This window comes from Netta rufina, assembly GCF_964035555.1.
Source record: "Netta rufina genome assembly, chromosome: 14".
NCBI classification, from domain to species: domain Eukaryota; kingdom Metazoa; phylum Chordata; class Aves; order Anseriformes; family Anatidae; genus Netta; species Netta rufina.
This window is the reverse complement of record NC_140137.1, coordinates 11,455,850-11,565,841: the sequence shown is the minus strand read 5'-3', so window position 1 is coordinate 11,565,841 and position 109,992 is coordinate 11,455,850. Positions and strand designations below refer to the sequence as shown.

The 109,992-nt window shown below is 43.1% G+C and overlaps 4 protein-coding genes across 8 annotated transcripts; 2 read left to right on the top strand and 2 right to left on the bottom strand.

Moving 5' to 3' along the window:
• Positions 1 to 8,741: 8,741 nt before the first annotated feature.
• On the bottom strand, positions 8,742 to 24,249 carry BRD8 (bromodomain containing 8). Of its 5 annotated transcripts, none has more exons than XR_014618865.1 (23): positions 24,182 to 24,249; positions 23,819 to 23,915; positions 23,190 to 23,259; positions 22,111 to 22,160; positions 21,291 to 21,413; positions 21,054 to 21,134; positions 20,525 to 20,589; positions 19,893 to 20,029; positions 19,247 to 19,462; positions 17,858 to 18,002; positions 16,455 to 16,664; positions 15,760 to 16,040; positions 14,813 to 15,268; positions 14,367 to 14,460; positions 14,105 to 14,151; positions 13,525 to 13,739; positions 13,121 to 13,213; positions 12,837 to 12,905; positions 11,950 to 12,127; positions 11,197 to 11,301; positions 10,295 to 10,339; positions 9,528 to 9,704; positions 8,742 to 9,141 (listed from the first exon to the last, which is right to left on the bottom strand). XR_014618865.1 is itself a non-coding variant. In XM_084295528.1 (23 exons), exons 1-22 carry the CDS (start codon positions 24,198 to 24,200, stop codon positions 10,156 to 10,158), a joined length of 2,820 nt encoding a protein of 939 aa, XP_084151654.1. In that variant the 5' UTR covers positions 24,201 to 24,249; the 3' UTR covers positions 9,819 to 10,014; positions 10,121 to 10,155. The 5 variants fall into 5 exon arrangements, 4 of the variants coding, with proteins under 4 accessions (XP_084151653.1, XP_084151652.1, XP_084151655.1 ...); XM_084295528.1 differs by lacking the exons at positions 8,742 to 9,141; positions 9,528 to 9,704 and adding exons at positions 9,819 to 10,014; positions 10,121 to 10,179; XM_084295527.1 differs by lacking the exon at positions 9,528 to 9,704.
• Positions 24,250 to 24,638: 389 nt separating this feature from the next.
• Positions 24,639 to 32,530, top strand: KIF20A (kinesin family member 20A; the record flags this gene model as incomplete). Its single annotated transcript, XM_084295033.1, has 18 exons — positions 24,639 to 24,797; positions 25,234 to 25,323; positions 25,454 to 25,573; positions 25,999 to 26,137; positions 26,230 to 26,417; positions 26,504 to 26,648; positions 27,345 to 27,548; positions 27,660 to 27,771; positions 27,864 to 27,935; positions 28,508 to 28,651; positions 28,734 to 28,899; positions 29,154 to 29,315; positions 29,654 to 29,793; positions 29,892 to 29,994; positions 30,630 to 30,840; positions 31,234 to 31,325; positions 31,605 to 31,742; positions 32,258 to 32,530. 18 exons carry the CDS (start codon positions 24,639 to 24,641, stop codon positions 32,528 to 32,530), a joined length of 2,658 nt encoding a protein of 885 aa, XP_084151159.1.
• A 103-nt stretch (positions 32,531 to 32,633) lies between these two features.
• Positions 32,634 to 58,411, bottom strand: SFXN1 (sideroflexin 1). Its single transcript, XM_084295112.1, has 11 exons — positions 58,381 to 58,411; positions 46,875 to 47,049; positions 46,145 to 46,315; positions 43,750 to 43,848; positions 42,585 to 42,660; positions 41,504 to 41,589; positions 40,148 to 40,275; positions 39,552 to 39,601; positions 35,041 to 35,090; positions 34,309 to 34,356; positions 32,634 to 32,978 (listed from the first exon to the last, which is right to left on the bottom strand). Exons 2-11 carry the CDS (start codon positions 47,036 to 47,038, stop codon positions 32,882 to 32,884), a joined length of 969 nt encoding a protein of 322 aa, XP_084151238.1. The 5' UTR covers positions 47,039 to 47,049; positions 58,381 to 58,411; the 3' UTR covers positions 32,634 to 32,881.
• Positions 58,412 to 70,485: 12,074 nt separating this feature from the next.
• DRD1 (dopamine receptor D1) lies at positions 70,486 to 72,656 on the top strand (the record flags this gene model as incomplete). Its single annotated transcript, XM_084295012.1, has 2 exons — positions 70,486 to 70,569; positions 71,293 to 72,656. The coding sequence occupies exon 2, from the start codon at positions 71,301 to 71,303 to the stop codon at positions 72,654 to 72,656; it is 1,356 nt and encodes a 451-aa protein (XP_084151138.1). The 5' UTR covers positions 70,486 to 70,569; positions 71,293 to 71,300.
• Between the last annotated feature and the right edge of the window lie 37,336 nt (positions 72,657 to 109,992).

Below are 109,992 nucleotides of genomic sequence, written 5' to 3'. Positions count from 1 at the left end.
CTGCATCTCCAGGGCCATGCGGTGCACGTGGTGGTTGCAGCTGTTGTACATCACCGCGTTCTGGAACATGAGCATCAGGCTGCACTGGAACTGGGCCATGGACTGGATGTGCCCCTTGGACAGGTTTCGCTTTATGCTGGTTAAATCCATAGGCCTGTAAAGGACACACAGCAGGGAAATTAAACGGAAGCCAGAGCCAGGCTCTGCACGAACGTGCTTGTCCTCATTTCGGCGTGGCCCTGAAACGGCTATTTTCAATCAATATTATTGCTCGGGACAAAGAGGGGGAGCGAGAAATGTTCTTCTAAGGCAGACAAAAGTAAGTTCAGCCAATCTGATGCTTGCCACCCAACCAACTTGGCAGGCCATTAGCAGTCGCTTCTTAAAAAAATATGAAGTTGAGCTCCAGAGAAGGCAAGCAGAGCGGTTCTAGTAATTAGTCTTGGTGGAGTCAGCCCAGGTCTGAGTGGAGAAAGAAAAGTTACTAAAATAGGTATCTATTAAAGCCCCTTAAAATCAAATGGTGCCACTAGCAAAAATAGCAGTGCTGATAAGGGCAACATGAAGGAGAATAAATATTACTTCCCTTATTTTGACAGAATGAGAAAATGAATGGCTGCAGAGAGGACAACTGTGACCAGAATAGAATATGATTCAGCTCTGAAAAATGCCCTTAATCTATCTGGGAAATATTCTTATGACCCACTTCTCCACAGAGAGTAAAACATCTGGGGAATGAGCACTGGAAGAAGGGAGAACATTGACAGAGGCACACGTCTCCAGTGTGGGGTAACAGATTGCTGAGCTGCAGAGGCTGAATCCCCCAAGCTCAGGCAGGGGTTACAGCTGCAGACTGTCTGTGCAAGGCCAGCAAAGGGCAGGCACAATGCGTGTCAGCCCCACGGGCGCTGCCACCTCTAGGTCCTGAACACCCGGAGGGAGTTTTAATAAAATAAGTCAGTGGGAGAAGGTGATGACAGCCGAACTCTGTGGAACAGGAGGAAGGAGACGGTCCCAGTGGTGCTTTGGAAACCAGAGGCTGACCTTAACCTGTCTTTCCTGTTCCGAGTGCTGGGTGCCAGAGAAGACAGAAACAGAGAGAAATGAAGCAGTGAATGGCTCTTCCGCAAACTCACCTCTTCACCACATCCCTGTATCCCGGGGCTTGTTTCTCTGACACTGCCTTCAGGAATGGGCCGCTGTACCTACAAGGACAAGCACAAAGATCTCTGTCTGCTTCTGAGCAGAGGGCCAAAGACAACACCGCAGCACGGGCTAGTGCTGGCCTCTCCCTGCTTGCCACAAGGGGCACAGCCTGTTGGCAACTCCCCGTGCCGGGCGGCTGGCACAGCCAGGCAGGGGAGGAGGCTGAGCCCTTGCTGAAGCTGGCCCTGCCAGCTGTGTAGGAAGCACCATTTGGGCTTTGGCACGTTCTGCAGAGGAAATAAATATGCAGTGTTCTCTCTGATTTTACAGCACCCAGCTGTTCCTCCTGAGAGGACAGCCAGAAGCAAAGCCATGGAGAGCCATGCCTGCCTGGGGCAGCCGTCGTGGAGGGAAGCACAAGGCCTGGTGACACGGGAGGTGGCACTCAGGACAATGCTAACACAACCCCGTGCCCCACGTACCTGTGACTGGCTATCATCTTCCAGATGGACAGGACGGTCCTTTTGAAGTGTGAATGCTGCACGGGGTTATCCCAGCTCAGCTGCATCCTGCGGAAGGAACGTAGTGCCACATCGTCACGCTCAAGCCAAAGGAGGAGGGAGCACTTCTGTAGGCACCTACCACATCCAGGTGGGTACAGCCCAGAGATCCTTTTCGGGAGCTGCACAAAGCCTCTCAGGGGGACATGGCAGAAGTGTTCTGCATCTGAACACACAGCCAAACATCAACCATGCAGGAAGATGCAGGATGACAGGCAGCTGACAAGGGCCAAGCTGAGCTGACCAGCATGATCAAGTCAGAAAAGCTCACGCTATTCTGACATTTAGAACTTTACTAAGGTGTTTTTTATTTAGATTCCTATCCCATTAAACTACGGTATCCCTTCGAAAGGCAGCCCAGATAGTCGCATACGAGGCAGAGCCTACCCGTGACTGACATGCCTGCCCTTGCCTCAAGGTGGGTGGCACTGACTCTCTTAGGAGATGGACTAGACACTGCCTGATAGTGTGATGCCCAGCTCATGGCAGACCTAGCTGCCTTGTAGAAACATGAATTTTCTATTTAACCTCTTATTAATTGCTACTCTTCTTACTTATGTACAGGATCAATGCCCCAAAATGCTGGCAGACCCACAGAGATAGCACAAGTTACCTCCCTCCCTCCTGTTCTCTTTGGACATATCACCTTCCTGGAGCTGACCTGTGCTATAAACTTGTGAGACATGGAAAACAACAGTTCTGCACTTGACAGAGAGCAGACTGAACCACTTACAGCTGCATGTTGGCAGGACTTGTGGCGCCCAGCACGGGGTCTGCAGAGGTGCCATCACTGTCATCTCGGTCCTGGGCCTGATGACTCTCCTGTGCACGTGGCTCACCTAAAGCTTGATCTCCAGGTGCTTCTTGAGTCTTGGCCTGAAGAACAGAGAGGAAAATGGAGATATGGCTAAAATGGCAGCCTGTCACCTCAATCCTACACACAGAAACCAGCCTGCTGCACGTCCCCTGACTGCATCCAGTCCCAAATGGGAGCTAATTCTCTCTATTACTCTGGAGGATGATGCTTGACCTTATTCAGATCTTCTTTGTGCTGGCCAGGGCTCCAGTACCAGCTGGGTTTGATCTCCTGGCTCACAACCACCTCTGGCAAACACAAACATTGCGGAGCTGACTGGTGCCCAGAGGTGTGTCTGGTTTCTTTTCTGGGAAGAGTCATGGATGTACAGAGGGCAATCAGGATCTGAGGTAAGACTGCCTCAGGCTTGTTAAACCTCAAGACACAGAAAACAGGATCCCCAAGAGTACAACAGGACTGTTTCCTCAAAAACTCCCACATGAATATGACAGAGAATAGACTCAACCAGGAAGGAGAGTGGTGCTGTTGGTGCAGTGATTTGCTAACAAAACGGAGGGGGAGGTGCAGGGAGAGAGGCATTCTGGAGGTCAGAAGTGGGATTATGTACAGGGACATCTGAGAATTCCTCAGCAGATCTGAAGCACGGAGCAGACTCTCCAGCAGGAACACAGACACTAAGCTGGGTATGGCTTTGACCACTTGGCAGACCACGAGGGAACTGCTGGGAATAACCCTGCTGCGAGAACCCTGAAAGTAATTTCTGTCTCCAGTGTCTAAGTTTGCAAAGCAACAAATGTGAGTGCAGGACTGAAAAACTGGGCGCTGTCCTTCCACTGCTGTGGTGTTACAGCCCCTCCCAGCACCACCTCGCAGGCTGGTGGGAGCCCAGCACCCCCCAGACACAGGACTAGCACAAACCCAGGCTAAACAGCGCCTGCTTCCAAGACATGACGGTCTCCAGGGGCAGATGGTTACTGCTATTGCATCCACGTGGGCCTGAAACCAGCCAAGCTGCGTGCTGCATAACACAGCAATTAGAACAAACCAAGTATTCCAGTCTTGCCTTAAACCTGAGAGCAGGCTGCCAGCTCTCATGAGTCACCTTTGTGCTGCCAAGGAGCAATGCCTCCAACTCACATCTGAGGGTTTGATCTGTAACGAGCTTCCTGTTCATAAAGATTCATATCCATACATAACAAACATCCATCCTTCTCCTCATGTACTTCTTTTGCATTCCCCTCCCTGATGTCTCCTCCCCTGTGTCCCCATCTCCCCAGCTGCAACGTGGGACTTCCCCATCTCGTCTAGAGCTGATTTCCTTTACTGCCTCTCATCTCTCACCGGAGGCTCTCCTAGGACCACCTCTCCCCTACCTCTCTTCCCAGGAGGCGTTTTTCCTTGTCTTCTGCCAGGCCATGCAGATTACTTTCCTCTGCTCTTGAGACTACTGCCCCTGCGGTCTTTTCCTGGCATCTTACATCTTCCCCATCACCCTGCTTTCCAGAGCCAGAATAATCCCATGGAGTCTGAGCTGAATCTGTGCAGCTAATGCGGAGAGGTTCCATCAACTGGGTTACCTGCGACACAGAGATACACTGCTTCAAATTGTGAAGGCAAAAGAAAGAATAAATAAGCAGCACAAGTGCTATTTTTGCTTTCACTCACGAACGCCTTTCCATTTTTAGGAATCCTTGCAAAATCTTCTGATGAAGCCCTGTGTTGTTATTACAAGTGTCAGTTCGCTGACATCTCTGTGCTTTAGGGTGAGCCGTGTTTTGGCAAAGCAGCTGCCTGGCTGCAGTGCCAGCTTTAAATGGGAGCAAGGGCTAGGCTTGGAACAGAGAGCAAGTTAACTCAGGGCATCTACACCTCCCCCAGAATATTTCTGCGTGTCAGGATGGTGGAGGCACTGAAAACTAGTATTTCAGGAAGGCCTAAGCTATGCAGCCCACTTTCCTGTCATCCACGCAGCCCTACCTCTGAGAAGAACTGGAGAAGACTTTCATCTTCGCATTGCCTCTCTGCTTTTGGGTAGTCTTCGCTATCATCCTCCCAGAGAGTATCACTGAACTTCAGCCTGTAGTCTGCCTCTTGGCTGCTCTCCTCCAGCTTCCCCAGGGCGGCCTCTTCGGTGTTCCTCCAGCTCCCCAGTTCCAGATCCAAGCTGGAATCCCAGCTGAGAACTGACTGGAAGTCACTGTTCTTCTCTGAGTCACTGGGAGACTCCGTCTCAGACCCACACCACAGCCAGGAATGGCCCATCTGCAAACAAACACAGAGACACAGCAATTTCTTCGTACCCTGCTCCAGAACTGCAAAGCCCAGTTCATCTCCTGACCTGCTCAGAGAGCCAAAACACAGCAAGAGCTCTGTGAGGCGAGCAGACTGCTCCTGAGCCCAAAATTCACAGCACAGGGCAGAGCTGTAGCTGTGCAGCCACACCAACTCCCATTTCAGAGCAACCAAATTTCCATTTTCCAGTGCTTTCCCCGTGCTCGCCCCTTGCCTGGCAGCACAGTGGGTTCCCTGCTCAGGGGATACTGTGCTGGTTTGGAGCCTGTGTCTGTGTCTGATGGCACTGTTAGGTGCTGAAGGCAGCGAGCAGCAAGCTTGAAACCACATCATGCTGGGGCCAGGAGCTGCTGACAGCTGTGGATAACCTGTGACACCAAGGGCAGCTCACTGAGATTCCCTTTGCTGCCCCTATTGCTGGTACATTGGAAACAACTTCTTACAGACACTACAGAAACCTGGTTTGGAAGCGACAGAGGTAATTTAACTGGGTGGTGGTGCCTTGTGTGCCTGAGCCAGGAGCACTGCAGTGATGCCCAGACACAGGCTCACAGGGGACAGCTCTGCACACACCTCAGAAAATAAGAGTTGGCGCTCTCTTAAGATGGAAGAAGCCACTCCTTTCACCTCTGCTTGTCAGCCTAAGTCTCTTCGGCTGCACGAGTCCCCTACAATTCCTCTAAAGACTGGGGAATTGCTTGCAGGATCACCATAACAACAGCAAAAGGCTGTTAGAAAAATCTGCATCTTGCTACTGAGCTGCCTGCTGCACCTACAGAGAGTTCTGTGCATTCATTAAAAATGACTTTTGAGTTTTCAGTTAATTACGTACAACCTCATTTTTCCAGGGCTTTGAACAAACGCATTTCTCACTGACTTCCCTTTGCCTTCTCAGGACTGCCACCACGGCAGCAAACACAGCCTGCGGTGCCTACCTGGGAGTAATAAAGAATCAGCCGGCGTTGGGATGGGAAAACTCGTTTGCTTCTTTTATAAACATCCAAGGAGAGCCAGGACCTCGCAGGCCTCCCTTCTACAGCCTCTTCCAAAGTTAACTTTAGCGGAAGCGAGTGAAATTTGATGAGGCAGGAGATAAAGCTGCCTGCTCTGGGCTTCCAGCTAAAGGAGTCGGGCAGACTGATCCCATCGGAGGAGTAACCGTGCCTAGAGCACTCGCTGCACAATCAGCAGAGCTGGTTGCACACGCACAACCGGTCACCGCAGCTCAGCGGAGGAGCAAAAGCCTTAGGCTAGGGTAATCCCATCGCCTGTGATCATCTTTCTGTACTCCAGCGCAGAGGGATCAGCATTTTCAAGTCAGGAGGCCTACTAACGCGGGCATAAGCACCGATTAAAAGGGGCTTTGACCTCACGTTCGGTTTTACTAAGTCCTGGAAGGCTCGAGATGTCAGAGAGCAGAGCAGCAGAAATACTGTAAGACAAGTGGGCTGGGTGAAGTAATTACAGCCTGCTTCGTTCCACATTGATTCTGTACGAAAAATAAGGGATGAGAAGGGACTCAATTTAACTTTTAATTAAGATCTTCCTTGCAGACTTTACGTAAGTTGCCAACAGGGAATCATTATCAAATGGGAAAGTTTTAGTTCACTTTGCAGAGATCAGATACCGCACCACTCCTGCTGATACAAGAAAAAGCTGTTAGAAAGGCGACAGCCTTTAAAAGGAATTTACATGTCAAAACAAGGAAAATGATAAAAGCCCGAACTTCGGCAAATGAAATGTAGAATCCACAATGAAGTAGGCAAAAAAAAAAAAAGAAAAAAAAAAGATCAATTTGCTAAAGACATAAAAGCAAATAACAACAACAAACCTCGTCAAAAACATCAGAAGCAGCGAGCTGCCAGCTGATCAGTGGGGATGACGCACCACCGGTGCCAAACATCTCAGGGGAAAACAGGGCCAGTTGGAAAAACCAAATTAATCATCATTACCAGCAGCTGCCACAGAGGAGGACAGCAAAGTCGGAGAGACTTTCTCTTGGGACGGGTCCGAGGGACTGTCTGCAATTAAAGTGTCAACAGGGGAGGTTTTAGAGCAGTTTAAGGGAGGCAGTAAGCCTTGGAACTACTTGGCATTCGCTCATGAGTCCCTAAGAGGCTTAAACATAACATGACCAAATCTCTGCTGTGTAACCTGTCATTTACATCAGCCACAGCACAAGAAGCACAGAGGGACAATTGTTATTTCTGTCTGTGAAAAGGTGTACGGTGGGAGATGCAGCACAGTAAGTCCGAGCTCTGAACTAGACAGATTAGTACAAAATATCACAAAGAATGGAATTAGGAGCTGGAGAAGTGAGATGGTGAATTTGGAAAGAGGCAACAGGGCTCTGAAGAGGAAAGCAGTACCTTATATTTTTGAAGATCTTAAATAACATTATTACAGGCTAGTGACATGTCATGGGGCAAGAGAAAAGGCTCTTTGAGGGAAAAAATACCTTGTTCAGAGAAGAAACCAAGGGCAGGAACGAACAGCAATACTTTCCATAAAAAAACAATCTACTAGGGGAGCACGATAGAGGTCCTCCCACATGATGCAACTTCAATTGTTCAACACAAACACACAGAGGTGTTACACCAAGGCTCTTAGTGGCCAGCAGTGAAAGGAGGTGGTGGTGACAAGTTGCACCGAAGGAAATTCAGACTGGCTATAACGTAAATGTTTACCCTGTGAGGGTGGTAAGCACTGAAAGAAGTTGTCCAGAAAGGTTATGAAATCTCCATCCCTGCAGATTTTCAAAACTTGACTAGACAAGACCCTAAGCAAGCTGATCTGCCTTCCAAGCTGGCCATGCGTAGGGCAGCAGGTTGGACGAGCTGATTCTCAGAGATCCTTTCCAACTTAAATGAGTCCACAAAATACCAGAAAGCAAAGAACCCTGGAACTTTTTGTGCCACGAGCTTAACAACCTGGAATTTCTGTAGACCGAGGCCCATAAAAATTCAAATCAGAAATTTGTTTCCAAGTTCAGCAGCGAAAGACATTTGAGCAGTAAGCAAACCTAAGGACTCCACATTTCTAGCATCAAATACAAAGCAATTCTTGGTGGAAATACACCTTACCTTTACCAAACATGGAATGCAACGCAGTGGGCACCACAACCTTCAACATTAAACTTATGAAAACCAACAGCTCTTACTAGATAAGGTAACAATCCCTCTGTAGTAATTGCAATGACTGTTTCTTGCAACTGGTGTGACAGAACACTGAGCCCTGTGCATGCTGCACAAGAAAAGGTGTAGACAACTCCCAGCTGCTTCAGGTATCATGAAAGATTGTGCTTTTTTGTTCTTTTCTCATGGAAGGCTACACAGGCAGAAAATGCACAAGTTCACAGGTCATATTAGCAGAAAAAAAAAAATAGGTAACTTGAAAGTTTTCAGAGGAAGCTTAAAACTTAGTCATCCAGGTTGCTGAGGAAACGAACTGTTAACATCCATCCAAGAGAGCCGGTTCAAACTTCCACTGTGAAACCAGATATGATCATTCCTACAGCAGCTGGAATCAGATTTTCACCCTAACTCACTTACCCCTTTCAAATCTCTGGGGAATGTGGTACATTCAGTACAATGGTCTCTTAAGGAAAGCTCCAGCAAGACTGTAGGACTTTCTGTGGTTAGGATGTCCTGTTTCATAACAACACTGCCATATCCTTACACACACACTCAGAGAGGGAGCCTTCCCCTCCATCCAAGCACTGTGCAGCACCCTAATGATTCATGCACTGTCTCTGATGTCAAAGACCTGCAGTGCTTGTGTGCTCCAGCGGGTAACTGGAAGCGAGTTGAATTTGTGGGTGTTCAAGGCGTGTATGCACACTTGTACACAAGCAGGGTTCATCCCTGCAGAGAGCTGTGGTGCTCAGTACACTGCACACCGTACACCAGGTTCGTTTTTCCCCAGACTTTAATATACATACACATTTACACATCACTAGTAAAAATCTGTACACTTCACATTACAGTACATACGAGCCACCAGTTGCTAGCTAACACCAGAACACTGATGAAGCCCAAGACGACTGCCCTAGAACAGGCAGGGGGGCTAGTCTTCCCCTCCGAGGAAGTTTCTTTGGGTTACACATTCTGATGAGAAATTGCTTCCCAGAGTGTCAAGCCAAGAAGGTGGAACAGGTCCCAGAAATAGACCTGCAGCTTTTCTTCCTCCTCCAACAGCTTTAACAGCATCTTGCTTGCACTCCAGCTCCGGATGCCAGGTGCTGGGTTTTCTTATCTGTCTGCAGCGTCATTTCTTCATCTTCATGTCTGCCTCGATGGCACAGCGACGCCCTCTGGTGCCTCCATCCTAGTCACAAGGCAAACAAAAGGACTGGCATTAACAGAAATGAGTTATGCAACCCTAAACACAAAACACTTCCTCCAGCACACAGTGGTAAGGAATTGTGCATCTAATAATAATACTTTTCATGCCTTCTGAACAGAAGAAAGGGAAGCTCTGACAGGAAGGCCTGGGGAGGCCTGTCTGCAGACCTACCTAAAGTTCACTCTGGACACAGCACAGGTGCTGGGATTTGCAGCATCTCTGTGCATTGCTGGCAGTCAGGAGAGACAGGCAACAAGGCTCTCACCCAGACAGGTGCTTTTGGAGCCTGCACACGGCAGGCTTTCTCCTAAGTGACAATTTCTAGCTTGGCTCTTAAGATGGAAAGAGGAAACTGCTGACTAACCTACCTTATTAGCTGCTGATCCCTACGGGAAGTGCTCCTCCAGTTGAGTGACCCTGGCACTAGCTCCCTAGCTTCTCCGCACAGCTCCTTTCCATGAGTAGAAGGCGAGCTGAGAGCTTCCTTTGATCCGCTGCCCTCTCCCTCTGGCTGACATGCTGACTCTCCCGGAGTACTCCTCTGTCTTTAGATATATGCGAGAGAAAAAAAAAAACTCTCCATCTTCCTCCCCTCTCTCCTCCCCGCAACTCAAAGACTTGGGGTTTCCCAGAGGGAATACTTTCCAAACACTTCCAGATCACCAGAGGCACAGAGCAAGGTATTTCTGCGGAGTATCTTATTTGCTTTCTGGACCATGAACGATAAAGGAGTACACAGCTGATTCCTCACTTTCCCCAGACCCTTTGCACTGTCTTGAATGTGAAGAAGGGGCAGCTGTGTAAGCATGAGAGATGTCAGAACTACAGCACTGCACCACTCGGCGTGTCTTCCCACTTACATGGAAAGAAAGCAGGAGAGCAGTTGTGGAAAAAAGCACAGGCAGATGACAAAACAAGAACGCTTGGAACCAGAAGAAAGACTGAAGCCCCACCCACTCACCCACGCTGAGAGGAAGGGACTAAGATGTTTCTTCTCTAGTGATCATGGTTGTACAGCCCCTATGTTAAACACACACTGCTGCGACGCTAAGGATGCTGTGACAGTGCAGTGATCACCCAGACAAGGAGCAGAGCACGCTGCCAGCAGTACTTGCTAGCGCCTTTCAATACTTACAAAGAGAGAGAGAAGGAAGGCAGGAGAGCCCATTGGGACACTGTCCTGTTAAAAGGCCAAAACAGAAGCACTCATCAGATAGGGAAATGCACACACCACATAGAAGCAATAAGCCCACACACGAGCATAGCGAAACATCTGCCCCATTCCCCTTCCTGCACGGCTTCAGTCTTATGCAGCAGGAACATATAAATGCACAAAAGAGGGATATGGCGAGAGTAAGAATGCTAGGAAAGGGATATTCCCTCCTCAACCATAGCAATGCCTGGACTACCAAACAATTGCTGCGCTGTGCAATCAGCCATGCTTGCCACTAGAAAGAAGCAGGCAGCCCTTGTTGTTACAATGTTATGTATGTCAGCTGAGAGCATGTGAGGTCATGTAATCATGGGTGCATCTTTACAGAAGAAAAAAAAAAATCTATACTGCTATGAGTTCAGATCAGTGTGGAAGTCAAAGGTTCCATGGTGTGTTTTAAACAGCAAACCAGACTGGAGTAATTCCCTGGTTCTAGGAACTTGACTTGGAAGTGAAGAACATGGCAGAGGCTGGTCTTCCAGATCTCTGCATTTTCACCTTCCTGCCATATCCCACTTCTTCTGATAGTCTACTCATTTCCCTACAGTTTTGATATACTTGTTTTGAAAATCAGGGAACAAACATAGGGGTTACAGGAGTAACTCATGATTATTAACCTGCCTCTGGGATGACACAGCTCCAGAGCTGAAATCTAGTCAGTGGACACATTTAAAGAAAAATACTGTTTGTTCACATGAAGATGTTGAAGCTATTTTCATCTCAAAAAAACATTTTGCACATCTTTTTTTATGGGAACTTCATGCAGTATCTCGAAACTCTCCAAAAGATATCAACTGCCCTTCTGCAGGGTGCAGCCTTCTCACCTTCTCCGAAGCATCTTGCTTGCGAGTGGAGTCTCGCCCACGCAGGCTCTTTGCACTGATCCCTGACTCTGATGTTTGCATGATCAGTTGCGTGGCCAGAAATTGCTGCAGGAAAACCACACTCTGTTAAGATTCTCAAGCAAAACAAGCTCAGTTAGTGCTTGTCACTTAACTATCAAAAACCACAGGGCTGGGAATGATTGGGTCAGAGGCAGTTTCAGTTCCTTGTTTGCTGCTCAGAGTAAGTTCCCCCATTTACCTCAGAAGCCACAAGTCTGGAGGGACTATAAAAATCCATTGCAAACTGTGCTAGCCCTGGCTGTTGGGACATTCCACTTAGTAAGAAATTTTAAATCATATTCACAGGCTAGTTTCATATACACTTTAAGCCAGCAGAGCCACCAAAAGAAGCAATCGCGTCCCCTGTCATTCACTGATCTTGTTGCTTGTTTCTGTTCCCGAACCACGCCCTGCTTCTTGCTGGCCTAAGCATATCCACATCCCCTGAAGGAAATTAGATTTGAAATTGGTCTGGGCTGAACCTAACTGACATTTTACTGTGTAATTTTAACCTATCCACAATCAGCTCACCACAAACACCTAGCACAAGAGAGATGCAGGAGAAATGGGACTACTTCATTCAAAGACCCTGTGAGTGAAAGTGTGGTCTTATATCCAGAAGTGTTTCCTACACCTGCGGACCAAGGCAGATGCTCTGTTCTGTACTGCTCCTGTCTCAGCTCAGTACTTTACCTGGATCTGCTCCAGGACATCTCGCTGCATCTCCACAGCCATGTGGTACACATCATGGTCTGAGCTGTTGTACATAACTGCATTTTGAAACATCAGCATAATATCACGCTGGAACTCAGCTGTGGTTCGTATCAGCCCATTCTCAATGTTCTTTTTGATTGTAGATAAATCCATTGGCCTACGAAAGAAATGCATTCAGCATAGCAACAGACATACCTACCTCTTTCCCCTGTCATTTGGAAGCAGCCTTGGGTCTGTGACATGTCTAATTAGACAATCTATTTAATTGGCAGAATATCTTCTCCCCCACATAGGCTGTGTTCCTGAGTTCCAAGGCCTTATATCAGGAGACACAAGCTGTCCAGCAGTTACCATAAATGGTGACAGTACATAACAGATGCCTTGAGAGACATTTGTCTTCTCCAGGCGTCACTGAGGGAGATAACACAACTAGAGCTGCAGCCACTGAATTGTTTACAGAGATTTCTGAGGCTACCAGTGGGTTCTGTTAACTCTCCCAGAAAAGTCCACTGGCTGAGACAGTAAAAGAGCTCATCAAAGTTTTTGGAGTCTCAAAGATTAAACTCTACTCCCAGACAAAAACTGAGAACCTGATGATAGTCACATACTACCTTACTGACAAAAATGTTCTGTGCAAGTCAGCTTACTTCATTCAAGGACAGGGCTGGGTAAAGACTTGTGTCTATTGCTGAAGATCTGAAGATGACTCTTTTCTTAGGGAAATCTGTTTCTGACTGCAAGATGCCAGAAGAAAAGTATTTTCCAAGTCTTGCAGTTTGAATTACAGATGAAGACTGGACCTTCCTGCCAGAAATTCCTACACAAACATACCAGAGATCTAATGACACGAGACTGCTGAGACTCACCTTTGCACAATACTGTGGTAGCCTGGTGCTATATCATCAGTCACAGGCTGGAGGAAGACATTAGCATACCTGCAGAGAGAAAGAATCTACTGAATGCCCTATCCTTGCTGATAAAGGAACAATCCTCAAATATTTGTCTCATGCTGTCATGTTTGTCTGCTATCAGTAACAATTTGATTCGTCATCTCCCCGTAACAAGCCAGGTAAGCCTCAGAGATGGGAGAGTACAGGCTTGTCTGGGATTATTTACTTCCTTCTGCCAATTCTCAAGACATCAAACTCACCTGTGATTAGCTGCTGCTCTCCAAACTAGCATGATGGCTTTCTTCCAGATCTTCTGGGCCTGTATTGCTTCCTGATCCTCACTGCACACTGAGCTGAGAAAAAAAAGTAAGACATCCATCGTAAGTCTCCATACTTACTGCCTTGAAGCAGAAAAACCTTAGTTTATTTTGCCTTTGCTGTACCTACACTAACCCCTGCCAGAGACAGAAATAAAAAAAGGAATCTTACTCACGAGTGCACTGTCTGCACACTGCACTTGTGAGTAAGGAGAATCTAGTGCCAGACAAATCAAATTCCCTCTGTGGACCCACTCAGTCAGCAAAACAGAAATGAGAATCCTATGTTCCCTCCACAAAGCAGCCTGGGATTTGCATCTGCATGACAGAGTTTCACAGATACTCACAATTGCGAGGAGGCCGGGCTGCTGGGGATGGAGTCGGCTAGCGTGTGCGACTGTAAAGGTGCGTTATGGACACTGAAGCCATCGTCGCTCTCACTCACAGGGGGTTCGTTATCCATCTCTGACAGGTATCCCTCACCCTGATCTTCTTCTTTGGGCTCCTCCAGACTGGCAGCCTCACTGGCACCATCCTCATCATCCTCTTCACCCTGCCCATCCTGAAACAAAGAATTCATGAGTCTATGCAGCTGACTACAGGAGCAACTCAGAGCGTCCAGAGAAATTAGAGTTCAGAAAGTGAAGTGACTTTTTTACTACAGCTACTGACAACCTCATCTATAGGCATGTTCAGAAAATTCTGGTCACTATCCTGCCCTGCCTCCCACCACCCTAACATAAACACAGAAACATTGACACCCAGCTGAACAGGGCCTGAAGCAATCTCCCCTTTAGCTCCCGACCTCACACTGATGACTTCCCATTGCAGAAAGCTGAAGCAGGCTTTGATTTTCAGTGGATAGGAGCCAGAAAGCAAGAATGAACCCCAGAGTACACAGGATGAGTACAGCCAATTCAGAATTACCTTCATCTGGCTCCTAAACAGGGCTCGGGCTTCCTCCTTCATTGAGTCTGTGGAAGGAAGAAAAGCAAAAAGGTTATGATTCTCCAAAGCAGTCTTTCCTACAAAAGCTCCTGTACCAAAGCCTACTGTCCTGCAGTAATTACCACTATTCCTACACATATCTTGTTTTCTCCCTCCTCCCCAAAACACCTGAACCAGATCACTGACATCTATCCAGCTAATAATGTTGCATGTAAAAGATTTCCTAGCTGAATTAAGTTACCTGACAGCTCAAATTTGTGCTGAACATCAGCCTGTGAGGAGTCTTCACTCACATTTGGGACTTGTGGAGGGGATGAATCATCATCAGGTGGGGTCTGGAGGGAAGAGAAATGCACAAATCTAGATGTTTGTGTCAGCTTACTTCAGTGAAGGTGTGGGCACATCTCACTCACCCTAACCTAACTCAAGGCAATGAAGCTCACTGAGCACCTTCCCAACAGCAATTCTGCACATGGGTGGTGGGAGATACAGAAAGGCACTGCCTGAAGCAGAGAGCTTCCCTGCAGATCGAACAGATCAGCAGCATGACTCCCAAGGAAACAGCCAGCCACATTCATGGAAGGGTCACCTTCAGCCCAGCAGTCACCCTTTCTCTAAACTTTCCTGCCTGCCACAACTGCTCCTTTCCTTCCCCACACCAGTTCCAGGCAGCCTCTGCTCACATACCTCTGTCTTCACCGTGCTGTGCATCACGTCTTCTCCCTTGGTCGATTCTATCTCAATTTCAGCACTCTCTCCTGCTGCCACAGCTGCTCTTTGATCCTCTTCTATCTCTTGACTCCTAAGCTCTGGTGTTTCTGTCACTCTTGCAGTTGCCGGTATGGTTTCCTCAGCGCCCAGCTGATTCTGCTCCTGCTCTGCAGGTTCTGTCTTTATTTCTGATCCCAGCTCTCCAATGCCCATTAGCTCTCGAATTCCCTTTGCCTCTGGCTCCTCACATTCCAGTCTTTCCTGCTTCACAGTCACAGACACTTGGGGTATCTGGGCCTGTTTCTCGTGCTCCTGACGAATTGGGTGTTCCCATGGGCCAGGCAGGGCCTGTGGGTCATCAGTATCTTCGCAAAAAGAAGACAAAGCTGCTTCAACAACCGCTGCATCCAGGACTTCGGGGTTGTCGTCTACCTTTATTGTCAAAACAAACAAACAGAAGTACAGGCCAAGGTCAGAAAGAGGGATTAAAAAAGAATCAGTGTTATTTAGTAACAAGTCAATTGTGGAAAACTTGGTGTACTGGCTTTACAAAATCACCTTTAGCAGCCAGACTCCCATCACTCCCTGTGGAGTTTCAGTTTCAGAAACTTGGCACTCATGGAAAGCATGCTGCAAGCAGCGCTCACTTGTCTGCCAGGTCTGTGACCCAAACCCTACCCAACATGAGGCAGGAATTTCTTTCTGTACTGTGAGTGAAGCACCAGGCTAATCATGGCAGACTACCAGCAGGGGTGTCATATGGTCATTTCCTACTGACCTGGGCAAGGATTGTGAAAATGAGCAATTTGCAATAGTTATTTCTTCCTCGTTTAAACTTATTACATTGGCAAGCAGTAATCACTTGAGAATAATCTAACTTGATGAGGAACAAAAGCTACTGGCCCTCTATTTTGCCTTTTTACCTTGTCCTCAATGATGGCTATGATATTTCCGACAGTATCAAAGTCCAGCTCTTCCCCTGTATAGGACACCGCAATATCCATCTTCTCAGCCAAATCCAGGTCTTCTTTCCCATCCATGCAGTGATCTTTGGAAGAGCCTGCAGTGCTGCCGGCTGCAGAACCCAGACACTCTTTCTTGATGGAGTCAATGATCATGGATATTTCGCTGCTGTCCATGGACACCGTCACTGTATGGGAATCAGACACTGCCTCCATGGAAACACAGGCTTCGGGCTGGCTCACTGCGCAAGGATGAGCACGACAATCATAAGCAAATACCACAGTGGTTAAGACCAAGCACCAACTGCAGGCATCCCAGCTCCACCCACAACAGCATGACTTAGAAAAATAAAAGACAACTATGGGTGACATGTTTGCTTTCCCACGGTAGAGACAAAGTGAGACTCCAGGCCTTGAATCAGCCCTTGAATCACAATCCAGCAAACACACCACTAGCACCCCCACCCAGCAAATCCCATTTAAATCCCATCTTCACCATCTGTTTACTCGAGAACTCAGCTGTAAATGTTCTTTCAGAAAGGATGGTGAGTCTGAGGTGATAAAACGCCAGCTTAGAGCTTCCTGGGTGCTGAGCCCAAGGGAAGTTCTGTTTTCCAGCAGTGCATGACCTGTGAGTGCGTAGTTCAGGAACGCACCTGTGGCTACGCTTTCTGGAGCTGCAGCTGGTGGCACAACGGATGGTGCTGACAGCGTGGGCATCATGACAATTGTTGCCTGCGACACAGGCTCTACTGGGGGTGGCAGGAGCTTAGCTGGAGGTTCGCTGGCAACAGCGGAGAAGGAAGCAAGAGGTGAGGTGAACTGCGCAGGACCAGCTTCTAAAAGCCGGGAAAGCGTAGGAGCACCTAACAGAGAGTAGAAGGGAAAAGCACATGAGCAAGAAGCAGCCAACACCGACGTCCACAAAGCCAGCGCTGGGCTCTTCAATGTCTGCTGGCTTCCTCTGGGAAAGGTACCTAGAAACGTTCCCAAAAGCTATATGGAGAACCTGCACCAAAAATGCGTGACTCTTTGGGGTGTGCAGTCTCAGACAGGATCATGCAGGCTCTGGGACAGTGCCCAACGTAAGGGCCAGACAGGCTAAGCCACACATGCAGAGAGATACCCTCCCAAAGGCTCATTCCAATGTAATTACAGGAAATCTGAAAACCAGTGCTGAGAGAGCCACACAAAGTAAGCCAAGACAAACAATCATGACAGGGGTGGAAGGGAGCAGAAGGAATCTCTTTGCAGGTCTTTCCTGGAGACTGCCTTTTCTATCAGAGGTTGCCACCCAGCTGTACCTTCCAGTCTGAATTTACTGAACCATCTGGACCAAAATAATGGGTCTTAAAGAACAGAGATGCGTAAGGAAGGTGAGATTATTCATTTAGAGTTATAGATGAATGAATAGTGTAAAACCTCCTTTGGAGACAACATGACTAACCCCTTGTTAGTGTGAGCTGAGGAGAAACTTCATCTTAGGCAGGATGTTCAGAGAAGGTTCAGTGCAGAGACTCCTGCATTGTTCCTCTCACCCCACCTAGGGAACTTGCTCCAAAACTCACAACCTACTGCAGACTAATCCTCAACACACCCCTGAGCTAAAGTGGAGGTAAAACAAATGAGGTCTTCAGGTTCACAGGGAACTGAAATTTAGGCAGATTAAGAATTAGACAGTAGACCCAATTTGCTCCAGCTCCCTGTCAACTAGGCACCGAAATGCCTGGTATTAGCCAGTGTCAAACCCAGAAAACTGGACTGGATGGACCAGGGCCAAATCCAATCTGTTTCAGTCATTTCAGATCAAGGCACTTTTCTTTCTCCTGTGAGAATTAGAGTCTTCTTAGGAAAAAGAAAGGGGAAAGGGACAGGGGTACAGAAATAGCAATAGAATTCATAAAGAAGCCCCCAAACCAGCCACCGTAGATATCCTTCATCTCTCTCCAAAGAGAATTCATACAGCAGTCTGTGAAATTATGGCACATAAGTGTAAAATTGCTAAAGCCTCGAGTACTTCTGAGGGGAGAACTGTACAGGGAGAGTCCTTGGGAGTTACCTGAAGCAGCAGGAGATGCAGGGACAGCACCAGGTGCCGACTGCATTTCCCCACCGTGCAGCACTGGGAGGACGCTTCCTACCTCCAGCAGGACTCCCGAGCTGTTCATGTGACCAGAAGCCACTGCCATTTCGTTTTCACCAACCTGCCAAAGGAAGACACAACTGAAGTTCCTGGAGATACAATCACATCAGTGATTCTTTGCCAGATATGCTCCTTCATGGATTTGTCCATCACTCACTGTCTCAGCATTTCTTCTGTGCTTTTAGTCCCTGCCTGAGGCCCCTTATGCAAGTGGACAACAGTCTGAAACTTCTCAGGCCACAATACAGCTATGGTGCAAACTTCCTTTAAGTTAAGCCCAACGGAAAATTTGTTCTACCTTATTTTCTTTGTTCAAAGACCTTACAACCTGTGACAGATACCAGTAGTGTTAGTGTCTCTACGCCTAAAATAGCAAAGAATTTTCCTTTATTTTTAGCTGAGGGAAACCGAAGCAGCAAGATGGAGAGTAACTCTGTCAAGGTCACAATGTACACCCATGACAGACCCTGAAGCAGGTATAAAACAGCCCTGTCAATACAAAGAAAGCCCAAAGTCTTCCACGGCCATTTTCTTGTTATGTCATATCTCACATTGCAGCCTGCAAACACAGAACCCATGGAGCATTTACGCAAACTAACAGAGAAGACCCCAAATATGAGTTATTAGAAGAAGGTCAACAGCAATACACCTATTCCATCAGATGAGCACTAACACAGGGAACCAATGTGCACAGGATGATGGCTGCAGTTTTCAGAACAGGGCTCTGAACAACGTCAGAGATGTTTGCCCTTCTCAGACTTCCACAGTCACTAACACCAGAAGGGCCAAAATGACTCGTCATCACAGCCATTTTGCAATGAGGAGAAGACTGAAGCACTTCAATATTGCTCACAAACTTTATTAAAGGACTCCCTATCCCTATCCTAAGATCCATTACAAATACTGAAACACAACTCCCTGCCAGGATGTAAACAAGAACTGTGAGCCCAAAGGAGAACTCAGCAAGAACACCTCCACAGAGGCCAATTGGGATGATGCCTACTAACATGCACCTGCAGTGAGAGCCATTTCCTCTAGCAAAGCCTGCAATTCCAACTCGTTGTGACTGGAGAGAGCCAGTCCTATGTGCTGACTGACACCTGCAGCCCTGCACCCACACTACTGTCAGGAAAGAGTCCCAACTCTGTGGCTTCACAAGGGTTACTAAATCTCTCATATTTCTCTTCTGTTGAGATTCTCACAGAACTGTGTATTTAAGAAGCCTTTGCGGCTCCCCCTTTTTTAGTGGGAGAGTCTGGAGCAGATTGTTTGTGTGCTTGCATACATGAGCAGAGAGCTCCATACCAGCCTGGGGCTTGTGGGCAGGAGACTGCCCTTCTTCAGCAGCTCTGAGAGCAGAGGGGAAGGAGGCGGAGTTGCTTTTTGTCCTAGCATCTTTTTCTGGGGTGAATCATCAGTGACTGGGGTCATGGGGGCATCCAGGGGAGCAGAGCCTGGAGGGGTGTCAGGGATTCCAATGAAGGAGGCAACTGGGGTGCTGGGCAATGTCCCTGGAGTGACCTGAGAAAGAGAAAAACCACACTGTTCAAAGCCACACTCCAACACACGGACTAGTCCCACTTGCTCCTTCCCCCAAGAGCATTGAGCCAGCACACCACAGCCACCTTCTCCATTCACTCGCTACACCTACTCCAGGCATTTGCTTTTACCCTTTCCCTGCCCTTCAGTGCCACTTCCCGGGCACACACAGACTTCCTGGCCAACCCACTGATGCCCCTACACAGCCTTTGATCCAGGCACCTGATGGTCACAGACAGGGAAGGGGACACGTATCTCGAGCAGCACTGTACATCAGCCACACTACAGCACTGCCACAACAAAAGGTCTGCAAAACAAGGCAGGGGCTTCTCCCCAGGCTGCTGTTCCATGATGAATGCAGAGCTCGTGTCCCCAGCTGCTCTTCCCCTCTTACCATGGGAAGTATTCTTACCCCCGGGCTGGCCTCATCCACAGCAGGCTGAGACAGATCTCCCAGAGCATAGTCTCCCCCTGGAGAGGTTGAACCTGCAGGGGAGCGAACCATCACACCCGTTAATCTTCGTGGCGGATTCTTAATGGCCTGACGAGCTGGAAGAGAACAGAAAAAAAAGTGGGATTCCACGACTCCATCCACCTTGGACAGTCCCTGAGACCTCTGACTTTGTCCTAAAGAACACTAAGAAAACAATTTATATTGTAGGAATTTCCCACATCACACTACACTCAGCTCACAGATAGTACTAGTAAGGTGTAACACACTTTAATTTCACATCTTCCTAGCAGTTGGGTATTCACCACATCCCATCACTGGTAAGTTAGCTCACCAAATTGCTCCAGAAACCATAAATGGATGAAGCATTCAGAACAAATCCTTCTTCCTCTTACAGACACCTTTTCTACAGAATTTGTTTCCTTATCAGAAGCCCCTGTATTTTGCTCTAAAGAGAACACGATCTTTCATTCCAGCCCCCAGGGTAAAGGAATTCCTCCTGAACAGGTCTTAACAAGACGCAGTATTTCCCAAGTGATCTTACAAACATATGCACCTCTCTTTGAGGAGGAGTAAGCGCATTTCCAGCTTACCCTGATAAGCAGCATCTGTAGCCTTCCTCTTGACTTCTGCCTCCTCCTCCTCCATTTTTTTCTTTCTGTAAACAGAACCAACTGTCACACAGTGTCCCACTGCCCCTTAGCTTCTCCACAATCAGCTTACTGCCCCTTCCCCTTAATCTCCAGACAACAATGAACTGCCTCTGCAGACCCAGGCTCCATTTCTTTGAAGAGGAAAGCAGAGTCAGAGGCCAGTCAGAGAATAATGCACTTTGCAGGAAGTTTCAGTTCCAGATGATTGTCCAAATGGAGGAGGCAAGCAAGATGTTGCAAGCCATCACCAAGCTCTTTCTGAGAGCTGCAAAAGATGTTCCACATAAGCTGGTGTCCCCCAGTCTAACTAGGACAACCCTCAGAGGCCAAAGCATCTGCCCAGCTGCCCTATCTCTCTCAGCTCAAAATGCATTGAGCAAAAGTAACACAAACACAAAGCCTAACACAAAGCACCAGAGAACTACAATCTCAGAAGAAAACGTAACATGGAAATAAGAAAATAACCCACATCATAATCTCATTGCATAGCTCCTCCAGTCTGTTATCCATGTGTCCAGCCTGGATCAGCTCTGCATCCTTCTTGAGTTGCCTGTAAGCAGAAAATCTTCTTATCTACTTATCACTGAACAGCATGCACTGAGAAGCTCTTGTTCCGTGCATTTTTACCCCAAACATTGCTCCACTTATGCCACTTTTTCAAGACAGGACTCTCAGGTACACCACAGCTAATGCCTCTGCCACACACCTGTATTTCTCCTGTGTTTCTTTAATAATTTTCTTCAACTCCTCAACTCGTTCCGCAGTCAGTTTCCGCACAATAACATCTTCCACAGTTTCCACCACCTCTCCTTTCTCACCACGTTTTCTCCTATAGAACACGAGAAAAACAAAACAGTCATTAAACAGAAATCCCAAGTTCTCCTTCCATACCTGGCTGCTGCCTGTCATTCATACCACACACACACACACACAAAACCAACCCCCCTCTTCCAATTTCCCTTAAATGATACTGGAAAGCACAGTGTTCCAACAATCTGATCTGAAAAGTGTATCTAAATGTTAAAGACTTCAGGAATAGATCAAAGATGGAAGCCCACTACAACTCTCAATGTGAAAAACCCATCATTCAGCTTCAGAGCCACAATAAAACCAGTATTTTTCACAGTAACTCTACGATGTCCTTTGTCCTGCAGCTATACTGTTAAAGATTGTTCAGCACTAACATAAATAAACACTACTTTTAAATACCCTGCCTTTAATTTCATTTGATGTGAAGTTCCAAAACAAGAGACGAGATAAAGAAATATGGAAAGTGTGGTCTAAGAAATACTTTGAGCTTGCTTGCTAGCTGCTTTTCCTATCGAGCCAGCCTTCCACATCTGCCATACCCCAATCTCATTGTCCACCCCAATCCCATTGTCCACCCAAGCCAGTTATCACAATTAAATTTCATCATTCCTGTTCACTCCTCTTGGGGAAGAGCACTATCAAGTGATTTGCTGTAGAAACTGACAGGTCCACTCAAAACTACTGCAGACCACACTTGCTTCAGACTTCGTACTTACTTAGGGGTCTCTGTAGTCTCCAACAGCTCTGAATACTGAGATGCACAATGCTAAGAAGAAACAAGAAAAAGTCAGAGGATACCAAAGAATAAGCATCAGCAAATGCCGATCAACAAAACCTACAGGGCACCTCCTCTTTCAAAAGTCTAACGCTGTATGAACATATCTGACAGTCTTCTCCACAGTTTTCCCCAAAGCTATAACTTAGTGTATGTCAAAATGAGGAGACACATTCACTCTTTTACTCTAGCACTGCCCAAGCTGATCTTCAAAACAAAAATAAAGAACAGACATTCGCAAGCAACAATTTAGAAATCAAAGAAAGCAAACATGATTAGGAAAACTGTAGCTGTCTGTGAATATGAACCAAAAATACTTCAGTGGAGAAGGTAGTATTATGTCAAGACTAGGTTCATAGCTTAAGAGAACTAAGAAAACAGTAAGCAACATTTAAAATAATAATAGTTACACATATATGTCTACACACACAGGTAAAGAGGTATATATATTCTGTTTATCTCTTCCTGGTCATTATATAACAAAAATCCCAGATGCTCGACCAAACAGCTGGACGCACCAAAATACAAGGGCATCCACAAATCCCCATGGCAAAGAATTCCACAGCTTGATTATGTGCCTAGTGCAGAACAGCCTCTTCTGTTTTGCTTTGAACCTGCCTCTTGTTAGTCTTACTTAATAGCCTCTACATCTTGTATTGGACATGGCACTGAACAATGAAGACTCATTCATCCTTGCCATGCCACTCCTGACTGTACAGACATCTGTTGTTTCTCTTATTAGTCATCTCTTTCTTTTGTTGAAAGGTTCCATCTTACCTACTGCTCCCTTACAAGGAAGCTTTCAAGTCTTTGATCATCCTTGTCTTTTTCTTTAACTTATCCAACCTTATCCACAGCCCACTTAATCTGATTTGAACATTTTCTTTAAAAATTGATTTTGCTATTTCTTCAAACTTTTTTTTTAACACCAACAAAAAACTTCAACATCATCTTATGCAGCTGTCTTACACATCCCATCTAGAACTCATTTTCTCCAAGATTCACTTGCCATTATCTTACCTTTTGGGAAAACCAGTCAGGTGGGCGGCCTGGCTCTGCAAAAGGCTTGATGGCTCTGCTGACTGAGACCCTGAAGGAGAGTCACACACATGATGCAGGAGAGTCATGCATGGCAAGTCATTAACCCAACCAACCTAACCCAACCAACATGCTGTGCAAATACGCTGACCTGCCCTGATGTTCATCACAGAATAATTCCCGTAAACACAGTGGAGTTGCCGCGATGGAGTTTTTTTTAAAGGATTGTTCACATATAGCCCTTGGGCTCAAAAATATCTGCCTGCTCCTAAACCAACAGCTTCCCTCTATTGCTTTGAAAAGCAACTTTCCAGCTTCTGGTAATGTGGTTACATGTCCACAAACAGAAACTTTTGTTTGGTGAGGCAACAAAACAAAGCTACGAGTGTGGCAGCGATGCAAAGTGATGCTTTGATAAATGGACTTCTGGACCACAACCTTCCCGATTTATGCACACACTCTTTGCTCTAACTAATACAGTTCTGTGCAGCAGTTACAAAAGAAACAAGCAGATTTCCAAGGCACGTGTCTGACTCCTCCACCGTTAACACCTCTGCCTGTACTGCGAACAAGAACACGGGGAGGCCGAGCTGCCGTGCCTGAACCCTTACCAGTTCTGGTCGCCGCTGCGCATGACGGAGGAGGCCAGGCAGAGCTTCTCGCGGATGGACCAAGGCTCGGTGGGGCCGGCGCCCAGCAGCTTGTGCTCTGCGGGGAGACAGCCCAGCTCCGCACCCCGCCGGCGGGGCGGAGGCCCCGCCCACCCCGTAACCACGCCCACCGCTAGCCCCGCCCCTCAATTTAGGCCCCGCCCGTATCCGTTAGCCCCGCCCCCTCCCCTCAGCTCCCCTCAGCTCCCCTCAGCGTCCCCCGCGCCGCCCTCCCGCCCCCTCCCAGCCCCCTCCCGCCGCCCCCCCGTTCCCCCCGACGCCGCCCGCTCTCCGCCGCCCCTCTCGCCGCCCCCCCGCACTCACTGCCCGTCCCCGCCGCCATCTTCCCCGCCCGGCCCCAACGCGCCGCAGGGCGGAGCCGCGCGCACAGCTCGCCGGGAGGGGCGCGCATGCGCACGGCCTTCCCCGTCCCTCAGCGCGAGGAGCGGCCGCGCGGGCTTAAGCCCCGCCCCTTCCCCCTCAACCGCCGGCTCTCATTGGTTGCCTGGAGGGCGCGGGCTCCCATTGGTGGAGCGGGCGGGCGGCGAGGTTTGAAACCGCAGCAGCGGACACCGCGCGGCTCAGAGGAGGGCGGCGGGGCTGGAGCGGTGGGGGTCAGTGCTGCGGCTGCGGGGCCGGGCACGAGGCTGGGTCCTCCCGAGGCGGGTACCGGCGGTAATAACGTGCGTGCGGAAAAGCCCCCTCGGTAGGGCCCGTGTGAGGGGAGTCGGCGGCGGTCCCCTCGGCACATCCCCGCTCCGCAGCGGCCGCCCGAGCCGCCATGGCGCAAGCCCTGGCCTCCCCCGGGCTCTTCTCCGACGACGAGGCCGCTCCGTCGCCCGTTCTCGAGTCCACCGCAGCGGGGTTCGGGGCCGACGTGCGCAAGGCGCTGCTGTCCGAGTTCTCCGCCATCTCGCCCAACCTCGAGGGCTCGCAGCAGGTGAGGCTGGAGCTCCCTCGGCACACACACAGGGCCCTGTCCTAACGTATGGGTGCAGGATCTTACAGTGCAGGGCCAGCGGGGACGCTTCGAAAGAGCCGGGGATGAAATGTTGGCCTGGGGGGAGCTGCTTCTGTTACGAGCAGTGTGCTTGTGGAAGCTGTGGTTAGCGTGGTGCATCCTTGTGAGGTGCTTATCTATGGGGCTGGACTTGGTGTCAGGTCTTTGGGTTCTTTGTCTGATTCACTACATAAACAAAAGGGGAAGTTGGTGCATGTGGAAACGTGTAAGAAGGCTTATCTTATGCTGTTGCTTCACTGGTGTCAAGATCAGCATCCATTAGCTACTGATCAGTACATCAGGGTAGTTGAGTGTCTTCCACGCAGCTGTGTACTACCTCTCTGGCTAGTGTGCTTAATCTGTGCTGATTTTGCAGGCTGCTGCTGAAGATGTTAATGGGAAATTAAAGGTGTATCTGAGAGTTCGACCTCTGAAATCTACAGAGCTGGAGAAAGGAGAAGACCAGGTGAGATGCTGAATGGAGCAGTCTCTGAGCTAGGTGCCTGTGTGCCTGCTGGGACACCTATCTTCCTTTGCTCTCTATGCCATGGCATCTTGTGAGCCATTGAAATGATGGATTTTATTTGTTCTTTCAGGGTTGTGTCTTCATTGAGAATTCAGAGACTCTTCTTCTAAGAGCCCCCAAGGACTCCTTCACCATGCGGAGCACAGAACGTGGAGTGGGACAAGCAGCACACAGGTTCTCTTTCACTCAAGTAGGTAACTGGGACAAGATTTTTGGAAGATTTTTGAGCTTAAACCAGTAGTGCAGCTTGAAAAGTTGGCTTACATAGTAATACCTTCATGAGCCACGCTCTCTTACACAGTTTACTTGTTTTTGTAGCTGTTTTCTTAATTTTCTTTTTTTAATCTGATCCTGCTAACCCTTTCAGAAGCAAACGCCAAACTCTTATTTTGCTTATGAAGCTCTAAACATGCTAAAAGCTGTACTAATACTGCATATTACTACATTAAGCAAGTGTTTGTAGAGGGCTTGGACTGAAATTACTAGCGGGCTTGTTCATAATGTAGGGGATATGGAAGGGGAACTAAGAACTAACTGTTATTTCTTGAGCGATCACATGCATTCAAAAGGTAGGAAATACCTACATGAGGCCATTTTTCATGTGTTCTGTTTCAGATTTTTGGACCAGATGTGGGGCAGAAATTGTTCTTTGATGAGACGATGAAACAGGTGGTAAAGGATGTACTGGATGGGCAGAACTGGCTGGTTTACACCTATGGGATCACCAATTCAGGGAAGACTCACACCATTCAGGGTAAGGAGAGTGTGAGGTTACTAGCCTGTTGAGGTAGTTCTGTGCTTCTACATTCATGTTTAATCCTCAGCTTGCTGCTGTTGTTGCTTCAGGTAGCATCAAGGATGGTGGGATTCTGCCTCGCTCCTTAGCAGTCATCTTCAATAGCGTGGGGGACCGGCTGTACCAAGCCATGGACCTGAAGCCTTCGCTCTCCAATGAGGTGATCTGGCTGGATAGCAGGCAGGTTCGGCAGGAAGAGACCAAGAAACAAACCATGCTGCGGGGAGGTCCGTGGGAGGTAAGCATGTCGCTTCTAGGAGGCTTAATAATTGTCGGGAAAGGATGGTGTCATACTACATGGTCATGTTCTTTGTTTCCTTGCAGGAGGAGCTGTTAACACCACTGAAAAGGAGTCACAGTGCTGAATCTCAGCTCCAGGCCACCACCAGTGGCAGCTTTGACAGTGGAGTTGCCGGCCTCTCTTCATCTAGCCACCTCACCAGCCATTCAGACATCAGCCAGACAGACGGTACGTACTACCTGCTGCTTGTTGTTGGAGGATGGGGGAAGAAAAGGCAATAGCTACTTGGATGCTGTGTTGTGGGGTAAGGGAGAAAAGGTGCTGTAGTCCCTCAGATTTTACCTTTGAAAGATAAGGATCTGTGGGCTGTGGAACTTTGTATGTGTCTTATCAACATATGAAGAATTCACCACTAATTAATGATTAGATGTGAAATGAAAAATTACTTGACACCCACTTGATTCATGAGAAGTGGTTATGGAGCAGCTGACTGCCATGCTGTGGAGGTTGCTGGAAAGCACAGTGCCAAAGCGACATGTTGCACTGAGCACTGGTGCCAGGTTGTCAAATACAGAAATAGGAACTACTAGCTGATGAGACATCCAGAAGCAGGGAGTGATTGAGGTGACAAGCACTAAGACTCCATTTATCCCGGGAGGAGTTCTGTGTGCAGTATCCTGTGCTTCCCGAGTTCAGACCAAGTACTTAAATCCTTACAAAGGAAAATACTGTTAAAGGGAACCTTAGGCTGTCTGACTGGACATCGACATTAATGTAGCCCTAAATGGGAGGATGTACATAGAATAGATGTCAGTCTGGGATTGTGTTCCTGCTGAAGAAAGACACCTCAGCCTTGACCTGAACCATGCAGGTTGAACCAGTGAAAGGCTGCAATCATTTCTTTTTTTCTTCCCTCCTGCTCAGAACTGGGCCCTCGCTGGGCTGACTTAGATCGTGTTTCACTCTCCACCACCACGGGAGATGTGCAGTTTTCCATCTGGGTCTCCTTCTTTGAGATTTACAATGAGTTAATCTACGACTTGTTAGAACCAACTCCACCTGGCCAGAACCGCAAGAGGCAGACACTGCGGCTCTGTGAAGACCAGACTGGCAACCCCTATGTGAAAGGTAGATTTGACTGGAAGATAGTTAGAGTAGCCCACTATGTGGGCCCTGGTGGCATCAGGAAACTGCTGCAGCCTCTTAACTGCCTTGCTCAATGTATGCCTGCTTTTCCAGATCTAAACTGGATCAATGTCCGTGATGCTGATGAGGCCTGGAAGCTCCTGAAACTGGGTCGGAAAAACCAGAGTTTTGCTAGCACCCACATGAACCAGAACTCCAGTCGCAGGTCTGGGATGGGAAGTTTTTAACAGACATACAGTTCTGAGGAACTTACAAATATTGCATTTCCTTTTCTAATATCTGAATTTTTCTTTACAGTCACAGTGTCTTCTCCATTCGGATTCTGCACTTGCAAAGAGGTGGCAGTGAAATTGTTCCCAAAATCAGCGAGTGAGTTTCATGCTTGCTAGGATTTCTTTTTTTCCTTTCTTAACTGTTATGGATCTGGGATATCAGAAGTATTTTAAGGAAGGTCTTGTTGGAAGCACTTGGGAGGAGCAAATATTTCCGCTCCTAAGGCCTGCAGCTGATAGTGTGGAGGAATTTGTGAGGAGTGCTGCCAAGTGCAACTTGAGATTTCCCAGCCTCTTTGAAGGTAAACATGAGTAACCTTGCCCTTGTGGTGGGGCTGATCTGACTGCTGCTGCCTGTTCCTCAGATGTAGTTATATGGAAATGAATTGGATCAGTGCCTGGGAAAGTGGCTGTTGTGGGGATGGGCAGAGGATTTTTGAATGTGTCACAGCTAAGCCTGTATTAGTGTTATCTTGTTTAACCCTCATACTTGGGGTAGGTCCTTCTGTCCAGGAATAGCCCAAATTTTCCCTAAAGGAGCCTTCTCTGCCCTCCTGAGGGAGCTGGGAGGGTGAGCAGGGTAGGTGATTGCAAGGTGTCTGAATTGTAAATCTGGTGAGAACAGAACAAACCTAGCAGCTCAGGTGATACCATCTGTGTTTTCTTCAGGCTCTCCCTGTGTGACCTCGCGGGGTCAGAGCGCTGCAAAGACCAGAAAAGCGGGGACCGAATGAAGGAAGCGAACAACATTAATACTTCCCTCCATACCCTGGGGCGCTGCATTGCTGCCCTCCGTCAGAACCAGCAGTCCAAGTGAGCCTCTGGAATTTCACAGGGAGGGTGTGAGGAGGCTGTTTTAGCTTTCCCATGGGCTCACTCTTGTCTCTCCCCATAGATTGAAGCAGATTGTGGTTCCCTTCCGGGACAGCAAGCTAACCCGTGTGTTCCAGGGTTTTTTCACTGGACGTGGGCGCTCTTGCATGATTGTCAACATTAATCAGTGTGCATCTACATATGATGAAACCCTGTATGTAGCCAAGTTCTCAGCCATTGCCAGCCAGGTAAGTAAAACAAATGAGCTTTGTGACATGCTCAGGATACCTCCTGCTTCTGTGGGAACGGGTCCCTTCCCATCACAAGGTGGGGAAGATGCTTGCACTTCTTCCCTGTGCTTTTATAGTGGATCATTGTCTCTACAGTCACTAAAGCTTCTCCTGTGTTGAAAAGTTTTACAAGTTGTAGAGAAGAACCATGTTAAAAGACTACGTGACTTCTAGGATTTGTGGACTAGTAATAATATCCTTTTCCCTTTCAGCTTGTTCAGGCTCCTCCTACAAAGGTGGGACTGCCATCCATACAATCAATCATCAAAGAGCACAGCAGGAGAACCAGCCAGGGTCTGGAGGCAGTGGCAAAGGAAGAAGTTGAATCAGAGGACAGTGAGGATGAAGCAGATGTCTCCATGTATGAGAAGGAGGTGGGTTGTGATTTATTCGTCAGCTTTTATAGATGCAAGAACATAGCTTTGGTCCGGATGCATACCTACAGAGACTTAAGTTGTAATGTGTCAAGGCAGCAAAAGCAGGTGCAGCCTTGGGCAGTGCAGTAGAGGAAGCTGCTAAAGAGATAGCTCAGTGTTGTTTAAAGCATCTCATGGGAAATGAATTAAGAGCAAGCCTGGCAACTTTTTTTCCCAAGTGACTAAAAGCATTTGAAACCTAGATCACCCCAGCCTACGGGTATGGGACCAGCTAGTTTCTTCTAGGTCTTAGTTCTGTTGTGCGGTATGAACAAGAGTGCTTTTTCTTCTTACAGGACTTGTTGCGTGTGGTAGAAGCTGCACGAGAACTGCTGGTGCAAGAGCGGCAGGAGAAGCTGCAACTAGAAATGCGTCTCCGTGAGGAGATCTGCAACGAGATGATGGAGCACATAAAACAGAAGGAGCAGTGGTGCAGGTACAGCTTATGTGGATCAGCCTCCCTTTGTTCAGGGTGTGCTGCAGCACCAAGGACTGCCAGATCGAGATGCATATAGTTGCTCGTTCTCTTTGTAGCCAGCATGTTGATGCCCAGAAGGAGCTGCTGGAGGAACTGTATGAGGATAAGCTGAATAACCTGAAGGAGTCGCTGACTGACTACTACCAGGAGGAGATCCAGGTTTGTTCACAGGAATGGAATGACATCAGGAAACTGGCAGTGGCTTGAGAGAGGACTTGAGTACTTGAGTCCAAGAAGGTGACTGTTATGCAGGCTGAGAGGAAGGATTTTGGTTTCTGTTGTGCCTATTACTTGATAACTTGATCCACAACTTTCATTTCTTACCAATTATGTAGTTCATTGTGTTTTCAGATTTTTGGCCCTTAATCTGGAAGCTACCGTGTAATCATTTTTATTCCCTGATTTGTTCAACATAATACTTTCCCCCTTCACTCTTTTTGCTAGTGGCTTGCTTTGCAATTTTCAGATAATTTCTGTGAATTTCTCTTAATTGTAGTTGTGATGATGAGTATGAGCCTGTCCCTATTTTTCATAGTATGGGTGGCCTCTGGGACTTGCTGCAGACCTATCTGAAGATGCCAACTCTCCAAAATGTGCTAACAGGCTGGAAAAAGTGGCTTAGGATCTCAGGAAAAATAGATTCAACATCTTCACTTAAAGGACATTAATTGCTGGGTTCAATGTGGGAAGTGAATTATTGAGAAAGTCTCCTGGAAAAAAGACCCTGAAAAATTCAGGGAGCAAAAGCTGTATTAAGAAGATCTTCTTTAACCTTTCCTTAAATTTGCTTTAAGGAGCGTGATGAGAAGATTGAGGAGCTCCAAACTGCTCTGCAGGCAGCAAAACAAAAATTGGAGAACTTGGATGCTATGCAAAAGGACTCAGAGCAGCAAGGCTTGCGTCGATCAAAGCGAGTGGCTGCCTCATGTGCTCTGCAACAGGAGCTGCTAGATACTAAAGCCAAACTGGAGCAATGTCAAATGGAGCTGAATACAGCAACAGCAGGTAAAGTGGTGATGCTGCACTTGCTCTGAATTATGCTCAAACAATCCTTACAGAGGGTTAGAGATGCTTTTTCAGTAAGGTACATTGGATTCAGATGTTTTATAACTACTGTTTGTAGTTGTAGAATATAGGAATACCTTGATGGATGGACAGGAAGAGCCTCTTTTTTTTTTTTTTTTTTTATGATGCACTTCAGGGCAGGATCATTTCCCTGCTCAAAATATTGAGTCCCTTTGCTTAACTGAAAGGGAAAAGCCTGGAATGTTTGTGCATGTCTGCACAAACTGAAAGCTCATCTTGCCTGTGGCAGCTTGTCTGAAGGGGAGTCTAGACTTAAGAAAAATCTAAACCTTATGAATGAACTGTTGCTCACTACATCTTCTATATTCCTAGAGCTGCGCAAGTACCAGAAATTACTGGAGCCACCTCCCTCTGCCAAACCCTTTACTGTGGATGTAGACAGGAAGCTGGAGGATGGACAGAAGGTAATTCCGTCTCTGTTACAGAAGGGAACTCTCGCAGGGCAAAGAGGTTGCCAATTTAAAGCCATTTGGAGCTGCTGTCTCCAGGTTTTTAAATGAGTGGTTTATAGCAAGGGGTCTGTGAAAACAAACCTTTACCATAGATATAGAAGGTGTTTGTGTTTGTGATCCCAGTGCACAGATGAATCTCCTTAGATATCGCATGTCTGGATTACCCTCAGAGTGGCTCTGTTTCTAGAATGATGTTAAAGCTAACTGTTATTATTTTTTTCCTTCCTGTAGAATGTGAGACTGCTGCGTTCGGAATTACAAAAACTTGGGGAGTCTCTTCAGTCTGCAGAGAGGGCATGCTGCCACAGCACAAGTGCTGGGAAACTTCGAGAAACTCTCTGTACATGTGATGACATTCTGGCTAGACAGGTAATGTTCTGTTTTGTTGCAGGTGCAAGGGGGCTTAATTTATGCACTTTGACATAATCAGCAGATAAATCTAAGTTCTTGTAGCTGAAAATATAAATGACTTGTCCTCTAGCCACATACTGCCTATTGTATTAGGGGAGCTATACTGCTAACTTTCCAGTGGCTGAGTCAGGCAGCATATTTAACTCTAAAGGAGACCCAAACCATTCATGTTCAGTCACTTGTCTCTTGGCACCAGGTCTGCATCAGTAGGAGAATTCAGTTCTCATTCCTTTATCTACTGCACTCCATCATAGTTGCTATAGCAACATGTTTGCAGCAGGATGGATTTCTTTCTTAGCCTTACTGTTCCTATTTTGTTATTGTACTGCTATACTAGTGACAGAAAAAGCCTTTATGTATGGCCACACTGGTTAGTGAACTTCAGCAAAGGCAGTTTATCCTCTTCAGTTCATAGTAACTAAGCAGTTAGGCTTGTCACATTTCTAAATATATAAATATCTTTCCTTTTGCAGGACCAAACACTGGCAGAACTGCAGAACAACATGATGTTGGTAAAATTGGATCTGCGGAAGAAAGCAGCTTGTATTGCTGAGCAGTACCACACTGTGCAGAAGCTCCAGGCTCCTCCAATGTCTACCTTAAAGAAAAGGTTCTGTGCCAACAGGGAAAACCTGCAACCTAACCAACCTCCTGGTAAAAAGCCCTTCCTGCACAACCTCCTGACACGTTCAGCTACCCGTCCTGTTGCTGCCAGAGGATGGCAACTTCGTTCAGTTGCTCTATGACTTTTCAGAAAGAGATCCCTGCCCCATTGTTACTGGAACAGGTGGCAAATCCAATGTAATAGTATTCTCCTTTATGTGCTTGTTTATTATTGTAGCTGCTTGAGAGCTTATGTAAACGTTTTTTGGATATGTATGGTTAAACTTTTAATCAATACCAAAGTGGACAAAATGACCTTTTGTAATTTAAACACTACAACAAGGAAAGTTTTAAAATGTAAAATAATGCAGATGATCAAATTTGTTTAACAAAAGGATCAGTTAAAAATGAATTTTCCTTTTCAACTATGTTGGCACACAATTCAAAAATAAGTTCACAAGGTCCTCCTTGACAGGTATTCTCCCCTCCATGAATTATAGTCCTTTATTAAAGTATACACGTTCTAGTTCAGGGCAGTTCTCTTGGATCTTGGCTTGCAATTCTGGTTCCAAGCGTGTTACAGACATAGAACTGAGCAAAAGAAACAGTAAGATGGTTATATATAACAAGCACTTGAATCTAAAATAAGATAGATGATGCATCTGTGTTTTAAAATTCCTGGATTGTGAAAAAGTTTTCACATTTTTTGAACTTTTTATGAGAAACCACTTCACAGAACAGGGGCAAATGAACCTGCAGTTAAAACGCAATAGAGATATTCTATCAAGAAACAGTGAATTTCCTACTATCATGAGGGTAGGAATCTTCTTAGTTGCTTAAGGTTGTTGCTGGCAATAGAAACTTCCTTTCCTAAAGATGTTTTTTCTTAAATATAATGTATTTACCTATTTAACTTACTACCTTTCAGTTCAATAAAATGTTTATTTTTATAAAAGCCATCTCATAGTCAAGTGAATTCAGCTGCCAGGTCATGTAAATAGCTGCAATTTCCTAAGCACAGTTTGAGATCTAATCTTCCTGTAAAACTGAGAGCCCTGGTTAGATTCAAGAACTGTACCACAGTACTGTGTTACTGTGACAGTTCTATGCTAGTTGACAATCTAGTGAACCAAGTCATCTCCAGGTAGCCTTGTGATACTTTTTTTTTAACCACAGTTTTTTGCTATGCCAGGCAAGGAAACAGATGATATGTGCTTTTTGCTACTCAGTTAAATCAGATGAGAATTGTTTTTTTTTTTTTTTTTTTGGAAGTCAAAAACTACAAATGTTCACTATTTTAACCAATTCAGCTCCAGCTGGTATCTTTTAAGCTAAATTTAGCAGCTTGTCAACTTACTGTAGTAATTGTGACAACCACTAATAATGAGAGGGGGACAGGTTAGTTGAATTTAAGACCGTGTTTATAGTACATCCTGCAATTTGAGTTAATTTCAGTTGAAGGTAACTCATCCAGGTTTCATTCTGAAATATTTTCTCTAAGAGTTTTGAGTACTGAGCTCTTTCTGTATTGAAGAAGAATTCTTCCTGGAGAAACATTAATCAAATTGCAAATAAGCACATATAGTCAAGTGCTGTTCTCTATAACCAGGGAAGTTTCCAGCTTGAAATGCTACGGTTAAACTACTCACCCAATCCTCTCTTGCTCTGTATCCCTACTTCACTGCATCTCTGAAGCTGCTAGCAGTTTGTAAATGAGTTAGCCCAATTCAACTATGTATTACTGATGAGTAATGTAACTATTACTTTTATGAATATTCTCATTTTTATCACATTTGTTATATGGGAATTGAGACTGTATGCTCTGGAAAGCAACGATAATTTGTTTGTGTCTCTTTGCAGTATCTTGCATGCATCTGGGAGTGTAACATTAAAGAAAAAATAACCTAAGAGGAATACGTACCTTTTTTGAGGAAACAGCGCACAACACAGGGGTGTTGCAAACACAAGACTAGAGAAAACAAAAATAGGTTTACTATATTTAGAGTGCTAAAAGGAAATTTGTAACTCTTTAGGCAAAAAAAAAAAGTGTGGACAGTGAGCTAAAGTTCCATTAAATATTATGTAAGCTATTTCTCACTGCATTACATCTTATGAAATCATTTAGCTACAATCTAGTACTTAAATGCATCAATACCAGCCTTCAAATGTGTGTAAAACTCATTTGTCCTTTCAGTGCTTTGTACTGATGTACATAGCAACATAAAATGCTAGACAACAGCAAACGAAACCTTCCATTAACCAGACAATTTAAGGATTCAAATGACAAGATTAGATTCCAATTATTGTTTATGAAGATGGCAGGCAAAGCATCTTTTCTAATCAAGCTACTACATGCCTTTTCTTGTCGCTCCCTTTCTTTCCCCCTGCCCCTTCTTTTCTTGGCAGCTTCTTCATTACTAACTGCTTGCTTTTTTTAAATGGTATTATCAGTTACAGATGTGGAAATGAAGCAACTGCTGTAGTCTTATTCTCAGCTCACTGGAGCAATATATCATTTGTGCAGCTTGTCTTTACTGCCTTATAATACATAGCTTTTTTTTTTTTTTAAACAAAGTGAAAATATTGCTACTATTTCCCAAAAACCTGCAGTTACACCTTAAAATAGCAGAAACAACCAGAAGAAATCACTCACCAGAATCCAACTAATCCAACTTGAATGGGAGCGCTCATCCATGGAAATCTCTGTTTAAAATAAAAGGTACATAGTAAGTATGAGCATCTTTTCTTCCCACCTTCTTGGAAACCTCTTTCTTGAATTGTAGGGACAGGTTGCACTTGAAGGACTTCTACATGATGATAGTAACACAATTACCAGCATTCCTTAAGCCTGAGCTCTGGTGTGAGAGCCTGATCCCAGCCCTTTGTAAACAATAAGAAAATTCCCAGTGATACACGTGTTATTCAGAGTGTCACTTAAACTACTTTTAAAGGTGGTTGGCTTTATTTATGAACTGGTCCTGATCTGAGTACGTGGGAAATTTCTTTTTGAGTCATGTAAGCCTGCATTAGCTAGCAGCACAGTCAGTCTGTAGTGGTGCTGCTGGTGCAATGTGCTGCCATGCCTCTTGAGGGCACAGTGAATTTGGGCTAGGTATTACTTTGCAGAGCCAGGTCTGGCTACAGCTCTTTTTGGTGACATCAAATGATTTTAACACAGGAGATTTGTTTTGTGCACCACAGCAACCGCCAACCAAAAATACGGAAGGTGTCAATGGAAAAAAAAAAAAGTCTACTCCTCTTAACCCTTCCTCCTGTCCTATGATTTGCTGTGGTGTGTAGGAACTCATCCCTTTACCACACAGTCTAATACACTCCAGTTCTGCAAGAGAACACAACACCTTTTATTAAAGGAAAAATGTGGAAGAAGGGGGGAGGCTATGCAGAGAAAGCAACCCACAATGCAAATTTTTTTTTTTTTACTACATTCCTTAACATTGAACACATGCCAAGAAATATAGTTTTCCTGCAGGTCTCTAAATGATTGAGGAATCCCCTCCCCTAACCCATGTTAGATTTCTAGTTGAAATTACTAATGAAATAAAACCAGAACTACTCAAATAACTCTGCTGTACTGGGCTTTTTTGTTACAATAAAAACAGTGCCTTCAGTAAGTAGGACGTATAACTGCTACGATAATAAGAAACTGATTTTTAAATAAAACAGATGAGTAAAAATGTGTTATAGTGGATGATGTTCTCAACAAATGTGATGTTTTTTTCTGCAAGAGGCATTAGTTTTCAAGATATGGAAGTCAGAGGGAAAACTGGTGAAGGTGAACAAAAAGCCAAGCAGTACTTGAGATGTGAAATAGAAAAAAGACATTTAGAAAGCACAGTAGGAGAAAGATGGTGCTGAGTAAGTAAGGCCACAGCAGTGTAAGAGGCATGGTAAACAATTGTGTATTAAAATTTCTCCAGAGCCTGAGAGAAGAAATGATGTAGAAGATTGTTCTTTTTTTTTTCTCCCTTGAGTCAATCTGTAATCCAGACATGAGTGCAGGAAGAGCTGTGCAATTCAGCAGTAACCTGTAACAATAGATAATAAATGGAAAAAGACAAGCAAGCAAGAAGGATAAAGACTGAATTCAGCTGTGCTCCGCTGTTCTGGCATTCCACTAACCATACCTTCAATTGATAATCATTTGGGATAAATTTACTCAAAAGGCTTTAGATTTTATATATTGAGGGAGTTCAAATGGTAAGAGACTGACAGACAGGAAGTCAAACTCGGTACTCTGAATAGCTGCAGACTATGAGGAGAATTAAGGGAGAGGGGTGATAAATATTGCAGTATGAGATACGTAACAGAAGAGCCCCAAATATCTTGTAACAGCTAAAAAGACTAGAAGAGTATCATGATAGTAAATGCTGGTTTTTAGCTTTCAACTAAGTTGGTCATTAATCTGATAGGTGTCTAGTGTAGACAATATAAATAACATCTATTTCATTTGGTGGAACAATTTTGCCAAGGTGCTCGATCTGATTTATAGCCTTTATTTTTCAAGAATTGTACCAGACTGCACTAATTAAGAGAGATAGTAATGTAAAATCACTGACTGTAGAAGGTCAATAGATGCCCAGGGAACAATTTAAAAACAGTAAAGCAAGTCCCAAACAGAGGCTACACATCCTTCCAAAGAGATAAAATAGAGAAGTACAAGAGGACAGAAGAATTTAGTCTGTTAAAGATCTATCATTTAACTACAGAAGAAGGCAGTTTCAAATTAGGATTTCACTTCCAGATGACTTTGTGGCATCTTTAGCAGTTAGTACAAACAGAAAATGGAGAAATGATAATTAAACCAACAAAACCCATATGGGGAATCAGATTTTTTTTCCCTAACTGCTTCCTTTTACTGTTAGATCCCCAAATCTATCAGTTTTCTCAGTCTAGCTATGTCTGTTTTCAAGAAAATGAATTAATGAAAGGATGGCTAAATTAGGAATGCATAGAATAATCTAAGGCATAAGGCATTCAAGAAAGATGCTTTTTTTTTTTTAAAAAAAAAAAGCTTTCTGGTTTTGTAGCAGCTTTGAATACATATTTTAGTTGCACACTAGGAGAACCCGAAGTAGCTTGTTTTAAGGACCTTAAAGGAAGTTTCTGGAATCAAGCTGAATATTAACGCAGTATGCAGAACACAAGAGAAACAGTAGCTGAAGATACAAGAGTGGTAATATAAATCAAACACTTCAGTTTCAACTGTGATTTTCAGAAGTTTCTATGGAAGAAGTGAAGTGTTGCCTTAGGAGAAATGTAATCTGCAACTAAAACCCTGTGCCTCAGGGCACAGTCATTTATGGATCCTTCAGCTGCAGCAAATAAATTTGGTTCTGCACACAGCTAGTCAAGTGCTTGTCAGTAGGGAAAAATAATACAGCCAGTATACATCATCAAGAATCACTAGACTGCTTAACTGCATAAAAGGCAGCCAAGCCAGTGCTGAAACCTATGGCAAAAACACACACACACACATATGTATATAAAAATAATTTTCAGAGCTTTCTGAGGAAGTAATAAGATTCTTTTTGAACCAGCAAGTATGTGCTTGTGTTCTAAAACCATTTTTGAATCATTTTCTAGTAATAACTTTTGGGAACAGTGTAATTTATACTAACGTTATAATCAAAATGTCCTCATGCAAAACACTATCAGAATATGGGATGAATAGAACTATATGATCTCTATCTTATTTGAAGTGTCAGAGGATGATAGCTTGCTATCACTGAGACGAGCATTCCAGAAGTATTTGTTTCTTTCTGTCTTACTGCAGAACATCATTCTATTTTTTTTCTTCATTATTTAAAAAACATGTAACTGTTGTCTGGCCTTGCATATTGCTTAGTATGCTTTGGCAAGCTTACCAGATTTTTTTTTAAAGAGTGGTGATGTCGTGCAAAGCAGACTAAAGAAATGAGTTAGTAAAGCGTTCTGTGGATGGTGCTGGAGAACTGCAAAGGGGATGGTGCGACTGAAACCTCAAAAGAACATGCAGAAGCTGCTTGTTAGAAATGCAGCTCATTCCTTAATGGTTTTAATACTAATCTCTACCAAGTGTTACAACTGACTACCTGCAGAGCAGTGTTTCACCTCTGCTCAGTCTTTGAGGCTGAGGGGGAGGAACAGGTGAGCATAAACGGTCATGATGGTACCAAAGACCACTGAGTAGTCACTGAAGAAATCGCTCATTTTTGCTGATCTGAAAAATTCACAACACCTTTATATTGATTATACTGCACAAAAACAATAGATCTGTCTGCAAACCCTGAGAATTTTCACAATTTCTTCACAAATGCCATGTATTTGCCAGTTGAATTCACTGTATTTTTGACATTTCTCTCATGTTGAAAACATGTAAAATCATCTTTGTTCTCAAATAACTTTTTTTTTTTTTTTTTTTTTTGAAAACAAAGGCTAATGTTCTGAGTATTACATTCTCAAGAACGAAACAGCTGCTTAAAGTTATTCAAACAGGACGTGTGTCAAAAGCCATCAGCAAGTAAGTCAAATCAGTACAGGGCTCTTTAAATTGCAAGCAAGTAGTATATTTGGATGCACTGCAGTTTCACTTTTTTTGAGAGACAAAAGCAGCAGGGACAGACTTTTACTCTAAAACTCATCCACCATGTTTCCTGTTTCAAAATTCTGAGTAATAGTGTTTCCTGTTAATGGGGGCCAAGGGTAATCAAGCTATGCACAAGTGTGAAGAACAGAAACAATAGGAAATGAAATATTTTAGCAACTTATATCCTAGAAAAAGAAATAGAAATAGGCAACTTCCCATGCTTCTTCATCTTGGAAAAAAAAAAAGCATTATACAAAGTTTTGCTGTTTTTTGCATAAGCTACATTCTAAGTCTTGATAAAATGAAGGTTTCTTTATTAGGAGAAACTCTGCATTTTAAGGATGATTACTAGAGTAACAAAAAAGTTCACAATATTTTAATTTTACAGAATGATAAAAAGAACCAAGCTATCTCTGTCTACGAAAGCCATAAAGAAAGTAACAGCTGTAAAGCATACTCTACAATGATGTCCTCCAGGACTGGTTGGGAAGAAAATATCAAGACTCAAAGTATTTTAAATACACGAAAATATTAACTCAGTATGCAAAGTACGTATAAATAGAATATCGAAGACTAACCTTCAAAAATGCTCTCTTCTCCAATGTGTTCATTATAAAGGGAGGAATTGCTGCAAATTAATGTTAAAAAATAAACAAACGTCAACCTTGGAGAAAAAGGCACTTTGTTTTAATTTTCCGTTTAGATGAACCAATACGGTAACTCAGTTTTCACAATTGTTTGTGAAACCGAGCTTTCATTTCACATATCCAGATAATGGATTGCTATCTAGAAAGGCAGACTATCCCAGTAAGTGGAACTTCTAATTTTGCACATAACTAAACCTGAGTTCAGTAACTTGGCATAGGTCAAAGCATCTACTTTTCAATAAACTACTTCCAGTCAAGCAGAATTTGCTACCATTCCTTTGCTATCTGTATCATTTCTGCAAATGCATCCCAGTAACTGATCTGTCGCACTTCAGTGTAGCATATCGTGAATGTTTTTACAGTAAGAAATGTAGGTTTAAAATTTAACAAATATAAATACTGCATGCATAATTGTAAGATAATTCGATTTTGAGAAAATCACTTATATAGAATTTCAGGTGTCACTCACATTAGGAAATCATAATAATTTTTCTGTAAGTGCTGTATTTGACTGAAGTTACTCTTACCCATGCCAGGAGCAGCCATCAGAATCCTTGATATAACCACCTGAGTAATTGCCTGCTGAGCTGCTTTTGTTGATTCACCCAGTCTGTTTCCATTCTCATCTGTGACGGGGATTCCAAACTTTAGTTCCCTGTTGAATAAGACGGAAAAACGTAATGGAGACTGACATACATGTATCCACTTTTTTTGTCATAATATCTCTCCTTTTTAAATTTGTCAAATATAACAATTATATTCTTTATTTTTATTTTCCATCTTTGGCATAAATATTTCAAAAGACAGAGAAAGATCTGGGGGAAAATATGCTAAGAAATGAACAACTGAGTATTTGTAACATCAATCTGACACTTGAACCTGGTCATATGTATTTCAAGATCAATTACTTCTGTAGTACACAGAAGGGAGAAGTTTCTTCAAAAAAAATCAGAAGAGTAAAATTTTCTGGATTGCTCTCAGAGTAGTCTGTCCTTTTCCACAGACAACATGGGGAATACAGGAAGATTAGTTTAACTGAACTAAAACATGAAGGCTTTGTGAAAATCCTTCTCTGACATGCTAGTCTGGGTTTACATTTTAACTTACAAGAGCATATTTGAAAGTATTCAAGTACATGTATGCACAAAGCTAACTACATTTCTATAACTGTATTATTCTCTACCCTTTGCTTACGCACAGGATTAGATATTAAACTTGCGTACTGGGGAGAACCTTTTGGAGAATGAGAAGCAGACAGAAGGGCATATAGACTGAGGACTGCCTTAATTCTTCTCCCCATCTTCTATAAGAAGTAAAATACCATGCACTGAACTTTGCTATGAATATAAACTTCAAAGATTCCCTTTTTTGATCATAACTTTGTGTTTATAAGAGGATGCTTTTAATTTGTTTTTCCTTATTTCTACTCTTAGTCCTGGTCAAATTAGAATATATATGTAAAACTTTGCTGCTGAGAAAGTGCATATTTTTGTAATCTCAGATAATTAAATAGAATTCCAAAGCCTGACTTCTATGACTAACTTCTGTATGTGGGATTTGAAGCACCATTTTTGAGATGATTATATTTTTCCAAAGTGCAGTTTGTATCTAAAGGGCCCATGTGATCATGTCTTGAAGGACAGGTACTTGGTTTCTGAGATCTAAGACTGAAGAACTAAATGGATATTTATCTGAAGAGAATGAGGATGTTCTATTTTATACGTGTCACAATCAATCAATCAAAACAAGATCATGCATGAGGTCTTTGCAAGGTTCAGAAACAGGTTAAAGATACATAATGTTCTTTATTTAGTACCTTGCTGATCTAAAAACTCAATAACATCCTTTCTTCTAGAATGAGTGATCTTCATTCTTTTCCCTACCTTTGTCTCATTAGTGGAATATTAATGCAGTTAGCAGCAGCAACAGCAGCAAAAGGAACAAACCGTCCTATAAGAGGTGAGACATGCTGTGAAAAGGACAGAGGGAAAAGAAAAAAAAAGAAAAATTATTACATAATAATTTTTTCAAAAGGTCATATTCAGATGCTTTATGTGTTCATGATAGACCAGATTAATTTCCTTTAAATTAAAATTCAGCAAAAACATCACTGGTGGGACGAAGGAGAAAAAAAGAAATGAGACCTAAGTTATAAGTACTTCTGTCAGGTGAGTGCTGTCAGGAGACTGGCAAAAATTATCTTAATTTAATAGCATCACTGCAGACAAGTGTCAGCTTCTGAGCACGCCTATCAGCCCAACGGGAACACTAAATAGACCTTAACTTCACTGCCTCCACTGGCAAGATTACAGCCAGCAGCATTTGTAATAGGTTCTTCACATCTACAGGCACTCACTGTGCAAAGCTATTCATCTAGTCTATGTCTTGTATAATTGGAATTGCATTGGTTGTCCATGCTGTACTGCTCCTAGTATATTACAGCAGAAACAGAGAGGTATAAAATAGATTTTTTTTTTTTTGGTAAAAAATCTTCCTTCTTGAACATGCTGTGCATTTCTTGAAAGAATTTGAGTTTTCTGCATTTAAGAGAAGCACCTCTTCACATGTTCTTCAGCCAGCCTAGAGCAGGCTTTCATGTTTGCAGAAGGGATACTGTACCTCAAAAACACAAACATACAGTTCATGGTTTAACAGTTCCACATCATTGTAATTACACATCCACTCCAATTAACTTTCAGTACTACCTTGTCATGTTAAAAAGAAACTGGAAAAAATGCACTTACATTTGATACACTTTGTGTTGTGAAAACAGCAAGTATAGGACATTTAAAAAAATTATATAAAAGCATCTATTTGGGGGAAAAATAAGATTGGGATCTAAAGAAGGCAATTCAACTCCATAATGGGAGCTGTGCACAACATGACATATGCACAGGAGGAGAAATGAGACATTTCACAGAACACCAAAAATCTCATTAAGAATGGAAAAAGCATCGACAATACCTTTGTTAGTGCGTTCAGTCCTAAAGCTGTTGCAACAGCACCTGTGGTAGCAGAAACATAGGCTGTTCCCAGCTGGCTAAAACAAAAATAAAGATGTTTGCACACAGACAACAATTACATTTATTACATTTTCACCAATGACTGCCTTTTACATGCAGTTAGCCCCCTCCACCTATGAAATTTAAAAAGTAGACCTTTCTGTGACACTGCAGTAAGAAAAGGATGGAACAGTCAAATGGGACAATAAATTAACCACTTTTCTTTCACCATCGGTAGTAACAACATGCAGGCAACATTTTAACTTTGAATCAGGTTCTACTGATTCTGCACTGCTATCTGTTCGGCATTTTCTCTTGCCTCTGAATGCACATTTTCAAGAATTGAGTTCTGTGTTTAATTTCCTAACTGCTTAAACTGATAAAATCAGTTTAGATTTCTAAGGTCATGTCTGCAAGAGCAATTGAAACCAACTGTACAAAAAAAAAACCATACATGTAGCTATGCTGTAAACACCCAAATCCTACTCAATATGTCCTAAGCCACACTTTATATAATTCCCAGCTCAGAGGTGTCTGTACATTCTTTAATCCACTGCTTCCTACCAGACATCTACAAGAAAGCCAGTCTCAAAACCAGGAAGCTAAGCACTGCAATTCCACAGTCTCCTACTCATGATTTCTGGCTCTCTGCACCTATTTAATCCCTCTCTTTGCCTTCAATTAAAGTACTATGCAGACCTATACCAGGAAAGGTCCTCTTTGCAAGTAAGCACAGAGTATGGTGTGCGCTACATTGCAGGACACAGAGAGGAAGGTAACACAGAAAGACACCTGGAGATCTACACAACTCATCAACTTAGAAATACCTTAGCATAACACCAAAGTGAGAGCATTTTCAACTGGGTGACTGATCAATGCAACACAGACTGCTCTTAAATCCTGTGCTGTTGGTAAACTGCTTTTGACTGAGGCACTTAGTTTTATCTTTAAGGGCAGAAACAGAGGTCTCACCTCCATCACCCTCAGGCTTCTTGTCTATGTGTATCAGATTGATAATAAACACTGATAAACTTATCTATCATCTCAAACTGTAAAGACCAACCTTGTTCCAGTACATCAGAGAGCAACTTATAAACATATCGGAAGTATCTGGTTCAGTGTCTGACCTGACAGTAATTGGGGCATCACCACTCCTGTTCGTGTAGTTTACTATAGCATTGAAGGACTGGTTAATCCACTGCCAGAAAACCACCGCCGGTGTTGTTCTTGAAAAGAGAAACAATTATTAGCATTTTTGAAAACACAGATGAATCAACAGCACAGAAAAATGATGGCAAATCAAGAAAAGCCTGTGCAAGCAGCAATCATGCAGTTTCTTGTTCATCTGAATAAAACAATTCAGTCAATGAGATACTGTCTTAATAATGAAACTACAAGCTACTCCTAGGAATAGATTTTAGAAGCATTGAAAATAAATAGAAAGGTTCACTTGGGACAATGGTTTGTAGTAATAACAAAACCATTACAGCAAACTTCTCTATAAAAAAGAAAACGTAGAAAAAAATGAATGTCTGTTAAGAACTAGAACACTTTTCTAGTGTTATTATTCCTTTACAGTTGACTTGTTCTCATTAGAAGCTCCATAACTGAGTGAGAATTGGGTTTTAAGAGATATGGTTTATCTTCTCAGTCTTCAAAAATCTAGTATGACCTCATTGTTTCATATATCTCCAAGACACCAAAACATTCAGATACATGGAGAACCAAAGACAACATTCCAAAACGACAAACAATTTTCATGCAAATATCTGTATGTTTAAGGAGTACAGGTACAGCACAGAAATTTATCTGCTTCAGTACAGCATTAATGGTGGGTGAAAATGACCAAGCACAAAAATCTCCAAGGAGTTCTCATAAACGGTGCCACTGCCAGTATGAAGATGTCTTAGGACTCAAAGGTGCTGGCTTGTGAATGTGCATGAGGGGGCAACAAAACAAACAAACGAACAAACATATTCTTCACAAGTCTCAGAGTCCCCATTTGACAAGCTAATGTGGCAGTGACAATAAAGAAATGTGGTTCTCATTGAAAGGCTAAAATGGACATTAAGAGCACCAAAAAAACCAAAACAGTAGTTGTATGGATTATTCTGTAACAAGCAGGAAAGCAAGGAGGAGATGCTAGAGTAAGAAGGTGTGTGTCTATCATGATGCTTTGATTCTGAAATTGGAAGATAAGCTATTTCGTAAGACTGCAAAAAATGAAAAATAAAGGAAATTTGAAATTGTATTCTTACTCCCTCTAGTTTCTGGTATCTGAATGAGAAACCAAAGTAACAGCGGTAAACTAGCTGGATTTTCTCCATCACTACTTCTGTTCTTCCTCTGTTCTTCTTACGCATGAGCAACTCTCTTTCCTGACTCATCTGTTCCAGTTTCCTTGCTGCTGCGGTGGTAGAGGATGTTAGGCCCGCTGCAAAGGTCAGGCATGACTCACATTGCTTTACTGCGTGCCTAAAAGTCCTCATAGGTATAATGAGGAATTTGCTTCTCCCAGTGACCAGCAGTAACCAGAACACAGCAGCACACAGTAAGACAGAGCCTGAACCACATCATCTAACACTTCTACAAAATCCACTGCTACGGGTTTGGTCCTAATAAACCAACATCTTCCAGGCTAAAACAACCTAGTTTTGAATCTGAGTGACTATGTGAATAATGTAAAAAAAAAAAAAAAAAAAAAAAAAAAAGTATAGAGCTGCTGTAATTATAATTATATTATGTGTAAGTATTGTAGATGATAATAGAACATGCATAAAAGAATAACCACTTAACAGAAAGCAGTGCTCATGAATGGGCAATTAGACTGATTGTTTTATTCATTATCTTGGCTATTTTTTAAAAACACAGCAGAGCGCTTTCCAAAACGACTGTGCCTTTCTGGAATGGGTGAGTCAAGAATTTGTAAAATCTCAGCTTCAAACATACAATTACTATTTCCTCTGAAATTGCCATTAATTCTTGCTAACAAAGCATTGTTTCACAAAAATATTTCTAACACAAAGTCTATGAACAGAAGTCCACTGACTTTGGGGGACTTCACTGTATCAGTGATTCAAGAACTATAAGGAAATAGAAGGATCAAACAGGAGCTGGAGAACTTGATTAATGATGGACAGAAGCATAGTTAGTACTTACTTGGCAGACAGTTTGTCCTACATGCCAAATCTCTAAGCTTAGAGATTCTCAGGTATCTCCTCCTCTTTGTCCTTCACACAACTCTCCTACAAGGATGGGGTTTTGGAACATTCAACTTTCCCAGTTTGGAGAGGAAAAGAGGGATATTTGGTGAAGGAGTAGAAGGGGCCAAGGGCTTATCTCACAGCTACTTCTAGAGGAAACCACTAATCAGTGTGGGTGTGAGGGAAAGCAGAGAGAGAAGAGAAAAAGAAGCAAAATTTTACATTTTCAAATATTTATTACACATCTACTAAAATAACACTGATTTTTACTTATCTAATTTGTAGGCAAATGGTTATGTGTAATGCTGCCACTACTTACCTATAAAAGGTCATCATACAACCTGTGATAGTCATGTTCATGGGTACCTGAGCTGACATCCGGCCAATCAAGACCATCTTTTCACCAGTGTCTGGATGAAAGGCTGAATCATAGATATATTTTGCTCTCCACAATTCATTTTCAGTCAAGCCAGGTGCCACGATACCTTGTCTGGGGACAAATTAAAAAAACAGAACAATAGCAAAAAGTACAACTGTTACAAAATGCTGCAACTTCCAGTGACAAATGTAGTATCAGAGGATTTGGGGATGTTCATACTAAGTTCATCTGCTCCAATAGCTAGCTTGTAGGTCTTCAGCTTTTAAATGAATTGGAGAAATAAGAAGAATCAAAACTCCTAGCAGTGGTTATGTTGGCTGAGTTAATATATCCAGCATCAAACTTCTATTTACTCAAACCATATTAGGATATTAGTGCTAAAATCTCTGGAGTCATTAGTTTGAAACTTTGAAAATTTACCTGGATTTACCTGGGAACTACGTGCCCCACCAATATAACACGTAAGAAGCAGTTTTAAACACTGTTGTCATATTAACCATTTTCAGATTTAGACACTTTTGTATTTTCAAATACTTAACAGAGTTTCTCAGATGACATAATTTCCCCATTCATTAGCAAATCTGATAGTGTTTCAAGCCCTGAAATAAGAAGACAGGGCAATACAGTGTCTTAAGTATTTCCTTTAAAATATATAACCGTATGCTTATACCTGTAATCATGAACAATTTGTCTTGCATTTTCCAGCTGGGCATCAGATAACAAAATGTTCCGGGGGTCTGTTACAGTAAAGAAGTGACTGGCTCGTCCAACGAAAGTGCTTTGATCCCATCGGGGCTCCTTGATATTAATATTTAATGGTATATCTGCAGACATCTTTGAAAACTCTGTGATGAAAACAGGAAAAATTGCAATTCAGAATTATCCTTACTTCATAACGTGTCTATAACCTGTGAGAATTTAGACTGAGAAATGATTATGCTTACAGCAAATGAAGAGATGCACATCTTGCAGAACTGAGTTTACAAGGGTATGTATATACAGAAAGCACACGGTGTCAGACATCATCATAATTTTAATGAGGTCGCTATTCATGTAAGTAAAAAACTTAAAGAAAACCTTAAAGAACTTAAACATGTACAAAAACACTTCTGTGCCTGTTTCCCCAAGACATTTATGCGTTGCATGTTTTACTGTAAGAGTATGATTGTCTGAGCGCAAGGATGAAAAGTATTGTACTAAGAAGAAGCTGTACTAAATAACATGATACTAAACAGAAATTTGGGTTATTTGAATGATGAATTAGTGTTAGATGAAAATGTTGTCTTAAAGGGTAAGAGAAATTAAATGCTTCAAGAGATCCCTGAAGAACTGTTACAAAGTGCAGGAGCAGAAGAAATATTTTACAAAATCCAGCTAACATCTCTGGCATTGCAAAACAAAACAAAGTTAAGATCACAAACCCCAATGATTTCTTTTAGTCAATGTTGTTTCTCTAAATCCACATTCTAACAAAAAAAAAAAGATTATATAATGCAACAGTTTACCACATTATGAATGCATGACCAATTCTCCTAATGATATGTCAAAGATGCTAAAAACTACCATGAAGGGCACTGCTAACTCACCGGTACATTTCTTGGATTTAGAGGCCAGAAAATTAAAATTTGTTTTAGTATGACTAAAATTACTTTATGGAAGTAGTGGAGGAAGGGCGGTCTCTGCAAAATACAAGTTATATGAGCTTGAACTTTCTTCAAAGAAATTTCTGCAACATATTCAACAGCCAGTTTAAAAAAAATCCTCCAAATAATGTTTGTAATTCAAACGGCTGAATTAAATTGGATCTGTAACAACACAGATGTTGTCACATTGCATTTTATCTGTTTTAGTAGGAAAAAGATCATCATTCTGAGGACAACTAACATACGTAAGCTGCCACTGCAGTGTTTTCATCTTAACTCAGATTTTTGCTGGGATGTTCTTTACCTCCTGCTGTCAAACATTAGGAACGCTGTGAAGCTGTCTGAGCCATTTTTGTCAATAATGAAACTTGTATGATGGAGAAGTGAAAAAAGAAATCACCAACAGAAAGTAACTATGGATACAGACTGTCTTCATCATAAAAAAAAAATGGGAAAAAAAGGAGTGACAGTCATGAAACCTGAAGAAGCAAGTGTCCATCCCTCAAATGTAATTATGATCCCTCTCTTCTACTGCAAGTGGAAAAACCTGGAAGTCACTGGAAAAGTAAATTCAACAGAAATAAAGGCCTACAGCTCTTTGTCTATCAAAACCAGACCTAAATTATCAGTGTTAAGGGACAGGGAGGAAAAGGAGACTAACACATATTAAGATGACACTATACAGCAATATTTCTAGCAAAAAAAGAAGAAAATAACAGTCTGTTCTTGAAAGAGAGCAAAAACAGATCACAAGACCACAGCCATAGAAAAAAGGAGATCATTCAGCTTTGTAACATCCTCATAGGAACCAGGAAATCCACTTTGTAAGCAGACGAGGACCGAGTGAAAATTATTCTGCCTTGAACCCTGTATCAGTCAGAAGGGCTTTTACGAGTGTGAAGTATCCAGGGAGAAGTATCTGATCTTCCCTCCTTTTGCCCACGTTTTTATGCTTATGTAATAGCACAAGCACGAGCCTCATTTAGGACTTTGGTGGTTACTATCATTGAGATTTAATTACAGTGAAAACCTAGTTAGTGGTCACCTACTGTTTTATGGTTCACCATAGGTATATTACAGGGAGAAGTTGGTTTCCCAACACATCAGCTGCCAGAAAGAACTGCCAATGACATTCAGATTGCTCAAACCCTTCCCAACATTACACATGCTCATGAAGTCAATAAAAGCCGTGTATGCATAAGCACAATTTCACCAAACACCAGACACCATTGTAAGGCTGTAAAGATAAGGCAGCAAGAATGCAGAATAATTGCATTATAAATGAAGATAAGCAATGTTCAAAGCGGAATTAGCCAGTACGTTCTACTCAGCATCGCCAAGTATTCAAGGCAACGTCCCACACACGTTTAATTAAAAAAGCAAAGTAACCTATTGCTCATATACCAAAATTTTAGAACCTGGGATAGATTAAATAAACAATAACTAAGGGTTGTCCTTCTGCACGGTCACAATCACAGCATAGCTAATAGCTGAATGATGAAGTGTTATAACTTAGCCAGTATCACTAAAAAAGTTTCTTAAAAAATATTAGAAAATCCTAATTTGGTGCTATTAAATAAAAATGTCCTTTCTTTCTTACATTTACTGCTAATTACTCAATGTTTCCTTGTCTAATTCATCAAATTAAAAACCGAACATTTAGGGTATTTATGTATTATTTTTATGCTTAGCTTGTATTGTCTACAATATAAGAGTAAAAATAAATTAAAATTATTTTCCCTGTTAAGCTCGTTATTGGCTGGCAGCTTTTATTAGCACCTTTACTATGCACAGAGACAGGACTTCCCTACAGCGATGGCACGGATCATGGAAATGAGGATTCGGGACAGGTTTGGAGAGCAGAGTTCTCACGCAGAACATCTGAATGGGAGATGCTGCTCAGGTTTCTTTTCCCTCTCTTATTACTGTACCATCACAGGTGCCTTCCCACAAAGAGTGCTGTGTGAAAGAATAGACCATCTTCTGGTCTAAAATGGTGATACCTGGTTTTGCAAAGCAGTACCCTAGGAAAGCAGGGTGAACTCATTAACTCAAAAACTCTTTTCCACTAAAGAAAATTAATAATCTGCACATTGGGGCTGGGAAGTCGTTCTATGAATACTTCCTGATTGGTTTAGTAATTATGGGAAAGTCTAAGTTTCAATATTTTTGTAATTTAATTATCAGTTTCATTAGGAAAGATTAAAAACTACTTAGGATAACTTATGTTAATCTGTTTAAAGCTGTCTAATGAACACTTAAGAAAGCAGTCCATAAATAGCAGCTCTTTGCTTTCTTTTCACTGTGATCAGCCAGTGCTGAAGAATTGCTTTATATATTCTACTGGGTTGTCTGTGAATTGCTTTTATTGCATAGGACACTTCTGTCCACAAAAACAAGCCCTTGAATATTAAGAAAACTAAACAATAAGGATCATCTTAGCATCATTTCACTCCATGGCTCACTTTGTGCTGGTTCTGATGTTCCTCGAGCCGTGTCCCGTGTGCTGATTTAGCTTCACACAACTCACATCAAAATGATTTAGTAATGGCCATCAGTGGCCCCAGATAAACTGATACGAGCATGTATATCCTTGCTAAAACATGCTTTCATCTCCCTGTACGGCCATACCTTAAGACAAAGGCTGGATTTTCAGATAGCTGCATGAGAAGCCTGCACTGGCCAAGTGAATGGTTAGCAGCTGATGCCTTGTAATGAGAGCTGCTGGCCCCGTGTCACCAGTGGGAATCAAGGTCTGTACTGTGATGCTCCAGCACCCACATCAGCTTACTGCTTTGCTCAAGTTGGAGATTTGCAGCTCCTGGAGGAGCCAGGCACAGCACCTAACCCTAAACCTGCAGGGAAGATCATCAACAAGAAACATAAAGCATAGACAGTTCTAAATGTTTCAGCTTGCCAGAGTCAAGAGATTGAAAGCCTACGGTACAGGCTAGGCAAATGGGTGTGAGAGAGACCCCACTAGCTGTAAATTGGTGTTGTGGTTTAACCCGACCGGCAGCTAAACACCACGCAGCCGTTCGCTCACCCTCCCCCCTCCCTCTCTGGGACGGGGGAGAGAAATGGAAAGTGAAGCCCGTGAGTTGAGATAAAGACAGTTTAATAAGACAGGAAAAAAAAAATAACAAAAATAATAATAACAATAATAATAATGATGATACAATGGGGATAATACGAAAGTAATAATAGTATGTACAAACAAGTGATGCACAATGCAATTGCTCACCACCCGCTGACCGATGCCCAGCCTAACCCCGAGCAGTCCGGCCCCCTCCCCCTGGCTAGCCACCCCTATATATTGTTTAGCATGACGTCAGATGGTATGGAATACCCCTTTGGCTAGTTTGGGTCACCTGTCCTGGGTCTGTCCCCTCCCAGCTCTTACTGCACCCCCCAGCCTGCCCGTTGGCAGGACAGAGCAAAGGCTGAGATGTCCTTGGCTTAGTATAAGCACTGCTCTGCAACAATTAAAGCATCGGGGTGTTATCAGCACTCTTCTCATTCTAAGCCAAAACACAGCATTCCACCAGCTACTAGGAAGAAAATTAATTCTGTGCTAACTGAAACCAGGACAATTGGGAAAACTCCCACTTCCTGCACGTCTACACAGGGAAAATAAAAATAGAAGGCATGATGGTAAAAAGAGTTAATGTGACTGAGACAGCAAGGGTTAACAGTCATCAGGCTGTCCGTAAGGCATGCTAACAGAGTAAAAACACCCCAAAGACAAGGTCAGCACCACCAGGTAGAGCTCCTGCACCTTCTTAGGCAGACTAAGCAGCAGCAGCTTGTCAGCACATGCTTCAATTTCTTTTCCCTTGTAAAGAAGGGTTAGCGTGGCAGCAGCAAAAAGCAAACCAGCTGGAAAATGGGAAACATACAGTAAAGGATGATTCCTTGGCATGTGCTACAACAAAAAGTCATGCTTGAAATCACTGCATTTGTTTAAAGAGATGTCAGCAGCAACAGGAAACACTGACTTTAACATCACCAGTCTTTACAAACGTATATGGGCTCCAGTTTTGCTGGTGTTCACCCTGCATAAGTTTAGATCTTTGCAAAAAGGGATAAAAACTTTACATGACTGCTATTTAAGCACTCAGAAACATTTTCTTCTAAATGATGTGAACAACATAGTTGCCTTGCACTTTAATAACCTAACTAGGAACAATGCTTTTCTAATTAAGTTTAAGATACAAATCATAAAGGCTGTGGCCATGGACAGACCACCAATGCACACAAAAGAGGAAAAGATGCATCATACAAGGGAGTGTAACAGTTCAGGCACTGGAAAAATACAATGTGGTGACACATAAAGCTTGCAGTGAAGTAGAAAGGCTGCTAAGGTTGCCGGTCTCGGGACTCTGAGTCACAGATCTGCTACAATGCTGCTTGGCTAAGGCAGCGAGGGAACTTCTGTCCTGAAAACTTGCACATTTTCCGGCAAAATATTTTTAGAAGAAAAGCACCATTGCATGTATTAAACAGACTGCATGATGCTCCTCACGGTTTATCACCCTTATTAGTAAATGTTAAAGAGGGAAGTAAATACCATAAAGCAAAACTATAAGCCAGTAAAATGCCCCTGTGCTGTGAAGGGATGCTCTTGTAAAGCAAAATGTCCAGTCAGAAAGTACAAATGGTGACTGTGCACAAAGAGGGTTTCATCATTATAGTATCCAGTAGACATGAAGTCATCATCATAAACTGAAAGGCGGGATTTAAAAAAAAATATTTATTTTTTACAAGTGAGATCACAAGACTGCAGTAAATACAAAATTTTCAATTTAAGTTGCTGCAACAGTATTTCACCTAGCTGTCACCTTAATTTCCAGATATAATTTTAGAGATGTGCTGCTGTTTGCAAATGCATTCAAATACTCAATAACAAAAGCATTATAACAAAACTATTTACCATGTAATTATTATTTTAGAAACAAGGCTTTGTCAAAGGTGTAACCCTTTTATCTTCAGTGATACAATTCTAAACATACACGCCGAAGATTTAAGCTGTAATTATCCAAATATCCACGAAGGAATTGTGTGAAGGAAAAATAGAGGACACTTAGATTAAATTAAAGTAAAATAAACCTATCTGCACCCTGAGATAAGTGGAAAGTTTGCAAAGGGATTGCGAAGTAAATGTACAAATCTTCTAGAACAAAGGTAAAAATGTTTACTTTGTTACTGCCAGCTAATAAAGGCAAGCTCGGACAACTACCTAACACTTAACTGTGCATATAAACCCACCTGAATTTATTATTCCTACAGCTACTGCTACTCAGTAAGCACCAACAGAGGGGAGACTACCTCCATAGCAGGACAAAACTGTGAATTAACAGTGCCTTAAAATTTAAGGTGGAAAAGTAAACAGTAAAATTACCCAATCTGATCTTGAAAACACCCTTCTTTCCCAAGCGGAGGATTTGGGAAATAACGTTTATTTCACAGTTGCTTAAATTATTAAAATAATTCATAATTAAATGGCACTTTGAAGTCATGCTCTGCACTGGTGGAAAGGATAAATAACAAATACGACAGCGTAACAGCCAAACACTTCACATCTGTCATGGAAAATACACTGCAAGGAAAGAAATAATGCACATCTGTTTCAAACAACTGAATAATTAGAGAAGTATTTAATACTTGCATACCCTGAAGTTAGTAATGGTCCAGCCTAGTAAATTAGACCAGTAATAGAGAACTGAATGTCCTCTGGCACATTCATATTACTGAACTCTCTGGTTTCCAAAATGCCTGTGGAGAACGGCTGCTAAATCCTCTCTGTGCAACGGGACTGTTTGGGTGAGCATCAGCTGCTGGGGGCAAAAGTGCTCTAAAGCTGCCGTAAAACTGCTCTGCATGGCACTCCTGCAGCCCGACAGCATGGGGACTGCAACCCCATGACAGTGAAGGTTTTGGCACGGTTTGGCTCCCCAGTGCTAACACAGGCTTTGACTATCCATGTTCCTCGCTGTGGCTGTTCCTGTGTTTCAAGGCATGTTTTCCGAAGCCTAACTGAGATCACGTGTTCATAAACTTTCTACATCTTACACGAGTGCCAAGCCAGACACGGGGCTGTGCCAAAACCCACTGCCAGGAGCTCAGCTGCAGGACCAGGGCGCGGTGGTTCCGCAGACCACAGGCAGATAGAGGCAATGATGCAGCCTGCAGATCACAGGGAGGAAACCACATTTGCTCTCTGAATCTCTCTGCTGCCTCCTCATCTTTTCCCTGACCCTCTCCCAGTTCAGAAAAAGGAAAACCCAGAGGGATGGTAAAACTTCCTGGCCATCATTTTGTGCTGTGCTTGGGAGCCAGCGTTTGTGATTACAGACGCTTCAGAATAAGGAGGTTTTACCAAGAAATGAAGTGTCATGCCCCAAAATAAGGTCTTTTTTTTATCTTAAGTGAAACTTTCAACTCCGTATTTTTAGTAACCTTCTACAAAAATTCTTTAGTTTAAAATCAATAACTTTTTGATTATGTCTTTCAACCCCTACTGCCAATCAGGGGACCTTGAAATGCCCCAGTACTGAGCACACTCCCATTTCTTGTCCTCTCTGATCAGATGGAGTCATCTGCAAATTCATGTTGTAATGCTTAATATGAACACTAACTGGAGAGAAAAAGAGGTTTTAGGAATAACCGAGTGTCCTCTCTTAAAAAATAATTACATAAAAGCCAGCACAAAGTCTAATCAAGAATGTTAGTACGACGACTGCGTTTAGATGTGCTGCAGAATCAGCAATAGCAGAAGACTTTAAACCTTGTGTAAAGGTCAACAATAGCAGTTGCGACAATCCTCCAAAATGCAGATTCAGGAGTTGTCAGGAGTTCAGGAGTTCAACTCTCCCCTGTTCTTTTTCCAAGTTCGCATTTCAAACCTCACGCTGAACGTCATGTCACCGCTTCTCAAACTGAAGCAGCAGCCCAAAGAGTAGCAATGCCTATTTATTTCCGACAGCAACATGCTGCTCAATTTTAAACAACCCAGACATTTGATAATTTATCTCAACGTGAACAAGAAGAAATGTGGTTGAAAACAACAAGTGAGGTTTTACAGAAGTTTAAACTGCATTTGCTACCAGTACTGCACTTAAAAGACTCATAAACAAGGGGCTAGGCTCCGTTGCATGACTGGATAATCCAGGCGGGTATGTGATTTGGGAAACTCTGGGCAACCTAAGCTCACACAGCACTGCGTGGATGATGAAAAGCAGATTTGCTCCTTTCCCTGGAACCATTTATATATTCATATGTTTTTTACCATGTATTTTAACCCATCTTGAAAAAAATCAACCCATAAATAAAAAAACTCCAAGTCTTTATTTTTTCCAGTCTTTAAGCTAAAACTGGGAATAGAGCAACAGCAAAGGAAATGTCTTGATGACATAACTGCACATCCAATTCTCCATGTCTGATTTAAGTACAGCTTTTTAAAGCTGTAGTCTGTTATAAAGCTGACTGTTCGGAGCCAGGAAACATCCCTAATGTCAAAATGTCCATTCCTTGAGAGTCAGAAAGTTTTCGCCACTATTTTGCAGAGCAGAGAGGCATTTCTGACAATGGCTAAAGGACAAGAACTACTTATAGGTTCCTAGGGAGTGTGATACTGTCAGAGAGAATATTTCTGAGAGAAGCAAGGCTGAGAAGTACCCCAGAAGTTGGCTTTCCTGAACAGGTACAAAGCACTAAATTCCCTTGAGGAGGGATCCTTTAGCAAACATCCTTAGAGAGGATACTGGTTCGGGTACTGCTTCACTCTCTGTTCAGAATTTTCTGTTCCTTTTTGCCTTTATGGGGGACGGAGTCCAGATTAAAGCCTCCTGCACCTTCCCCTACAGGAGATTCTGTTAATGAGAGTGGCCTTTTACCTCTCTTGCATGCAATTTTCAGAAAGTCAGCAAACACAGAGCTGGGGAGGGAGAACACCTGGCCTCAGGAAGAGAAGTCTCTGTTCATAGTGTGGATGTGATAATGAACACTGCAACATCTCACTCCTGGGTGCCCAACTCCCAAAGCCAAATGTGAAAACCTCCCTTACAAAGAACTGGATACACAGATACCTCTAGCTTAAAAGAGGATTCAACTCAGCCTGCATGGAGGAGGTGAAGAGGGTAAATTCGCCAATACAAATGTTGAAAGAAAGGTGCAACTTGCACGGCGTCCTTTACAAGGACTTAGACCCCTCACTAGAGGTGGTATTTCAGAGGTATTTAGGTCAGATCACGATTCACAAAATCTCCTAGGAGGTCCTTGAAACAGGAGAATCAAGTCACTTTTCCCCCTGAAAACCCACTAAAAATAGAAGGTAAGAGCAGTATCTCTTTCTCACCAGAATCCCACTGTTACAGTTCAGAAGTTAGAGCCATGTGCTGCTGAAAACATTTAATGTGCAAATTCACTGGGATAGAGGAAAAAAAAAAAAAAGGTTTGACATACTTAGGCCCCTAGATCTCCGTTCTCCAAAGCAGTCCCCTAACATCTGGAGGTGCAGTTGTCAGGAGCCTGTTCTGGGCAATGAGACATGTCGGCTGGAAAATCTTTTTGTTGAGAAAAGTATTTGCTGCTATAAAATGGGAAGAGAAACAGCTTCTCTTTTTCCTCTGCCATATTTATAGACCAAACCAACCATAGCCTCTTGCTTGTTTCTGCAGAGCTCAGTTCTTTTGAAGCACCTCTCACGGTGCTTTGATAGAAAAATATGTAAGGATCCTGTTAGGCCTTTTTATTCCTCTGATAATACACTGGCCCTTTTTAGGCCTCTTTTGCCCAAACACAGTGCTTTCATTTTCCAGGAGAAATGCCATGAGAACAGCTGCTATGCTGGCTTAGGAGAAAAGGCAGGAAATTAACGACCTTCTGACTAGCAGAAGGTTACCCATTCTATTTTAAAACGACAACACACTGACAAAGCAACAGCAGAAATGCAAACTGAGCTACCACCCATATTTCAATTCCTCTGACAAAGAAAAGAACACAATGCTTTCTCCAGGGATGTCGGTCAAGGTAGTATCATTAGTTCAAATGAGAAGTACTAACAGATTTCCAGGGGAAAAAAAAAGCACTTTTGCAAAAACAACACGTATCAGATTTATTAAGCAATGGTATTCCTCTGTTTGCACTGCACCTGCTACCACAGTCTGACAGAGGCAGCACAGCTGATGATGCAATGCACTTACGCCAAATGTTAACAAATCCACTTGCCAAGTTTTCCTCTCCCAAATCTGCTTCTACCAGTAAATAGATGCTTAAATCACACACACACACACAAAAGAATATCTTTGCACTATGATTTTACCTATTGCAAGCATAAAATCAAATTGAATGCTGGAGAAGGCAAACCGTGGCAACGCTACAGGACACTTTTTTTGCTTATAAATGTACATCCTGTTTGTAGCCTAGCAACAAAAGCAGCAGTCTGTGTGAAATGGACATAGTGCCTGCTGCTGGGGCTCTCTCCTCAACCCAGCAGCCATCTTTGGTGAGTAACTTGCCGAGAGATTTCATCATTCTGCGTTAAAGACGCATCCAGATGTTAGCAGCTGCAGCAGCCAACTCGACGGCGCGTGCTTTCCGTGTCATCCCTCCTCTCGTCGCTCCCACCGCAGGAGGGATGTCGCAGGGACACGTCACACCCTTACCTCTCCTCTTCACTAAGGAAGAAAAAGCTTCTTTGCTAAGAAGGGTTAACCCAAGTTCTTATTCCATTCCTGACTGCTGCAAGCTTGTCTCTGCTCCTTATTTCTAAAGCCCTGTGGTAAAATGAGGCAGGATTCTTTGGCTGCACCCAGCTGTGTTCATGACCTTCTTCTGTAGGTTTTGCACTATAAGTCTTTTTTTTTTTTTTTTTTTTTCCTGGTAGGATTTATACAGGTGATTTTTTAATTGCACTTTGGCACAAGGCCTGTCTTCGTTCCCTGCTATCTCAGTACCCATTACAACACCAAATTATTTGTAATTCAGTTGATTAAGAGATTGATGCTCAGCATTAGCACCCCTGGCTACCAGGCGGCCAGCCTCGAAACCACACGACACGTTCATCCCTGGAGAAGCCGATCACCTTGACATGAAGGCTACCTTCACCTGCCCGCACCGGTGCCCAGCTGCGATGCAGCACCCTGCGACACCGACACCAGAGGCTTATTTCGGGAGGGATTTTTGAGCTGGGGAAGCAGGGAGCTGATATTCCTGCAGAGCGGATGGCGCAGGGAGGGAGGCAGGCCTGGAGGCTCCCCCAGGCAGCTGCTTGCTGAGCCTGCAGCCAGCAAAGGGCTCACAGGGAGCAGGGGCTGGGCAAGGGACGGGTGCCCCTGGGGACAGCGGGGACACACAGGGCTTGGTGACAGCTGGCTGCGGGCCTCCGCAGAGGGGCCACGCGTGCCCGCTGACACCGGGCTGGGCCTCCCTGGAGGCCTTGAGCCCCTGCGGAGGACACCGGGCTGATGGGGGACCGCGCCGTTCCCCCCACCCACAGCCCACTTCCCTCACGGGGCCGGTACCGGTACTCACCGCGGCCGCTGCCGGCTCCGCGCCGCCCGGAAGAGGCTCTCGTGGGCCCGGGGCCGGGGGAAGGCGAGCGGCCGCCCCGCTCCGCCCCGCTCCGCCTCCCGGGGCAGGGCAGCGCCGGGCGTCGGTACCACGGCCGGGGCGAGCGGGCCTCGGCGCCTCACTGCCCAACGTTGCCTCAGGGCCCGCCGGTGTCCCCCCCCCCCAGGGTCGCTCCCCTCTCGTGTTTGAGCGTCCCTCGAGCCTAGGAGCAGCTCCGGCCCTGAAATTGCTTCCGAAATTAAAGCAGGAAAAGCTGACGGAAGAGTTGCCTGAAATGTTATTTTTCCTCCCCAAAAGGACGGCGGTGCTCGGCTGGTGAACCGATCGGGTCATCGGGCAATCTAACGGGGACAACTTCTGAAGCAAAAGTACTGCTGGCCTGAACCCAGCTTTGACAACAAAGATTCTATCTATCTATCTATCTATCTATCTATCTATCTATCTATCTATCTATTTTACATACTTTCTCGATTTTGTCACGCCTGCTTTAATAAGCATTGCAGGAAAACTGCCAGCAGCTGGGAAATGTTCATAGGAAACCACAATAAATGAACCCTTAAAATAGAAAAATAAGTTACTCTCAGGTCCGAGTCCTTTAAAAAAAATGTTGATTCGTAAGAAATTGATTCCAGCTGATGAGAGCTTTCTTGCATATGGTGATTTAAAATTTCAGATAAACGTGGATCTTTGATTTTGTTAGAAAGCTGGGGAATAGCTCACAGCATTTCACTCTTTTTGGGAATTCTCACTCCACATTTATCTTTGTAGCATCTGATAGCTCCCCGGTTTGAGATGAGATGTGCAATCGTGTGATATTTAAAAAATACAACAGGGATACTCAGTTACACAGTTCCTGTGCTTCCTCCACTCCAGCTTCCAGATGAACATGGCGATAGATGCACAAACTACATTGCTAACACACGTCTCAAATGTCAGTTATGTTCATTAATGTCTCAGACTGATGGTGTTAATTTGATAAGTCAGCAACACATGAGCTGGTCTCATCCCATAATTTATGTGGAACCTTTGGGGAATGGGAAAAAACGTGCTGTGATACAGCTGTATTGCATCCCATTTTTATCCCATTTTATCCCATTTATATTCTGCAAACAGTGCTGGTTTAACTCTTGTGTACCAGAACAGCATACCAACATAGAGAGGCCAATTTATGGTTTTCAATGAAAAACTAATCACAGAATGGCAGAATCATCTAGGTTGGAAGAGCCCTCCAAGATCACCTAGTCCAACCTCTAAATTTCGGCTTTAATCTCCAGATTACAAATTAATCTCCAGAGGGATAACTGATCCTCTGTTACATGGTTTACATTCTGAGGACTGATGTCTTCTGCCTCCAACAGTTCTCATCTCTGCCAAAGATACTGACTTGTTAATCTGCATTAAAGCCACGTATACCCTTCTGAGCATGTCACAACACACATTCTGCTCGCAGACTCTTGGGTATAAATTATATTAGTACCTCAACTTCTACGAGGCGCTAAATGAAAAGCAATGGATAAATTCATTGCTGGAGTTAATCGTTTGCTCTATATTTAGTGCAGATGGTGTTGAACAGCTGCATAACTTCTCTTTCACTAGACTAGTTATTTCTCTCATCACAGAGAAAGCAATCTGTTTTTTTGTTTTTTTTTTTTTTTTTTTTTTGCCATGAATCCTGAGAAGTCTTGAAATGGCTCTGACCAACCAGCCACAACTGCTCATGAACCAGAAAACTGGAAGGCAAATGAATGAATATAGGTATTCACGTGGAATGGCTAACCTCTGGCTACAGGTATTTTCTACTAATCTTCATGCTAACAGTGCTTTCGGCTGCATTTAAAAATGCAGAATTCAGGAGGATGTGCCAGCTCCAGCAGTGTGTTTTGGCCTCATCCTGCTTCCATTCTGAGGTGAAACAGTGGAGTTAAATTACTGTGTGAGCATTAATAGTACTTACAGAAAGCACACACCTAGAGACTACAAGGGGATTCATCAAAGAAGCCTCACCTTAGCTCCACCTGAAGCATTCCTTTCAGTTATCTTATTTCCTAAGGATCCTGCTAATAAGACTTCTGCAACCCAAAAGGTGTGCATTCAGTCCTTTGTCTTTGCTAAATTAGGGATGAATTTAGCCATCTGCATGTTTTCTCCTGAAAGAATTCCCAGACTGCTCTAGAGCAAACTCTTCCCCACGCTACCCAGAGCAGGAGGATTTCTGTTCTTTCACAGTTCCTGCCTCATCTAAGAAATGAGCTTTACTGTATTTACTTTCCACAAGCTTCACTCTATTCATAATATTTACATTGGACATTAATGCTTTTCATGTTTTTTTGCCATTTCAAATTGGCACCGGGAATCAGCTGACAAAACCGAAGAGCTGCTGTGCCTTGCAACTCAGCATAGCTGCCCAGCAAGCGGCACTACAGGACTAGCTTTCCCAAACCCTGTGTCACAAACAGCAGTCAGACAGAGGAAAGGCAAGCGTGGGCTATGTCAAGACTTTTCAGCTCGGTGAGAAAGGCAGTAAGTTGTGCAGCAGGTGGGAGGTGATGTGTGGTGACGGCCTGGGAGGTACGCAGCAAGGAGCCGGAGCGTGTTCAGCTGCTGGCTCTCGAGGACAGTGTTAGGAACTGGCCTTGGCACCGAGCTGACTGCTATCAGAGGTTTTGCCAGAAGAAACCAGCCACATTTCTGGGAACTATTCATTAGCACTCACTTGATGGGAGGTGCCTGTGAAGGCTTGGTGCTGTGTTTTACTATCAGCAGCAGAATATTGGGCTAGGTCAACCATGAATATATATAGCATTTGTTTTGGCCTGCTGACTTCCCGTGTGTTTTTTTTCCCAGAAAATCCAAGCCCCAGACTGGAAGGGACGTTAGTACAGTCTGAGGAGTGCTCATAAAGTCAAAGTTTGTTTCTGTAAATGAGCTAGGGATTTCCGTGTCTGTATATCAAAATAACATCACACTGTTTTCCCATAGTCTGAACTGCTAATGAATAAACTATTAACTAGGGAATTTTGGTCCAACAAACAAACAACACAACACTTTTTGGTAATATAAATTATAATGAAGCCTTATGTAAGCTGATTGAGGACGAGTTACAAAATCACTTAAAGATTTTGGCTCCGTCTGCAGTATTTGAACCTGATTTTAGGTTACTCATGCTATATTGTGCCAAGCTAAATTGATGCATACCAAATTTTCCTATCTATCTAGATGAAAACATGCATAGTTACATCAGATAAGACTGGAAGCAAAAGAACATGAAAAGCCAGTCTACATTTTAAAGGGACATAGCACTACATTTAAAGGCATAAACCAGCCCTTCAAGGGGATTAGGAAGCCATTTCTTCTATGATGTGGCTATTCCATAAATATCTCCTGTGGGGTTGTTCATACACCGAAGCACCTTTACCAGGTGCTGTTGGCAGTCTGGTGACTAGGCAGACTGATGGCAGCTGTGGAAGGAGCATGGGGCAGGAGGAGAGATAGTTCCTTCCTACTTTAGCACCATCCCATAGGGTCTCACAGCAGCGTGAACTGGGCTGGGCAAATTATTTCATCATCCTCTTGGGACCATATGTTGGTAACTCATGACACTTTCACCTGCTGGCTCTTTCCAATGGATTTGGAAAATGGTCATTAAAACTATGAACCCTCAAATGTTTATTGCTGCAGCTATGCAGGACGGCACTTGAGAACCTCTGACAGCATGTGGCAACAGCAGATGACATGCACAAGGGCATGCCACAACACGGGAAGGCTTGCAGCAACGTGAGCGATCTAGTAAGAGCAGCAAGTGACAACACAATGTGGGGCAAAACAAGACACCACCACATGCAACAGGATTAACAGCATGGAACTGCACATGACACCATGCCACAGTGTGATGGATATACCTAGAAAGCTGGTAGAAATACCTAGACAGTGGTGAGAAATTCATAGCAGCAGGAAATTCCTGGAAACAATTCCTGGAGCACAATTACTAGAAAGCATTTGGATATTTCTAGAAAAGCATTAATGATTTCTTGAAAGCAACTGTAAATTCCAGGAAAGCAAATGTAAAATCCTAGTAAGGTGAAATAAATTCTTAGGAAGCAATGGCAACATTTCCTAGAAAGCAAAACAAAATGCCCTGAAAGCTGGGTGGAAATTCCTAAAGGAATTTCTGGAAAGAATCTCTCTTGAGATCACCAGGAAAATCCTAGAAAGTCATGTGAGATTCCTAAAAAGATAAGGAAAAATGCAAGAAAGCAATGGGAAGTCCCTGGTGGAGTTTTGTATCCTGTAGTTCCTAAAGACCTGGAGGAAGTTCTTAGAAGGCAGTGCTGAGAAAACCACAAGAGGAAATTAGCCACTGTAAACAGCGAGGGAAAAAGTGAAACCTGAAAGTAGATAGGATCAGATCCAAGAGTCTTCCCTAAATGCAACTTTTAGCTAGACCCTAATTTGAACCTCTCCTAAAGGGAGAGGACCAGCTCGAGGGACTCCGAGTGTCAGTGCTGGCACAGCCAAACCCTGATGTGCACCCAGCCCAGCACCGCTGAGCCTCGCAGGATGGGAGCATGGGCATGGGCTTCCAGGCCCCTGACCCTGAGATAAGTTTTGACAAATCAGTGATGAAACACAGGAAATATTTCCAGCTTTTAAAAGTACTGCCTGTTAGAGACTGCTCTGGGAGCTGCTGTTGCAGTGGCAGGGCAGGAAAAAGCCAAGGGCATTGAGGCAGGCTGCAAAGATGTTCCTGATGTTATGGGGATGAACCAGTCCTGCCTGGTTTGGTGGGGCTGGCACAGAGGCTGGAATTGAAAAACACGTGCAGATGAGGTGAGGTGAAAGTGCATTCAGGATTATGTCATGGTTTGGGGTCAGATCCTTGGGTTTTTCAAAAGCTCAGATGGAAGTTGTGGCAGGTGGAATGAGGCAGACCAAAGCTGGGACCCTGGTTTGGGGTCTTACTGGGAATGTTGTTCTGTCGCTTCTGGTTTTTAATTTAACTCACTGGAATATTTCTGACTGCCTTCAAGCCAAGACTGTGTGACTTGTAAGGAGCTTGGCAACCAGCACCTTGCCTCCAAGAACAGTTTAATCCCTGTAGCTGAATACGAAACCCCGGGCTGGCCCAGCTGGTGCACCCCAAAGGCAGCAGGGCTGTCTGGGACTTGCAGCGGGTGACAGGATGTGTGGGAAGGGCACGGAGCTGCATCAGGGATGATCAGGGTGGGCATTAGGAAACAGTTCTTTACTGTGAGGGCAGCCAGACACGGGAACAGGCTTCCCAGCCCTTGCTTCCCAGCAAGGTGGTGATACCCTGTGCCTGTCAGTGTTCAAGAGGCATTTGGGTAATGCCCTTCATACTGCACTCTAACTTCTGGTTAGCCCTGAAGTGGTCAGGGAATTGGACCTGATGAGCTTTGGGGTCCCTTCCAACTATTCCATTCCATTCCATTCCATTCCATTCCATTCCATTCCATTCCATTCCATTCCATTCCATTTATTTATTGTTTGGTGTTTTGTTCAATTCTCTTTAACTCAAGGTCCTTTAGTAGCTTGCCTATGGAAGGGCTGTGGAGCGTGACCATCCTGGATGTGCAGTGACGTGTACTTATAAATCATCAGCTGTGATTTTTTTCTCACCTGCCCCACCAACCTTTAGAGGCAATGGGTTTAGGTCAGTACCAAGCACACTTTTCATCGTCACACATCTTGCATCGGAAAAAAATAAAGTCTGCTGGTAGAAGTGAAACCACCATCCGCTAGTCAGGGGCTGGGCTGGAATATGAGAGAAGGATCCATTTTGTGCTGCTGGCTGGCACACAGCTCAGGAGTGAATCCGTAACACCAGCTTAGGAGTGGAGAGTGCCACCTACCAAGCCATCTGCTAAGAAAATTGTATTATCTGTAGTTTTATCCACTGCTGCTAGAAATCACTAACACTCAGCTGTGAAGAGCTTTGCTGCTAATATATCTATTTGTATTCTTTTTATCTATCCACTCAGAATTAATTATTTCTCAGATTAATTTCATTCTAATGAATCATTCTGTAACACAGGCTTTATTGCATTTCTGAGGTACTAATTAATATGTCAAAGCCATCTTTAACTTTAAAAGTGCTGTCATTTTTTTCCGTGACTTCTCTTTTGATTCATATATCCAATTTATCTGAGGGCCGAAAATGTCCATGCAGTATGGAGCGAAAGAAAAAAAAATGCAAGCCATACAGGATGAAAAAATTATGCAAATGCAAATAAAGCATAACTCAGCAGTGAGGGGGCAGTCCGTATTTTTGTGTCGACACTCTGGTTTATGTTCTGTTTCATGGAGTAGATCCTCAGCAATTGACTGTGGAGGGATTTTTATATGTATGGAGTAGGATATAAAAATCAGCAGCACAGGGAGTGCCTGCATTTGTCAGCGAGGCGATTGGGAAGACCGAGCTATGTTGTTTCAGTGGAGGCTTCGTGTTGGCTTGCTGTGGGTTTCTTGGCAGGGTTCTGCCGTGTGGCAGGGATGAGGCTGTTGGGGGAAGCGTTATTCCTTCCCCTGAGCTCTCCTCTCTTCACAGCAACATTTTATTCTCATCATCCTCTGCAGCTTGGCTCTCGACCCACTCTGGAGGAAAGCGTTGGCAGGGCTGTGATCCCTCTCCTACCCTGTGTTTGCAGCAGGTGGGAATCCCAGGGAGAGAAGGGGGGAAATTTAGGGTCCCCTGCCTGAGTGATTCCAGGGGGAGCCGCAGGAGGAAGGGTCGCTCTGTGTGTTTGTTGTGCAGAACTTGTCTTTCTCTGGGCCTGTGGGAGGGAGTGGTTGGAACTGGAAAACCCCCATAATAAGTCACAGTGTGAGATTTGCTGATTAGATAATGGAGTTATTGGCAGCATCGTGCAGAGCCTCAATCACCCGTGGCTCCTGCCTGGCAGAAGATATGGTTGTTCAGGTGACAGCTTCTGCTCCGGTACCTAGCTACAAGCTGGATATTTCCCTCTCATTCCTGACTTACACTTCTATCCAAAAGGAGCCAGTGTCTTGTAAAATCTCAGGGGTTATAGCTGAAAGCAACCTTTTTTTTTTTTTTTTTTTTTTTGGGGGGGGGGGGGGGATGGGTTTGCACTGAAAACATAAAGAAGGATTGATGGCAAGGCTTCTGCTTGAACAGTGTGGGTTTACAATCAGGTTATGGTCTTCCACACCTCCTAAAGCTTGTGCATGCAGACTGCTACAGGCAAGCGGCTGCTTTTTGTGCATCTGCTGCCTAAGTTCCCACAGAGAGCAAAAATCCTTTCTGCACACTTCCTCTGTTACCTTTCCAACCCCAGGGTTAGAGGGTACACATCCATAAGCTACACTCAAAAAAAGGAAAAAAAAAAAGGAAAAAAAGTCCACACTCAATACTGACTATTTGAGCCTCTTGTTAGCAGTGTTTGGAGACTAACTATCACTTCTCTCACTGACCCTTTTTCCCTGCTGGTGGGTCTTTATCATACAAACATGAGCTTGAGATCCTTGGAGATTTTTATTTTATTTTATTTTATTAGCAGGAAAGTAATAGTTCTTTCTGCTTCTACTCTTCACTCTGTTTTGTACTCACTACTGCATTTTTCCCTGTGGAATGCCCAAACATGATATTATAAATTTAACCAGTGTGCTTCATTGATCTTTAAGGGAGTTCATAGCTGTTGCTCGATTTCCAGAAACCTTTGATTTTTCCGAGAAGGTTAAGCTGAGGCTAAAGTTATCTTGGCTTATTAGTATAACCAGTTATTTAGAAGCTTGACAGCTCTTTCAGACATTATTTCTGCTAACATGCCTCAGCTGATTTCATGTTTAATACATCCCATGCATGCAGACTCAAAAAGTCATCCTGAGAGTGACATGAGTACAATTTGTATCCCCACATACTGTAATATTATTTTGTAAATTAAGCTGCCTTTCTCCAGCTTTAGTACTTTTTTTTTTTTTTTTGATTAAAGCGTGTTTATCTCTGAATGCAAGAGATTTGGACTTCTTTCAACTCTGGCTTGGTATTCCAGTAGCAAATTACTGTTTGGATTAAGATCATTTGGATCAAGGTGCTACTCAGTATTTATATTTTTAAATCTTTATGTCAACTAAATAGGCATTTCTCCAAACAGAGTCTCCAGGGAGGAGCAGGTATCTCACAGGGTGGTAATAGAGACACAAAAGATTTCCTTTCCCGGGCATTGCTTTGATTCCAGCATCAGACAGTAGTGGTTGGAAAACATTAAATAAAATTAAGCTGCTGTTTTATGTTGGGGCCTAGGGAAAATTAAACAAGATCTATACTTGTTTTGGGATGTCAAAGAAACACCTGCACTGTTGCTGGCAGTTTTAGGCAAGCCCTGACCTGGACAAGAGCTGATCCTTCAGCACTGGCCGACGGGATGTTAACAGGAGAGCAGCAAAAGGAAAATCCAGCCCATGCTTTGCATAAACGGCAGCCAGAGCTCTGTCAATCGACTGCCTAATCCCAACACTGGATTTTCCTAAACAATAGGGTTTTAATGGATTTCACTTCTGCTCCTCACCTGGGTATGACTATTAAGTCACGAAAGTTTTAAAAGCTTACAAAGGACCTGATGTGACAAATGAGGACAGCAGGGAGCCCTCCACGAAGTGTGAGTGTTTGAAAGCTGCACTGCTGTTTAAGGGGCTTTGCTGCACTGGTATGGTCTCAGCTGAGCCACACCCAATTTTCATCCACAAAATGATCACAGAAACTTAGGGATAAGATAGGAGAGATGCTCTGGCATCTGAAACAGATTCTGAACTGCCAGACAAATGAAGAAAGTGAGATTCTTATGGGAAGCTCATAGATATTTTTTTTATGTCATCAGATGAAATCTTTAACCCTCACACATATCAACAGCATTAGACCTCCCGATGCTGAATTCAGCTTTTTCCCCAGGAAAGCTGAAGAAAAATCAATTCCCTAGCAAAAGCCAACAGAAGAGTTCACTTGACTCAATAAACAGATCACTGAGAAGGAACTTCTCCCTTCTCTGCAATATGCACCTCAGCGTTCCCCTCCTGCATGCCTGGAAGGTTGTGCTGTTTGGGTGCTCTGCAGTTTCTGTGATTCCTCTTGGAATAATCTAAGGTGGCTGTGGTAGAAAGCCGCTCTGGGGGAGCCTCTTGAAGTTCTTACAAATAGAAGCAGATGTGCTCAGCAACTTCTTATGCAAGCAATGTTCCCCTCAGCCTAGGGTTTCTATTGAGAGGCAGGAGTGTGCTATGTTTTCAAAAGACAAGAATCGTTCAGTAAATCTCACCTGTGTTGTGCTTCAAGGAGAAAAAGAAAAAAAAGAAAGAAAAGTCCTGAAAATATAAAAACAAAATTCAGAATGAGTTTCATTAGAGATCTCGATTACCAAACAGCACAGATTTCATTCCTTGTCTATTTTCACTTTCCTCTGGGGATCAATGATGATTAAAGGATAGGATAATAAGATGGGGGAATGAGAACTTGCTGAGAAGCAATTAAAAATGAGCGAAAGAGAGAGGGGAAGGGAAAACAAGTATTTTAGCTAGCTAGTCAAGGTTAGTTTAGCACTGTATCTGCTTTAACTGACATCATGGAAAATTATAGATGGCACATAAGCAACTTCAGTAATGCTGAACCCCAGGAAATGTGTCTTGACAACTTAGCGAGCTTATTTTTGTTCTTCCAGGAGAATTTAACCCCCCCATGATGCCTTTTATCTTCATTTTCTGATTTTTCGTTTGGAAGTGAGATTATTATACCAAGGCAGGAACTTGTAAATCAACACATTCATCTTCCTTCGTTGGCTGTTGTGGCTAAGGTAAGAAAGAAAAACACCTTTTGTATTAGGAAGGGTTTGGGATGGAACCGCTCTGTTTCCAGGGCTTGCTACAGGACCTGAATGATTTTTTTTTTGCATAGAAGCAAACACTGCCCGAAGAGAGTGGTCCGAGATTTCTGTGGGCAAGGAGTGCAGTTGCTTTACCCGAGTTTTCTCCCGCAGCCAGAGGCCGGGACTCAGCCCCTGCCCGTGGGGTGCCAGCCCTGGGGCTCCCGGAAGGTCCCAAGGGCCGGAGCCACTTGTCCCTCTGCTGTCCCCTCGCCTGACCCGGGACAAATCACTCAAGGTACGGATCCTCAGGCACCTGAGCACCCTCGGGCAGCTGAGCTTGAGGTTTTTCTCCTTGTTTCCTCCCTGCAGGGAGGATTTTATCCCGTATGCAGGAACAGGGATGTCCCTAGGAACTGAAGTTTGTTGCCTCCTTCTCAGCCCCTCCAGCGGTGCCCACAGCGCCGGGTTCACCGCACCCGCTCCCTGCCTGACGGCGGCCTCGGGGTTCCCGTCTAGCGGCTGCCTCGGGCTAGCCAAGCCGATTTTTTGGCTCAGAGCCTCGGCCCTACAGGAGAAGCTCTACCGGGAGTCCCCAGGGGGTCGCTCTCCATCCCTGGGCGCTGTGCCCCTGTCCCCGCATCCCCCGGGGTCCCTCTCCCTGCGGAACCGGGGCGTCTTTGGGGGCTTTGTGGGGGGCAAGGGGGCACATAGAGAGCATCCCGGCGGCGGTGCCCCCCTCCTGGGGCTGCCCGGCGGTGGGGCGCGGGGCCACGGTCGCCCAGGAGAGGGAGCCCGGTGGCCGCGGCTGCGCCGGGAGCCGCGGGGGCGCGGGGCTGCGGCGGGCGGCGGGGAGGCGGCGCGGAGCAGAGCGGAGGGGAGCGGAGGGGAGCGCAGGGGGAGCGCTGCCCCGGCTGCTGCCCGCCCGCTGCCAGCTTGGCCAGACCCTACCCGACCTCCCCCCGCCGGTGAGTACCGACCCCGACCCCGTTTGTCCCGGGGAAAAGGTCCCGAGCGTGCCCCGGGGGTGCCGGTGTCGGTCGGGGAAGCAGTGGGTGCCCCAGGCTGCAGCCGGCATCCTGAGCCTCTGCGAGCATCCCCCGGGCAGAAGTTGGGTGCCGGTCCTGACTTTTCGCATCAATGACTTGAACGCGGCCGGCTCGGGGCAGCACGCAGCACCCCGTGGGTGCCGGGGCTCGGCGGAGCTCAGGACAGGGCAAAGTTGTCCCCGTGTGCCTTAAACTCCCGGGCATCCTCTCTCGTAGCCCAGCTTTACTTGGTTATGCCCCGGGAAGGCAGAAAATTCGGGGAGAGGCAGCCCAGGGGGGAAGCTGCGGCCGGCCGAAGATGTGAGAGGAGGAGAAGGGGGGGGGGTTGCTTTTTGCCCTCTGCATGCCTCCATGCCTGTCTTTCCCTTGTCTTAATCCTTCAGGAAGGAGACGCCGGGAGGACAGAGCTTTCCCGGAGGGGCGATGCTGCCGAGCCCTGCTCCCGGCAGAAGAAAGCCTTTGCCGCCGGGACCCCCCTCGCAGCGGGACGGAGGAGAAGTCCCCGGCCCCGGAGATGCGCGGCCCGGGGCAGGCTGCGGGAGAGCATGAAGAGCTGCCTTCACCTGCCCTCTTACTAAAAGGAAAAGCATGCTGAAGCCGGCCCCGACCCCTGGAGCGCAGCCCCTCTGAGCAGGAGGTGGGATTATTCCGTGGTGGCTATGGAGAGCTGTAACCTGGCAGTGAAGTGCTAAAGCCACTTTTCCCTGCTTCAAGAGGAACCCACATCGGGCACCACCGGCTTCACACCCCGCGTTGTGGCACAGAGGAGCTCACTCAGGTCCTTCCTCCTCCTCTTGCCCTTCTTTCTCCCTCCAGGGAACGACAGAAGAGAGAACTGCTACTCGGCTCTTGCCAGTGCTGGGAATACCGTGCCTTTTGCCTGGGATGAATCGCCCCAATGCGCCACTTCTGCGGGATGTACAAAGTGCGACGGGGACTGACCCAGCCACCCACGTTTGCCAAGTGATCAGCAGTGGCCATGGGCTGGAGGTAGCTGGACACACACTGGTGGGGTCCGTCACACACTGCCCGACAGCGCAGACCTGCTGCTGGCTGGAAAACTAACTTCTGGTGGTCCCACTTCGGCAGCTCCTGGTTTTACTTCTCCCCTGCCAATTTGCACTTTCAGGGAAAAACGCACACAGGCACCTGATGAGATGCAGCGTTACTGGGTTGGTTTTGTGTGTCAGATTTGCTATGCAATTCCAAAACTAAATGAGGAGGAGAGACGGCCTTGCATCCCAGAGCAAACAGAGAATCAGAGGTGAAAGGTAGGAGCCAGAATTTCTCATTTAAATAAAACTAAATAACCTGAGCTGCTTCTTACTGAAAATCTTTAAAACACACCTACTGTATGTTTATTTTCTTTGTCTCTGGAAGTGTAAAACTTGACCGGTTTGGAACAAAGTGAAGAATTGCTCGCTGACGCTGCCCAGAGACAGAGGACTGATGGATTTTGTAACAGGAGCGTGCTGAGGAGGAAGGAATGGAGTGTTTCAGCAGTGAGAAATTCAGGGGACCAAAGTAGAGAACAAGCACCTTGTATAGTACGCATCAGTAAATATGAAGGGCTAGTGCAATGGACGCTGGAAACACTCGATCAATAGCCTATTTAAGTGGGATATGTGCAAGCATGGAAAAGTGATTGCTTTCCTGTCTGTGGGGTATATTTGTAGAGGACAGCAGCAGAACATTTGCAGGTGATCAGTCTGAATTAGGCTACTTCATGCTGGGGTGGTGCAACGTGTTTCTGAAAGGATTGCTTAAAAACTGGTCTGTGGAGCTGACTGTACTTGTGCATTTTCAGTTCTTGCTCATAGAGCTTTCAATGTCATTCAGGGAGATTCAAAGTGGATGAAACCCATCCGGGGGTGTGGGGACCGTAAGAAAGGATCTTTGGTCCGTTTGGTGACGAGTAATTAGTGGACGTCTGATGTCTTTGCAAGGAAAGGAGCTGATGTCGTCATCAAAGTCATGATATGATTTCCCCTCAGGAGAAACTATGACTTGGAACGACACCACTATGGACGGGGAAGGGTTGCTTGTGGAAAGGGACTCTTCCTTTCGGATTCTCACGGGCTGCTTCCTCTCGCTGCTGATCCTCTCCACGCTGCTGGGAAACACGCTGGTCTGTGCAGCCGTCATTAGGTTTCGCCACCTGAGGTCCAAGGTGACCAACTTCTTTGTCATTTCCTTGGCTGTGTCAGATCTCTTAGTGGCGGTTTTGGTCATGCCTTGGAAAGCTGTGGCCGAGATTGCTGGTTTCTGGCCTTTTGGTTCATTTTGCAACATCTGGGTGGCCTTTGACATTATGTGCTCGACAGCCTCCATCTTAAATCTGTGTGTCATTAGTGTGGACAGATACTGGGCCATCTCCAGCCCATTTAGGTACGAGAGGAAAATGACCCCCAAGGCAGCCTTCATCTTGATCAGTGTGGCGTGGACTTTGTCTGTGCTGATTTCCTTCATCCCCGTGCAGCTAAACTGGCATAAGGCTACCACCACAAGTGTTTTGGACCTAAACGCCAGTTTACAAGGTGTAAGCATGGACAACTGTGATTCTAGCCTAAATAGGATGTATGCCATCTCCTCTTCTCTAATTAGCTTCTACATACCTGTTGCCATCATGATAGTAACTTACACGAGGATATACCGGATTGCCCAGAAGCAAATACGACGAATCTCAGCTTTGGAGAGGGCAGCAGTGCATGCCAAGAACTGCCAGACCACGAGTGGCAATAGGAGCAGCATGGACTGCCAGCAACCTGAGAGCAACTTCAAAATGTCCTTCAAGAGGGAAACAAAGGTTTTAAAGACTTTGTCGGTGATCATGGGGGTATTTGTGTGCTGCTGGTTGCCATTTTTCGTGTTGAACTGCATGATTCCCTTCTGCGAGCCTACTGAACCATCCAAGGGAGCAGAAGCTTTCTGCATTAACTCCACCACCTTTGATGTTTTTGTTTGGTTTGGATGGGCTAATTCTTCCCTCAACCCCATCATTTATGCCTTCAATGCTGATTTCCGCAAGGCATTTTCAACCCTGCTAGGATGCTACAGGCTCTGCCCTATGTCCAGCAATGCTATAGAGACTGTTAGTATTAACAATAATGGAGCAGTTGTTTTTTCAAGCCAACATGAGCCCAAAGGATCCAGCCCCAAAGAGTCTAATCTGGTTTATCTGATTCCACATGCAATCATCTGTCCAGAAGAAGAACCTCTAAAAAAGGAAGAAGAGGGTGAACTATCTAAAACCTTGGAGAAAATGTCTCCAGCACTGTCGGGTATCTTGGATTATGAAGCTGATGTTTCTTTGGAAAAGATCAATCCCATTACACAAAATGGGCAGCATAAAACCTGAGCAGTAAGGTTAACCCAGCAAGACCCAATAGTGTGCATTGTAATAATCTTTTTTTTTTTTTTTTAAAAAAAAAAAACCTAAGCTCTAGGGAGAAATACACATTTACACAAAGCCCAAAATTATTTTTCCTGGCATTGAAAGCAAATTTAATATTTAAAACACTGAACAGCAAAAGATAATGAAAATTGGTTAAAAAAAAGGATGTTCATCTGTACTCTTCATGCTGAGGAATATATAGGAATTTGGATACAGGGCAGTAATAAAGAATATATTTCTCCTCTACACCTAGAGAAGCCAATTTCTAGTTTGAAATGAGGCAAAAGATAAATGTTAAGTATTTAAAGATTAATGTTTACTAGAAGTTAAAAGATTGCTGTGTTTTGTGATAGTGGGTGTTAACAGGTCCTAATTTAAGGCTGAGGGATTGTAAAGGTAGGTAGAGGCCTTCTTAAAATTATTTCTAAAAAATAATTGAGCCTTATAATGAGAATGGTTATTTTTAAAGCTTTGGGAGGTAATATGTTGATACCAGTTTTATTTATTTATTGTTTTAAATTGATATTTTTCATATGTTATAAGAGATCTAGCTTTATTTATGTTATTTAAGATGTCTAAATAATGGGATATTTTTGGAGTGTCATAACTGCATTTTGGCCAGTCAACCAGTCAGCACTTTATTAAAAGCTCCAGTAGCCTGGAGAGCCAGTGAGGATATGAAGGAAGGCTGAGAAGCTCAGCAAGAGATGAAGGAATCAACAAAACTGATGTGGTGTGGAGTTTGTTTGTTTATGGCCTTTTGTTTTTAAGTGGGATTTCTTTCAAAAGATAGGACCAGCGTTGACTGAGTTGTGAATTCTCTTCCCTTATAGAAATAAAAGAAATTGCTGCTATTTATTTTTAAAAAAGTTTCATGTTACAAAGACTTTGCTAGAATGTCAAGTTTGTGGATCTGTAAATACCTTAAATATGACTACAACCTTAAGAAGAATCCAATTTGAGAAGAAAAGCTTCTTAGATAACAATTCTTAGTATATAATGTTTTGTATTTATGTAATATAAACAGCTTTCTCAGACTTTTCTTATTTCAAGTCTTGGATATCTTTTCTGAACAAACACGGTTGGTTACAATGGTAGGAAACATGCCAAACCTCATTATCATTTGTATTACTGCAGCAACACCAGGATCATGCTGTCTGTCTGCTCCTGTATCAGTCAGAGTTAAAAAGTGAGGTACCTAGTGCTTTACTTTGGAAGCTGGGAGGACATTACATTTTAGTAATTACCATGCCAACAGTCTGTTCAATAAGGAATAGTGCCTCATTTCCATTTGGGATTAAGACGTTTCTAACTATGGATGGAACTGCAGTCCCCACCTCAAAAACGTCCTGTGAGCTCCAAACCAGAGTTGCCAATGTTCAGTTCAGAAACTGCTACTTTTCCATTGTCCTACCCCTGCTGCTTTCCCTTCGTAATGCCAAAAGCAATCAGTGAACATTAGCAACAGGACCGCTGGGTGTTAATATTCAGCAGCATTCAAAGAGAGCGATTTGTTTTCTGAATGGGCGCAAATACCCTCCGAAGAAACTTTTCGTAACATATATCAAAAAATGTGTTGTCAGGAAAAGAGAACTAAGAGGAAAAAAAAATAATTCTAATGAACTCTATACATCCTGCATCAGGTCTGTGTATTTATGTATTGTGAATGTTTTCATAATTTTATTGCCTGTATGCTGCTTTCATACATATAATAAAATTATTTTGTGAAGAGAAGGTCAAATAAAACAATCCACATTGCATTTATTAAATACATGCTGGTTTTTGGCAGTTGTATTGATTGTGTTAAAGGCAAGGATGGTTCCTGTTTTTCCATTTGCCCTTATTTAGGAACACACCAGTGAAGCAGATGGGATTTTTTATTAGAAGCAGGAAAAAGTCCCCTCTGCTGAGAGACCTCTCAGCCCTTGCTCTCAGCTAGGGTTTGAAAGCAGTGCATGTAGTTTGAAAAAAACTCATCCTGTTTTAATGCGACTGGTTTGAATGTGTAATGTTTGGTTTACTGGTAACTCTTATCTCAGTGATTCTGCCTTTGATTAACAGAATAGCGAACTTGGGTTATAGCATACTTTTAATGTTGCTTTTTAAAAGAAATTTCTTTCTTTTGAAGCTGTGCAGTACTTTTCAAAGCCTAATACAATCTTACCACTGGTGCCTGTTTTTTTTTTGAGCAAATGACTCATTTCAGAAGTGATGAGATGGGGAGGGCTCAGCTGAAGTGCAGAAATGTCACTCTGTTAACAGTGACTGGTACTTTGCTTTTGTCTTTGTCAGCCAATTCAGTTTGAAATGAAGAAAAAAAGAAAAAATGTGGTCATTTCTGCCTCAGGCATTACCAACATGGCTGGATCAGCACCAGAGACCTGAGCTGGTGTAGGGGCAGCAGCGATGCCCAGCTCTCCTTCGCCAGCACTGATGCCAGGGAGTTGTGTGCTGTCCCTGGTCAGTAAATGCAGCCTTTCTTAGCTTCCCGGGGAAAATTCCCCCATGTGGTCCAGATGCCTGATTTCTTTACGTGCCTTTGAGGAATTATTTTAGTTCTTTAAAAATCCACAGGCCAAAGATGAAGTTTTGTGGTTGCTTTGTTAATTGCATCTGCCTTCAGGAGCTTTTATTCTCAAAGCTCTGAGCACTTTGATATAATAGCAAAAATATGGTTTAAGGGGAGCATGTAAAGCAAGATGCTGGTTTTGTACTAGCCGATACAGGGTGGTTTTATGTCCCAACACAAGTGTCTGCTGTGGTGTGACCAGGGGCTGTCCCAGGACTGCCCTGGCTTCAGAGGGGAGGTTGTGGGGAAGCGCTCCTGCTCCTGAGAGCTTCCCTTCGAAATGACGGGCTCCCTGCTAAAGACAGGGCAGGAGGGACTGACTCTCTTCTGAGTTGATTTTATTGTTTTCTCTCTCCTTCTATTTATTTTTTTTCTTTGAACTCCTTTCCTCTAGATACATTTTAGAGTACCACAAATTCACCTGGATCTCCCTTTACTCCCATACTCCCATTTACCTGTTCCTTTTCTATCATTTCCCACTCATCACCCTTTACCTGCCCTCTCCTTTCTTCCCACCGCTGCCAGAGCCCTTCTTCCACCCTGTTTGGCTCCATTGGCCTTCATAACTCTTTGCAGGGAAGAAAGCTCAAGCGAAAATCATCTCTCAGCTTTCTTCCCACAGCCTGCACCCAGAAACGCTTCCCTTACCTGCTGCAGAGCCTGGAGATCCGTGCCAGTGGTGGCTAGAAGGACCAACAGCACATACCTGCCAATTGCTGCTCTATTTATATGCCTCTAACCCGACTTAATTACCCAGAAGTTATTACCTGCTCTGTGCCTGCTCCCCAGCTGCTTGAAACCAGTGCTCTGCTGGACATCAAGGTCAGGGCGCACCTTGCCATGCTTGGGGCAGCCCAGGGTTCCTTACTGGGGTCTGCCCAATTTTTGGGGCTAGGGCTCTCCCTGCCCAGTGTCAGCAGGCAGCAGCAGCCTTGCTGGTGTTTTGGCAGATCAGAGGAATGAGCCTGGCTGTGGGTGTTTCGTACACATACCCGGTGTAACCTTCTCCTTCTGCATTGATTCCTCGTGACTGGAGGTATTTTTCTATTTGTAGATGGGAGAGGTTAATAATTAACCTGATGGCCTTGATGAAGGAGCTGTTTGCAACGAGTGAACCATAATCACTAGATTAAATCTGAATACATTTCTCCGTTCCCTTGGCAAGCATTTCATGCTGATTTGGGTCTCTGACTTAACAAAGCGTACAAAAGAGGATGGAAGAGTAAATGCCTTTGCTGATGTACAGTTCTAATAATGTAGTTATGGGGTTCCAGTCCGGGATTTTTTCAAATGAATAATTTTCAGAAGCACCCATCTGACTGAAATTTCAAATAACTTCTTTGATTAGTATCTCGAGAGACAGATGATTCTAGGAAATATTTTGTTGGTTAGTATAATGATAGTACAAGTGTTCCCGGTGATATCGCTCATGGCCACACAACAAATGTAACCTAAAGAATAAGGAAAACAATGCTGGCTATTCCATAACTTCCAAAAGATGAAAGCACATAACATAATATATTCTTGCCTGTTATGCTGCACTACAGCAAATACAGCAAAATACTGCGACTGGAGTCAACTGCGTTGCTTCCGTGCTGCCCCTCGCGTCGGGGTGTCTGTCTGGTTCCACACAGGAAGACAACGTGGGGATCAAAGAGATTTGACCTGGAAAGAAATGAAATTGGCAATAATAGGAGTGGTAGGGGACTTGTATAGCTTGCTTACACTTTGCTTTGTGCCAGATAACTCAAATATTTATTTCTCTCAGGTCTCCTCTATTTATCATGTCAGCATGTGCCCCTTTAAACCAGTTGGATTTTTTTCCTGTTTGAATATCTCCAGTCCAACAAAACTGGAACTGTTACTGGGTGTTGGCTGAAAATATTATTAGAGGATATTTTGACTTTTTCAAAACAATTTTTTAATTTACTTAACTTTTCAGATTACAGTTTTAGAACTTGAATTAGATCTTTAATTTGAAAATAATGACAAAGAAGATAACTACTGAAAATAAAATGAAATCATTTAATATGACTCGCATTAAATGATTAGATTGTTCAAACCTTTTTCCTGTTCCCACCCCTTGATTTTCAGATCATTGAATTCCTATTCATTTCACACTTTCCTTAGAAAAGGAAACACTCTGAAATCTTGCATAAAGACACAGAATGAAAGAAGAATTTGCTTCCTGTGTTATTCCACTGATGTGAGCAGAGAAATCAAACATTTCACAGTGCTAAAGTAACATTGCAAAACTTCCCTCAGTTTCAGAGGGAGACAATCATGGCTTCAGACACCAAAACATTTTTGCCTGTTTTTAATGTTCTTTTCTTTGTTAATAAAGGAGTTTCTGATGGTACCCTTTTCTAATTCATTTGTATGCCACTCTGTATTGCTACTAACAATTTTACTTTCAGATGTACACACACACACACCATATTCTCATTTAGTAGATTCAGAGGATATATGGAAAAAGAAAGCTCAAGTGAAAAGAAATGAACTTACATTGCCATCACTCTCTGCTATGTAAGCAGACCACAGAAAATGATTTGGGGCTGCATTCCATGCATTAAATGGACAAACCCATCGGACTGGTAGGCCCTTAATGTTAGCAGTCCTTCGGATGTGACCTCGAGCTGAGGAGCGCAGCTGACAACAGCCTGTTGGAAATGCAGGTGGGCCCCTGCATTGTGCTGAGTGGTGGTTGGGGTGGAGAATGGGTATGCCCGAGAAAGGCATTCAGAAGGCTATTAAAATATAATGTGTTTTGAAATTGCTCAGCAAAAAGTGTTCTAAATTAAAAAAAAAAAGACTTGAAAGTGCTATTATTTATTTATTTTTCACTTTCTAGTTTTCTAAGTCTTTTGTAACGATTTCTGTGATGATTTCCAAGACGTAAATTTTACCATTTGGTTTTGGTTCTCTTTGCTTTTCTAGGGTTGTGTTAGGTTCTCTTCGCTGTCCTGAAGCTCTGTTAGACTTTGCTGTGGATTTGTGTCTTCTGCTGAGCAGATCATGCTCCAGCAGCCCCTCAACCTGCTGGCATTGTGCTCACTCCACTGGGGTGGGAAGGGACAGAGATAAGAGGAGCCCCCAGGAAAAAGCCACATCTGAAGAGGGGGAAATTACTGTTGAGCAAAAAGTTCAAATTTCAAGCTCATATCTATTTTGTAGGGACTAAAACTAACCCGTTTTCATATTTTTTCCAATTTACTTGCAACAGTTTAAGGTAATTTCTTTGAAATTAACACATACAACTTAAAGAATACCAGCATTTTCTAAGTAAGAAAGATACTTATAATAATGAACATTTCAGAAATATTTTAATTAAATATCCTTACAACCCTTAGAAAATAGAACACTTTCAATGCATTTTGTTCATGTAAAAAATTATTCAAAATAAGAGGACAAATTCTGACGAGAAAGACATCATGCAGAAACTTTCAGTCATATTTTTTTCTTGTTTGAAGGGAGAAAATATAATGATAGATAGCCTTGTGGTAAAATGTAGTACTAGTAAAAGCATTTCCTGGCGACCAGCAGAAAATAGTCATGGGATGTGCACTTAAAAAGCTTAAAACTTTAGCATGGAACTTTTAAAGCACAATAAATAGAGCCAGCATCATGCCTAAAATTTGCCTTGCATAAATTTTATAAACATTGATTTGGATGAATTGGCTGAGAAGGTGCCTGCATTTTTTCCCTTATATGAAGGAAATATATTTTGGTCAGTGCTTTGGAAAATACAGCCTTTTGCATAGTACTGGTTGTCAGAATTTCCTGGTATTTAAACCTGACTTTTTCACTAAAGTGGCTTAGTTTTCTGCATCCACATTTGGAGGTCTGAACTCAGAGGTATTTTGCACAGATTAAACTCACCTTTACCAAGTGACAACAAGGAAACAAATGCAGGTGCTAACCTAATTCCTGCAGGACAACACATACTGTCTTGCTATTTTTTTGAGGGTCCTGTGGAAGCTCTTTACCAGACATTTAGTAATTCCACTTGTGTTCTTTACTCTGTACCATTGTAAAGTGCCAGTTAATTTTTTAAAATATATTCAATAAGTTCCTGAAGTTAGCTTCCATCCCTCTAAGTGGCATTTTCGTATGCCTGCCACAGGACATCAGTTCCTGCCTGCTGATTCTTGCTGCCTTTCAGCAGAAGCAGGTTCCTTCTTCCTCCTTCCATGACTTTTATGCATGTTCTCTCCGTTCTGCCCCCTTTTCCCCAAATAACATAGGATAACACAAATGGTAGGAAGGTGATTTGATCTGAACTGGCAATTTTTACTCTCTGGGCAGCACCAGGTCCTGTCTCCACCCCAGCTGCTCTGGTGCAGGCAGACTTTTCAGCATTGGTCCTGACTAGGCCCTTGCATATGTTTGCTGGGCCCTCAAAGCTCACAGGCTGCAGGCGGGTGATGCTTGTTTGAAGCTGGATGGGGAGAGCCACAGGGAATGTATTGGTTGAGACATTTTCAAGGCTGGGCTAAAAAGCTGTCCAAATCCTTTGGACAGTTGTGGCATGCATGCTGCTTGAAATAGTGCTCCTCGAGCCCTGCAAAGCATCTGTCCTTCCCATATAAAAAAATTATTTTCAGCAATTTATTTGATTTTGTGGTATTTACTCAGTTCTAACACGCAACTGTGCATATCTCCTGCACCTAACTGAAGCAAAGAGCCAGTTGTGTGATAAGAGCAAATAGAATATAAACTCAAGTTATCAGTCTTTGCATTCTGGAAAAAAAATACACCATTGAGGGGCCAGACTCCCACTCTTTACACAGGGTGTAAACCAGGGTGGAGGCGGCAGAGTGGTGCTGAGCCCCACACTCTGCAGCATGCCTGCGCTTATGCTGCACCACCAAGGCAATGAAAGAAAGGCTTTGCATGCCACAGGCGCTAATCAATGGAGAGTTCAATATTTCAGTCACTTTCTTTTTCAAAACGACTGGTGATCTCTTCCCATCCCTGTGTGCTTGCAGTGCTCAAAATTAAATACAGGGAACGGTCACCAGTAACAGCCCCTGGGGTCTGCAGCAGCTGAGCGTTTGTGGAGAGGGGTGGGATGGGTGGGGTGGCTGAGGGCTTCGGCACATATTTTATGGCTTTCCCCTGCTCACGGCCAACAGATAATCATTTCTGAGCACTACTTCCCTATGTGCTATCTTTTAAAACAGATCAGCAGCTGCAGGTAGTGGGCAGCTGCAGAAGTGGTGCCCCAGAACCGCAGTGACAAACCTGGGGGTGCTGGGCCAAGGAGGAAAGAGGGCTGTCACTTTGGAGAAGCTCTTTCTGGGCTCTGAAAGGACAATTTAATTTCTGAGGCCAAATGCCTCATTTATTATGAAGGGCTCCCTTATTTTGTGTGCGTCTTTTCCCACTCAGCAGGCTGCAACTGGTGAAATTTGGCATCTTCTTGCTATGCTGCTGCTTCTGATAGCAGCAAATAAACATTTAGTTGGATCCATAACTCCTGAACAAACTGGTTGTTTCAACTACAATTAGTCAAAATGACCCTTTTACTTTTATTCTTTAAGGAAAATAAAGCGATTATATGTAATGCTGCAGAGAAACTTTCTCAGTCTTGAAGTTATCTCAGGCAGATACGAGCTCCAGCCTGCAGCCTGGAGTGATGCACGGTTACAGCATGGCTTGTGGCTTGTGCATGCAGTTCATGGAAATGCTGTGCAAGGAATATAAACTAATGAATAGGTCTCACGGTGTGCGGCCTGCTCACCACAGACAGATGTGGGTTAGCTGCTGCAAACAGCCATTGAGCCCTTGGGTTGCTCAGCAAGGCTGACAGAAGGGACACCGAGGGTCTCAGGTCCTCAAGTGCTGCCCAAATTTCCTCCCTGTGTAACCTTCCTGGATAACAGGGGCTACAGCAGGAGCAGATGCTGGAATTTCAGTGCAAGCCCTGATTTTATTCATTCTACAGCCAAAATGAGGCCACGAAGGCTGCCAAGAGGCATGCTTTTTTTGGTTTGACACACAGAGAATACATTTTTAATGCTATAAGTGCTGTTCTCCACCATTGGACTCCCCAGTGATGGATAACTGCAGTCAGAGCCTTGCAGTAAAACATTTGCTTTCAAAGACGATAGACAAAAATACAACAAACAGCATTTTTCATTAAAACAGAAAAATATTCCCTTTAATAGGCCGCTCTCTGACTTTTCTCCAATCTGAGCTGACAAGCAGTAATTCTGCCTTGTGAGGCTAGAACTGAAGAAAGAATAATTTTCTAATCAAAACCAGTGTTTACCACTTCAGGACAAGTTGTGCGTCTGGGCATGGACACCAGCCTTCAGCTAGAGCTGAGGAATGTTTGGTAGAAAATAAGATCATTTTTTTTTCTGTTATCTTGGTCATCCCATGGACTACCTGCTGATTATAAAAGAGAGTTATTAAATATTTGGGCTTTGTGAATCTGAGTTCTGAGCTGGGCAGGATAATGTGAGCAGCTACTTCACTCCTGATGCATCTTAAAGCATGGAGGATGCTTGCAAGCAATTGGACAAAGAATCTCTTTCTGGAGACAGAGAGATGTTTTAATATGGCAAGGTATTTTAGGGTGAGAAATACAGAGGTACGAGTCCTCTTGAGTTTCAGTTTCAGATTCTCAATTCAAATTTATCACTTCTTTCCATATGGGAGCATGGTTACATATCTACATTCAAGACAGGAGGCACTATCTTAGAGCATCTGTACACTTCAAGTGCTTGAAATTCTAACATCAAGCAAAAGCCAATTGGTAGCTCCCCCCATTTCCTGCTTAGCAGAAGTGGTGTTCCCTCCCATGGGGGCACATTAGCAGGGAAGAGGCTGTGCACATAGGAAAGCAAATTTGGAGTCACTCAGGGACAAATGTTGATCTATTACAGCTGAATAAATCTGCAGTGATATAATTTATTCCCTGGGATATGCATTAGATTTATCCTGGCGTACACGAGACCACAAACTTCTGCACGCATGGCACTCCAGCTGATTAACACAATGTGATTCCAGACTACCTTAAGACTGTCTGATGTTTCCCTTAGAAAACCCTTTTTTTCAGTTGCTTATCTCTTTGCTGAACCTCAACCGTTTTGATAGAGTTTTTTTCTATGCTGGATACATGCCTCAGGCAAATCTACAAACTTTTAAAGTGTCAGTCAGAACAGTTCAGTGTGAGAGAACATGAGAACCAGAAAGTTGTGTTTCCCACTTGAAAATGTATGGTTGTTTTGGGGAGAAGCTCCAAAGCTGCTGAGCTTTGGGGCAGAGTTGGCTGACCCTTCTGTGCAGAGGGACAGTGGGACACAAGGCAGAGTAGCATGTGAGCAGGCATCAAGAATACATCATTAATACACATTATTTAACAGAAAAGTTACATGCAAGTGGGGAACAAAACTGGGGATGGGAGCCGAGAGCCCAGCATCTTCCATTCCCAGACCCACTGGCCATGAAGGTGTCCAATGTCAAGCATTTATTATGGAACAATAACAAGGAGAAGATTAAACTGGATTATTATTATTATTATTATTATTATTATTATTATTATTTTGTAATAAGTGGAAACCCCAGTGTCAGAAGGGGAAGATGCTGCTAATCGCTGGTTTCCATGCATGAGTTTGGGTTAATTCCAGCAATGCCATCCAGGAAACAAAGTCAGCAGAAGCCTTTCCTATTAAAACTGTCACAGCTTGATAGGACTCATTCGACAAAACTAAAAGGGAAACAGCCAGCTCGAGCTTCTATTCACTGTGAGGCAAGAGATGGGGCAGAGGCAGGAGGGGGTTTTGCAAATCTGAAAACAAGAGGAGTTGGTAGTCCACCCGTGACATGGAGCCAGCAGCAAAGATCAACACTGGTGAGTTGGTGCCTGGGGCTGCGATACACAAACCTAACTCAGGAACGCCTCCTTGCACAGAAGGCTGGGGGAATTCACACCAGTTTTGTCTCACACCAAGAACACACAGAACACATCAAATTGTGTTCCCAACCCACTGTGTAGAGGGTTTCTGGAGTCTAGCTTCAGGCATCATATCTGCCTGCTTTGAAGCAGGAATTGCCTGCAGCAACTCTGCAGAACTGGGTTTTCTCGCAAAATGTTGTACATTTAAAATTATCTGTGATATTAAAAAAAAAAATCTTTGTGTTTCTAGTTTCTCTGAGTGGGAGTTTTGCTGTACAAGATGGCCTGAAATGAAAATGAGCTGCGTTCCATCTCTGTGGTCCAGCTATATGTGGCCTTTTTGAAATATTGAAATGAGTGTGTGGTGAGGGAGAATTGTTTAAATTAATTTTAGTCTGAATTTGTCAGAACAAATCAAAAAATGGATCAAGGTACAGTTTTCATTTTCTGGAGCATTTCAGAACAGAAACCTGAGCCGTTCTGTCTTCAACTCCTAAAAGTATTTATTTTATTTTACTGATATCCTCACTTTCTTCATGGCCAATTTCTCCAGAATTTGAAGCTTTCTGCAGAGAAGAAAGCCTGTAGGATCTCCTGCACTGCCACATGTCACAGGGTGACCTCACATTATGGCTGGACCACCCCATACATGGTTTATTCTTTAGATGTTTTTAATTTAGATATTTTTTCTCCTTGCATAGCCAGAGATGTCTTCAGTCTCAGGGGCTGCTCTGCCTGTGTTGGCACACGAGGCTGTCGGTGGGGCTGCGTGCATTGGGCAGAACCAGCAGGCTCCGGATGGTCAGCATGGTACCTCGCAGCCAAATCAAATCACAATTAAAAAAAAAGCTACGTGAGTGATTTCGAGAGTAATAAGATAATGTTTCTGTACCACGAGGGACCTGGGATGGGAAAAGCAATCACCTTTGGATAAGCTGTTCAGCCATTTAATGTTCTTAGCATCTCAGAAATCCCCTGTAATGGTTCCGCAGCACTGCCCCACCTGTGAAGCAGACACCCATAATGTCATCGCTTCACCTCTCCTCATGCTGTGGCCAGTTAAACACTGTCTTCTCTCAGTAATAAAGCTGAAGTGCATTTTACTGTGTTCAGTTAGATTGCTCTCTGAATGAGACGGAATAATTTCAGTTCAATGTCAGGCTCTGGTGAAGGAACAAATGAACATGGAAAGCAAGTATCCCCTTGAAGTACTTATTCCAAAAGCAAAATTTATTAGTGCATGCTGCTTGTCTGTTTTTTACCAGTGTTTTGTGCAGTCATGGTGAATTACATATGAATTGTCCTGGCTCCATTGGCTTTTATAGCACTGCACTTACAACTGGTGCCTGATGCTGAAACGACTAGAAATTAATAACATTTAAATACAGACATGAACACTGAGATCTGGCAAAACTGATTTTTTTGCTGGAGCCCATTAATATTGGCTCACTACTTCGTTTCTTGTCACTTTTCACCTATTTTCCTAACCAAGGGAAGGCTGTGGAGAGCTCCCTTCATTGCCAAACCACCCCCGCAGGCAGTGTTATCTTCCCTTCTATGTTGTGTTACCCATCATCTGTGTTTTTTCTCTCTTAGCCTTCCAACAGCACTACACAGCGTGTGGGTGCAAATGAAGAGAAGGTGTCAGCTTGGGCACTGGGGACCGGCTCTGCTATGTGTGTGCATGAGCCACTTCAGTTCTCTTTCTCCCCAGATATTTTGCTTCTGCCCTGGCCCAGGAGATGCTCAGAGGGAATACCAGACTGTCAGAGACACAGCAGTAAATGCCAGTGGTGGGGTTTCATCCTGCAGGGTGCATGGCTGCCTGTCTAGCGCCCATCAGTGCTCACTGCCTTGCCTCCAGCACTCAGCACTCTCTCTGCACTTGCTCTCCAGGTGAAGGTAACAGGAAGGGCTGTGCTTGTTCTCAGTTACCACAAAGGAATTCCATGGGCAAGGCTGCAATCACAATTTCAACCCATGTTTTCACTTTATTTATGGTTTTGCAAGCCCATTTTTTAAAAACTTTTCCAACGAGATGCTGTATGCATCTTTTATTTTAGTTTGAATTATTTTTCACTGTGTTTTCACTGTGTTTATTATCTGTTATTCAAATAGCGATGTCCATAACCCTTCAGTGGCTTTTCAGAAATGAAGAAAAACAAGTTCTCTTCCAGTCAGATGCTTGTTGTTTGTTTACTTCCTCAAAAATGGCTGTTTGCAGATTTGAGATATAAATCTTCTCATAGCATATGCAGACTATGGTAAACATCTAAAAAAAAAGGCAAGCAGCTTGTGGTTAAGAACAAGCAAAAAAAAACAAAACAAAACAAATTTCATATTTAGCATCCTGTCATCTGTAACATGCTTCTGCCCTTTGAGCACATTGTGATCCATTGTAGGGGCTGAGTATGGCATTGGATGGGTGCTGGGATAACCACAGTGGGGAAAATTTCTCCATGGGATGGTCCAGCACCTCTGATCTGAGGTGTATTTAACACTGGCTGCTCAGGTGGGGCCAGAACTTGATTTGTTTCCACCGTGCTCTCTTTTCAAGGCTTTCCTTCAGCATGCTGACAGCCCATGAGGCAGGCTTGTCTGATGAATGACTGTCTTCAGATGGGACCAAGAGCTTGAGAAGCTAAATAGGATGTCTGCCGGAAAATGTACTCCACAAAAGCAGCAATTTGTCTCCTGAACAATCTGGTGTTTGCAGTGAAGTCCACTTTGTCCCGGAAGGCAGAGTAAAAGGGAAGAAAGGTTGAATAATGCACAAGAAGTATCCTTTCACACATGTAGGCATATGATGGGGCTCATGTTGTGTGCTTACGACATGGAGAACAGCAATGTATAGTGAAGGCATTTGGAAGGAAGTGGATTGAGACAAAAAATTAGCTTCATTTTCAAAAATAGGTCACGGACAGTGCATCTTTACTGTATCACAGAGAGAAATTAGAAAGCAGCCTGAACCCCAAGGAGACCAAGACTGGAATGTGTGACTCACAGGAACTCAAACACACACCCAAGAGGTAGAAAGCAAGCTCAATACTCCATCATCCTCTCCAGGCAGGAATGAGTCAGGCAAACTGACATTTGATGATGCTCGTTCCAGGGACGGACTGGAGATGTGCAGTGGGCGCAGAGCAGGCAGCATGCAAGCTCCACTGGTCTGCAGAGCATCAGATCCCAGCCCGGGGCTGCCTGCCAAGGGGAGCGGTGGGGAGGTGGCTGAGGGAAGAGATCTGGCTGCTTCAACACACATGGAGACCTCATTAGGAGAACTGGGATAAAATCCTCATCCATACATAGCTCTGTTTGCCCTGCTACCGTGCAATTTGCTCCATCCTGCAAAAATAAAGACCATTCTTGTGTTGTCCTCTTGCTTGATCCATGCTTGCTTCACTCCAGACCTTTAGGCACCAACTGTAGAGCTGACTTACCTCTGCAGTGGAGGTTTCCAGCAGGAGATCAGCTATACACACCGAGCCCAGAGCCCCACTGCCAACATCCTGCCAGAAATGCAGGAAACCAGAGCCTCTCACCCTGCCTGGTGCTGCACAAAGGAGGCTGGGGGTGGGTTTGTAATTCAAGTGCAGCAGCTATTATACGTGTTGTTTATGAAGGACTACAAAAGGGGAGGCTACTTTGGGAAAATGAAAGGTTAAATGCCCATGTGAGCACACACAGCAGCATGTCCACGTGCGTGCTCTGAGCAGGATATGGGGAGGTCTGTGCGTGGGATGCACTGGCCCTTCCCCTGCCTCCCTGCTGAGCATTCCCAAGCAGCTGCAACAAGGCTCCCAGCAGGCTGGGCACTGCTCAGCATGCACCAGGACCAGGTCAAAAGGAGGTCTTCAGGCTAAGAGAGTCAGACCCATGGTTTTCTAGAAAGGTTAAGATGTGTTCCCTGCTAGTTAGTGGCTGTGAAGTGGGCAAAGCCCTTCAACATCCAGCACAGTGGGGAGTGTGCACCTCTCCCTCGCTGTGTTAGACCTCCCATGCTATGCCAGGGTGGAGAGAGGTCTGCAAAGGCTTCAGGTGAAACAAAACCCTCTGCTCCAGTCTTCCATCTGCTCTTGGGGGTCAGTGCTACCCCCATGCTGCAGTATAGGTCCGTGACCTATACTGCAGCATGGGGACATCCAGCCTCACCCTGAGGGGAGCATCTTGCTCTTTGTCATCTCCAGAGGTGTGAGGTCAGAGCAGAATCACAGTTGTGCTAATGCTGGACCACAGAGAACTCTTGTTAATGTGAAGCAAATGCTTTTAGCCTAACTCCTTTCAAAATTTTCCCCAGTATCAAAGCCCTTTTAAAGCAAAGGTTTTCTTTTCTTCTCTCTCTCTTTTTTTTTTTTTTTTTCTTCTCCTCTCTTTTTAAGTGATTCAAAGAGAATATGCTACATTACGTAACTCCTGCTATTTTTTCAGATAGTAAAAGCCATCAGCAAAAGATATGCTACTGTCAGTGCTTGATAGAGGTGGCTTTAAATTAGGTGATGCAGCTTATGCCCTGGGTCTGGAGGTCAATACAGCATCCAAATCCAGGCTATCGCAGGTGATAGATGCTCTCTATCTATCCCCAACTCCCTAGTGCTGTAGGAGCTGAGGCATTTTCTGCTCCTTCTACATCTGTCCCTCCCTTCTGCCAAGGTGCCCTCTGTTAAGGATGCATTAAACACATCCGGACAGGCAAAGGGTGCTCTCAGCAGTCAATATTTTTTCTCTTATATACACAAAACACACATATGAAGCATTGTTTTCTATGCATGCTGCCCCGGTTATTGGAAATTTTTATGAGATTTCAGGCTTGATTCTGGATGAAGAAATTCTCCTCCCACAGATAAAATGATTTGGTTCTAAAAGCACAAATTCTTATTTGGTGTGAATATTCCTCTGAAATAGAAGAGGGGATTATAAAGCCTTTTGTCTTATAAAATGAAGCTCTTCCACAAAAAGAAAAAAGAGCATTAATTCATTCAAAAGCCTTGGGATTGTCTTTTAAGAATGTCATGGAAAGCAGGTGGATTACATGCAACAAAATGCAAAATACCTGAAATATGAGCATTTTTTGAATGTTCCTGAAAATTTAGAGTAGGGCTGGTTTGGTGAGATCTTCAGTTGGAAGGTGATATTTCCCAAGTGATGATTTCACAGGACATTTTCTGACCTGCTCATGTGTCAGGGTAGCTATATGTCCAGAGTGCCAGTTCAAAGCTATATCAAGCAAAACTACAACCTCAATGAGTTTAAACGCCTATCTGAAAATAAAGAGAAAGAGCCCAAATGGGAAAATAAAAGGAAGATAAATTTGCTGCTTCGGAGAAGTTAAGATTAAAACAAGTTTATCACCTTAGATAATATCTCGGTTATCTATATGTCACATACCAAAATTGGGCTATTCTAGAAGTAACCTGAAAGCTTTCTAGTGCCAGTTTATTTCAATCCCTTCTTGAATAACAGCGCTTCTCCAGTTCAGCTCCTTTTGCTTACGTTACCCAAATGCATTCAGGTTTGTCTGTCAGATGTAGAAGGGGCTGCAGAATTTGCTAAGACCTCTTTTGTTTTTCTATCCCTCAAGTTCACTTCTTCCTCGGGCAGCTCCTCCTCCGCTGTGCACACATGCAGCTTCTCTCCCTGATGCTTTCCCCACAACTTCCAATGCCCTTATTTTCCTTTACCACAAGGCAGCTCTACCGTGGTGCTCTGCATGCTAATGGGGGTACATTGCCATGGCGTGCATCCCTGGAAATCACCGCTGGTAAGATGGAGCTGCCAGAGAGCATCACTTCCTCTCCAGGGCTTGAACAATTGCTGACAAACTCCAGGACCCATGCGGCAGACCTGCTTGGTGTGCGTGCATCCCTGACCTTAGTCACACACGGTCATCGTCCATTACATTAATGGCCAGGCTTTGTGTTAATCACGTCAGCAAACCCATGTTGCAACTGAAGCAGCACGCTTGCTTCACTGCTTGGTTCAGCTAGGACAAAGGATGACATCTGGCTTCATCCCTATCACTTCTGATTTCTCTTTACCAATGATTCCAAGGTGGATTAAAATATTGTGGAGGGCTCAGCTTGGATCTAATGACAAAAAAGGTCATTAAAATCCGGGCAAGCTGCAGCCCTTTCAGGGCTGTTAATTTCTAATAAATAAATAAAAAACAATTGCAGTTATTCCTAAGTGTACCAAGTGTGATTTTGCCCATTTTAACTGAATGATCACATATTCAAAATATATTTTTTCTCAGAACTCAGATCATCTTGATAACAAATTTATTGTAATGTACCTTTTTATTGTCCTTTTCAGCACAGTTTTCTAAGGAACTGTCTAAAGATTTATCCTTTTATCCAACAGCACTTTGCAGCCCCTTCTGGGCTGAAACAACAGTCTTTTTACAAAGTACATCATTCACTGCAAACTATCTTGGGGCAATATGGGAAAAAAATATCCTGTATCTATTGAATTTGAAGGACAATTTGAGGCAGAAGGCAATTAACTGCTCATCCTGAAATTCAGCCAGCAGAATGGGAGAAATCCTCCCTACTAACTGTTGGATCTTTACTCAACAACGAGAGCCAGATCTCTGCTTTTCTGTTTTGCTCGTACAATGAAACCTAACACAGCCTGACATGATGATGTAGTACGTGATTGTCACTGGTTTAAGCAGGGAGCTAACAGCAGACATTTTATGGTTTCTAAACTGCAGCTACGTGAATTTTCTTTCAAGGTCTGGTATCCATGACAGATCTGGCAGGATGTTGCTTAAAGTATGCTAATACAATGAAATCGGAGCCTGTTGGGAGGCATGCATGGATGTGTGGGTTTGTAATCAAATAGTGATGGCTGCCAATAGCCAGTGATGGCAATGATGGCCATAACATAGCTGGACTGACAGTGTAGGAACAAGTCCTGTGATTTTGCACATACAAATTAAGGCTAAGCTGCATCCTAGTAACTTTTATGAAATTGCTTTGATGAATATATTATTTTTCCACTAAATAAAATGACATATAATCCTTTGTCTGCAGTTCCCTAGTTCTTCCCATGAAGTCTTTCAGGATGCCATTTCTCAGAAAGTTCTCCTTCTATAAATCAATATGCAAATGAAAGCATGAATTAATATGCGAACACACTTCTTGGGATGGGCAGTTTTCAGGGAAATAGCATTCCCATAACATAGGAGCCATCATGTAGAAAGATGCCACTCCATGACCTTTTTGCATCTGCTACATGTTCCTCAGCAGCACGCTTCCGACAGAGCCACAAGATTGCCATTAATGTCAATTACCCTGGTCTATCTAATCCCCAGGCACTGGTATGCAGACTCAAGACATCTTTGCCATACAAAACTGCCCAGATATTAAAGAGTGATCTTGCTCATGTTTATTTATCTCACCTCGTATCAGCAGCTGTGGTGCTGTTTACAAAGAAAGGTAGCATAACTGCTGTCAACAGCTGTGTTAATAACCACACTGCCCTGTGCAGAATATTGCTGTCGGATTTCAATATTGCAACACACACTGATTTTGTACATTTTATTTTTAAGGCAAAGTGCAGCCAATAATTCAAGAATTAAACACTTCTGCTACAGAAGAACCATCTGGCGGGGGCCAGGCAGCTCCCGGAGCCTCCTTGTGTTGGTGCTGGTGGGGATGGCTAGTGGTGTGGTCAGGGCACTGAAAATCACAGGGCAGGGAATTGCCGTGCTGCTCTGCAGCCACCCTATGCCTCGACTGTACTGATTTGCAGCTGCCCCATCACTGTGTGCTTGCTTGGGAATCTGGATTGTGGCAGACCCTGTCCGTGGTTCTCCTCAGCTCTTGCCCAGGTACTGGGAGGCTGCAGCCCCAGCTGGGGGTGTCACTCTTGGTCCTGTTGTCCACCCCTTGAAGAGCAGACTGCTTCATCCCCTCCCTGACTGCCATCTGCACCCTGGCTGCAGCCAGCCAGGCAGTGAACCAAGCCCTCAAATCCTGGGGCAAGAAGGAAGGAATATTAATAGCTGCTTTCCAAAGCACAGTTCCTCTTAAGCACAGATCCTCCCTCTGCGCATATGGCTGTAAGACGTGGCTACAAAATTGTTGTGAACGCACAGGTTAGAAAAGTGTTAGTCCTGAAACATGTTAGCCAGTTTATAGCCAGGAAGAAGAAAATCACCAGCCCTTGTCTTGCTGACAATGTTCTCTTGGCAAGAAAAAAATGCAATTCAGAAACACTGGTTCTGTGGAAAGAGAAAGGATAGAGAGACACACAGAAAGCACACAGCTACAAAGCTGGGAAAATGTGATTTTCTCTGCTTTGAGAAACTTTATACCTTATCCAAAGCATTTGGATGTCCCTACTTCATCCAAAGCGTGTTATATTGGGCGATCCAGCAGCACAGACATTTGCTGTCAGTCGTATGGGAAGCAATGCCTGAGCTAGCAGACACTGCCATGTCCATGAGCAGTAAAACAGGAGGGCAGCAGCACTGGTCAGGCCAAGTCCCCACAACATCTTCAGCTCTAGGTACAGAAGCTAATCAGGCAGGAGAGGGGATGCTTTGGGCTATGGTTTTCTATGCTTTGCACCTTGAGAAATAAAAACAACCTGTGCTTTGCGAGCAGGCATGAGAGGATTCTCTGTTCATAAAGAACCAAAATGGGTCTCTTCTCTTTGCCATGTCTCTGACACACCAGCTGAGATCTCAGCTTTCAGTGCAGGCCTTTCCACCCTGTGAGGCTGGCAGGAGCTATCCCTGCTGGCTGCCATGGCCTTCCTTCACCCTCTGAGGCCTTCCTCCTCCCACCACTCCTGCCTCTGGCTCCTCTCCCTCCCCAGGACTTGCCAGCTCCCATCCGTCCTCATGGGCAGAGCCCACAATTGGGAAGAGCCTTCCAGGCAAGCAGCCCAGGAGATGTCGCAGCAGAACACCATTTTCTAGCAGAACCAACTGTTTCAACTGAACATTGCCAAAAAAACAAAGAAACAAGCAAACAAACAAACAGTCCAAACCAGGGGGCTTACCAGAATAGCTTGCCCAAAGAAGAGAATTCTTGTCCCAGTGGGGAGAGCAAGGTGCAATGGTGCACGGGGACAGGTGCAGAGGTCTCCCTGCACCTCATGGTGACCAGGAGAGCAGAAAAAGCCCCCCAAAATCTGCTTCACTATCATCATAAATGCTAAGGGGAGGTGGGATACCTGTCTGTGAATGGACTAGGGAACAAATATAGGGGAATATAATAGGGGGAAAAGCAGTTTACTTCAAAAGGCTGGCACGCTAAGAAGCTGGTTTGCGTAGGTCATGGATGAACATCACCAGGAAATTAAAAGTCCTCATGCTCAGGACATGCTCAGGGCAGCTGGTCTCCCTCCTGATGTGTGTCATGGGGAGGGAGAGGTGCTCGTGGGGGCTCTGAGGACCTCTCAGCAGCTTGGTGGCGTGGTGGAGGTGGCCACATGGTGCTGGCGGCAGCAGAGTTGTGCTGGGCCTGCAGCGCCGCATTCCCACATTTGCTCATTTCCAGGTCATTTCACCAGTGCCTCTCTGACTGATTCCTCAAGCAACGGAAATGATTTTTACCTTGGGTGAAACTTGATGATGAAAAAAAAAACACACCAAAAAGCAAGAAAAGTACTGAAACCATCACTGTCAGAAACGTTTCACTTTTTCATTTTTTTCCCCCCAAGGCCACCACAAATCCACTCTTATATTCACTTTTGAAACATCTGTATTCAGAAACTATGCTTCAACTCAGCTCTGTCATCTTGTCTATTATGTGCAAATCATTTGCTGCTTAACATGTGAAGATAAAATAACTTTGTTTCATCACAGTTAGAACTCTTTTCCTGGGAATTTATATATTTATATATGGATTCATTATTTTGGAAGAAGGGAACATGATGGAAAGGCACAAAGCAACACCTGATCGGTGAGCAGTCTATCAGAAACTTTTCTGTGTGTCACGACACATGAACAAAGGGAGGTTGGCAGGTGGGAAGCTGCTGACACTGGGCAATAATTTCATGAAACTTTCACTTACGCAACAGTCATTGAAAATGAGTATTTTGACAAGAATTCCAAAGGAATTTAGTGTTTATAGGAATATCAAGAATATTTGGCTTTCATTGTTGCACATTGTTACACACTTTTCTAACCTGTGCATTCACAACTGGAATTTTAGAAAAGCTATTCACCTTTTTGCATTTCATTACTTACTACCTAGCAAGCCATTTCCAAATACTAAGCCACTATCTTAGCTGTAAACTAGCATTAAAACTGGGTAGAAGCTGTCTGAAAGCCTGTTCTGTTTAAATCACTGTTTAGTGGCCATTTCAGTAGATTTCATTTCATTTCTGTCCTTGGTGGCCACATCTGGATGTGTAAGGGAACCCAGGCCTGCCTGCCTGGCTGGTAGCCCAGGTGAGAAAGGGAGCCACTGGGCAGGCTGTGGAGACTGAATTCTTTTATAACCTAAATTAAAAGACTGTGGTGGAGTCATTGTGGAGGTACGTGAGAACTTGTCCTTCTGCTTCCGTGGTGTTTCCATCTTAGAGAACAAGGACCTTTTGTCTCATTATGAAACAGGAAAAAACATCTGCATTATTGCCAAAGTTCATTCATTGGTTTAAGTTCTCACACGATTCTTTTCTGCTGTCAATCTACTTATAGCTATCCCTGAGGAAGAATTAAGGACTGAAACACTCCTCAAATAACACTGGAACATGTCTCAAATAATAAAGGGACAGAAAAAGAACAAAGGCAAACTGCACCATGGAGACAGGGAGGGTGAAAATGCAAAATTTATTGAAAGCAAGAAGTGCTGAATTTTTGTGTTGTTTTTATTCTGATTTGTAATGCAAACCATTTTTTCTTTAAATAAAAAGAAAATATGAAAAGAATATTTTGAAAACATTTTTTTTGTTTTGTTAAGGAATTGTGTTTCAAATATGATTAGAGTTGTTTGCAGTTCTCTGTTTGTATATTGGTCTCATTATATTTTCCCCACTATGTCAATGACCAAGTATGACATGCAGTATTTTAAAAGGACCTTAAAAATGCAACATGAAACACAATACAAACCCAAACACTCCATAATGATGATAATTTTGCATTCTGACTACTTCTTTCTTGAATACCTAGTGAAGGCTTTTTTTATATATATATATATTTTTTTTCAAGTAATATTTTTTCAAGTAATTTGAAAATCTCTTTTCAAGCAATAAATAAACAGAAATAATATATGGTGACACTCTTTGTCTACTTACACTCAGAGGTGATGATCCTCATCTCCAGTCACTACACCTTTTAAGTCTCCTGGTTGACCTAATTAGGTCCCCAAACTGGGGTTTTGAAAATTGTAAGCTTCTGGAAAAACTTGATTTTTTTTTACTTAGAAAAAGCTCTGTGTAATGTAAAGCATCCCAGCCTGCTCTTATTGTAATTTAATTGTAAATTGCAGCAGAAAAAAATGGAGGAGCAGCAGTGCTCTGACCTTGGCTTGGAGGGTGGATCCATTGTATCCCTACCAGCACTGATCCTTGAGTATTTGAAACCTGACATTTCATTAAACTAGCAGCAAACTCCTCATGAAAATGTAGGTGTCATAAATGCACTTTTTTTTTTTTTTTTTTTTTTTTTTTTAATAGCTCTAACTTGATTTTCACTTGTTACAAACAAGCTTACAACTTTATATACCTAATGTAAGTGAAAATGAAACCATCTGTTGAATGCTTCCCACTATGGAATAACAGATGCATAAAACATGTGCCATAAATGGTGCTGGTGGCTTTGAACCTGCTGTGGGAGGCCAGATTGCTTTCAATCTTCTCCTACAGTGATTGATTACCCTGTGGGTATTACTCAAGTGGCACGTTCCACTTTTCAGATAGCATGAGGCAAAATTGAGAAAACTGATAGATATTGGATAGATTTAACACCTAGAGTTCAGCATCTACTGGACTTCTCTAACACAGCCCATGGAATTGCATGCAGTGTTTTCTGAATCTACCTCAGCTCCAGCTGAGGTGTGTGAATTATTCTTCAGCCCAAACAATTTGAGGACCCCTAACGGGTTTGCAGGAAAGCTATTAACTCCTGTGTTAAAACCTACACACTTTATACTGTTGAAGTTACTTTTGCACATATTTCACATCGGTTGTGCAAATGATTTTTGGAAAACCCAGAGTGTGGTTATCCCTTTTAGCTTGAAATATATGCTAGGATTCCTGTGTTTCAGGAGAGAAATTTATTCCTTTTAATAAACAAGCCTACAAGGTAAAGAAGGTTATCAAAAAGATACCAGAATATATGGGGAATATATTGGAGCTGCTGCTCAGGGGTCTCTAAAGGCAGCTGCTGCTGGCCCTGTAATGGAGAATTTATTTGTGTTTGGGTCCTGTGTTGCCCTTTGCTGGTGATACGCAGATTGTGCCTCAAGCTAAGCCACATTTTGTTTAGTGGCAGTTCTGGTAAGCATGCACAATGATACAAGAGGTACTGTGGTCTTTTTTTCATTACAGCTAGACCCATACTTTGATTTCATCCCCCACTCTTACTCTGCCCTAGAATTGTTCCGTTTTATACCTGCCGTTTTCAGAAGAGTTTTTGTTTCTACTGCCTCCAGCTGGCTGGAAAAGCATTAGCTGAAACACCCATTAGCAATTCACCTCTGGAGATGTGAAATACAAACCACAATATTTTAGGGTTATTGTAACAGTTCTCCTTGCCCTTTCCCTTCATTGAAAACATGTAATAGATAGGATGGAGAGCAAACAGCCGCCAGTTTGTCTCAGTGGAGACTTATTTCTCTCATTATCTCACACAATCAGCTCTTGAACAAATTTAGTTTAATGACATTTTGTGTTGAGATAGACAAGTATTCCTCAAGAGATCCATAACAGGATTTCTTCAAACGTATATCACTCCTCCTATCTCCTCATCCTTTCTTCTGCTTCTTTGTTCCTCACTGAAAGTACTATTTGCTGTAAAACAGTTCTTTTCACTAGTTACAGACATAGAGAAATTCAGATAATGTTTCTTTCAAAGAAACTCCTCGGGTTTTTTAAATATGTGAATACATGTAACTGAGTTCTTTGAAAATGATTTTTGGTCTGCTGAGGCTCATAAAAATCACTGAATATTTATAACAACTAGCACAGGAAAGAAGAAAGGTATCAAGCACAGACTAAAGAAACTGCTTTAAAAAGATCACCTCTTTGGGAAATGACTTTGAATATAGTTGTCAAAGGAGCCTCAGGGAATTAGGTGCTCAAATTCCATTAAACTTTGCAAGAATGTCATCATCTCATCACCTTGGTCTTGTAAGTGGATCCAGGCTATGTTCTGAATATAGTTACTGAAAAAAATGTTTAGAAAATAATGATTTTTGTGTCTTTTAAAAATACAGGATCGTTTGATTCCCTCCTCATTGGGAAGATCGGTTTTAGTGTTGGTTTGTGACGACAAGCTTCATAAAACACAGTGGAACAATGCTGCCTGTTTTGGGAATAATTTAAGGATTTTTACATTTGTCCAGGATTTCTTGATGTACTGAAGCCCAGCTGAAATGCTGAGAAGCAGTGCAGAAGGCTGCAGTATGCCAAGGGTCCAGGATAGGTTTAAGCTGCTTGGCTCATGAAATAGGTGAGGGAATGGCCGTGTGGGCGACCAGCTGGCAAATAAGTAAGTTCTGCAAGAAGGGCGATAACAAGCAGCAGATCTGGTGAAAGCCAACTGTAGGTCTCACTCCTATAGTCATTTGGGATAAATCACAGCCTGAAAAGACCAAGTCATCACATCAATACAAAATTGGTTTTTGGATAGGCATAAAATTGGCAGGCTCAGGACTGCAGTTTGCTCCTGATCCTGAGCTCTCCAAATAAATGAACTAGCTTTTTGAATGGGGCTTGTCACTGTGCCAGTTCATCAGCCTGGCTAAATTCATTCATCCATTAATTACATTAAAAATATGATTTGGATGGAAGAAAAATCCACAGGAAAATTAGGGTTGGATTAAGAGATTACATCCCATTTAACTCTTTAAAAAAGAATTCATGAATTTATTTCCTTTAGGGAGGATTCTATCCTTAAAAATGTATTCAGTTCAATATCTAAATGCAGTGTTGTTTAACAACAATAACAACAAAAAACCCTCAGGCTCTTCATTAGGAAAATGTCAGAACAATTTTTTTTTTTTTTCCAGTTTTGGAATTTCTGTTTCAGGTTTTCTTAGCCAAACCAAGACAATGATTTTGACTCACATACTTGTGAATGGTTTGAGTTAATAGAAGTGGAGAAGATTTTTTTTTTTCTTTGACTTGCTGCAATGCTGAATGGCAAAACTTGCATAATGAGGTCTTCATCTGATGGATTAGGCAATTAGTCATTAGTTCATTAGTCTTACCTCCCAAGTTTCTACATGTAATTTCCTCTGAAAACATTAGAAAGTTTTAAGGACATTTTAAAAGTCTTTACTAGTTGAGTTCAGTTATAACTCCATCTAAGAAGCATAGAAAAATTTCTATTTGTACTAGAGGAGTTCCAAACATCCTGCTTGGAGAACAGATAAATAAAGTTAGAAGAGAAATAAAAAGCTACTTCCATATTTTTAATGAAAAGATACTTCATTAAGAAACTCAACTCTAAAGGTTTATTTTGAATTACTTTACAGAAACCATCTACAAATGCTGCCTCAGTGGAAAGCAATTAATCTTGTATGTAGCAGTGAAACATCTATAAAGTGTCTAAGTACCTCAGGGCTTGACCATTTTCTCTTAACTGTTGATGCATTAATTATATTCTGAATGGCCTTGGCTTCCTTGTTACCTGCAACAGGGAGCTGAAAAGTTTAAGTCTAAATATGCTGTTATGGATGCAGGTAATGCCAGGGGACATACGTTTGGTGATGCTATCACTGTTAATGTTTGGTACTCATGTGTCTTTGAAGAACTCTGCCAGATGAAGTTATTACCAGCATTGTGACTTCAAGGTGAATGATTCCTGTTGACATTATTTACATAAATATTTATAAGTGCAAACATTACAGATATTATTTGCACATTGAAAAAGCTTTAGGCAGTTAATGTATTCTTGATACACATACATATACATATATATTTATGTATACATAATAAAAGAACACTTCAATTAATCTGTTTTGGACTTGCAGAAGGCTGGTGTATGAAATCCTAACAAAGGTGTCCATTTGTAAACTGTCTTATCAGGATTTAAATGCTTTTAGTCACCAGCTTTGTACCATATATTCAAAGGGACTAAATCCTTTCTTGTTAAAGTTAGGGAAGCTTTGAAAATTAATTTAGTGGAAGCTTTTCACTTCAGATTAAGGTATTTAATATTCAAAGACTGCATTCTCTAAAAAAATATTCCTGGAATTAGAAAGGGAGCTGCCTCCTGTTTACCCTCCTGTAGATCTGTCCCTATGTGACAGGAATTATATTTTCCAATGATTTCAAATTATTTCTTTATCATCCTTTCCTCTTCAACCTTGTAACTGAATTCATTCTTTTTCCTGACACATCTACTAAGTTAGCTAAGCCCTATTATGATTAGCTTCAAAATATGCTAATCAAAAACTCTACAGTATAAATATTTAAATTTCAGATTTTAGTAAATCTACCTTATCAAAAGTAAAAGGAAAGAATATGAAGCAATAGAGCATGTGTATTATGTATACTATTATTATCAGAATGTATGAGAAAGCCTCCACAGAAAAGCCTATTTTTTTTTTAAAAGGTCCTGTTGAGAACCATTATCACAGTGAGCAGGTAGAGAGCCTGTACCTAGGCAGTGATGGTTGCTGGAGCTGTGCCTCGTTGTTCTGACCAGCAGCATCACTGTTGATTGCTCAGTCTGATCAGCTGGATTCAGCCAAGCAATAATTTCACAAGAACTGTCAATTGCTTAATTATTATTTAATTGTATCTGCATTTGGGGTGACTCACCGTATGTTTGGTGAATTCCACAAGGAACAGAGCAAGTTTCCATGTACCTCAAGCCACATCTGAGTGTGTTCCTTCTTCCCACAGGTGGTTCAAGAGCAGGGGTGGGGATGAAGCACCTGTAGTCCCATGTAGGTATGGCTGTGCATGATAATGGTCAGAAGATGAAAGGGATGAGAGGAAAAGAAAGAAGATGAAAAGCTGAAGCCTGGAAGGGAGCCAGAGACAACCTTGTAAGAAGGTGAAGGGAAAAAAACATCCTCCTAAGATGCTTATCTTGGCCTTCTTATGTTGATGTACCCAGCATAGTACTGTAAGAGAAAAACATTGTTCTCCCAGCTGGATATGCACACTTTAAGAAGTACTGGATAGGGTAGAAAATCTCTATTGAAATGATGCAATCTTTGGTGTATTTTTTGTTTGCTTGTTTTGCCTCTGGAGCTTCCCTTAGTTTGATATTCAAATGTCAATTGATTCAAAAGTCAATGACCTACAGCTTTTGTTGATAGGGTATTTTGTGAGTTTCTCAGTTCATCATGTTTTTCACACCATCAGTAAACATAAATTACATTTGATTCATGGACCAGAAGAAACCTGTTTTTAATCTCATGCTTTGCCTATGTGAAGTTTTTGGTGGTGTCTCATTTTGTCATTGAGTGGACAGAAATGAAGAAAAACAGGCTGTTGTTTCACCTGAGCTTCTGTCCTAACTCTAAAGGAGAAAACTTCCATAGGAAAAGGTATTCTGTGTCCCTTACTGTGGGCAAGCAGAAGGAAAATGTAGCTAATAGGGAAGTTCCATTTGCATCAGATTGCTTCCTTGAAATCCCTTGGGAACTGCAATTACTGCCCACCCATTCATAATTGACTAATGGAACAGTTTTCCATGTCCCTTTGGTCTGACATATCTACATAAACCTGAGATGTGTTAATTCATGCAGAGCCAAATTCTCAGCTTTTTCCAGGGTGGTTTCATCAAGAAAAGTAGAAATGTCATCTTCCTGCAACTACCGTAGAATATCCATGCATATTAGCTTGACCCATTTAAAAAGGCCCAAAGTTTCCATGAATCTTTTCAAGATATATTCTGTACCTCACATATAACCTGTATCTTACACAGTCCGTAACATTAAAAAATTGCACAAGGATAAAGAACCATGTGTCTAATACTGCGTATTTTTTATAGGTGACATTAAAGATTCTTACCTATCCACCTGAAATCATAGATGGCATTGAAAGGAAACAAAAATTTACTTTTTTTTTTTTTTTTAATGTTTTAAAATTTTCTAAGTAGCTAGACCAAAGCTGAAACATAACATGGAGTGCTGTTTATGTTGCTTTGCTTTTTCTGATAAAATTAATTGCTATTGATATAAATCTTTTCAGACCACATGAGAGAGCAAAGAATCCCATATCCCTACCAATCTGAAATAAAAATATGCACAGTATGAAAATATCAACAATCAATAATTCCCAAACTGGCTTCCATCAGTGGCTATCCAAACTTATATTGCCCGAGGACAATTTCCTGCTGAAAATCCAGTCTGAAACAAGCGATTAAGTGCAAGAGTGATGATAATGTGCTCTGAAAGTTAAGCCAGGGGTGATTAAATGTCTGTGGGTAATAAACAGAATTATAAGTGTTTAGGAAACAAAGTGCAGCTCCAGACACAAACCAGAACATGGTGTGTCAATGGCTGTTGCAAGCAAAAAAGCGTGTTTGCAAGACTCTTGGCTGGCACAAGGTAATGGTTCAATGTGGCAAACTGTTTGCTCCATTAAGTGCTGTTTTTGCCACTCTTTAAAATGCCTCCCCATAAGTTAACTGCTGTGGTATAAGTGTTTAACAAGCTAGATGGTACATTGACACATTTTGTAATTCAAGGCTGCTTCTATGTCCTCAAAAGTCTCTTTGGCAAATGCTATTTTGAAAGGGATAGCGTAATGAGGAGAGAATTTGGCTCTTTTAAAAACAAGCTTACTCCTATGTCACATGCATCATGATAAATTTGACTGGGAGAAGCCCTTGGGAATAGAACTGTAACATATCAGCACATGTTCTGAGCCATTCCCTTCCATCATATTTTCAGAAAATAAAAGATAATAATTCAGGATTTAAACTTTGATGGCTTCAATTGCTTAGCAACAGATTCAGCAAACCCAGATTATTTCAGCAATGAAATTGAAAGACCTTTTGGAATCGGAAATAAATAATCTGGCTAATTTCACCCTTCTTTCCTCTTGCCATAATTGCAGAATAACAGATTAGGTAAAATGCAGTACAAGCAACCACCAAAGGGTGAGAGAACAAAGTGTTTTTTTTCCCTTAGGGAGGCTGTTAGCAAACATTTCTGTTTTTGAATATAAAGGTAATAGCGTGGAGTTTTCAGGAAATAATCTTGGAGCTTGGTGTAGCTCTGCAGAACGAAAGGTTTGAATCAACAGGTCCTCATTGTTGTCAGACAGATTTCCTGATTGCTGTTAAAACAAAATCTATTTCATGCCACCAGATAGAGTCAGTTGAAGCCTGAGGATTTTTGCTATAAATATTGATACACCCCCGCAATCGCTGTTCTGACTCATTCTCTCTCTGTTTCCTGTTCGCCTCTTTGGCTTCAGTTTCACACTGGTGTTACACTTCTTACTCACCAAGCAACAGAGTCACTGCTGCCTTCAGCACAACGTGAAAGCCCTCCTTTCCAGTCTTTGGAGGGAAAGTGCAGTCTGACAGATCACCTTTTATTTATCCTGTCTGCCTAGGAAGCCATCTGCCTGGGAAATGGGGCTCATGTTTTATGCAGCACCTGCACCAAGTGCCTGCAGGGAGCTCCCCACCTCCTAATGTGGGGCCTGATTGACACCAGCTTGGCTGAAAGTGTCACCTTCCCACTGCTCCTTGTGACTGTAATAGGAGAACGGGAAGCATTCCACATGGCATGGTTTGTCTTTTTATTTCAATCTTAAATAAACTTCGCTCCAAAAAAGCTTGCTCCAAAAAAGCCAAGAGCAACGCCCAAAGAAGCCACAAGATCTTTCCCACCAGTCTAGGATCAGGGTAAAGCACCCTGAAGGAGGCAGTTTTCAAAGGTGGGTGCAGTGGACCTGCCTGGGTCTAAAGGCAGAGCCAGCCTAAGCATACAAGGCGTGGAAGGGCACAGTGAACACTTTGGGTAAAGGGATACATGGATTTTACAGGGTTTCACAGCTGATCTTGGGATGCATCTAGAGGTTTGCAAAACCAGTGTCCATTCACTTCTCTTTTCCAACTTTAAATGTAAGCCTGCAGATTTTCAAGGTGCTTTAGGTAAATCGTAGGCATGTGACATGAATTCCTGATAGTGGTTTTCCACTTTTCTGATTCCAGGTTTCTGAAGTAACTTCTTTTCACTTCAGTGGTTTTTAATGGGTTCTTAAGCAGTTTTCAGTCATGACAATACCATCACCTTTCAGCTATAAATACTTCTGGTAATAGAATTTTTGATGGGCTTTCTTCAAAGAAACCCCAGATGAACTGTATCACCTACCGTTTCATTTTATTCATTAACCAGGTAACATTGCTGGATTGGAAAAACAGCATTCTCTTGTAAATAGCTACCCTGGACTGTTTGTAACTTGTGATTCTTTAGTAGTAGTAGTATTGTTATTTTATCTATTTTCCCATTTTCAACCAATCTCCTTGTAAATTAAGTAAAACTCAGTAGTTTAAAATTCCTGTAATCAAGATCCTGCCATTCAGACGTCCAAGTCTCCAGTACAATTTGCAGTTCCAACATTTTTATTGGCATTGTCATTAGTTCCTTTTCAGAACCTTTCAGATCTCTTGCATGAAAAATCTCTTATCTAATCACCACTGCCTGGTCTTTAAACGATTTCTGCTAGTCCCTGCCCCAGACCTTTTCAGTTATTACCTTGCTTCAATTTGTAGATAAAAAGGACAACCTTCTCTTAATTTTGTATGTCATTGTTTGCTCTTGAAATGTAAAAAGGATTTAAAAATAAAGCAAGAGCATCTCCAAAATGAGATGTTAAGGTATTCAAACAGAGCTCACAATTGAATAAGCTCTTCACAGTAACTGTCTTGCAAGCATGCAAATTTTTCCTCCCAAAAAATGTGACTGTAGAAATGAAATCATTGGCCTATGTAGGCTGTGCTGGCTCAGGCTTGAAGAGCTTTTTTAGTCTTACCTTAAAATCTACCCTTGATCCTTGGCTTCAAATGAATCTATGATAAACTTGTTGCTCTGTACTAAATACCACTCCTGCCCCATATTAATCCCTGTAGCATAAATTTCCTGCTGTTGCATCGTCACTCTCCGGTCCTGTGCATTGAATTCTAGTAACCCAATTCCCTCACCTTTCTGCCTGGACCCTGGAACCATCCCTCCCCACCCTGTTTTGTTGGGCATAATCCTGGAAAAAGTATCTTGACCTTTGGTATTGCATTTCTCAGTGCCTTCATATGGCCACATGTTGATGAACCGCGTGTTTGTTGATCACCCAGACATTCTGGGTGATGGCATCTGCCCTGGCTTGTCAACTCTTCCATGGGCATCTCTTCAGGGAGGGCAGAAGAGCCAACGCTGGCTGCTCTCCAAGGGATGATGGCAAGGCAGAGAGGAGCCAGAGATAATAAGGAATTGGGAAGGCATCTGGGTGGGTGGCTGCCCTGTTCCTGTCCTCTCTTTCCCTGCTCTTTGGCTATAAATAGATATGCCAGTCTCCGGAGCTGTCAGTTTAGCATCCACCAGCCTCATGAAAGTAACTTTTAAAAAGTGACATGGATCAAAAAAGTGAAATGCTTTTTAATTTTCATGTAAATTCCATCTTTGCTCTCCTGAGTCTGGAGGTGTCCAAAATTTGAGCAGCAGAAAATAGAAGATTTAAAAAGAAACGTTAAGCTATTTGGTAGCATCCCTGTTTAAAAAGCATTTAAATGTGCAGTGTTCTGAATCTTTAAATACCACAAATTGGGTTCTATATTCTTATTTTTTTAAGCTTTGCCCGTGATTCATGTGCCCATAAATTGAGCTGTATTTGTTGTTTGAGCACTTTTCCTTTCTGTTCTCCAGAACGAGTGTCATTGCTGTAACAGGCAGCTCTGTCACTCCCCGGTGTTTGCCAACAGATTGGTTAATGACTGATGCTGACCCTCAGCATACAGGGTTATGCCACCCACCTGAGGTTTGCTCTGGAAGTTTTCCTGAAATACTGCTTTTAAGTGTTTATTTCACTGTGTTTTAAGTGAAAAGGGAATGGGCACTATAGGGCAGGAAGGTGAAAATGAATGGATGTGCCCTTGTCATCTGTGCATGCAGTGGTGCATCCGTGCATCGCTGCAGTGGAACAGCACCAGCCTTCCTGCAGGGGTGCCTTAGAGGAGGTGCAGGAGACCTCATCAGTGTTTACCACTAATTCACATACTTCTTGTTAAAAAAATTAAATTCACTGGAAAGATGAAAGCCTCTGTAGAGTGTGACAGAGGCAGGCAGTAGCACCATATGTAACTGCATGCAGGGCAGCAAAGACTTGTTGGACTTATTAGAGGTCCCACTTGAGACCAAAAATGAAGATGAAAATTCATCCTTTTCTAATCTCTGAAAGCTTTTCTTTTATCCTTAAGGATATCCTGCTGTGTACACCCACATTTTGCCTTGGTCTACTGGGAAACTGAGTTCCAAATACAGTGCCCCTGACTGCACTTATTTTTTTTGCCCTGGCTTGGAGGAATATTGAAATGGGATTAGTGCTGCTTTTGGGCAGCTGAGAATGCGGTTCATACAATGTGACTGTTGAAGAGTCGGGGAAGTGAAACTGTTTACACACGTTCAGAAGACTGAAACAAAGAGGTGGAGTAGACCACGCCTGGTGTCTTACTGTGGGATAAATTTTTATTATACAAAAATAATAGTGGGCTAAGTGAAAAGAGCAAGCAGGCTGACATCTGGATTGCTTAGTCACAGGGAAAGCCTCACGGATGTTTTAGCTGGCAGGTGACATTCTGTGATGTTTTGGAATTTTTCTTCCTCTTCTCCATTCTCGTGGAATAGAAATTTATTCCTAGTAATTCAGTCAGCTCAGTTCATAGGAAGGATACGGGCGCTTTGATATGGTAGGTTGGCTTTGGGGTTGTTTTGGGGCAACAATGAGGCTTGTGGATTGATTCAGAGAATGACCCAGCTTTCTCCAACATGACAGGTGATGTCCAGCTGGATTTCTACCTCATGTTGAATACTGTGGGTCTCCTCTGGTGTTTTAAAGCTGTCTAAGGAGGATTTGAGATGAAAAGGTGACTTTGTGTATTTAACCTTTTGTGGTCTCAGATCTGTTTTTTTTTTTTTTTTCCCCCCAACATTAATTGAATTATATCTGTGAATTGTGCTTGGTGTCTAACATGCTGTAAGTAGTTCATAATCATTACCTGATATACAATATCAGGTGGCAAAATACAATTTTTATTGCATTATAATAATATATTTTTCTTCTTTGAATGAATTTATAAATATGCAGAAAAGCTTTCCTGGGGAATATGATACCATCCTAATTTTACTTTTGTTGAATGATGTCCAATCTCTGCTTAAAATTCCCTGTTCTGATGGGTATTCCAGCTGGCAAACTAGAACAGTCACAGTAAATTCATTTCAAATTGCAAATTAATATTTGCCAAGATGCACTCACTCTCTTTGCAGCGTTCAATCAGCTCTCCCTAAAGCATAATGGGTGGAGAGACTGAAACGGATGAGAAACCTATTGCAATTCACATTAATGTTACTAATGGGAGTTCTAAATGAGAATTGGATCAGGCACTAGATGAATTAATATGTCTCTCTAGTACTTAATTAATCAGCCAGTTTATCAGTAATTATGAATAAAGCACTTCTGATCTTCAGGAAAAGCTCATCCCCCCAGTAACAATGCACATGTCTGATTTTTATGATTGAGAAGTGTACATTTGTAAGTTCACTAAAATTCTGTATTTTTTTTCAAAATATATTTTTTTTCCTGTTTTTATTAAATGGGCATTTTGAAGGAAAGCATATTATCCCACTGTGGAATTTAAGTGAAAAAATCTTTTAATCATCTTTTATCAAAACTGTTATAAACATTCTCCAATCAGTTGCAGAGTTTGCACATGCTGAGGGTCCCCAGAAACCCAGGTTGTTTTAGCAGAATAAGCAGAGCCACTTCTGCTAGTATAGATGTTTTGGTTGTTTCTTACAGAAGCCATGTTTATGAAATTTAAGACTGATTTTTATACTGGTATTTCATCATACATTTAGCTTTAGAGGGAGATTTCAAAATTACTGATAAATTCGGTACAAAGAAGTGACCCGTTTTGTGATATGAAGATACAAAGATAAGGGTCATTTTGAACAAAAAATAAACAGGTTCATGGGATAAAGGAAGAGAGGGATTTTCAAGGTACAACATGTTCAGATCCTGATTATTGGATCACACCAACACCTCTTGCATTTTATATGCTTAGTTAAGTGGGGTCTCATCTGGAGAAAGGGTGGTCCAAAACGCTGATGTTCTCCATTTGCCTTATGCTTAGGAGGCAAAGACAGTGCAGGAAGTCACACTGGTGGTATTTCACCCTCTCCTTTCTCATTAGGAATGAATGGGAGTAAAAAATGCTCCTTTTACCACAACCCTGTACATTAAACTCAGTGACTGTCATCAGTAAATCTCTCTTTTGTGGACAATTAGTGGGATAAACAAAGAGATGTTTTAGATTCTCCATGCGGATAATTTAAATAAACATATTAGCAGCTGTCAAACTGACTTTTGTTGTTGTTGTTGTTATTTTTATCTTTTATGTTGTGTATTTTTGACTTACGAAGATGGCTCTATTTTCAAATAAAAACGTTTTCTAAAAAAGGAAAATTAACTCGGAAATATTATTTATTTCATTTGAAAACTGGCATATTAATTGTTTTTCTTCTAAATCACTTGTAAAGTCAGCACAGTTTCAAACTTTTTAATTTGTGTAGCTGTAAAATGTATTAAAAAGATTGAATGCAATGAAGCTAGGTGGATTTTTGTTTTAAGACAGAAGTATTGTAATACCTTCCTCAATTTCCATTGATATTGAATTTAAAGTGGACTTGCATTAAGTAGAAAATTTTTCACACCCCAGTAACCTGCCTTATGGGCCATGCTTTTTCTATAAATATTGAAGTTTATATTGAGTTTATATTTGATAGCAGCAAAGCTTTCAAAAGGTGATAAAAGTGTGCCCTTGAATAGCTCTATGCACTGATTGTGTAGAGATGTGGACCTGTAGAGTCAGGTATTGTGCAAAAACAATCTTATTGAAGCTGACAATATGCCAGTCATAGTTCTTTTTTTCTCTTCTTTCTTAATGGCCTTGGTGGCCTTCATGTTTGTAGTAACATGCAGTAAATCAGAACCCTCAGCCTGATGAGGAACAGTTAATTTCTGTGGTTGATACATCTCTGACCAGGGCTGTTGCTAAGACAGAGGTCTGTTTTTAATTTTTATTGTCTTGTATATCTCTGTTCTTCTTCATGTTCTTCTTCAGCAGGTTGGTGAATCAAACCGTGGGAGATGTAGCACCATTCTTAACCTCCACGGACCTTTCACTTCTGAGCTGCTAACAAGTATTTACTGACTGAGTAGCTTTGATGCTCTGCTAATGTGACTTTCTTTGCTCCCTTGTAGGAGGTCTGTTCCAGTTCCCTAAGCTTGTTCGCTGCCTGGTTGAGCCAATAGCTTTGCCATTTTAATGAGAAAGAAACGCCTCACTAGACTTGAGCATAAAAATATTTATTTGCATTGTACTTCCAGGCTGGAAGGAAATCCTTTAATTAGAGACCTGAGAGGTCAGAGAAGATGTATGGGATGAATGAACTCGGTTCATTTCTTGGTATATAAATGGATATGCACAGATTCAATGAACTGGTGAAAGCATAGTGGGTTTAATTCATGCAGTGGAAGAACTAAAACATGGAAAGGAAAATCCAGAAAGGCTTCTCTGCCTAAATAATCAAAGTGGGAATGGAGCAGAGATCAATATAAAAAATATGGAAATATTAAAAAAAAACAAAAAAACATACACACAAAACAAACAAACAAACAAAAAAAACATAATATATCCTAAAAATCCTAAAAAGCACAGAGATCCTAACAAAAAAGAAGTAATGTGAATGAAGAGCAGAGCTGCCCTGAAGCCTTCTTGTAGTGAGGATCTGAGCCTAGGGAAAACAGAGCACCTGTTTCCAACCATCCATGTGCTTCATTGAGAGCCAGGGCAATGGGAGGTTCTTGCTGCAGGGAAACACCAGCCTCCCTTTAAACAAATAGCATTTTGATTAGCAGACTACTGAGACTGGAAGACTCCTACATGGAGTGTGATCTGGGTATTTCTATCCTTTGAATAGTTTTTCTTTTAGTTCTCTGTTTGGGGTAGGCCATGCTTGGTGGTTACTTTTACAGAATTCCACATTATTCAGATAAACCATGTTATTCCCTCGATTCTATTGCTTCCCATTCCTGCCCATTTATTTCCCTACCATTTTTGTCCCAGGTCTATTCTTGTATTACTTACACTGGTTGATAAAACCATCATGGTACAGATTTCTTACAGATTATTGACCACTGCCTGTAAACTCTTAAAATTCTTTATATCACTTCAGAAGTTCTAAGTGGGTTCTTTCTGCTGCTTGCCTTTGGCGAGGATGCTCGATTGACACTGGCAGCTTTTCTCTGGGGGTCTGGAAGCATCCTTTTCTGTGCACTTAGAACATTCCCTTCCACAGGGCCAGGGTCTGTTGGTCCACACTCAGCGCTGCACTCAAAGACATGCTCTGCCTCCTGCTTCACTTTGTTCATTAATTCACATGGAATTAAAAGTGCTTTGCATCAAAAATATGCATAAGTAGGGCAGGGTAGTGAGTTAAAAATAAGCTCTGACATGCTTCAAGGGTTCCTTCATGTCCAGTTACATCTGATTTCTGCACTAGCTGCAGTGACCACTGTCACAGCCATTTCCCTGGCGCTAAGAAGAGCCAGTACAGCAACTTCCCGACTGTTGGGCTTCAGCACTGTGAGTGCAGGGAAAATGCAAAAGCTGCACTATCCTGACTATGGCACATGATAAGAAACAATCTGTGTTGGCAAATCCCCCTTTAAAATGCTGTACTGAAAACATTACTCCATTATTTAGAAGGAGTGGGTGGAGCAGACCTATTACCAGCCACTGCTATTACTCTATTACTGATGCTTTAAAAGTTTTTGAAGAAGACAAGACAAAGTTGTTCAGTTATTAAAAGAAATGTTATATTTTATTCATTCGAGATGAAAAATATATAGGGTCTGATATAATATCGCTGAAGTTGAAGGAAGACGTGTTTTCAGTACATTGAGTCATTGCAAAAAATGAAGTGAAATCATCAGCTGCACATCTTAGGGATGTTTTTCCGCACATCTCTTTAAATGGACTCACACCGTGCAGACAACCACAGCAGATACCCTTCAGGTCCTCTGTTCTCCATGGGGAACTCCTGCAAGAATTCCCACACCACATTTACTGTATGATGGACTTGAGTGCAGCCCTGTACCTGCAGCAGGTGACTATGCACTGCAGAAGCAGAGCTACATGGCTGTACTTACTTCCCTGCATGCGGCCAAGTTGTACTGGTGGACGGCTAAAAAAGATTAGGGCTGAGATTACGGGCTCTAATTTTTCATGGACCAGTGAGATATGCCTTTTGCCTTTAGTTTTGGACAAATACAAATACAAAGCCCTCTGCAAGGGCTATGAACACTGTGTGGGGCAGAGGAGGGGAGAACCTGCATAGTAGCACAGGCATTTCCTTCTTGCCTGAGCTGTAGCATGGGCTGCATTTTGCTAATTCACATTA

What these genes read in the sequence shown, in the direction of transcription:
- BRD8 (XM_084295526.1), bottom strand. An exon ending in AGAGCAGCAGCTAATCACAG is followed by an intron (nt 12,906 to 13,120) that starts GTGAGTTTGATG and finishes TTCTCTCTGCAG; the next exon opens with GTATGCTAATGTCTTCCTCC. An exon ending in CCTTCCTTCTCTCTCTCTTT is followed by an intron (nt 9,956 to 10,294) that starts GTAAGTATTGAA and finishes ATGCTTACACAG; the next exon opens with CTGCCCCTTCTTCACATTCA.
- SFXN1 (XM_084295112.1), bottom strand. Translation starts at nt 47,038, where the DNA reads ATGTCTGCAGATATACCATTAAATATTAATATCAAGGAGCCCCGATGG. An exon ending in GACTGAACGCACTAACAAAG is followed by an intron (nt 41,590 to 42,584) that starts GTATTGTCGATG and finishes TCCTTTTCACAG; the next exon opens with CATGTCTCACCTCTTATAGG. An exon ending in GTTGGATTAGTTGGATTCTG is followed by an intron (nt 34,357 to 35,040) that starts GTGAGTGATTTC and finishes TGTTTTCTCTAG; the next exon opens with TCTTGTGTTTGCAACACCCC.